Source organism: Hemitrygon akajei, chromosome 11, assembly GCF_048418815.1.
Source record: "Hemitrygon akajei chromosome 11, sHemAka1.3, whole genome shotgun sequence".
Lineage (NCBI taxonomy): Eukaryota > Metazoa > Chordata > Chondrichthyes > Myliobatiformes > Dasyatidae > Hemitrygon > Hemitrygon akajei.
In genome coordinates, this window is record NC_133134.1 from 78,799,683 (window position 1) to 78,932,846 (window position 133,164).

General features: G+C 50.5%; 1 protein-coding gene and 1 long non-coding RNA gene across 4 annotated transcripts; one reads left to right on the forward strand and one right to left on the reverse strand.

Moving 5' to 3' along the window:
* Nucleotides 1–25,578: 25,578 nt before the first annotated feature.
* On the forward strand, nucleotides 25,579–121,537 carry lmna (lamin A). 2 transcript variants are annotated; one of them, XM_073061186.1, is made up of 14 exons: nucleotides 25,579–25,701; nucleotides 27,677–28,034; nucleotides 68,056–68,212; nucleotides 70,381–70,506; nucleotides 70,947–71,117; nucleotides 73,756–73,881; nucleotides 76,220–76,440; nucleotides 76,649–76,883; nucleotides 78,262–78,369; nucleotides 81,178–81,297; nucleotides 83,694–83,786; nucleotides 94,778–95,044; nucleotides 115,883–116,229; nucleotides 121,137–121,537. In XM_073061186.1, exons 2-13 carry the CDS (start codon nucleotides 27,688–27,690, stop codon nucleotides 116,159–116,161), a joined length of 2,250 nt encoding a protein of 749 aa, XP_072917287.1. In that variant the 5' UTR covers nucleotides 25,579–25,701; nucleotides 27,677–27,687; the 3' UTR covers nucleotides 116,162–116,229; nucleotides 121,137–121,537. The 2 variants fall into 2 exon arrangements, with proteins under 2 accessions (XP_072917287.1, XP_072917288.1); XM_073061187.1 differs by lacking the exon at nucleotides 115,883–116,229.
* A 3,413-nt stretch (nucleotides 121,538–124,950) lies between these two features.
* On the reverse strand, nucleotides 124,951–125,865 carry LOC140735747 (uncharacterized). Of its 2 annotated transcripts, none has more exons than XR_012100801.1 (5): nucleotides 125,742–125,865; nucleotides 125,547–125,681; nucleotides 125,303–125,398; nucleotides 125,124–125,242; nucleotides 124,951–125,093 (listed from the first exon to the last, which is right to left on the reverse strand). It is a non-coding gene; the product is annotated as an uncharacterized lncRNA (long non-coding RNA). The 2 variants fall into 2 exon arrangements; XR_012100800.1 differs by having other exon boundaries at nucleotides 125,547–125,711; nucleotides 125,742–125,848.
* Nucleotides 125,866–133,164: the final 7,299 nt, after the last annotated feature.

Genomic DNA, 133,164 nt, shown 5'->3' on the forward strand with positions numbered 1-133,164 from the left:
GTTGTTCATGGACTGTCAGAAATCTGATGACAGAGGGATATTGAAGAGTTGTTCATCTGTTCATGGACTTCCTGAAATCTGATGACAGAGGGATTGTGAGCTGTTTTTCATGGGTTCATGGACTGTCAGAAATCTGATGACAGAGCGATAGTGAGGTGGTGTTCTTGGACTGTCGGAAATCTGATGACAGAGGGATAGTGAGGTGTTGTTCATGGACTGTCAGAAATCTGAAGACAGAGGGATAGTGAGGTGTTGTTCATGGACTGTCAGAAATCTGACGACAGAGCAATAGTGAGGTGTTGTTGATGGACTGTCAGAAATCTGATGACAGAGGGATAGTGAGTTGTTTTTCATGGACTGTCAGAAATCTGATGACAGAGAGATAGTGAGGTGTTGTTCATGGACTGTCAGAAATCTGATGACAGAGGGACAGTGAAGTTGTGTTCATGGGTTCATGGACTGTCAGAAATCTGATGACAGAGGGATAGTGAGGTGCTGTTCATGGACTGTCAGAAATCTCATGACAGATGGATAGTGAGGTGCTGTTCATGGGTTCATGGACTGTCAGAAATCTGATGACAGAGAGACACTGAGGTGTTGTTCATGGATTGTCAGATATCTGATGACAGAGGGATAGTGAGGTGTTGTTCATGGACTGTCAGAAATCTGATGACAGAGGGATAGTGAGGTGTTGTTCATGGACTGTAAGATATCTGATGACAGAGGGATAGTGAGGTGTTGTTCATGGACTGTCAGAAATCTGATGACGGAGGGATAGTGAGGTGTTGTTCATGGACTGTCAGAAATCTGATGACAGAGGGATAGTGAAGTGTTGTTCATGTACTGTCAGAAATCTCATGACAGAGGGATAGTGAAGTGTTGTTCATGGACTGTCAGAAATCTGATGACAGAGAGACAGTGAGGTGTTGTTTATGGATTGTCAGATATCTGATGACAGAGGGATAGTGAGGTGTTGTTCATGGACTGTCAGAAATCTGATGACAGAGGGACAGTGAGGTGTTGTTCATGGACTGTCAGAAATCTGATGACAGAGGGACAGTGAAGTTGTGTTCATGGGTTCATGGACTGTCAGAAATCTGATGACAGAGGGATAGTGAGGTAGTGTTCATGGGTTCATGGACTATCAGAAATCTGATGACAGAGGGACAGTGAAGTTGTGTTCATGGGTTCATGGACTGTCAGAAATCTGATGACAGAGGGATAGTGAGGTAGTGTTCATGGGTTCATGGACTATCAGAAATCTGATGACAGAGGGATAGTGAGGTGTTGTTCATGGACTGTCAGAAATCTGATGACAGAGGGATAGTGAGGTGTTGTTGATGGACTGTCAGAAATCTGATGACAGAGGGATAGTGAGGTAGTGTTCATGGGTTCTTGGACTATCAGAAATCTGATGACAGAGGGACAGTGAAGTTGAGTTCATGGGTTCATGGACTGTCAGAAATCTGATGACAGAGGGATAGTGAGGTAGAGTTCATGGGTTCATGGACTATCAGAAATCTGATGACAGAGGGATAGTGAGGTGTTGTTCATGGACTGTCAGAAATCTGATGACAGAGGGACAGTGAAGTTGTGTTCATGGGTTCATGGACTGTCAGAAATGTGATGACAGAGGGATAGTGAGGTTGTGTTCATGGGTTCATGGACTATCAGAAATCTGATGACAGAGGGACAGTGAAGTTGTGTTCATGGGTTCATGGACTGTCATAAATCTGATGACAGAGGAATAGTGAGGTGTTATTCATGGACTGTCAGAAATCTGATGACAGAGGGATAGTGAGGTGTTGTTCATGGACTGTAAGATATCTGATGACAGAGGGATAGTGAGGTGTTGTTCATGGACTGTCAGAAATCTGATGACAGAGGGATAGTGAGGTGTTGTTCATGGACTGTCAATAATCTGACGACAGAGGAATAGTGAGGTGTTGTTCATGGACTGTCAGAAATCTGATGACAGAGGGATAGTGAAGTGTTGTTCATGGACTGTCAGAAATCTGATGACAGAGAGACAGTGAGGTGTTGTTCATGGATTGTCAGATATCTGATGACAGAGGGATAGTGAGGTGTTGTTTATGGACTGTCAGAAATCTGATGACAGAGGGATAGTGAGGTGTTGTTCATGGACTGTCAGAAATCTTATGACAGAGGGACAGTGAAGTTGTGTTCATGGGTTCATGGACTGTCAGAAATCTGATGACAGAGGGATAGTGAGGTAGTGTTTATGGGTTCATGGACTATCAGAAATCTGATGACAGAGGGACAGTGAAGTTGTGTTCATGGGTTCATGGACTGTCAGAAATCTGATGACAGAGGGATAGTGAGGTAGTGTTCATGGGTTCATGGACTATCAGAATTCTGATGACAGAGGGATAGTGAGGTGTTGTTCATTTGACTGTCAGAAATCTGATGACAGAGGGATAGTGAGGTGTTGTTCATGGACTGTAAGATATCTGATGACAGAGGGATAGTGAGGTGTTGTTCATGGTCTGTCCGAAATCTGATGACGGAGGGATAGTGAGTTGTTGTTCATGGACTGTCAGAAATCTGATGACAGAGGGACAGTGAAGTTGTGTTCATGGGTTCATGAACTGTCAGAAATCTGATGACAGAGGGATAGTGAGGTAGTGTTCATGGGTTCATGGACTATCAGAAATCTGATGACAGAGGGACAGTGAAGTTGTGTTCATGGGTTCATGGACTGTCAGAAATCTGATGACAGAGGGATAGTGAGGTAGTGTTCATGGGTTCATGGACTATCAGAAATCTGATGACAGAGGGACAGTGAAGTTGTGTTCATGGGTTCATGGACTGTCAGAAATCTGATGACAGAGGGATAGTGAAGTTGTGTTCATGGGTTCATGGACTGTCAGAAAGCTGATGACAGAGGGATAGTGAGGTAGTGTTCATGGGTTCATGGACTATCAGAAATCTGATGACAGAGGGATAGTGAGGTGTTGTTCATGGACTGTCAGAAATCTGATGACAGAGCAATAGTGAGGTTTTGTTGATGGACTGTCAGAATTCTGATGACAGAGGGATAGTGAGGTGTTTTTCATGGACTGTCAGAAATCTGATGACAGAGGGACAGTGAAGTTGTGTTCATGGGATCATGGACTGTCAGAAATCTGATGACAGAGGGATAGTGAGGTGCTGTTCATGGACTGTCAGAAATCTCATGACAGATGGATAGTGAGGTGCTATTCATGGGTTCATGGACTGTCAGAAATCTGATGACAGAGGGATAGTGAGGTGTTGTTCATGGACTGTCAGAAATCTGATGACAGAGGGATAGTGAGGTGTTGTTCATGGACTGTAAGATATCTGATGACAGAGGGATAGTGAGGTGTTGTTCATGGACTGTCAGAAATCTGATGACAGAGGGATAGTGAGGTGTTGTTCATGGACTATCAATAATCTGACGACAGAGGAATAGTGAGGTGTTGTTCATGGACTGTCAGAAATCTGATGACAGAGGGATAGTGAAGTGTTGTTCATGGACTGTCAGAAATCTGATGACAGAGAGACAGTGAGGTGTTGTTCATGGATTGTCAGATATCTGATGACAGAGGGATAGTGAGGTGTTGTTCATGGACTGTCAGAAATCTGATGACAGAGGGATAGTGAGGTGTTGTTCATGGACTGTAAGATATCTGATGACAGAGGGATAGTGAGGTGTTGTTCATGGACTGTCAGAAATCTGATGACAGAGGGATAGTGAGGTGTTGTTCATGGACTGTCAGAAATCTGATGACAGAGGGATAGTGAAGTGTTGTTCATGGACTGTCAGAGATCTGATGACAGAGGGATAGTGAAGTGTTGTTCATGGACTGTCAGAAATCTGATGACAGAGAGACAGTGAGGTGTTGTTTATGGATTGTCAGATATCTGATGACAGAGGGATAGTGAGGTGTTGTTCATGGACTCTCAGAAATCTGATGACAGAGGGACAGTGAGGTGTTGTTCATGGACTGTCAGAAATCTGATGACAGAGGGACAGTGAAGTTGTGTTCATGGGTTCATGGACTGTCAGAAATCTGATGACAGAGGGATAGTGAGGTAGTGTTCATGGGTTCATGGACTATCAGAAATCTGATGACAGAGGGACAGTGAAGTTGTGTTCATGGGTTCATGGACTGTCAGAAATCTGATGACAGAGGGATAGTGAGGTAGTGTTCATGGGTTCATGGACTATCAGAAATCTGATGACAGAGGGATAGTGAGGTGTTGTTCATGGACTGTCAGAAATCTGATGACAGAGGGATAGTGAGGTGTTGTTGATGGACTGTCAGAAATCTGATGACAGAGGGATAGTGAGGTATTGTTCATGGGTTCATGCACTATCAGAAATCTGATGACAGAGGGACAGTGAAGTTGTGTTCATGGGTTCATGGACTGTCAGAAATCTGATGACAGAGGGACAGTGAAGTTGTGTTCATGGGTTCATGGACTGTCAGAAATCTGATGACAGAGGGATAGTGAAGTTGTGTTCATGGGTTCATGGACTGTCAGAAAGCTGATGACAGAGGGATAGTGAGGTAGTGTTCATGGGTTCATGGACTATCAGAAATCTGATGACAGAGGGACAGTGAAGTTGTGTTCATGGGTTCATGGACTGTCATAAATCTGATGACAGAGGGATAGTGAGGTGTTGTTCATGGACTGTCAGAAATCTGATGACAGAGGGATAGTGAGGTGTTGTTCATGGACTGTCAGAAATCTTATGACAGAGGGACAGTGAAGTTGTGTTCATGGGTTCATGGACTGTCAGAAATCTGATGACAGAGGGATAGTGAGGTGTTGTTCATGGACTGTCAGAAATCTTATGACAGAGGGACAGTGAAGTTGTGTTCATGGGTTCATGGACTGTCAGAAATGTGATGACAGAGGGATAGTGAGGTTGTGTTCATGGGTTCATGGACTATCAGAAATCTGATGACAGAGGGACAGTGAAGTTGTGTTCATGGGTTCATGGACTGTCATAAATCTGATGACAGAGGAATAGTGAGGTGTTATTCATGGACTGTCAGAAATCTGATGACAGAGGGATAGTGAGGTGTTGTTCATGGACTGTAGGATATCTGATGACAGAGGGATAGTGAGGTGTTGTTCATGGACTGTCAGAAATCTGATGACAGAGGGATAGTGAGGTGTTGTTCATGGACTGTCAATAATCTGACGACAGAGGAATAGTGAGGTGTTGTTCATGGACTGTCAGAAATCTGATGACAGAGGGATAGTGAAGTGTTGTTCATGGACTGTCAGAAATCTGATGACAGAGAGACAGTGAGGTGTTGTTCATGGATTGTCAGATATCTGATGACAGAGGGATAGTGAGGTGTTGTTTATGGACTGTCAGAAATCTGATGACAGAGGGATAGTGAGGTGTTGTTCATGGACTGTCAGAAATCTTATGACAGAGGGACAGTGAAGTTGTGTTCATGGGTTCATGGACTGTCAGAAATCTGATGACAGAGGGATAGTGAGGTAGTGTTTATGGGTTCATGGACTATCAGAAATCTGATGACAGAGGGACAGTGAAGTTGTGTTCATGGGTTCATGGACTGTCAGAAATCTGATGACAGAGGGATAGTGAGGTAGTGTTCATGGGTTCATGGACTATCAGAATTCTGATGACAGAGGGATAGTGAGGTGTTGTTCATTTGACTGTCAGAAATCTGATGACAGAGGGATAGTGAGGTGTTGTTCATGGACTGTAAGATATCTGACGACAGAGGAATAGTGAGGTGTTGTTCATGGACTGTCAGAAATCTGATGACAGAGGGATAGTGAAGTGTTGTTCATGGACTGTCAGAAATCTGATGACAGAGAGACAGTGAGGTGTTGTTCATGGATTGTCAGATATCTGATGACAGAGGGATAGTGAGGTGTTGTTCATGGACTGTCAGAAATCTGATGACAGAGGGATAGTGAGGTGTTGTTCATGGACTGTAAGATATCTGATGACAGAGGGATAGTGAGGTGTTGTTCATGGACTGTCAGAAATCTGATGACAGAGGGATAGTGAGGTGTTGTTCATGGACTGTCAGAAATCTGATGACAGAGGGATAGTGAAGTGTTGTTCATGGACTGTCAGAAATCTGATGACAGAGGGATAGTGAAGTGTTGTTCATGGACTGTCAGAAATCTGATGACAGAGAGACAGTGAGGTGTTGTTTATGGATTGTCAGATATCTGATGACAGAGGGATAGTGAGGTGTTGTTCATGGACTCTCAGAAATCTGATGACAGAGGGACAGTGAGGTGTTGTTCATGGACTGTCAGAAATCTGATGACAGAGGGACAGTGAAGTTGTGTTCATGGGTTCATGGACTGTCAGAAATCTGATGACAGAGGGATAGTGAGGTAGTGTTCATGGGTTCATGGACTATCAGAAATCTGATGACAGAGGGACAGTGAAGTTGTGTTCATGGGTTCATGGACTGTCAGAAATCTGATGACAGAGGGATAGTGAGGTAGTGTTCATGGGTTCATGGACTATCAGAAATCTGATGACAGAGGGATAGTGAGGTGTTGTTCATGGACTGTCAGAAATCTGATGACAGAGGGATAGTGAGGTGTTGTTGATGGACTGTCAGAAATCTGATGACAGAGGGATAGTGAGGTATTGTTCATGGGTTCATGCACTATCAGAAATCTGATGACAGAGGGACAGTGAAGTTGTGTTCATGGGTTCATGGACTGTCAGAAATCTGATGACAGAGGGACAGTGAAGTTGTGTTCATGGGTTCATGGACTGTCAGAAATCTGATGACAGAGGGATAGTGAAGTTGTGTTCATGGGTTCATGGACTGTCAGAAAGCTGATGACAGAGGGATAGTGAGGTAGTGTTCATGGGTTCATGGACTATCAGAAATCTGATGACAGAGGGACAGTGAAGTTGTGTTCATGGGTTCATGGACTGTCATAAATCTGATGACAGAGGGATAGTGAGGTGTTGTTCATGGACTGTCAGAAATCTGATGACAGAGGGATAGTGAGGTGTTGTTCATGGACTGTCAGAAATCTTATGACAGAGGGACAGTGAAGTTGTGTTCATGGGTTCATGGACTGTCAGAAATGTGATGACAGAGGGATAGTGAGGTTGTGTTCATGGGTTCATGGACTGTCAGAAAGCTGATGACAGAGGGATAGTGAGGTAGTGTTCATGGGTTCTTGGACTATCAGAAATCTGATGACAGAGGGACAGTGAAGTTGTGTTCATGGGTTCATGGACTGTCATAAATCTGATGACAGAGGGATAGTGAGGTGTTGTTCATGGACTGTCAGAAATCTGATGACAGAGGGATAGTGAGGTGTTGTTGATGGACTGTCAGAAATCTGATGACAGAGGGATAGTGAGGTATTGTTCATGGGTTCATGGACTGTCAGAAATCTGATGACAGAGGGATAGTGAGGTAGTGTTCATGGGTTCATGGACTATCAGAAATCTGATGACAGAGGGACAGTGAAGTTGTGATCATGGGTTCATGGACTGTCAGAAATCTGATGACAGAGGGATAGTGAGGTAGTGTTCATGGGTTCATGGACTATCAGAATTCTGATGACAGAGGGATAGTGAGGTGTTGTTCATTTGACTGTCAGAAATCTGATGACAGAGGGCTAGTGAGGTGTTGTTCATGGACTGTAAGATATCTGATGACAGAGGGATAGTGAGGTGTTGTTCATGGTCTGTCAGAAATCTGATGACAGAGGGATAGTGAGGTGTTGTTCATGGACTGTCAGAAATCTGATGACAGAGGGACAGTGAAGTTGTGTTCATGGGTTCATGAACTGTCAGAAATCTGATGAGAGAGGGACAGTGAGGTAGTGTTCATGGGTTCATGGACTATCAGAAATCTGATGACAGAGGGACAGTGAAGTTGTGTTCATGGGTTCATGGACTGTCAGAAATCTGATGACTGAGGGATAGTGAGGTAGTGTTCATGGGTTCATGGACTATCAGAAATCTGATGACAGAGGGACAGTGAAGTTGTGTTCATGGGTTCATGGACTGTCAGAAATCTGATGACAGAGGGATAGTGAAGTTGTGTTCATGGGTTCATGGACTGTCAGAAAGCTGATGACAGAGGGATAGTGAGGTAGTGTTCATGGGTTCATGGACTATCAGAAATCTGATGACCGAGGGATAGTGAGGTGTTGTTCATGGACTGTCAGAAATCTGATGACAGAGCAATAGTGAGGTGTTGTTGATGGACTGTCAGAAATCTGATGACAGAGGGATAGTGAGGTGTTTTTCATGGACTGTCAGAAATCTGATGACAGAGGGACAGCGAAGTTGTGTTCATGGGTTCATGGACTGTCAGAAATCTGATGACAGATGGATAGTGAGGTAGTGTTCATGGGTTCATGGACTATCAGAAATCTGATGACAGAGGGATAGTGAGGTGTTGTTCATGGACTGTCAGAAATCTGATGACAAAGGGATAGTGAGGTGTTGTTCATGGACTGTAAGATATCTGATGACAGAGGGATAGTGAGGTGTTGTTCATGGACTGTCAGAAATCTGATGACAGAGGGATAGTGAGGTGTTGTTGATGGACTGTCAGAAATCTGATGACAGAGGGACAGTGAAGTTGTGTTCATGGGTTCATGGACTGTCAGAAATCTGATGACAGAGGGATAGTGAGGTAGTGTTCATGGGTTCATGGACTATCAGAAATCTGATGACAGAGGGATAGTGAGGTGTTGTTCATGGACTGTCAGAAATCTGATGACAAAGGGATAGTGAGGTGTTGTTCATGGACTGTAAGATATCTGATGACAGAGGGATAGTGAGGTGTTGTTCATGGACTGTCAGAAATCTGATGACAGAGGGATAGTGAGGTGTTGTTGATGGACTGTCAGAAATCTGATGACAGAGGGACAGTGAAGTTGTGTTCATGGGTTCATGGACTGTCAGAAATCTGATGACAGAGGGATAGTGAGGTAGTGTTCATGGGTTCATGGACTATCAGAAATCTGATGACAGAGGGACAGTGAAGTTGTGATCATGGGTTCATGGACTGTCAGAAATCTGATGACAGAGGGATAGTGAGGTAGTGTTCATGGGTTCATGGACTATCAGAAATCTGATGACAGAGGGATAGTGTGGTGTTGTTCATGGACTGTCAGAAATCTGATGACAGAGGGATAGTGAGGTGTTGTTCATGGACTGTCAGAAATCTGATGACAGAGGGATAGTGAGGTGTTGTTCATGGACTGTCAGAAATCTGATGACAGAGGGATAGTGAGGTGTTGTTCATGGACTGTCAGAAATCTGACGACAGAGCAATAGTGAGGTGTTGTTGATGGACTGTCAGAAATCTGATGACAGAGGGATAGTGAGTTGTTTTTCATGGACTGTCAGAAATCTGATGACAGAGGGATATTGAGGTGTTGTTCATGGACTGTCAGAAATCTGATGACAGAGGGATAGTGAGGTGTTGTTGATGGACTGTCAGAAATCTGATGACAGAGGGACAGTGAAGTTGTGTTCATGGGTTCATGGACTGTCAGAAATCTGATGACAGAGGGATAGTGAGGTAGTGTTCATGGGTTCATGGACTATCAGAAATCTGATGACAGAGGGACAGTGAAGTTGTGATCATGGGTTCATGGACTGTCAGAAATCTGATGACAGAGGAATAGTGTGGTGTTGTTCATGGACTGTCAGAAATCTGATGACAGAGGGATAGTGAGGTGTTGTTCATGGACTGTAAGATATCTGATGACAGAGGGATAGTGAGGTGTTGTTCATGGACTGTCAGAAATCTGATGACAGAGGGATAGTGAGGTGTTGTTCATGGACTGTCAGAAATCTGATGACAGAGGGATAGTGAGGTGTTGTTCATGGACTGTCAGAAATCTGATGACAGAGGGATAGTGAGGTGTTGTTCATGGACTGTCAGAAATCTGACGACAGAGCAATAGTGAGGTGTTGTTGATGGACTGTCAGAAATCTGATGACAGAGGGATAGTGAGTTGTTTTTCATGGACTGTCAGAAATCTGATGACAGAGGGATAGTGAGGTGTTATTCATGGACTGTCAGAAATCTGATGACAGAGGGACAGTGAAGTTTGTGTTCATGGGTTCATGGACTGTCAGAAATCTGATGACAGAGGGATAGTGAGGTGCTGTTCATGGACTGTCAGAAATCTGATGACAGATGGATAGTGAGGTGCTGTTCATGGGTTCATGGACTGTCAGAAATCTGATGACAGAGGGATGGTGAGGTGTTGTTCATGGACTGTCAGAAATCTGATGACAGAGGGATAGTGAGGTGTTGTTCATGGGTTCATGGACTGTCAGAAATCTGATGACAGAAGGATAGTGAAGTGGTGTTCATGGGTTCATGGACTGTCAGAAATCTGATGACAGAGGGATAGTGAGGTGTTGTTCGTGGACTGTCAGAAATCTGATGACAGAGGGATAGTGAGGTGTTGTTCATGGTCTGTCAGAAATCTGATGACAGAGGGATAGTGAGGTGTTGTTCATGGACTGCCAGAAATCTGATGACAGAGGGATAGTGAGGTGGTGTTCATGGGTTCATGGACTGTCAGAAATCTGTTGGTTGGGGGAAAAAGCTTCTTCAGGCTGCGGTACCTCCTCCCTGATGGTTGTGATGAGAAAGGGATGTCCAAGATAGTGGGATTACTTCATGATAGATGCTGCCTTCTTGAGGCACTGTCTCTGGTAGATACCCTCGGCGAGCGAGGTTTGTGCCCATGATGGACTGGCTGAGTGTAAAACGCTCTGAGATCGCAGACTGTGCTGTAACCTGTCAGAATGTTCTCCATGGCACATCTGTAGAAATTTGCTAAAGGCTTTGGTGACAGACCCCTGTGAAGTATATGTGCTGGCATGCCGTCTTAATGATTTCATCAATATGTTGGTCCCAGGATAGATCACCTGAGATGCTGACACCCAGGAATTCGAAGCTGTTCACCGTTCCACTGCTGATCCCTCAGCGAGGACAGGTTTCCCCTTCCTGAGGTCCACAATCAGTTCCTCAGTCTTGTTAACGTTGAGTGTAAAGTTGTGGTTGCAACAACACTCAACCAGTCAATTTATCCTTGTTGCCACCTGAGATTCCTTTAATAACAATGGTGTTATCTCCGTATTTACTAATGGTGCTTGAGCAAGCACAGGATCCAGTTGCAGAGAGAGACATTTCATCTCAGCTATTTCTACATTTGGTCCATAGCCTTCTAAACCTTTCCTGTCCACGTACCTCTCCCAATGTTGTTAATGTAGCTGTCTCAATCTCTTCCTCTGGCAGCTCGTTCCACACCGACCACCCTCCGGGTGAAGAAGTTGCCCTTCAGATTCCTATTAAATCTCTCCCCTCTCACTTTAAACCTGTGCCCTGTAGTTCTTGATTCCCCAACCCTGGGGAAAAGACCGTGTACGTGGGTGGGTGATTGTTTGGAAGATTGTTTATATGTATGCGTGGATGGGTGTGTGTTTGGAAGTGTGTATATGTATGCGTGCATGGGTGGCTGTTTAGAAGAGTGAGTGAGTGTGTGTGTGTGTGTGTGTGTGTGTGTGTGTGTGTGTGTGTGTGTGTGTGTGTGTGTGTGTGTGTGTGTGTGTGTGTGTGTGTGTGTGTGTGTGTGTGTGTGTGTGTGTGTGTTGCTTGGAAGACTGTGCATATCTGTGCGTGGGTGGGTGTTGGGAAGACTGTATATGTGTGCATGGTTGGGTGGGCGTTTAGAAGGGTGTGTGTAGGTGTGTGAGTGCTTGGAAGACTGTATATGTCTGTGTGGGTGGGTGTTTAGAAGACTGGATATATGCGTGTGTTGGTGTTTGGAAGACTGTGTATATGCATGCTTCATTGGGTTGGTGTTTGGGGGCTTTGTATATGTTTGCTTGTGTGGGTCAGTGTTTGAGAGACTGTGTATATGCGTGCTTGGGTTGGTGGGTGTTTGGGTGACTGTGTATATGCGTGCTTGGGAGTCTGTGTATATGTGTGGGTGGGTTGGTGTTTGGGAGACTTTGTATAAACATTTGTACATGGGTGCATGTTTTGGAGACTCTGTATATGTGTGTGTGGGTGCATGTTTTGGAGACTCTGTATATGTGTGTGTGGGTTGGTGTTTGGGAGTCTTTGTATAAGCATTTGTACATGGGTGCATGTTTTGGAGACTCTGTATATGTGTGCTTGGGTGCATGTTTTGGAGACTCTGTATATGTGTGCTTGGGTGTGTGGCTACTTGGAAAGGAGGAACACGTCTTGCTATGCTGCGTTGTTGTGAACTGTGAGTTTCCGCCGCACATGTTGGACCTTCTGTGTTGATGCTGGAATGTGTGCTGACAAATGCCAGCTGCCCCCCACCACCACCACCATATCCTTAGGTGTGTTCATGCACAGAGGTTAGCACAACGTTTTACAGCACCAGTGACCCCGGTTCAAATCCCATTGCTGTTGGTAAAGAGTTTGCACGTTCTCCCCATGACACGTGTGTTTCCTCCCACAGTCCAATGACGTACCGGCTGGTAGGTTGATTGGAGATTGTAAATGACCTGTGATTCGGCAAGGGTTACATTTGGGCACCGCTGATTGGTGTGGCTTGACGCACAGGAAAGGCCCGTTCCGCACTGCATCGCAATCAGTAAATAAACAGTGACAAAAACGACACATTTATGAATGTTCCGATGTTCACGTGATAAGTAAATGAGAATCTCCCTCCCCACCCTCTCCCAATGACCCTGGACAGAATGTGAAACTGCTGCAGGGGATTAATAGAATTTTGTACAACTTGTCAGAGACAGGAGATCCTTTGTTGTGGTCGGAATATTTCTTTCCTGAGCTCTGCCCACGTTAGGGACGGTCCTTGCTTCCCCTGCATCAGAATGAAATCTTTATTGTGCCCCACTGGTCTCTTGCCCAAGTCCCCTCCATGGACAATGACTTCTCCAGCAGTCAGAGAGACGGCCCAGGGACCACCACACTTTAGCCAGTTACCATCCCTGCGTCACCTCACAACTGGTGACAGGATGAGCACAGAGGCACAGCAGGTAGTGCTGCTCACTCAGCGACTCGGATCCCATCCCGCCCGCTGACACTGTGTGTGCACGTGCATGGAGTCTGCGTGTACTCCCTGTAACAGAGTGTGACTCGTATAATTATGTGTGTAACTGTGTGTGTGTGTGTGAGTCTGTGTAACCGTATCTGTATGTATGTGTGTCTGTGTAGCTGTATGTGTGTGTGTGCCTGTGAAACTCTATTTGTAACTGTGTCTGTTTGTCTGTGTAACTGTATCCGAGAATCAGAACCAGGTTTATCATCTCCGGCATGTGACGTGAAATTTGTTAACTTAGCAGCGGCAGTCCAATTCAATACATAATCTAACAGAGAGGAAAAAAATAAATAGAATAAAACAATAATAAACAAACAAGTAAATCAATTACGTATATTGAATAGATTTTTTTAAATGTGCAAAAACAGAGATCTGTATAGTATATTAAAAAAAAATGAGGTAGTGTCCAAAGATTCAGTGTCCATTTAGGAATCGGTTGGCAGAGGGGAAGAAGCTGTTCCTGAATCACTGAGTGTGTACCTTCAGGCTTCTGTACCTCCTCCCTGATGGTAACAGTGAGAAAAGGACATGCCCTGGGTGCTAGGGAGCCTTCATAATGGACACTGCCTTTCTGAGACACCGCTCCCTGAAGATGTCCTGGGTACTTTGTAGGCTAGTGCCCAAGATGGAGCTGACTAGATTTACAACCCTCTGCAGCTTCTTTCGGTCCTGTGCAGTAGCCCCTCCACACCAGACAGTGATGCAGCCAGTCAGAATGCTCTCCACAGTACAACTATAGAAGTTTTTCAGTGTATTTGTTGACATGCTAAATCTCTTCAATCTCCTAATAAAGAATAGCCACTCTCCTGCCTTCTTTATAACTACATCGATACGTTGGGACCAGGTTAGATCCTCAGAGATCTTGACACTCAGGAACTTGAAGCTGCTCACTCTCTCCACTTCTGATCCCTCTGTGAGGATTGGTATGTGTTCCTTCGCCTTACGCTTCCTGAAGCCCACAATCAGCTCTTTCATCTTACTGACGTTGAATGCCAGGTTGTTGCTGTGGCACCACTCCACTAGTTGGCATATCTCAATCCTGTACGCCCTCTCGTCACCACCTGAGATTATACCAACAATGGTTGTATCATCAGCAAATTTATAGATGGTATTTGGGCTATGCCTAGCCACACAGTCATGGGTATAGAGAGAGTAGAGCAGTGGGCTAAGCACACACCCCTGAGGTGCACCAGTGTTGATCGTCAGCGAGGAGTTATCACCAACCTGCACAGATTGTGGTCTTCCGGTTAGGAAGTTGAGGATCCAATTGCAGAGGGAGGTACAGAGGCCCAGGTTCTGTAACTTCTCAATCAGGATTGTGGGAATGATGGTGTTAAATGCTGAGCTATAGACGATCAACAGTATCCTGACGTAGGTGTTCGTGTTGTCCAGGTGGTCTAAGGCCGTGTGGAGAGCCATTGAGATTGCGTCTGCTGTTGACCTATTGTGGCGATAGGCAAATTGCAATGGGTCCAGGTCCTTGCTGAGGCAGGAGTTCAGTCTAGTCATGACCAACCTCTCAAAGCATTTCATCACTGTAGATGTGAGTGCTACCGGGCGATAGTCATTAAGGCAGCCCACATTATTCTTCTTTGGCACTGGTATAATTGTTGCCTTTTTGAAGCAAGTGGGAACTTCCACCCGTAGCAGTGAGAGGTTGAAAATGTCCTTGAATATTTATGCTAGTTGGTTGGCACAGGTTTTCAAGCCTTTCCAGGTACTCCATCGGGACCTTCCGCCTTGCGAGGATTCACTCTCTTTACAGACAGCCTAACATCGGCCTCTGAGACACAGATCACAGAGTCATCAGATGCAGCAGGGATCTTCACAGCTGTAGTTTCAAAGCGTATGTAACTATATGTGTGTGTCTGGGTAACTGTGTCTGTAACTGTATGTGTGTGTGTCTGTTTGTGTATCTGTATCTGTTTGTAACTGTATGTGTGCATGTGTAACTGCATGTTTGTAATTGTGTACCTCTGTAACTTGGTGTGTGTGTGTATGTGTGTCTGTCTGTGTGTGCATGTGTGTGTCTGTGTGTGTGCGTTTGTGTGTGCATGTGCGTGTGTGTCTGTCTGTGTGTGTCTGTGTGTGTGCGTGTACGTGCGCGCGCGTGTGTGTCTGTGTGTGTGCATGTGTGCGTGTCTGTCTGTGTGTGTGTGAGTGTGTGTGCGCGCGCATGTGTGTGAGGGCATGTGTGTGCGTGTGCGTGCATGTGTATGCATGCATGTGCGTGTGTCTGTCTGTCTGTGCGTGTGCATGTGTGTGCGCGCGCGTGTCTGTGCGTCTGCGTGTGTGTGCATGTGTGTGTGAGTGTGTGTGCGTGCATGCGTGTGTGTGTGCATGTGCGTGTGTGCATGCGTGTGTCTGTGTATGTGCATGTGTGTGTGCGTATGTGTGCATGTGTGTGTGTCTGTCTGTGTGTGTGTACGTGTGTGTGTGCATGTGTGTGCGTGTGTGTGTGTCTGTGTGTGCATGTGTGTGTCTGTGTATGTGCGTGTGTGTGTGTGCGTATGTGTGCATTTGTGTGTGTGCGTGTCTGTCTGTGTGTGTGTACGTGTGTGTGCGTGTGTGTGCATGTGCGTGTGTGCGTGTCTGTGTACGTGTGTGTGTGTGCATGTGCGTGTGTGTGCGTGTGTGTGTGTGCGTGTCTGTCTGTGTGTGTGTACGTGTGTGTGCGTGTGCGTGTGCGTGTGCGTGCGTGTGTGTGCGCGCGTGTGTGTGTGTGCGCGTGTGTGTGTGTCTGTCCATGTGTGCTCATATGTGGAGACTACATTCTGCTTGGAGTTCCCCCAGATATTAATGGTCTTCCACTTGAATCGTTCTTTCTGTTTGGTTGCTTCTTAACCTGCTGAGTATTTGCAGCATTTTGTTCTTGTAACAGAATTAACATTTTAGATTGACGATTCGTCATCAGGACTGGGTTTGGTTGGTATCGGTTTAGCATTGTCACAGGTGCTGAGATAGAGTGAAAAGCTTTTGTCTGTGTGCCATTCAGGACAGATCAGTACATCAAGCTGGTACAAAGGGAAACAGAGTGCAGAATCAAATATGACAGTTACCGAGAGAGTGCAGTGCAGGCAGACAGACAAATAAAGTTCAAGGGCCACGATGGGATAGACAAGCGTTCACCTGTCAGCGTACGAGAGGTTTGGTCAAGAGTTTGAGAAGTGTGGATGAAGTTGCCCTTGAGCCTGGTATGAGCTTTCAGGCTTTTGTATCTCGTGCTGACTGGAGGGGAGAGAGAGAACGTCTGGAGCAGGAAGGGTTTTTGGTTGTGTTGGTTGTGTTACTGAAGTACAGATTGAGTCCATGGAGGGAGGCTGGCTTCCGTGACGTGCTGAGCTGGGTCTACAACCCTCTGCAGGTTCTGGTGATCGGGGTAGAGCAGTTGCCGTACCAATCTGTGATGCACCCGGATGGTAAAAATGTCCTCCCATTGCACGAGGACTAGAACAGAAAAGCAAGCATTTAATGCTGAGGCTTTATAGGGCATTGGTCAGACCACATGGAGTATTGTGAGCAGTTTCGGCCTCTTTTCTAAGATGTGCTTTCATTGAAGAGCGTCCCAAGGATCCGCAGAAGAATAATTCCAGAAATGAAAGGATTATTGTATGAGGAGCATTCGATGGCTCTTGGCCTCGAATCACTGGAACGGAGAAGAATGAGGAGAACTCTTAGATGGAGTGGATGTGGGAAGGATGATTCCAACAGGGCCCACAACCTCAGAACAGAGATGAGGCCAGAGGGTAGTGAATCAGCAGTGGGGGCCAAGCCACGGGGTATATTCAAACAAGAGGTTGAGAGACTTGTCAAAGATTCTAGGGAGAAGGCAGGAGAACAAACCCTGAGAGGGATAATGAATCAGCCATTATGAAACGCTGGACCAGATTCAAAGGGCCCAATGGCCTACTCCTGACACTGAGAGAAAAAATCTGGAGAATTACCCTAAGTGGCCATACTGTCCATATCTGAGCAATTATCCTCTCAGTGTCCATTCTGTCCATTTCATGGGATTTACCCTCAGTGTTTAGTCTATCCAGCTTTGGGAAATTACCCTTTCAGTGTCGATTCTGTCCAATTCTGGGGAATTACCCTTTCAGTGTCGATTCTGTCCAATTCTGGGGAATTACTCTCTCAGTGTCTACCTTCTGTACTCTCACAGCCTACCTTCTGTGTCTAATCTGTCCAGGTCTGGGGATTTACCCTCTCAGTGTCCATTCTGTCCAGTTCTGGGGATTTACCCTCTCAGTGTCCACTCTCAAGTCAAGTCATGTCAAGTCAAGTCAACATTTATTGTCATTTCGACCATAACTGCTGATACAGTGCATTGTCAACATGAGACAATGTTTTTCAGGACCATGGTTTACATGACACAGTACAAAAAACTAGACTGAACTACGTAATAAAAGAACACAGAGAAAGCTACACTAGACTACAGACCTACCCAGGACTGCATAAAGTGCACAAAAACAGTGTAGGCATTACAATAAATAATAAACAGGACAATAGGGCAAGGTGTCAGTCCAGGCTTCGGGTATTGAGGAGTCTGATAGCTTGGGGGAAGAAACTGTTACATAGTCTGGCTGTGAGAGCCCGAATGCTTCGGAGCCTTTTCCCAGACGGCAGGAGGGAGAAGAGATTGTATGAGGGGTGCGTGGAGTCCTTCATAATGTTGTTTCCTTTGCGGATGTAGCGTGTAGTGTAAATGTCCATGATGGCGGGAAGAGAGACCCCGATGATCTTCTCAGCTGACCTCACTATCCGCTGCAGGGTCTTGCGATCCGAGATGGTGCAATTTCCGAACCAGGCAGTGATGCAGTTGCTCAGGATGCTCTCAATACAACCCCTGTAGTATGTGATGAGGATGGAGGGGTGGGAGATGGACTTTCCTCAGCCTTCGCAGAAAGTAGAGACGCTGCTGGGCTTTCTTTGCCATGGAGCTGGTGTTGAGGGACCAGGTGAGATTCTCCGTCAGGTGAACACCAAGAAATCTGGTGCTCTTTACGATCACTACCGAGGAGCCGTCAATGTTCAACGGGGAGTGGTCACTCCGTGCCCTCCTGAAGTCAACAACCATCTCTTTTGTTTTGTTCACATTAAGAGACAGGTTGTTGGCTCTTCACCAGTCTGTTAGCTGCTGCACCTCCTCTCTGTAAGCTGACTCATCATTCTTGCTGATGAGACCCACCACGGTTGTGTCATCGGTGAACTTGATGATATGGTTTGAGCTGTGTGTTGCAGCACAGTCGTGGGTCAGCAGAATGAACAGCAGTGGACTGAGCACGCAGCTCTGGGGGGCCCCCGTGCTCAGTGTGATGGTGTTGGAGATGTTGCTCCCGATCCGGACTGACTGAGATCTCCCAGTCAGGAAGTCTAGGATCTCTGAACTCTGTCCAGTTCTGTAGAATTGCCCTCTCAGTGTCCACTCTGTCCAGTTCTGTAGAATTGCCCTCTCAGTGTCCACTCTGTCCAGTTCTGGAGCATTGCCCTCTCAGTGTCCATTCTGTCCACATTTGGAATATTACCCTCTGTGTCCATTCTGTCCAGTTCTGTAGAATTACCCTCTCTGTGTCCATTCTGTCCAGTTCTGTAGAATTACCCTCTCTGTGTCCATTCTGTCCAGTTCTGTAGAATTACCCTCTCTGTGTCCATTCTGGCCAGTTCTGTAGAATTACCCTCTCTGTGTCCATTCTGTCAAGTTCTGTAGAATTACCCTCTCTGTGTCCATTCTGTCCAGTTCTGTAGAATTACCCTCTCAGTGTCCACTCTGTCCAGTTCTGTAGAATTACCCTCTCTGTATCCATTCTGTCAAGTTCTGTAGAATTACCCTCTCTGTGTCCATTCTGTCAAGTTCTGTAGAATTACCCTCTCTGTGTCCATTCTGTCAAGTTCTGTAGAATTACCCTCTCTGTGTCCATTCTGTCCAGTTCTGTAGAATTACCCTCTCAGTGTCCACTCTGTCCAGTTCTGTAGAATTACCCTCTCTGTATCCATTCTGTCAAGTTCTGTAGAATTACCCTCTCTGTGTCCATTCTGTCAAGTTCTGTAGAATTACCCTCTCTGTGTCCATTCTGTCAAGTTCTGTAGAATTACCCTCTCTGTGTCCATTCTGTCAAGTTCTGTAGAATTACCCTCTCTGTGTCCATTCTGTCCAGTTCTGTAGAATTACCCTCTCAGTGTCCACTCTGTCCAGTTCTAGGAAATTACCCTTTCAGTGACGATTCTGTCCACTTCTAGGGAATTACTCTCTCAGTGTCTACCTTCTGTACTCTCACAGCCTACCTTCTGTGTCTAAACTGTCCAGTTCTGGGGATTTACCCTCTCAGTGTCCATTCTGTCCAGTTCTGGGGATTTACCCTCTCAGTGTCCACTCTCAAGTCAAGTCATGTCAAGTCAAGTCAAGTCAACATTTATTGTCATTTCGACCATAACTGCTGATACAGTGCATTGTCAACATGAGACAATGTTTTTCAGGACCATGGTTTACATGACACAGTACAAAAAACTAGACTGAACTACGTAATAAAAGAACACAGAGAAAGCTACACTAGACTACAGACCTACACTGGACTGCATAAAGTGCACAAAACAGTACCGGCATTACAATAAATAATAAACAGGACAATAGGGCAGTAAGGTGTCAGTCCAGGCTCTGGGTATTGAGGAGTCTGATAGCTTTGGGGAAGAAACTGTTACATAGTCTGGTCGTGAGAGCCCGAATGCTTCGGAGCCTTTTCCCAGACGGCAGGAGGGAGAAGAGTTTGTATGAGGGGTGCGTGGGGTCCTTCATAATGTTGTTTCCTTTGCGGATGCAGCGTGTAGTGTAAATGTCCGTGATGGCGGGAAGAGAGACCCCGATGATCTTCTCAGCTGACCTCACTATCCGCTGCAGGGTCTTGCGATCCGAGATGGTGCAATTTCTAAACCAGGCAGTGATGCAGCTGCTCAGGATGCTCTCAATACAACCCCTGTAGAATGTGATGAGGATGGGGGGTGGGAGATGGACTTTCCTCAGCCTTCGCAGAAAGTAGAGACGCTGCTGGGCTTTCTTTGCTATGGAGCTGGTGTTGAGGGACCAGGTGAGATTCTCCGTCAGGTGAACACCAAGAAATTTGGTGCTCTTTACGATCACTACCGAGGAGCCGTCGATGTTCAGCGGGGAGTAATCGCTCCGTGCCCTCCTGAAGTCAACAACCATCTCTTTTGTTTTGTTCACATTCAGAGACAGGTTGTTGGCTCTGCACCAGTCCGTTAGCCGCTGCACCTCCTCTCTGTAAGCTGACTCGTTGTTCTTGCTGATGAGACCCAGAACGGTGGTGTCATCGGCGAACTTGATGATATGGTTCGAGCTGTGTTGCAGCACAGTCGTGGGTCAGCAGAATGAACAGCAGTGGACTGAGCACACAGCTCTGGGGGGCCCCCGTGCTCAGTGTGATGGTGTTGGAGATGCTGCTCCTGATCCAGACTGACTAAGGTCTCCCAGTCAGGAAGTCTAGGATCTCTGAACTCTGTCCAGTTCTAGATAATTGCCCTCTCAGTGTCCACTCTGTCCAGTTCTGGATAATTGCCCTCTCAGTGCCCACTCTGTCCAGTTTTGCAGCATTGCCCTCTCAGTGTCCACTCTGTCCAGTTCTGTAGAATTGCCCTCTCAGTGTACACTCTGTCCAGTTCTGCAGCATTGCCCTCTCAGTGTCCACTCTGTCCAGTTCTGCAGCATTGCCCTCTCAGTGTCCACTCTGTCCAGTTCTGCAGCATTGCCCTCTCAGTGTCCACTCTGTCCAGTTCTGTAGAATTGCCCTCTCAGTGTCCACTCTGTCCTGTTCTGGAGCATTGCCCTCTCAGTGTCCACTCTGTCCAGTTCTGCAGCATTGCCCTCTCAGTGTCCACTCTGTTCAGTTCTGTAGAATTGCCCTCTCAGTGTCCACTCTGTCCAGTTTTGCAGCATTGCCCTCTCAGTGTCCACTCTGTCCAGTTCTGTAGAATTGCCCTCTCAGTGTCCACTCTGTCCAGTTCTGCAGCATTGCCCTCTCAGTGTCCACTCTGTCCAGTTCTGCAGCATTGCCCTCTCAGTGTCCACTCTGTCCAGTTCTGCAGCATTGCCCTCTCAGTGTCCACTCTGTCCAGTTCTGTAGAATTGCCCTCTCAGTGTCCACTCTGTCCAGTTCTGCAGCATTGCCCTCTCAGTGTCCACTCTGTCCAGTTCTGCAGCATTGCCCTCTCAGTGTCCTTTTTGTCCAGTTCTGGAGAATTGCCCTCTCATTATCCAATCTGTCTAGTTCTGGAGCATTGCCCTGTCAGTGTCCATTCTGTCCGGTGCTGGGGAATTAGCATCTTAGTATCCATTCTATCCATTTCTGGGGATTCACTCTCTTTGTCCATTCTGTCCACATTTGGTATATTACCCTCTGTGTCCATTCTGTCCAGTTCTAGGAAATTACCCTTTCAGTGTTGATTCTGTCCACTTCTAGGGAATTACTCTCTCAGTGTCCAATTTGTCAAGTCCACTCAGAACCCTCAAAAGAGATCTCTGCTTGTTCTTCCTGACCTCGGAAACTAACCTTCACAAGGGATTTCAGAATGGCATAGAGCATCTCCAGACACACCGTTGTAGATAACCCAACATCCCTGACGACACACGGGTCCTGTCGAGACACCGACCCTGGATCCGCCCGACTCCAGAGACAGGGGATCATAGACTTCCGACTCCAAGACAGACCTTTCCACAGACCATGAACACTTTGGCACAATTTATCTTGGTACTTTTATACTGACTTTTGTCATAGTATTCTTGCTGCAAAATAGAATTCACTATGTTTATATGACTCTGAAATGAATGTACGATCTATGTGACTCTGAAGTGGATCATACGGCCCGTGTTTCTCTGAAATGGGTAATTCTCTGAATCCTGTGTACTGTCCAATTCCGGGGAATTACCCTCTCAGTGTCCTTAGAAGGTTGGCGTCATTCAATGTCTGTGGTGAGATGCTGAAGATGTTCTATAGGTCAGTTGTGGAGAGCGTCCTCTGCTTTGTGGTGGCGTGTTGGGGAGGAAGCATTAAGAAGAGGGACGCCTCACGTCTTAATAAGCTGGTAAGGAAGGCGGGCTCTGTCGTGGGCAAAGTACTGGAGAGTTTAACATCGGTAGCTGAGCGAAGGGCGCTGAGTAGGCTACGGTCAATTATGGAAAACTCTGAACATCCTCTACATAGCACCATCCAGAGACAGAGAAGCAGTTTCAGCGACAGGTTACTATCGATGCAATGCTCCTCAGACAGGATGAAGAGGTCAATACTCCCCAATGCCATTAGGCTTTACAATTCAACCGCCAGGACTTAAGAACTTTTTAAAAGCTATTATTAATGCTTTTTGAGATAGTGATTTAGATGCATATCATATTTTTTACTGAGTTAAGTATTGTATGTAATTAGTTTTGCTACAAGAAGTGTATGGGACATTGGAAAAAAGTTGAATTTCCCCATGGGGATGAATAAAGTATCTATCTATCATTCTGTCCACTTCTAGGGAATTACTCTCTCAGTGTTTACCTTCTGTACTCTCACAGACTACCTTCTGTGTCTAATCAGTCCAGTGCTGGAGAATTGCCCTGTCAGTGTCCACTCTGCCCAGTTCTGCAAATTTACACTCTCAATAGCCATTCTGCACATTTCTGGGGATTACCCTCTTAGTGTCCACTCTCTCCAGTTCTGGAGATTTACTCTCTATGTCCATTCTGTCCACCTGTGGGCAATTACCCTCTGTGTCCACTCTGTCCAGTTCTGGGGAATTACCCCTTTAGTGGCCATTCTGTCCAGTTCTGGGACATACCCTCAGTATCCTTTCCGTCCAGTTCTGGGGAATTTACCTCTGTGTGTCCACTCTGTCCAATTCTGGGTAAATGCCCTCAGTGCCCATTCTGTCCAATTCTAGGGAATTACCCGCTCAGTGTCCATTCTGTCCAGATCTGGTGGAATTACCCTCTTAGTGTTCATTCTGTCCAGTTCTGGGGATTTACCCTCTTGGTGTCCATTCTGTCCAGTTTTGAGGAATTACCTTCACAGTGTCCATTCTGTCCATTTCTGGGGATTCTCTCTCTGTGTCTATTCTGTCCACATTTGGAATATTACCCTCAGTGTCCACTCAGTCCAGTTCTGTAGAATTACCCGCTCAGTGTCCATTCTGTTTATATCTGGGGAATTACCCTCTCAGTGTCCAATTTGTCAAGTCCACTCAGAACCCTCAAAAGAGATCTCTGCTTGTTCTTCCTGACCTCGGAAACCAACCTTCACAAGGGATTTCAGAATGGCATAGAGCATCTCCAGACACACCGTTGTAGATAACCCAACATCCCTGACGACACACAGGTCCTGTCGAGACACCAACCCTGGATCCACCCGACTCCAGAGACAGGGGATCATAGACTTCTGACTCCAAGACAGACTTCTCCACAGACCATGAACACTTTGGCACAATTTATCTTGGTACTTTATACTGACTTTTGTCATAGTATTCTTGCTGCAAAATAGAATTCACTATGTTTATATTTCTCTGAAATGAATGCACGGTCTATGTTTCTCTGAAATGGATCATAGAGTCCATGTTTCTCTGAAATGGATCGTACGGTCCATGTCACTCTGAATCTTGTTCACAGTCTACATGACTGTGAATCTCAGATGGTGTAGGGTCTCAGCCTCCAAAATGCAGTGTGATGTCATTCTGGCTTTTCGCTCCTTCACTCCTACCCTCCCTCTCTCTTCCTATCATCTCCATCCCCTTTGGCTCCCTCTCTCACTCACTCTCCCCCATCATCCTGCCCTTGTCCCTCATCCCTCCAGCCCATCTTCCTTCACTCCCTTTCATCCTTTGTTTCCCCAATCCCTCCTTCTCCCTCCATCATCCTCGATCTCCCCCTCCGTCTTCCCTCTCCCCTAAATACACCCTCCTCCTCCCTCTGTCCTATCTCCCCCTCCCTCATACTTCTACCCATCTCCCCCCTCTTCATCTCCCCTATCTCCTCCCTCCCTGTTCCCCAATCCTCTCCCCTATCTCCCACCTCCATCACCCCCTCCCCACTAGCTCCTCCTTCTTGCTCCACTATCTTCTCCTCCTTTCCCCCTCCCCTCCCTCCCTTTTCCTATTTCCCCATCCCCTAACCTTTCTGTCTTCCCTCTCCCCATAATCTCCATTTCCCCTCACCCCTTCCTCTTACCCCCTCATTCCCTGCCTCTCCTCTTTCCTCCCTATCTCTCTATCTCCCCATCTCACACCCATCCCCTCCCTCCTTCCTCCCTCTCCCCTCCCCCTCTACCTCTCCCAAACTTCATGTCACCCTCTCTCCCCTATCTCACACCCTCCCTCACCCCTTCCCTTCCTCCTTCTCCCTTCCCTCTCCTTTCCTATCCCCTCACCCACTCCTTGCCCTCTCTCCCTCCACCCCTCCCTTTCTCTCTCCTTCTCCCTCTCCATCTCCCCTCCCTCCCTCACCCCATCTTCCTTCCTCTCCCCTTACCTCCCCTTCCCACTCTCATTCACCCTCCCTCCCTCCTTACCTCCCTTCCTTCCTCTGCCCTTCCCTCACTTGTTTCCCCTCTCCCCTGCCCTCACCCTTTCCCTTCCTTCTTCTTCCCCTCTCCCCTCCCTAATTTCTCTCTCTACCCTCCTTCTCCCTTGCCTCCCTGCTACCTTCCCCCTCTCTCATTTTCCTTTCCCACTCTCCCTCCCTCTCACCCTCCTTCCCTTTCCCCTCCCTCCCTCCTTCTCTTGCCTCCCTCCTTCCCCTTTCCTTCCTCCCTTTCTCCCCTTCCTCCTTCTCTCCCCTCACCACCCCTCCTCCCTCCCTTTTACCCCTACCCTTCCCTCCTACCTTACCCCATCCCTTCCCCTCCCTGCTTCCTACCCCATCCTTACCTCTACTCCTTCCCCCTCCCTCCCACCTTACCTCCTATCCCCTTCCCTCCTTACCCCTACCCCCTTCCCCTCTTACCCCACCCCATACACCCTTCCTCTTTACCCCCACCCCTACCCGCTCCCACCTTACCCCCACCCCTACCCGCTCCCACCTTACCCCCACCCCTAACCCCTCCCACCTCCTAACCCCATCCCCTCCCTCCCTCCCTCCCTACCCTCCCTCCCTCCCTCCCTCCCTACCCTCCCTCCCTCCCTCCCTCCCTCCCTACCCTCCCTACCCCTTAACCCCCTGACTCCTTACCCCACTCCCTCCTTACCCCTACCCCTTCCCACGTCCCTACCTCTCTCCCCCTTTCCCCTAGCCCCTCACCCCTACTTCTCTCTCCCTCTCCCCAATCCCTTCCCCTCTCTTTCCCTCTTTCTCTTTCTCTCGTGACCTTGACCACTTGACGTATCTTGAGTTTCGTTTCGACTCCCGTCAATGTCTCCGCCCGTCGCTCCCTGTCGCCGATTGGCTGCGCATAACGTCGGTCAGCCGGGCACTGCCAATTCGACTGCCTCTGTCTGCGCCGTCCCGCCCCCATAGCCTACGCTATTAAATCAGCCGGAGCCGGGAGCAGGCGGTACCACCGCCGGGATCCGAGCCGGAGTCGTTGCTGTCACACGTCGACAGTCGCTGCTTGCAACACGTCCCAGGTGAGGCCTCCTGCCGCCGGCCTGTGCGTGGTTCCGAGCGCTCCTGGGTGCTGCAGTGAGCTGGGTTCCCGGGCAGAGGCATCAATCCCCAGGTCTGGGCGTGACCCAGGTGGGGTGCGTGGGTGCCCGAACTGGAGAGGGTGGGGGTGGCGCTGGTGTTGCGGTTTGCAGGTCGTGGCTGAAGTGTCGACATGCTGGGGTTCGGTGGGTGTGTGTAAAGGGGCATTGGGGTTCACTGGGGCTGGAGGGTTGAAGTGTCAGTGGGGTCAGTTGAGAGCAGCCGGTAGTCCGTGCGGTTTGGCAGTGCTGACATCGTCAGCCCAGGTTTGGGGTGGCTCAGGTCGATGAGACAGGGACTGTGGTATGTAGTGGGGTTACTGTGGCAAGAGATTGGTGAAGAGGTGGAGTAAGCGTAGGAGTCTGCAGTTACTAGAGGTTTGTAGATAGTGTGGAGTGATAACGGGGGCTGGATATCCCTGGGTTTACTGGGACACCGGGATTAGGGTGTGAATGGATACAGGAGTTGTGGGGATAGTGTACGGGGTGGGTGAGGTGTTGGGGGGGGTTGTCACTGATGTACTATAGGGGGAGTAGATCCTGAGGGAGTGAGTGGGGTTTATGAATGGAAGGCTGTTTGAAGTGGAGCACTGAATGGCCCTGCTAAACTCTAGCTGAGGGCTCCACCCTGTCCTGTGTTAGAATTATCTGACAAACTTAGTGCTTGTGTCTTTCTCTGGTCTATCACTATTGCCTGTAGGGTATGCCCCAGTTACCCCTGCAGCTTCCTGGCTGTGGATGAATGGTGTCTCCCACATTTGTACCCCGACCCCACCCATACCCACCCCTCCTGATGCTCTCTTGTTCCATATCGCTGTGCTTCCCAAGTTAACCCTTGCCTCACGTGAAGGGCTGGAGGAACTCGGGAGACTGACTGAGATGTTGCCTCTTCATTTCCCTCCACAGATGCTGCCTGACTTGCTGACTTCCTGCAGCATTTTGTGTGTGTCGCTCTGAGTTCTGCAGAGTCTCGTGCCTTGAGCACCCTTCGTTAGCCCGCTTTTCTTTAAAATGTAATGTGATCCCCTTTCTGTGTACGAGTGATTTCCCTCTGTCTATGCCAGCTACCTCGCTCAATGTGTGCTCCTTCTCCTGCTTTGAGTTTGCACTCATTGGGGAGGGAACGAACAGGGAATCTTATTAATTATTTGGATATTTACAGCATGATTATTGACCCTTACAGTACTACAAGCCCAATTACACTTGTGACCAATTAACCTACGAGCCCTTTGGACTGTGGGGGGTGGGGGGGGGGGGGAAGAGTGGCTGAAGGGAAAACCACACGGTCACAGGGAGAAAGTACAAACTCCTTACAGACAGTGGCAGGAGTTGAGCCTGGGTCCCTGACACTGTAAAGTGCTGTGCTAACCACTAAGCTGTTGTGCCTAGGAACCAGTGGGTCAGGCAGGAAGATAAACGGTTAATGTTTCTGGGACCCTTCACCCAAGCTCTATGTGCGGGGTGGGGCTGTATGTGGATTACATATTGAAGCTCTTGTCTTCCACTCTTAATTGTCAGCTCTCTGTAAAATATTTCTCACCCCCCCCCCCCACCTTTCATAGACACAAAATTCTACAGGTGCTGGAAATCCAGAGCAACACACAAAGTGATGGAGGAACTCAGCAGGTCAGGCATCTATGGAGAGGAACAGTTGACATTCTGGGCCAAGACCTCTATTGCTGGGGGTGGGGGGGGGGGGGGGAAAGAACCTCCCTGGTGATCTGGGTCCCAGCATTTTACCCCAACACCAGCTGTTTCTGGGGTCCTGCTGTTCACAGAAAGGCTGCCTCATGGCTAGAGTGATTGGGTGCAGGTCTGAGGGGATCATTTGGCCCACTGGCATTGACGGACTAGGGAGTTGGTCTTGGATTGCCTTGTTTTTGATGTGCATCTTTTCACTCCGCTCCTCCCCCGCCAGCTCGTGCCACGATGCAGACCCCAGGTCAGAAGCGGCTCAACCGCTCGAACGCCTCCACCCCAATGAGCCCCACCAAGATCAGCCGCCTCCAGGAGAAGGAAGAGCTGCAGAACCTCAACGACCGGCTGGCCGTCTACATTGACAAGGTGCGCTCGCTGGAGCTGGAGAATGCTGGCCTGCGGCTCCGCATCACTGAGTCCGAGACCACCACCAGCCGGGAGGTGAAAAACATCAAAGCCATGTTTGAGACTGAGCTTGCCGACGCCCGGAAGACGCTCGACAACGTGGCCAAGGAGAAGGCCCGGCTGCAACTAGAGCTCGGCAAAATCCGCGAGGAGCACAATGAGCTCAAGAGCCGGTAGGTGCTGTTCTGGTCATCTCGTCCCACCCTCTGACTTGCAGCCAGTCAAACGTGATGTTGGCATTCACATCAAAGTGTAGCGTATCAGAATTTAATGTTGAGGCTTTAAGGTGTCATTCAGACTGCACTTGTCAACAGGTTTGAGCCAGGAAGGATGTGCTGGTTTGGGAGAGGGTCCAGAGGAAGTTTGAGAATGAAAGGGTTAATGTATGAGGGGCATTTGATGGCTCTGGGACTGTCCTTGCTGGAGTTTAGGAAAATGAGGGGAGATCTCATTGAAACCTTTTGAATATGAAAAGGACTAGACAGTGGATGAGGAGAAGAGTGGGAGAGCCTAGGATCAGAGGGCACAGCCTCAGAATATAAAGGTGTCCCTTTAGAACAATGAGGAATTTCTACCCCCAGAGAGTGGCAGATCTGTGGATACATTGCCACAGGTGACACTGGAGGTCACCATTTGGTGTAGTTAAAACAGATTGATAGGTTCTTGATTAGTAAGGATGTCAAATTTACAGAGGGATGAGTGAAAACAAACCGACCATGATGGAGCAGACTCAACAGGTCAAGTGGCCCAATGTGGTCTCGTCCTGCGTTGCATTGACCTTCCAAGTCAATTCTTTCAATTCCCTCTGATCCGGTCCTCTGCTTTTGTACCTTCGTGTATTTTTTTGATTCTCTCCTCGTTTTCCCCACCTTACTCCAGAAAGGAGCAAAAATAAAATGGACCAGCTGAAGGGCTCAGTGAGCCGAGTGTCAGGTCTCAATGTCTCCTGTTGCTTGGGAGGGGTTTGGGGTACAATCGTTACCTTTTGTTATGCTGCAGACTAGCTTCCCTTTCAGCGAGGACGTGCCACCACTGAGGGCTTGTCTCCTTCTGTCAGTGATTCTGCCTCGGGGCGGTGGAGAAATCATTACAGGAAGTTGCAGACTACCCATACAGAACATGTTGCTTCTCCAACCTGAGCTTGGCATCGTCGTGGCAGTAGAGGAGGGCTTAGGCTTGTGTTGGAATGGGGGGGTCGAATTGGAGTGGGTGGCTACCGTGATTCCTGTTTCTGTGGCAGGCAGAGCAAAGGCACTTGATGTACGCGTTCTCACTGATGTGGAGAAGGGAGCACAGGATACACGGATCTCCCAACCAACTTGTTGATACCCCCGCATCAAATCCCTCCAACTTTTCAATTCTCATGCCAAGGCATCACTTGAATCCGTGTGATTCCGGTCTCCCTGATGTCTCGTGTTGTCGTCACTCTGCTTGGGCCTGAGCGTCAGAACTCCCTGTCAGCCCCCACTCCGGGCCCAGGAGCCCACGCTTGTGTAAGTGTGGGTTCCACCTGGGGCAATGTGGGAGTGACCTCTCTGCTTGTACCAGGCCTGGAATGTGGCTGCAGAGTGCTCATGGAGAATCTCAGTGTGAGGTGTGGACAAATAGGCCCAGCAAGTGGCTAGTACAGAGGGCTGAATGGACTCCGACTGTCTGGGATCTGCTGTTTCTGAGTTACTCGAGTCCTCTGAAGTTGGGACTTGTCATTGAAATTTTATTTAGAGATGCAGCACAGTAACTGGCCCTTCAACCCAATAAACCTATGCTACCCCCATTTCACCCATGTGACCAGTTAGCCTACGATCTTGTTGGTCTGAGAGATGTGGGAGGAAACCCTTGCCATAGGTTACAAACGCCTTAGACAGTGGCAGGATTCGAGCCCGAGCCACTGGCACTGTAATGGTGTCATGCTAACTGCCGTATTATCATGCTGTCCCACTTCAACTTTAAAACATCTTACCACATTCAGTGTGGTAACGAAAACAGCCCTGAGAATAACACACTATCTTGTACAACCTCTTGCAGGCTCTTGTGTATTATGTCTGCAGTGACCCTTCCATGGAGCCCCCCCAATCCCTCCACACGTCATCAGTTCAGTGTGGTTGTAGTTTCACACTGAGGCTGACACAATGTCCGCATTCACTTTGGGAGGACTGGGAATAAAAGGGATGTAATGTTGAAGCTTTATGGCACCGGTCAGACTGCACTTTGTATCAGGAGCCGTTTTGGGCCCCTGATCTAAGATAAGATGTGCTGGTTTTGTGGATGCTCCAGAGGAGGTACCTGAGATTGATACCAGGAATGAAAGGGTTAGGGTATGAGGAGCACTTGATGGCTCTGGGTGTATACTCAGGGGTTTAGAAGAATGGGGGGCGTGGATCTCATTTGAAACTTATTGAAAGTGGATGTGGAGAGGATAGTGGGAGAGTCTAGGGCCAGAGGACATGGCCTCAATACAAAGATATCCCTTTAGAACTGACGAGGAGGAATGTCTTTAGCCAGAGGGTGGTGACTCATGGAATTCATTGCCACTGGCAGCTGTGGAGGCTGTCACTGGGTATATTTAAAGTGGCTGGTGGGTTCTTGATTAGTAACTGCATAAAATCTTACAGGTGGCTGGGGTTGAGAGGGTTAATAAATCAGACAGAAGACTGGATGGGCCAAATGCTCTAGTTCTGCTCCTATGTCAGTAGTCCCAACCCTCTTATGCCACAGACACCGACCAATAACCAGCTTGGGACCTGTTGTCTTGTGGCACCCTGCTTGCTGTGGGGAATGCAAGGCTCGGCCTGGCTGTCAATGGGTGTGGCCCTCAAAAACTGAATGACTACCAGGCGAAACGTCACTAAATGGTGTGATAATCTGAGGAGCGAGGGCGGCGTCAACTGGTGCTTTGTTCTGTCGGTTTGACGGATTTAAACTGAGAAGGAAACACCCATGGCACTTTCCATGAATGTTGTCAAAATCTATTCCAGGACACGTCATTGGAGCATGAGATTCTGCAGATACTGGAAATACAGTAACACATGCTGGAGGAACTCAGCAGGTCGAGGATAATAAACAGTCAATATTCTCAGGCTACCATCTCTCATCCTGAAGTGCCTCGGCCTGAAATGTTGACTGTCTGTTCCTTTCCACAGATGCTGCCTGGCCTGAGTTCTTCCAGCCTTTTGTCTGTCATTTAGGAGATGATTGACTGATTACAAGTGTTTCTCTTTTAAAGCCAGTTTGTCTCAGGTGTGTGTATGGGAGAGGGTGTTTATTTTGAAGCTCATGTTCAGGGATTTGAGATGGGGTCGAAAGGAGAACAATCAGGGATGTCCCGCAGTCTCTGTAGGGTGGCTCCCAAGCACGCCTGTCTCTGAAACCAAGCCAGCATGAGGAAGGGAAGTGGCTGGCTTTCTCTACCATATTGTCATTGGCATAGAGGCTGTGTGCATTTCTCGTCGCCACACTGTAGGAAGGAGGTGACTGCAGAGGGGATTCCCTAGGATGGAGGGTGTCAGTTACAGGGAGAGGCTGGGTGTGTACCCTGTGGTACATGATGAAAGCTTTTGGAATAGTGTGAGTTTAGTTAGAAGGAAACTTTTTTTTCATGTCCCTGTGGCAAGGTGTTTAAATGTAGATGGAGGGAATCTGAGGAGGATTTTGTTTCCCATCGGTTGGGGGGGGGGGGGGAGAGTAAATGTAACTTGAATCATGAGCACACTGCCTGAAGGAGTATTGGAGGCAGATTCTCAGCACATTGTAGTGGTTATCTGAATGAGTACTTGAATGATTAAAGATTAGCTGCATTTGTCACATACAGCAAAGGATATCAAACATTTGCATCAACTCAGTGAGGATTGTGCTGGGTAAGTGTCACCGCACTTCCTCCACCTCTGACCACAACCTGTGGGAGAAGCTGGAGCTCCTGGGGGAAATCCCCCACAGATGTGGGGAGAAAGTATAAACTCCTCTGGGATTCTAGTTGAATCTTGCAACCTGCACCGCAAAGTGATTCATCCAAGTGCTGGGAATGTGATTGGTACAGATGGGGTCAGCGGGAACACGGTGGGATGAAGAGCTGTTTTCCTAAGGTGTGGTCTTAACACTGCAGCACAGGAATAGCCCGTTGTCTGTTCAGAACCATTAATCTGCCTAGTCCCATCAACCTGGACCATAGCCCTCCCATCCAATTTCTCTTAAATATTGGTCCACCACTTGCCCTGGCAGCTCATTTCACACTCTCACCACCCTCCAAGAGAAAATCCCCCTTGTGTTCCCCTTAAATATTTCACCTTTCACCCTTAACCCAGCCCTCTAGTAGTCTTGTGCGATCTGTGGGGGCAACTGCTTGCATTTACCCTGTCTACACACCATGTAATTTTGTGTCCCTCCTATCAATCTTCTGTGTTCTAGGGAATAGCCTTGTCAACCTTTCCTGACAAATCTCATTCTTTCTCCAGAGTACTGGGGTTTCCTGTTGCCTCCTCCACCCCCCTAGAGTGGAACCTGGGCTTCAGAGTTCACTCTCTGGCCCCTTTCTTGGAAATGCCTCTTGTCAATGAGCCTTTGGTTGCCCGTTCCATGCATGATTCCATTCTCCAAGGGTTTTCAGTAGAGAGCAGCTGCCCAGAACCCTCATTCTGAAGGTTTGGAAGAACATGACGGTTGAACAGTTCCCTAGTAAACTGAGGTGAGCTCTTTGCTCTCCCAGTCTACCTAACTGTGACCGTCGCACCTTGTTTGTCTGCACCGCACTTAACTATAGCTCATCGTTGGTTTTACTTTCCCTTTTGCATGACCTTGATGAACTGATCTAGTGTAACAATGACGGTAAGTTCAGTGTTTGATTCCCACTGCTGTTTGTATGTTCTCCCCGTGACCATGTGGGTTTCCTCCCACATTCCAAAGACCAGCTTTCAGGGTTGGTGGGTTGTGGGCAAGCTGTGCTGGCAGGTGTGTGGCAATGTTTGAGCTGGCCAGCACGCTCCTCACTCATTCGATGCAAACGATGCATTTCAGTGTGAATTTTGATGTACGTGTGACAAATAAAGTAATATTTAAAATGTTTGCCTGTATGGATGTAACTTGCTGGTACCTTGCCACAAGTGACAAGATAAACCAATCACAAACGAGAGAAAGCCTGCAGACGCTGGAAATCTGGGCAACACGAAATGCTGGAGGGACTCAGCAGACCGGCCGGGTAGGGAGTGAGGAGAGTACAGTTGGTGTTTTGGGTTGAAACCTTTTGGCAGGACTCCAGTGGGTCAGCCCTCTTGCCAATCCCACATTTCTTGCATACAGGAATTTTCCAATCCTCAAATCACTTCTGCGGCACAGAGGGTAGAGCCATGGGCTCTCGGCTCCAGAGACCCTGACCTCCAGACCCTGTGTGTGCTGATTCCCAGTCTTCCCCAGTTCCCTCCGCATCCAGTGAGGTATGGGGCTGCTGTAAATTGCCCTCCTACTGTGTTGGTTGGGGGGTGGGGGTGTGTGTGTGTGGGGGGGAACTAAACTATAAGGAAATGAGAATTGTTGGAATGAGACCGATTTAAGGACCCCACCACCCAGGATATGCCCTCTTCTCGATTTTACCTTCATAGAGAAGGTTCAGGGGCCTGAAGAGGTTCCAGACCAGCATCTTCCCCTTTGGATTTCTGGATGAATAATAAATCCATGGACTACCGGACTATTTATTTGGTTTATATATTTGTTTATTGCACTGTACTGCTGTCATAAAACAGATTCCCGACATTTGTCACTGATTATTAACCTGACTCCGATTAAATTAGCTTGTAATAAGGAAGCGTTGTTATTTGCGCTATAATAGCTGGGTGTGTCATTTTCACTGGGTGGGGACCTTGAATTTACCCTGAACACAGTTCGTCCCGTATTCAGCAGCTGATAACCTTTTCAAAAAATTTTAAAACAAAACAAGGCCTTTCATTTGTTGAGGATCTCGGCAGACTCAGTGAAGTCGGTTGTAGGAGGAGCTGTTCTATTCTCCCTCTCCGGGACAGTAACGCGCGTTGAAATCCCGTTGACTTGTAACACCCTCGCCTCGCCCTGTTCCTGAACAATTTCTTCATTCACGTCCCCAGCCCACTATGTAAATACGGCAGGATCCACTCATTTAAACTGCCCTGCATACAGCCTCGCTCAGATTCTGGGCAGTTCTTACTGGGGGGGGGGGGGGGCGTCTCTTGTGGAGGAAGGGAACAATAATTAATCTTGTTGAGTGTCAGCAAGGGGAGTTTGCTGTGCAACCTCCGTTCTCGACTGCAAACATCGAAACTCTTGCCAATATTTGGGGTAATAATTAATACAAGGGAAAGGGCCTTATTGATGTGACTGTTGGTCAACACCGATTGGCTTAATTGAATATTCAAACTCTCAACTTGGACATTGGCTCCCGACGGGATCCCCACCCCTTCCCGTTCGCTCCCACTGCGACCCCACCCTTCCTATTCACTCCCAATGGACCCTACCTCTTTTCGGTCACCACCCGTTCCCATTGGACCCCCCCCCTCCCGGAGGGGAGGGGAGGGTTAATAATTATCGGCCTTGCCAGCGGCTCTCTGAACTTCCTTCGTCATCCCAGCCAAAAGCATTTTGGTTGTGTGCGGAGCTACTGGACAACGGTGGTGTGTGCATATGCTACTTCACTGAGCTGGGTCAGGGCAGGGCCTAGATGGGAAAGGACCACCTCAGAAATGTTTTGTGCACTTGGAGGCATCATAAATGCAGTTGGTTCTGGCTACTGGGGTTTTTTGTGAGGGTCGACTCCCAAGGCAAGGGATACGCTTTTGCCTGAGTCCCAGCAGTAAATGTACCCCCTTCCCCATCCCAAGATATAGCTAGGGAACAGAGGGTCTCTTGTCCATAATGGGGCGGTTTCCAGGTTGGGTTCCCTTGCTAACAGCAGGAAGGGATGGGAGCCTCTGGGATCACTTGGCAGTGGTTACTAATTAGTTCAGCACAACACTGCAGGCTGAGCTGCTTGTCCCTATCCTTCCATGTACCGGTCAGTCATGTGACCGTTCTAGGAGAAAAGTCTGGGAGAGTGTGCTGCTTGGCGATGTTATTAATGGAACATGGTTCCAAAAATAGCTCCCTGCAGATTTGTTGAGCGAGCCTGAACTCTGGCTGTCTGTATTGAATGTGCCCCCCCCACCATTACCCCCCCCCCCCAAGTCTGGGGAAAGCCCTGTGACCGTTGACTGGGTGAATCGTATGGACCCAGTCGTTGTACAGAGATACAGGCCCCTTAGCTCACCAAGTGCACCCTGACCATCTATCCCTCATTTTCTCCCCAACGTCCGCTGCACACACTAGGGAGACTATTTACAGCAGCTGATTTAATGGGATGTGGGAGGGGAGCCAAAGCCCCTGGGGAAGCCCGCGTAGTCACAGGGCAGACGTGTAAGCTCCACCCCGACTGCGCTGGAGGTCGGGACAGGAGCTGTGAGACATCCCCTCCAGCACCTGTGCCATCTCCTCTGGACTGGCCTTGCTCCAGCTTTATTTTTAGTCGTTTCGGAGATCCAGCGCAGTAGCAAGTTCTTCTGCCCCAATTACACCCATGTGACCAATTAACCTACTAACCCAGACATCTGGGGAATGAGGGTGGAAACCGGAGTACCCGGAAGAAGCCCAGGTAGTCACAAGCAGATCATTTAAGCTGCTGGGAGAGCGGCAGGAACGTAATGTCTCCCGCTACGTCCCAGCCTGCCTTGCCAAGGGTGGACCAAGTTGGGGGGAGGTGTGCTTGAATGGGTTTTGACTGTGAAGGGTAATGTTTGTGGTCGTTCCACTCCCAGTTGTACAGAGGTAGAGGTGTGTGTGTGATGATTCTGCCTGCTTTCAACCTCTTTCCCCTCGCACCTCCCTCCTCTCTTCTTGCTCTGAGTGACTGACATTCTCTCTCCTTCCCCCCCCCCCCCCCCCACCTATGATTCCCACCAATTTGTTCTCCTGCAAATGGCGGAGAGATTCACCGGGATGTTGTTTGGGAGAGATGGCTATAGTTGTAAGGGGAGTCTGGACTGGCTGAGTCTGGTGGGTGACTTTGAGGGCTGCGGTGTTGGAGAGACTAAACATGAGAGGGCATAGGTTTAAGGTGAGACAGGAAAGAATTGAAGACCCTACCTCATTTACTGGCCCTTTGGGACCAGTGAGCCCCCCCCTCCCCCCCCCCCAGTTACACCCACATTTCCAATTACCTGCTAACCGGAAACCGGAGCAGCCGGAGGACAGAGGGCAGCAGGAATTGAACTGGGATCACTCCTGCCAGAGCACAAGGCTAACCTCCGCCCCAAACACAGAAATGCAGATGCTAAAGTTGTTTTAAAAAAATACTTGAATGTGAACTTGGAAAGAAAGTAAATAGAAGACCTTTCCAAATATTATGATTTAAGCAGCCAGGCCTTGTGTTTGAGTGCCAGGTCATAGATGTTTCCTACAGTGGGAGATCCTCAGTCCAGAGGATACAGCCTCAAAATAGAGGAGCATCCATTTACAACGGAGATGGGGAGGAATTTCTTTAGCCAGACGGTGGTGGATCTGTGGAATTCTTTACCATATACAGCTGTGGAGGCCGAGTCCTTGGGTATATTTAAAGCAGAGGTTGATAGGTTCTTGATTAGGAAGGGGGTCAAAGGAGGAGGCAGGAGGGGGGTAATCAGTCAGCCATGATGAAATGACAGAGCAAACTCGATGGGCTGAATGGCCTAATTCTGCTCTTATGCCTTGCAGTTATAGAGCAAGATGGGCCAAATGCAGGAAAATTGGTGTGGATGGGTACCTGGTTGGCATGAGCATGCTGGGCCGAATGGCTGTTCTCTGTACTGTATAACTGTAACCATGACAACAGAAATATACTGCAGGCATGAGAACAGGAAACAGTTGCGAGAGGAGAGCTGGGGTGGGTGCAAAGCAGCAAGGAAATTACTTTTGGATGAGTAAGGTACTAAATGAGTGTAGTGCGTCAGGCCTCGTAAGCAGAGGAGGATGTCTCTGAGGATCTAAAAATGGACAGGAGATGCTAATCCCCTGGTCCCGATGGAAGACGGGAGGTTACCAGGGGAAGTTGGAGTTCATACATCAGGGTGGTGCCTTGGCACTAAAACAGTAAATGCCAGGCTAACTTTCAAGTGAAGTCTGTGGTTTCTGTAGCGAGGGGTTTTCTCTTGGACAAGGGTGGATTAGTCAGTCAGCAAGGAAGAATTATATTCAAGATTTAAAATGAACTTGTACGTCGCCCGCAGAACTTCGCTGTGTTTCATCTTGTATCTGACTAATTTTCAAGGACTCTTCGCCTCGTGCTCTTGATTTATTGATTATTTGTTATTATGTTTTTGTATTGACAGCTTGTTATCTTTTGCACACTGGACACCCAAGCTAGTAAATCATTCCATTGATTCTGTTATGGTCATTTTACTATAGATTTATTGAGTATGCCACTAGTGTGAATCTCAGGGCTGTATTTGGTGATGTATATACTTTGATAATTTACTTTTAACTTTGAACTTTCGTTATCCAGGATTAGTTCATTATAATAAGATGTTTATAATAATATAATTATATTAAATTATAATAAGATGCTAATAATAAGTTCATTATAATATAATGGTTACTGTGGTACATGTTGACTTTCATCAAGGGATTTGATACTGTCACACTCAGACTTGTTAGTTACTGTTTCCAGCATCAACATGGCGTCCCCCCATTTTACTAACCCTAACCTGTAGGTCTTTGGAAAGCGGGAGGAAACTGGAGCACCTGGAAGAAACCTGTGCTGTCATTTGGGGAACATACAAATACCTTGCAGGTGGCAGCAGGAATTGAACCAGGATCTTACAGCTAACGCCATGCACCAAATGGCTTTGATCCATTCTTGGATGAGAAACCCTGCAGACGCTGGAAATCCAAGCAACACTCACAGAACGCTGGAGTAGCTGGGCAGACCAGGCAGCATCCATTTGGGGGGGGAGGTAGTACAGTCAACGCTTTGGGTTGAGACCCTTCATCAGGACTGGGGGAAAAGATGAGCAGTTAGACTATGAAGGTGGATGGAGGAGAGGAAGAAGATTCCTGATCTTCCACCTTCTTGATCTAACTCTTCACCTGTTTTTCCAGTCCTGATGGAGGTTCTTGGCCCAATATGTCAACTGTTTACTCTTTTCCATAGATGCTGCCTGGCCTGTTGAGTTCCTCCAGAATTTTGTTTGTTCCTTGATTTATTCTAAACTTGAGTCTTCACCCTAATAAGGAACTGACCCTCGTTCACCCTTTCTCAGCTTCTTGACACTTTGCACACCGCCTCTCTTACTCCAGATCAGTCGCTTTCCCTATTGCTGCAACTTTGAGAGTCAATGGTGCTCCTGCACTTTCCCAGACTGAATCATCCAGATCTATCCCTGCTGCTGTTGTCCTCAGTTCCATCAGGGTCCCTATCCCCTCCCAGCTTCTCAATTCATCCCCCATCTTCCCTCTCACCCATCACCTGCCAGCTTGTACTCCTTCCCTTTATTCTTGCTGTTTTCCCCGTCCGTTCCAATCCTGATAAAAGGTCTCAGCCTGAAACATTATTCCTCTCCACAGACGCTGCGTGACCTGTTGAGTTCCACCAGCATGTGTGTTATTCTGGATTTCCAGCATCTGTGGAATCTCTGGTTTAGGAAAAAGGATCTAGTGTTTCCCTGGCATGTATGACGAATAAACTCTTCTGGTGTTCTCAGCCTGATGAAAATGGCAGAGTTTGCTCGGTTATAATCAGTAGCCGTACCCAGGTGGAAGCCCGAGAGGAGTTTATTTCTCTGGTTTGGAGCTTGTATCCCCCTTCTGCCTATTGGTCACCTTGTCTCGCTGCTTTCAGGCACCTGTGGAGCCTCGCACGTTCCTGACCCTTTCGAAGAGTCTGTTAAACACCTCTATCATATCTGCCTCCCACCACCACCATCCTCCGTAGTGGATTCCAGGCACCTCCACTCTCTGTATTTATATTTTAAAAAACGTGCCCTATACATCTCTTAAACTTTACCCCCTCTTACTTTAATGCTTAACCCTTTAGCGTTATATGTTCTGACCCTGGGGTTAAATCATACCAGCTGCCCACTCTGTGCCTCTCATAATCTCTCCAAGATACCCCACTGCCTCTCCCCTTCAGAGAATGTAACCCAAGTTTGTCCCACCCCTCCTTCCAGCAGAACCTTTAGTGCAGGCAGCATCAACTCTCTACTTACACACTGACAGCACCTTTAAACCCCTCACCCCACAAGCCAAGAAGGGGTAAAGGTCCAGGAGGCAAGCCAACCTGCTTGGCGACCGTGAAAAGCAAAGATTCAGCAATTGGACTTTGATTCCCAGACATGCTGTTGTCCTTCGCCCCAGTATTAGAGATAAAAGTTATGGTTTCAGGTAACTCTAGCTTATCTTAACTGCAGAGATGCAGCCTATAAGGCTGTGGGTCAAGAGTCCAATTGGAGTGGTATTATTGCTGTAATGTGCCCTTTGCCACTATACTGGGACGTTCAAGGGGGTTTCTCACCCAACCAGAGATGGCAGACAGACAGCATTTAGGGAGGGAAATGGACGGTCAGTGTTTTGGGCAGAGACCCTTCATCAGGGTGCTCATTCCTCTCTGTTCTGCCTGACCAGAACTCCTCCAGCATTTCGTGTGTGTTTCTCCAAATTCCAGTGTCTACCGAATCTCCTGTGCCTCAGGACAGTAAAAGTATGTCCTTGTCACCATATACAGCACCACCCTGAGGTACTGGGAAAAGGAAATAGAATTTGTGAAAGCTACGTATAAAAACTGAAATAATCAATGTGGAGGAAAAAAAACTCCAGAATCAAAAGTAAAAATCTGTAGCTGATAAGATGCAATTTGTCTTGAGTGGCAGGGGGCAAAGTTTAAGGGTTGTTGATCAATTCTATTTCTGGGAAGTGTTCTGTAAAACTGGTTTTGTTATCACTTTCGCGGAGCTACAGCAATAGGGTACTGTAGTGCACTACACTTGCTGTGCCAGCATCCTGGCTTCATCCCGCAAGCAGAATCTACAATCTCCACGTTGGTTTTCCTACTACATTCCAAAGGTGTACGGTTGGCCACGTGGGTGTAATTGGACTTGCTGGGCCAGCAGGGGCCTGTCGCCACCACACCAGCAGGCTCTGAACAAAAAGGGTTATCTTCACGCTCCATCACTGAAGTGTTCCCAAAACCCAAGGACTCTCTTTCAAGGACTTTGTCTTGTTTTCTCTGCTTGTTGCTTATTATTATTACTTTTCATTTTGTATTTGCACAGTTTGTCTTTTGCACGCTGGTTAAGCAGCCAAGTTGGTACACTCCTGCTTCTATGATAAGTGTTAGTTACGGAGAAAGTGTAGATAGACAATACGCTGCAAGGGTCACAACCAGGTTGATGGTGAGGTCCATGCTTGGAGGGTCATTCAAGGGTACAATAATAGTGGGATAGAAACTGCCCCTCTACCTGGGGAAATGAGCTTTCAGGCTCTTTGTACCTCTGCCTGATGGGAGGAGGGACCAGGAGAACGGGGGCTTGTGTCATGTAATGTCCAGGTCTTTGAATATGCTGGCTGCTTTCCTGAGGCAGCAGGAGGAGTAGGTAGTTGATTTCTGTGCTGGACTGTGATCTCTTCATATCTTAGAGTAGGTTAACAATCTAGGCTTGTGTAGACTGTGGTGGAAGTTTGAAACTGGTGTATGAGGTGCTGAGGGGAGCTTTGGAAAGCAGGAAGATGTCAGCTGGCTAGAGAAGTGGCAAATGAGGTTTAGTGCAGTACAGGCCCTTTGGCCCACAATGTTGTGTTGACCCTTTAAACCACTTCAAGATCAACCTAACCCTTCCCTCCATTTTCCTATTGAGTTTCTTCACTGCCCTTGTATACTGCATCTACAACCATGCTGGTGAGATGTTCTACACTCCCATTACTCTGTGCGAAGAACCTACCACTGACCTTTCCTCCACTCACCTTAAAATTGTGCCCCGTGGTATTAGTGATTTGTACCCTGTTTGGAGGATTCACTGGGTGTCAAGCGATCTATACATCTTGTACTCTATCAAGTCAAGTCATTGCTTGTCCTCCTTCACTCCAGAGAGAAACCCTAGCTCACTCAACCCATCCACGTGAAGCCTGCTGTCTAACGCGAGCAGCATCCTGGTAAATCTCCGCTGTCCCTCTTCAGCTTCTATCTTTGTCCTGAAATGAGGAGCCCAGTATTCCAGTGAGTCTAACCAGGCTCGTGAACTCAATTCCACTGGATAATGAAGGCGAACACGCCATGCGCTTCCTTAACCACCCAATCGACTTGCACGGGAATGACGAGGGATCTACGGATGTGAATCGATCCCTCTGATCCTCCACACTAAGAATCATGCCAACAAGGTGACTCTCAAAAGCCATAGGACTGGTCACCAAGGGGCTGGAAAGGCAGAATCAGCTCCGCACTGAGACCTCTCCCCAGTGGTTTAACTGGCCCAAGTGTGGGTAAGGGTTGGAACCTGTGGGGTGCTGATGGGGATGCCGGTGAATAAAAACAGAATGAATCAATGGGTTGGTATGGACTCTCTCCATGGGCCAATGGTTCTGTGACCGCACTGGGGTAGAAGTTTGAGAGGATTTGACTGGACATCTGTAACTGTGGTGGGAGGCTTGGAATGGCCTGGTGGTTGTCCTGGAATGCGGGACAGGGAAGACCTGACTGCGAGGGAAGGTTTGATCACTGTGTGCAAGCAGTTTGAGCTCTGCTCCAGCTCATTTCCTGTGGTTTGGTGTAGTTGGCTACGAAGGGTGTCCGTGTTATTCGTTTGACTTCTGTGTTGCTAGGATACCCTGCTGCAACGTGTGGGTTCCTCTCCCAGATGGGGCAAGGTGATCCTGTGAGTAAAAATCCAGTACTCCCCAACAACACTTCCGCCCGAACGAGCCTCCGACCTCCAACAGGTCCTCCAGCCCTTCTAGCCCATCCTGTCAGAATGAGTTTAATTGTCTCTGCCATCAAGGCCCCAAGTCGAAGGAGAATAATTAGACATTTGGCCCATCAAATCTGCTGTTGAGTGTTTTTTGTGCATAGCAACAGTAATGTTCAATGCATAAAATTTGCTATAAAGTACAATAATATTAAAAATAGTGAGCACAGCAAGAGAGCAAAATGGTGAGGTGTTGGCAGACCATTCTAAATCTGGTGGTGGAGGGGAAGCTGTTCCTCAAACACCGAGTGCCCTCGGTGGTGGTAGTGAGGGGAGGACGTGTCCTGGGTAATGGGGGTTGCTCATGCTGCCACCTTGAGGCATTGCCTTTTGATGTCCGTGCTGCTGGGGAGGCGAGAGCCCGTGATGGAGCTGGCCGAGTTTACAACTTCCTGCAGCTTTTTCCGACCCTGTGCTGTGGCCCCTCCATTCCAGACGGTGATGCAGCCAGTTAGAATGCTCCCCACGGTACATCCGGAGAAATCTGTAGTCTTTGACAAACTTTTATGAAGTCAAGCTGCTGTTGTGTCACCTTTGCAACTGCATCAATACGTTGGCCCCAGGCGAGATCTCCAGAGATGTTGACACCAGGAACTTGAACTTGAAACTGCCATCTCCATGCAGTAAACTTACTATTAGACTCGTATTCCCTCAGAACAGTCTACCATACCCTGTTCCCACTCTCCACCCCTCCATCCTGAGGGGTTGTGGCTCCACATGTGAGCCTCCTGGTCACAGAGGTGAGGGCAGGCAGTGCTGACAACTGTGTACAGCCTGCTTTCTGTCTCAATGTTCCTGTGCAGTACTCTATCCTCCACCCCAATGGACCACTCTTCCACCCCTTCCCCCCCCCCACACACACTGCTGCAGATCTGTGGATCTACGTGGAGCCTGAATGAAAAGACTGTCCTTCTGGGGCGCGCAGAGGCAGGATCTGTTTCTAGTTTAGTTGTGGCTTCTGTTGCTGGCAAACCTCTGGTTCCATTGGTGCAGGCCCCTGTCCGCTGCCTCGATTGTCGTCCCTGTTTCTGATCTTTTTCAGTCCGCTCAATCCAAAACGAGTTTGACAAGTTCAAAACAAAATCAAGCTGCCAACATTCCATCTGTCTTGGACGGCCTAGCAGATTTGTTCTCCCGACAAACAACAGAAGAGACCGTCTGTAGCTTGGCTGGGTTGTTGGCCTCCTTGCAATACAGGAGTCCATTCCCCCCCTCCAGCCTGTGCTAGCTCGCTGAAGGAGCTCCACTCGCTGCTGCTTCCCCATTAGTGGGAGAGTCTAGGATCTGAGGGCACAGCCTCAGAATAAAGGAAAAAGATTAACAATAGGAAAATTAGCTTTCTCTGTCATGTGCCCACTGAAATAAGCAGTGGAAAGTGTTGTTTGGTGCCAGTGGCTGACCCCCGTCTGAGGGTTGTGCTGGGCACACTCACTCGCGTTGCCACTCTTCTGACACCAACATAGCGTGTCCTCGACTCTCAACCCGAACGTGAATAAACCAGAGCACTGGTAGGAATGCTGCGCGGTCATGGGGAGAGCGTGCGGACTCCATGTAGACAGCAGCGGGATCTGAACCCGGGTCACTTGCCCCCAGCTACCATGGCGCGTACAGGATGGCGTGAGGGCGAATTCCTCTAAACGGAGGGTGGTGGATCGGCAGTCTCCGAACCCATGTTCATTCTTGTGCTAAGTAGTCCTGTCTGCTACTGTGTAGGCCATTCAGCCCCCGGAGTTGATGCTGGCAATCTCAGCCACAACCCCTGCTCACCCTCTCCATATTCCTACCCCTCACTCACATCCGGGGCAATTCAGAACGGCTGACTAACCAACCCACCTCGTTTGTCAATGTGCTTGTGCAGCACCATGCAGTTACAGGGGGACCCTCTCACTCGCGTGTGTGGTTCACACGTTCTCTCTGCCACCACCTGGATGCTCATGTTTGGCCCATTGTGGTTCGGTATACGGCAACTGCTCTGCCTGTGACTATAGGAAACTGTGGAGAGTTGTGGGCCAGCTCAGCACATCGTGGGAGTCAGCCTAGCCTCTGCCTACACTTCCCTCTGGCTCTGGAAACCACCCTGGACATGGGGTGGCACGTTTGCAAAGCGGGTAGAGTATCGCGATTGCGGTGGCAGTGACCCGAGTTCGTTTCCTATTGCTGCCTGTAAGGCATTTGGACATCCTCCGGTGACCACATGGGTCTCCTCCAGGTGCTCAGGTTTCCTCCCACGTCCCAAAGACCTACGGGTTAGTAGGTTAATTGGCTGAAGACGTGCAATCGGAAGGCACAGGCTCGTTGGGCCTGTATCGTTAAAATCAAAGTTTAAAATGATGTTCTCTCCTCCACCTCCCACTGGACAGAAGATTAAAAGCCTGAAAGCACATACCACTAGGCTCAAGGATAACTTCTATCCCGCTACTAACAGACTATTGAGCAATCCTCTAGTACATTGACTTTGACCTCACAATCTTGCCTTGTCATGATCTTGCACTTTACAGTATACCTGCACAACCCTCTCTCCATGGCCATTTCCACAGCACAACACTTCATTCTACCTCAGTGCACTGTGCAATGGTCTGCTGGGTAAGCAGGATGAGATTTTCACGGTCTTGGTACACATGGATAATAAACCTGGCTGGCAAAGACATCGGGATTCTAATTGCCCCCTTCTACAGGACCCCCCCGGACAGGATTTCATTGCTACGCTCCTCCCCAGGCCTCTTCTGGCCCCGGCCATGCTTGTTGTCCGTAGCAACAGTGGCCCTCGGAGCCTCCAATAAGGAATATTACAAGGCAGCTGCACATTTTATGGGCTTGTTTTGGCTAGATTTCCAGATATAATCTTGACAAGAGTAGGATCCTGGGGCCTGTGCTGGGTGAATGTTATTTTTAAAGCGGATTGCTTTCTGTGGGCCCCACGGTGAACAAAGTGTTTGGTAGACTGGCCGCCTTAAGCCAGGGCACTGAGTATTGAAGCTGGGGCATTTAAAGCAGTTGTACAAGACTGGAGAATCGTGCTCAGCTTTTGTCTTTTTATTAAAGGATCGATGTTATTCAGCTGGGAAAGTGCAGAAAAGATTTACCAGGATCATAAAATGCTGGGGGACACAATGGGTCGGGCAGCATCTGTGGAGGAAAACAAACGGGCAGTATTTTGACCAAGACCCTCTAGGATGAGAAAGGAAGGGGGCAGACGGCCGAATATGGGGGGGTGGGGGGGAGTACAAGCTGGCAGGTAAGGGGCTAGGTGGGTGGATGAGAGAATGATGTGAGAAGCTGAGGGGTGACGGGTGGAAGAGATGATACTGAACAAGAAGGAATCGGATAGGAGAGAACGGTGGAACATGGAATGAAGGAAAGGAGCTGAGGAACGGAGTGGATAAAGGGCAGGATGTGAGGGGCCATAGCAACGAGGGGGAAACAGACAGGAGTGGTTACCAGAAGCTGGAGTAATTGATGTTAATACATCTGTCTGGACAGACCCAGACGTTGTGCCTCCAGCCGATATCAGGCCTCATCATAACAGCAGAGGAGGCCGTGGAGCCATGTCGGTGTCTAACCGTGTCCCTCACTACCGTTCAGGGCTGCTAACGGTCCTTCCAGCTGAGGTGACCCTTCACCTACAAGTCTGTTGGGTCATCTATATCCGGTGCTGCCAGTATGGAACCCACCCCACACTGGAGGACAGCTCCATAGTGACCTTTGTATCAGCCAGACTCCAATTCCCATAATGCCCCCTCCACTGCCACTGTGCTGGAGGAACAATGCCTTGGATTGTCCGGGTAGTTTGATGGTATCAGCATCGATTTCTCTAACTCCCACTTACCACTCCCTCTTTTTCTCCCATTCCTGTGGCCCCTCTCCCTTCTCTTGCCTGACTTGGCTCCCAGGAATCCCACTATCCCATGGCATTGTCTGGATCCATCTTCTCCACACCCAGTGAGTGTTTTGTGTACCATGTAATTTGAGGATGGAACAGCCCTCTGGAGAGAGTGGCAGTGGGGGAGTTGGAAGGAATGGAGGGGGTGACCAAGGGTAGGGAGTGACAATTGGATCTCCCATGTTTGAAGCACAATGTAGAGCAAACATTAGCAATAATGATGAATAGTCGGGGGGGGGGGGGGGAGGTCAGAATTCTAAGCATGTTGGTGAGGGATGGGGTATGTTGAAGGTGTGGGGGGAGGGGGAGGGCTGGGCAGAGTGCCAGCCATGTTGGTGAGGGATAGGGTATGATATGGTTGTGGGCAGGGTGTCAGCCATGTTGGTGAGGGATGAGGTATGTTGAAGATGTGGGGGGAGGGGGAGGGCTGGGCAGAGTGTCAGCCATGTTGGTGAGGGATAGGGTATGATATGGTTGTGGGCAGGGTGTCAGTCATGTTGGTGAGGGATGGGGTATGTTGAAGGTGTGGGGGGAAGGGCTGGGCAGGGTGGCAGCCATGTTGGTGAGGGATGGGGTATGTTGAAAGTGTGGGGGGAGAGAGGGCTGGGCAGAGTGTCAGCCATGTTGGTGAGGGATAGGGTATGATATGGTTGTGGGCAGGGTGTCAGCCATGTTGGTGTGGGATGGGGTATGTTGAAGGTGTGGAGGGAAGGGCTGGGCAGGGTGTCAGCCATGTTGGTGAGGGATGGGGTATGTTGAAAGTGTGGGGGGGAGAGAGGGCGGGGCAGAGTGTCAGCCATGTTGGTGAGGGATGGGGTATGTTGAAAGTGTGGTGGGGAGAGGGCTGGGCAGAGTGTCAGCCATGTTGGTGAGGGATGGGGTATGTTGAAAGTGTGGTGGGGAGAGGGCTGGGCAGAGTGTCAGCCATGTTGGTGAGGGATGGAGTATGTTGAAGGTGTGGGGGGGGGGCTGGGCAGAGTGTCAGCCATGTTGGTGTGGAGCAGGAGATAGACAATAGAGTGGATTGTCCCATTTGGGGAATAGAGTGAGCATGTCCATGTTCCAGAGCAGTGGGTCCAGAGGCTTCATGTCCTGTAGATTGCAGGATTGTTTTCTGTATCCGCAGCCATTCCATGTTTGTGATTCCACCACACTGAGCTGTGGTTTGCAGACTTGGACAAAATGTAGTCTCTCCGGGCCCTCAGCCAGCTGGGAACTTCTGTCAATCCCTGCTTTAGATCAGTGCCGAGAGAGGAACTGTACTTTCCAGGCTCCATTGGCAGATCAGGTAGCTGATTTTTGAACCAAATTCCTCTCAGTGATGTGCTGTGGGTGCTGGCCATCCACAGTGAAACCCGAGGTCTCCGGTAAGGTTCAGTAGGGCCTGTGCTGTAATGGGCAAACCAAGCAACCGTTATTGACCGATCAATACAATGGACCATACACTGTATTTCAGAATCAAATTCACTATCACAGACTTAAATGCGAAATTTAATTTGTAGCAGTACAATGCAAAGACATGAAACTACTATAAAATCCAAAAATAGCAAGATAATGCTCATTGGCAGAGGGGAAGAAGCCATTCCTGAATAATTGAGTGTCTTCAGGCTCCTTTACCACCTCCCTGGTGGTAGTAATGAAAAGGGGGCATGTTCCATGTAGTAAAGTCCTTGGTGATGGATACGGTCTTCTTGAGGTTGTACTTGTGATGGAGTTGCTTGCATCTTGTGTTGGCACATTGAGCCTGTGCTAGCTCACAGCAATTCCAGTTCCCCTACGTCCCATTCTCCACACATCCCCATCAACTATCCCCCATGACGCATGGGGAGTAAAATGTGTGGTCGATGGCTGGCACAGACTTGTGGGCTGAATGGCCTGTTTCTGGGCTGGTGGACTCCCACTACTAAGTGTAGCACTGATACTGTCACTCCCCAACCAAGAGGAGGCCCCTGTATCTCAAGGCAGGACCTTGGCTCCATTTGGAACCTTCCAACCTTATCCCGACCCTGCCCCAAGCCTGGGATACTGCTGTAGAGCTTCCTCCTGCTCCAGAGCAGCTGAACCCTTCTCCGCTCTGAAGGATTTGTCTGGACAGAGTCTGACAGCTGTTCAGCATGTGTGCTGCTGCCCTAGGCTTTGCAAGTGAAAGGAAGGCAACAGTTCCATCAGAACTGCTAATCCTCACTGGGAGGTATCCATCGCCAAGGGTGCCCACCAACTGGGGCGTGCTCTCTTTCCATTTCTGCCATCAGACAGAAGCCTGAAGACACACCCTCATCGTCTTAGGAACAGCTTCTTCCCCCTCCGCTATCAGATTTATGAATGGACAATGAACCTGTGTATTCAGCCGAACATCCCAGTGACATATGGTCGATTAATCAGCTGATGTAAATGTAAATTGACCCATTGTGTGTTGATTAGGAGAATAAACTACAGGGAAATGAGAATTGTTGGGATCCCCACCACCCAGGACATGGGCTTCTCTAGTTACCACCATCTAAGGGGAGATACGGAGCCTGAGGACACACACTAAACATTTTGGAAACTGCTTCATCCCCCCTGCCATCAGATTTTTGACCGGTCCATGAACAACACCTCACTATTATTGCTGTCTTTTATATATCTTTATGTGTATATTCTATATGTGTGTAATTTGAGAAATGTGGTATATTTTCTGTATTGCACTATACTGCTGCTCCAAAACCACGAGTTTTGTGACGCCTTGGTGATGATGGAGCTGATTCTGAACCCACAGAGAAAGTTTCAGTGGCCGAACCGTGTACACCAGCTTCCTCTCCGTGGACCCGCTCTTCACTTCTTGCTGCCCCAGTAAGGAAGGCAGTACGATCGAGGACCCCATTCTCGCTTCTCCTCTCTCCCTTTGGGCAGAATCTAGAAAAACCTGAAAGCATGTAGCCCCAGACTCAAGGACAGCTTCCACTCTGCTGTTAACGAGTGCTTCCCTGGTATGATAAGATGGACACTTGACCTCTCAGTCTACCTCAGTATTATCTTGCACCGTATTGTTTAACCTTCTCTGTCACTGATGCACTTTATTCTGCCGTCCTCTTGTTCTGCCTCGTGTGCTGTGGAACGATCTGATACGGTATGAAGACAAGCTTCTCAATGTGTCTCAGCACATGTGATGATTCCAACAGCCCCTCTAAACACCTGCTCCTCGTGTGAGTGGTAAAAGAGGCACTTTATGTCCCTCCCGCAGCTGTTTTGGCCCGGTGGTCACAGCTCTATACCAACAGCCCAGGCGAGGGTGGCTTCCCCGGGAGCTGTAATATGACTGAGTCTCGACGACGGCTACAAGCTGCCACTGAACTGTTTGCTCTGCCACTCCATTTTGGGCAAATTTATCAGCCACCCAGTCCCTCTTGTTTCTGCTTTCCCTTTGAATCAGCTCTGTCAAAGAGAAACAGGCCCTTCATCCCAGCTGCCCGAGCTGATCTCTGTGGGTCTCCCTAGTTCCCTGCTGCGTTGGCCTGGCCTGTTGCTGTATGCCACTTTCTCAGTTCCTGCATTGTGACTGCCTTAGCCACAGCTCTGGGCAGCTTGTGGGAAAGCTCCACACAAACCCACGGCTGCTTACTCCACAAGTTGTGAAATCAAGGACTCTCCCACACCCGAAAAGATGAGCTTTTGATCTCCCGGTCTCCCTTGCACCTTATTTATGTGCCTGCACTGCACTTTCTTTGGGGTTGAGTGTCCATTTCACGTGCACATCCCCACCAATCAGATTGACTGGGGGCCGGGAAATAGGATATGAAATGAACTGCCAGAGGAAGTGGTTGAGGCAAGTACAATAACATTTAAAAGGCACTTGGACAGGTACACGGATAGGAAAGGTTTAGAGGGATACGGACAGGTACACGGATAGGAAAGGTTTAGAGGGATATTGACAGGTACACGGATAGGAAAGGTTTAGAGGGATACGGACAGGTACACGGATAGGAAAGGTTTAGAGGGATACGGACAGGTACACGGATAGGAAAGGTTTAGAGGGATACGGACGGGTACACGGATAGGAAAGGTTTAGAGGGATACGGACGGGTACACGGATAGGAAAGGTTCAGAGGGATACGGACGGGTACACAGATAGGAAAGGTTCAGAGGGATACGGACGGGTACACGGATAGGAAAGGTTCAGAGGGATACGGACGGGTACACGGATAGGAAAGGTTCAGAGGGATACGGACGGGTACACGGATAGGAAAGGTTCAGAGGGATACGGACGGGTACACGGATAGGAAAGGTTCAGAGGGATACGGACGGGTACACGGATAGGAAAGGTTCAGAGGGATACGGACGGGTACACGGATAGGAAAGGTTTAGAGGGATACGGACGGGTACACGGGGAAATAAGCCTGGCTTAGATGGGAATCTTGGTCAGTATGGACCAGTTGGGCTGAATGGCCTATTTTGTGTTATGTGTCTCTATGACATTTAGACAAGTGCCAAATGCAGGCAAGTGGGACGAGCTTTAATGGGTATCTCAGATGATGGGGTCAGGTGACTCAGTGGTCTTTCCCAAGAAGAAAGCCAGAGGCAGCTCTGGGTGGTTGTAGCCAGCCTGTGGAATGGGTGTCAGACTCTGCAGCCCTTCCTCTTACCATGCCAGCTTGGTGGGCCTGGAGTATTGGCTGACTTGCAAGCAGCCGGCTGTGGTGTGTCACTGCATTCGAGTCGCTGTGGCGGTTTCTGCGCTCTGGCCCAGCGGTAAGCTGGAAGGGCAGAATCTCTTTCTGTCGCAGCCTCTTCCCCTTACCGTCACAATGCAGAGTGGCAGCTGGTCTGTGACGCCACCACAGGAAGGAAGTGGTAGAGATGGAGAGGGTGCAGAAGGGACTCATCAATTTGTTGCCTGGAATTGAGGGGCTGTAGTCATGAGGAGAGATTAGAGTGGGGTATGTCTAGGACCAGAGGGTACAGCCTCTGAATGGAAAGGCAACCCTTTAGAACAGCAGTGAGGAGGAATTTCTTTACTGTGAGAGGATAGCGAATCTGTGAAATTCATGGCCACAAACAGCTGTGGAGGCCAAGTCATTGACTATACAGTGGATTCCTGTTAATTGGGACATAGCGTGAGAAGTGCATTTTGGCCCAATTAAGTGGCTGGACCAATTCACTGGTTAAAAAGTTAAAATATTTAAAGTCAGGCTACTGTTTAATTGAGTAACAATTTCTCCATTATTTAAGTGAAATCAGGAATTCATCTGCCATGTTCTTATGATTAACTGAAAGAACACCATAAGTGCAGACACGGAGTGTGGGTAATGGGCTGCCTTCATAAAGTACATCCTCCACTTTCAATGGAGTGTGGGACCTTGTGGAAGTTCAGGTTTAAGTTTGTTGTCTTGGCTCACATACCCAGGTTAGAAATGCTACAAGATTTAGCTTCCAGCAACAGCAGCACAGAACATCGCAAACACAAGTTAACATAAACTTAGATCATACTTAACACCCCACAGAATAGCCATAACGATATTGGTGCAGGATTAGAGAGAGGGGGGGAAGGTGTGGAAGAAACAACGCTGACTAGTGTGAGGGGACTTACAGCGTGGTAATAGGTGCTTCCAGCCCAATTACACCATCTGATCAATGAACCTACGAACGCGTCCCTTTAGAACGGGGGAGGAAACCGGAGTACCTGGAGAGACCCGTGCGGTCGCAGGGTGGGGAACGGAACCCAATTCGCTCGTACGGTGATAGTGTAACACTAACCACTCTGCTACCGTGTTGTTGAACCACGAGGTGTGGGTCTTGAGGCTCCTATCCCTCCTGCCTGTTAGTATTGAGAGGGGAGGGCAGCCTGGATGCTGGGGGTCCCTGATGAAGATGTTCCTTGACAGTGGTGAGAGCTGTACTTACACTGAAACTGGCTGAGTCCTACTGCTCCCTGTCGCCTCTCCCATTTCTGTGCATCGAGTTGTATTTATTATAGTTACAAGGAGTGTGGCTGTCCATTTTGCCAGGGCAGGACTCTTGAACCAGGGGGCACAGGGAGTCACTGGGAACCGTCACTCAGTGAGAGAGAGAATGAACATTCTCCCTGTGACCACACGCTTTTGCCCCTGGAAGCTACAGTTCCCTCCCAGTTCTGAATGACATGGGTTAATCAGCTGATCTCCTCACTGGCTCAACAATCGCCGTAACCTTCACTCTGACTATACGCTGGTGGTGGCAGTCCACTTCTCCAGCATTTCCTCCATCTTCCCTCTGTTGCTCCTGTGCGCCGCACTCCAGTTTGATGACCTCCATCCTTGAAAGGGCCCTAGACAGGACAACAGCTCCCTCGTCTACAGCTTTATCTTGACAAGGATTGCCATCACAGAAGCTGCCTCCACTGGCTGAGAATGTCCCATCACTGTTTGGGACGGAGAATCTGGCTGATAGCGTCCTGTCACAATATTTCTGATTCAACAGCCTTACCAGTTAGTCATCCCCTCTCGCCTCTGTGTGTGCAGGGCCCTACCCCTCCTCAGAAGCTGGCTCGAGGGAGAAGCTGTTTAGAAGCAGTGGGTGGAATGCAGAACTGGGTTGAATGTGAGAGGCTGTGGAGACAGATTCATTCGCAGTTGGAGAATTGGCAGGAGTGGGTCTCACTCCGGAGTGCCGAGCGATCCCTTCCACTTCACCACCACTCTGCAGCTCCTGATTTAGCTGGCAGTGACTGCAGGACACGTAATTAACTCCTGGCGCCTGCCTTCATTCCTCTGCCTCTGCCGTTGAGAGCAAGGGAGGGAGAGAGCGCCTCAGACAAATAATTGCACTATGCAGACTACCAATCCAGGGCCTGTGGCAGCTTCACATTTTTGAGTACGCAGTTGTTTTCTAAACAAAAAATCTGTTTATTATTAATCTGTAAAACCAGAAGATGCTGCCAAAAGAAACTTGTCTGATCAAGCAGCGTCTGTGGAGACAGAGGTTAATGCTTCCAGGATGAGAGAGCATGTCTGGTGAGGATAGGCTGAGCAAAGCAGGGCTTTTTTCCTTTGGGATAAAGGAGGGTGAGAGGTGATTTCGTAGAGGAGTATAAGAGGCGTAGGTTGAGTAGATAGCCAGAGAGTTTCCCCAGAATGAATCTGAAGGTGATTGGAGGGAAGTATCGGGGGATGTCCGAGTGCTGGGTGCCTGGACCGTGCTACCAGGAACAGTAGTAGAGGCAGACTGATTAGGAACATTTAAGAAACTTTAGGGAGGCACATGGATCTTTTTTTTAAAAAAAGGATTACGTAGGAAGGGTTGAATTGATTGTAGAGTAGATTACAGTGTCAACACAACATTGTAGGCCAAGGGCCCTGACTGCTGTACTCTGTAGTAATTCCCAGCTCTGCCGCTACTTTGTGTGATCATCAACCAAGACCGGGGGAATCATGGGAGTCCTACAATCACAAAACTCAGCGGTGGGAAGAATATCGATCTTTCCTTGCCCCCTGTGTGTCCGTGGACTAATTTGGGACGTTATTACCACACGTCCAATGAAAAGCTTTGTGCTGGTGTATAAGATGATCTGTATGGACGGCTTGATAGAGGGAAAACAATAACAGAATGCTGAGTTTAGTGTTAAAGTTACACAAAGAAAAACTGCAGTGCAGGCAGGTCTGAGGTCACAACGAGATCGATGATCAGCTGAAGAATCCGTCATATTGTCCAAGGATTTTCAGCAGGGGAGGTGGAGGCTGCCCTGGGTCCCGGCGATACGAGCCTTCAGGCTTTTGCATCTCCTGCCGGTTGGGAGAGAGTTGGAGTCGGGTGTTTATTTCACAGCAGTGCAGTGCAATACTTCATCGCTAAGTTACAAAAATGGGATAGCATGGTAGTGTTTGTGGACCGTCGGAATTCTGATGGCGGAGGGGAAGGAGCTTTCCCTGAGTCGCTGAGTGTGTGCCTTCGGGCTCCTGTACCTCCTCCCTGATGGTAGTGATGAGAAGAAGGCATGTCCTGGGTGGTGAGAGTCCTTAGTGATGGAATGACACTTTCTTGAGGCACCGCCTCTCAAAGCTGTCCTCGATGATGGGGAGGGTTGTGGCCCTGATGGAGCTGACTGAGTCTACACCCTCTGCAGCCCTCTGTGATCCTGACCATCGGAGCCTCCCCACCGGGCAGTGACGCACCCGGTCAGAATGCTTCCCACCGGGCAGTGACGCACCCGGTCAGAATGCGCCCCACCGGGCAGTGACGCACCCGGTCAGAATGCGCCCCACCGGGCAGTGACGCACCCGGTCAGAATGCTCCCCACCGGGCAGTGACGCACCCGGTCAGAATGCTCCCCACCGGGCAGTGACGCACCCGGTCAGAATGCTCCCCACCGGGCAGTGACGCACCCGGTCAGAATGCGCCCCACCGGCAATGCTCCCCACCGGGCAGTGACGCACCCGGTCAGAATGCTCCCCACCGGGCAGTGACGCACCCGGTCAGAATGCGCCCCACCGGGCAGTGACGCACCCGGTCAGAATGCGCCCCACCGGGCAGTGACGCACCCGGTCAGAATGCTCCCCACCGGGCAGTGACGCACCCGGTCAGAATGCGCCCCACCGTACATCCGTAGGAATTTGTAAGCGTATTCGGTGACATACCAAACCTCAAACGTCTGAGCTGGCCACTTTACCGAGGCAGCAAGAAGAATCTAGAGGGTTTGAGAGAACGAAGTTGAAGACGTAAAGCCTAACCCCAACCTGAAAGTAAGCACTCAACAGCAAGAACTGCGGCTTCCACTTCGAGCCTGCAGGCCTGAATTCCCAGGTACTCCAGGGTGGTGGGGCTTTATCGTTTATGGTCATTGTGATAGGGTCGAGTGAATCTGTTTTTATTTTCTGTCCCTCTGACCCAAGAGCAGAGTTACACTTAGTGTAGGAGGAAACGTCCAGTCACAGCAGACAGCCCATCCAGGGATTAACTGGCCACTGCAAGGCTACAGAGCAAGATCCAAGATCTGGCTGTGTGCAGGGGATGGGTGGGGTTAGCTAAGGTGGAGAGATCCCGGGGCATCTGTGACCGGACCCTGCCTGCCAAGGAACTACTCGACTGCAGGAGGCAGTGCAGAGCAGACCCCCAGGGACCAGTTTTCAGGGTGGGTCTGGGCTGTCACTGGGGAGGGGGTTCAGGCCCATGTACAGCAATGACACGGATGGGTAAGAGGGGCAGGGGAAGTGCTGAGGAGGTCCAGTGAAGGGTAGAAACAGGGTGACCTCTTCCCCTCTCCTCGGTGTTATTGCGTCAAGGGAGGGAACTGACTCAGGGGAGTCACCGTCTCCGAATGAGGGGCTGCAGTTCTGGACGGAGACAGCGAGAGACAATTCCTCACTCAGAGGCACCGTCGCTGCAGAGGTTCAAGGCCGTTTGATTTGGGGTGTCAGAGGAGTGAAGAGAGGGTAGAGCCACTGCCTCACGGCCCCAGTTCAGTCCTGTGTGTGTGTCATTCAAACCTCGGACCCAGAGAGACTATCAGGGAAAAGGGCAGGGCCAGGCGCTCACTGGGGAGTTCCCTCACTGAGCTAGCACAGGCTGGAAGGAGCGAATGGGCTCCTGAACAGTCCATGCGGGTGTAGACAGTCTGCTCCACGTACTCTGGGGCAGACTTGCTGGGAATGTTGGCAGCTCGATGTTTTATCTGAACTTGCTGGCCTCCCCCCCCCCCCCACCCCACCACAGTCTCTCTGCTGTTCTGTTTGTGTCCCAGCCTCTTGTTCCAAATCCCAATCTCTGGAACGTCACTCTCGGCGTCAGCAGCTCTTGACTCACTTCTCCCAGTTTACTTTGGGATTATATCCAGCCTAGAGCCTCTATGTCAGAGGAAGTGACACGTCACTCCTGGCCCTGAGCACCACTCCGTTTCCGTGGCAACTCCGCAAACACCAGTCACCCTTTCCATCCTAATCTGAAAGTCAGCAAAGTAACCCAGGATATCCCGGAATGAGTTCCCTCCTCCAGGTTCCCAGCCTGCAACGAGGGTGACGGGTGGGGAAGTAAGACAGCTGTCCCAGGACCTAACACAAAATACTTTGCAGATGCTGGGGTCAAAGCAACACACTGGAGGAACTCAGTAGGTCGGGCAGCATCCGTGGAAACGAACAGTCAGCGTCTCGGGCCGAGACCGTTCGTCAGGACGCTGGCACATTCACTCCCAACCTCACTCTGCTCAGCCGATGGCTCCTTTTTTCCCTGGAGAAGCTTTTGACATCCGTGCCCGAAACTGGGTGTCCTGTTGCCTCTGGGCAGGAGCGTTATGGCCACTGGGTCACACAGCAGGGAAACAGGACCTACAGTCCAACTGGTCGATGCTGCCCAAGATTACCAAGCCCACATGTCCCACATTTGGCCCATATCCCTCTAAACCTTTCCTATCCGTGTACCTGTCCGTATCCCTCTAAACCTTTCCAATCCGTGTACCTGTCCGTATCCCTCTAAACCTTTCCAATCCGTGTACCTGTCCGTATCCCTCTAAACCTTTCCTATCCGTGTACCTGTCCGTATCCCTCTGAACCTTTCCTATCCATGTACCTGTCCATATCCCTCTAAACCTTTCCTATCCCTATCCCTCTGAACCTTTCCTATCCGTGTACCTGTCCGTATCCCTCTAAACCTTTCCTATCCATGTACCCGTCCATATCCCTCTAAACCTTTCCTATCCCTATCCCTCTGAACCTTTCCTATCCATGTACCCGTCCATATCCCTCTAAACCTTTCCTATCCCTATCCCTCTGAACCTCTCCTATCCGTGTACCGGTCCGTATCCCTCTGAACCTTTCCTATCCGTGTACCTGTCCGTATCCCTCTAAACCTTTCCTATCCGTGTACCTGTCCGTATCCCTCTAAACCTTTCCTATCCATGTACCCGTCCATATCCCTCTAAACCTTTCCTATCCCTATCCCTCTGAACCTTTCCTATCTGTGTACCTGTCCGTATCCCTCTAAACCTTTCCCATCCGTGTACCTGTCCGTATCCCTCTGAACCTTTCCTATCCGTGTACCTGTCCATATCCCTCTGAACCTTTCCTATCCCTATCCCTCTGAACCTTTCCTATCCGTGTACCTGTCCATATCCCTCTGAACCTTTCCTATCCGTGTACCTGTCCGTATCCCTCTGAACCTTTCCTATCCGTGTACCTGTCCGTATCCCTCTAAACCTTTCCTATCCGTGTACCTGTCCGTATCCCTCTAAACCTTTCCTATCCGTGTACCTGTCCATATCCATTTTAAATGTTGTTAATGTTCCCGCCTCAACCACTTCCTGTGGCAGATCATTCCATAGACTGACCACCCTCTGGGTGAAATATTAATTTTTTTTTGTTCTTATTAAATCTTTCCCCTCTCAGCCTCTGCCATCTCGTTTTTGATTCCTCAATTCTGAGGGGTGGGGGTAGTCTGTCTGCATTCACGCCATCTCCCCCTTTCATGATTTTGTACAGCTCTGTAAATTCACTCCTCAGTCTCGTACTCTCCAAGCAACATCCTCGTAAATTCCTGCATTCATTGCAGCTTTCCTATATGTTTATGTAGCGATACACATGATTAGGCCCTCCCGGCCCCTCGAGCAATGCTCCACAGCAATCCCTGAACCCTAATCACGGGACAATTTACAATGACCAATTAACCTCTAGGTTCAATTTCATTCCAGAGAAATGTACACAATATGCATCCTGAAATGATTTTTCTTCACAACCTGTAGCAGAGTGACCAAAACTGAACCCAGTATTCCGGGTATCCTTTATATTTTATGTCCTGCACCGTACAGCTGCCGCAAAACAACCAATTTTACAACACATGTCAGTAATAATAAACCCGATTCTGAAATGGGGCCTCACTGGCTTGTTGCTTCAGTCCACAACCAGTCCCCTGCTGGAAAGCCTCGAGTCCCATCCCCCTCCCCTGGCAGGCATCTTGTTGGTTTGGGTCCATGGCATGTGAAAGGACCTCAAACCCTTTAGACGTGTGCTCCCATGTCTCATGGTCCTGTGTGTTAGGGGCGTCCCACAAGTGTTGCCACGAGTCTCGGACCAACAGCTTGCTAACGTTCTCCGTACTTTGAAATGTGGGAAGATGGCATTACAGGCGTTGGCAGGGACTAAACCCTGAACCACACTACCGGTCCCTCCAGCTCGACCGAGCCCCGACCGGTGTACCACACTACCAGTCCCTCCAGCTCGACCGGTGTACCACACTACCGGTCCCCCCAGCTCGTCCGAGCCCCGACCGGTGTACCACACTACCGGTCCCCCCAGCTCGTCCGAGCCCCGACTGGTGTACCACACTACCGGTCCCCCCAGCTCGTCCGAGCCCCGACCGGTGTACCACACTACCGGTCCCCCCAGCTCCGCCGAGCCCCGACCGCCGTACCACACTACCGGTCCCCCCAGCTCCACCAAATTGCAGTAGCTACCCCTAATGCTGCCCCTAATCACTCCATCTTTGTTTACATCCAAGTTATTAATACACAGTGCCTATTAAAAAAAATTCACCCTCCCCCCCCCCCCCTTGGAAGTTTTCATGTTTTATTGTTTTACAACATTGAATCACAATGGGTTTAATTTGGCTTTTTTGACACTGATCAACAGAAAAAACCTTGTGAAAATGAAAACGTTTCTAAATTGGTCTAAATTTATTAGTTATTAAACAATAATTGATTGCATAATTGCTCACCCCCTTCAAATCAGTATTTAGTAGATATACTTTGGCAGCAATTATAACCTTGAGTCTGTGTGGGCAGGTCTCTATCAGCTTTGCACATCTGGACATTGCAATTTCTCCCCATTCTTCTTTACAAAACTGCTCAAGCTCTGTCAGATTGCATGGGGATTGTGAGTGAACAGCCCTTTTCAAGTCCAGCCACAAACTCTCAATTGAATTGAGGTCTGGACTCTGACTTGGCCAGTCCAGGACATTAACTTTATTGTTTTTAAGCCATTCCTGTGTAGCTTTGGCTTTATGCTTGTGGTCATTGTCTTGCTGGAAAACAAATCTTCTCGGTTGCAGTTCTCTTGCAGATATCAGGATTTCCCTGTGTTTTACTGCATTCACTTTACCCTCTTACCTTCACAAGCCTTCCAGGGCCTGCTGCAGTGAAGCATCCCCACAGCGTGATGCAGCCACCACCCTGCTTCACGGTAGGGATGGTGTGCTTATGCCAAACATAGTGTTTAGTCTGATGGCCAAAAAGCTCAATTTTGGATTCATCAAACCATAGAACCTTCTTCCAGCTGACTTCAGACTCTCCCATATGCCTTCTGACAAACTCCAGCTGAGATTTGCTTCCTCTTTGCCACTCTCCCATAAAGCTGCAACGGGTGAAGCACCCAGGCAACACACAAAACATGCTGGAGGAACTCAGAAGGCCAGGCAGCATCTGTGGTGGGGGAGAAAAAAGTACAGCTGACGTTTCGGGCATCTGCAAGTTCTCTCTTGTCTGTGAGTTGTTGTGTGTGCAGTCTCTCCCATCTCAGCCACTGAAGCTTGTAACTCCTCCAGAGTTGTCATAGGTCTCTTGGTGACCTCCCCCACTTGTCCCCTTCTCATCAGAGGCATCACTGACGTCATTGTTATTCCCAACAGACTTCCAGGAAGAAGCACGGTCACTCAGTTTTTGAGGACAGCCTGTTCCAGGCAGATTTACAGCTGTGTTATATTCTTCCCATTTTTTAAATGTTTGACTTAACTGTACTCTAAGGGTAATTTTCTTGTATCTATCTCCTGACATGAGCTTTCCAATAACCTTTTCATGGAGTTGCTTGGAGTGTTCTTTTGACTCTATGGTGTAGTTTTTGCCGGGATATTAACTCACCAGCAGTTGGAACTTCCAGATACTGGAGTATTTTTACTACAATGAATAAAAACACCTTGACTGCACACGGGTCTCCAAAACAGATCTTCATTTAACTAATGATGTGACTTCTCAAACCAGTTGGCTGCACCTATGATGATTTGGTTTGTCATATTAAAGGGGGTAAATATTTATGCGATCAATTATTTTATGTTTTATATTTGTAATTAATTTAGATCACTTTGTAGAGATCTGCTTTCACTTTGACACGAAAGAGTCTTTTTCTGTTGATCAGTGACAAAAAAGCCAAATTAAATCCACTGTGATTCAGTGTTGTAAAACAATAAAACATGAAAACTTCCCAGGGGGGGGTGAAGACTTTTTACAGGCACTGTATCTCCCAACCAGCTGGTCCCTGTGGGGCACTTTGGCCACCGACTCCACTACCCCCCTCTGCCTCCAATCCTTGAGTAAGTTGTGGATTCAGTAATCGGTTTAAGTCGATGAGAATGGTGGGAGGATGAAATGGGTTAGGGTGGGGTCAGACAGAAAGATGGTTAGCTCAGAGTAAAGGGCTTGTTTCAGTGGTGTAAGGCTCAGTAGCCGTGGTCGTAGACAGGCACAGAGCCATCCGGACGTGCACAGACGACCCTCCAGCTAGCCGGGAATGCTGCCTCCCCGGGGCTTTGTCATGTCCTTCTGACGCAGAGACTCTACCACACCCACACCTTGGGTTGGAGAGGAACACAGGGCTGGCTCACATTACTCCAATTTAGCCAGACAAAGGCTCCTTGTTCGCTATCAAACTTCCAGTTTATTAATACAAGCCACAGAAATGGGCACTGAGCCTCTCAGACTGCCACCATGACAGGGAACCTCTCCCGTTCAGCATTGTTTGTCAAAGCACACAGAGTGAGATGTGCTGTTTGTGTTAACGAACACACAACCGAGGGTGTGACCACGAGGGTCACCACACATCCTGACCCCGGTACCACTTCCACTGACTGTGTTAGCTCAGAGCAATGGCACTCCAGAACCACGTTCCCCTCAGCTCCTGTACTCCGCACCCTGACTGTTGACAGCCAGTGAGCCCGTACCCCTGTCCTATAACGCTCCCCACAGCCCCGACATCTACAGTCTTAAGTCCTGGCCTGCCTTGCATCTCCTGTGAGTCACCACATCTTTCTAAAAGCTTCAGTCCTACCCAGAGCCTCCCCTGTTGAAGGCTCTGGCACTGAACAAGCAAAGGGAGAGCAGTTAGAAGCAGGCAGTGGAAGAAATGAGTGGATTGCGGGTTAACAAAGGGGGAACCTGTGGTCAGTGTTTAGTTATTTGTGCTGATTAAAGAGTTAGATGAATTCCAGCGAGGTAGTTAGGACAATTATAGTCACAAGAGTCTGCAGATGTTGGAAATCCTGAGCAACACACACAGAGTACTAGAGGAGCTCAGCAGTTCAGGACAAGACTGGAACGGAGGGGAAAAGAGCCAGAGTAGGAAGCTGGGGTGTGAGGGGGAAGGTGGGTGGGTGGGTGGGGGAAGAAGGTGATAGGTGAGGGGGAAGATGGGTGGGTGGGGGAAGAAGGTGATAGGTGAGGGGGAAGATGGGTGGGTGGGTGAAGAAGGTGATAGGTGAGGGGGAAGATGGGTGGGTGGGTGGGGGAAGAAGGTGATAGGTGAGGGGGAAGATGGGTGGGTGGGTGGGGGAAGGAGAAGGTGATAGGTGAGGGGGAAGATGGGTGGGTGGGGGAAGGAGAAGGTGATAGGTGAGGGGGAAGATGGGTGGGTGGGGGAAGGAGAAGGTGATAGGTGAGGGGGAAGATGGGTGGGTGGGTGGGGGAAGGAGAAGGTGATAGGTGAGGGGGAAGGTGGGGGAAGGAGAAGGTGATAGGTGAGGGGGAAGATGGGTGGGTGGGGGAAGGGGAAGGTGATAGGTGAGGGGGAAGGTGGGTGGGGGAAGGAGAAGGTGATAGGTGAGGGGGAAGGTGGGTGGGGGAAGGAGAAGGTGATAGGTGAGGGGGAAGATGGGTGGGTGGGGGAAGGAGAAGGTGATAGGTGAGGGGGAAGGTGGGTGGGTGGGGGAAGGAGAAGGTGATAGGTGAGGGGGAAGGTGGGTGGGTGGGGGAAGGAGAAGGTGATAGGTGAGGGGGAAGGTGGGTGGGGGAAGAGCTGGGAAGTGCTAGTGGAGGAAACTGATGGGAAAGGAGAGTGGACCATGGAAGGAGAGAAGGATGGAGGAGGGGAACCAGAGGGAGGTGATGGGAAGGTGAGGAGAAGAGGAGGGCTGAGAGGGGAGCCAGAATGGGTCCACCCAGTCTGTGCTGCCATCACCCATCCATTTACACCCGTCTCATTTCAACACTCCCCAGATTCAACCCCTCACCCACAACCCAGTGGCAGGATAACCCATCGACCCCACACGTACCCACATCAACCGCAGGCTGGCTGTGGATTCAATGCTTGATGGCAGGGGAGGGCGAGGGGGGTCAGCTCGTCAACAAAGGCCAAAGGGTAGAGGGGGCAACCCCTCAGTAGCTGCCCCTCCCACCTCCAGCTGCAGGATGCCTGCCCCCACCCAGACAGTGCCCTCTACCCCCAGGGTGCCGCTGTGCAGCAAACCCGCAGCTAATGGAGGAACGTGACTAATGTCTGTGGTATGTTGGCTCCCTCTGTTGCCAAGGCAGATACACGGTGAGTCACCAGGAAGGCTCTGTCAGGCTGTTGCTAGGAAACGACTGTCTGTACCGCCCCCTTGAACATACTGACATGGGACAAACTTAATTTTACTGTCTGCCTCAGCATGGGATACCGAGTTCACAGACACACCTACCCAAGGTGTAAATTAGCTTTCTGCAGCAGCGGTACACACGACTGCAACGGTACAGAGCCTTGGGCCTACAATGTTGTGCCTACTCCGAGATCAATCTAATCCTTGCCTTCTGTTTTTAAAATCATTTTAATATGCAATACCTTAATATATAGTACACTATAATAAATACGTATTAAAATGACTTAAAAATAGGAGAGAAGGGCTATAGTGATCTTGGAACACTTTCCCCTGAGATCACCCCCAAATACTCTCCCCTGACATCACCCCCGATACGTTCCCCTGAGATCACCCCCCGATACGTTCCCCTGAGATCACCCCCCGATACGTTCCCCTGAGATCACCCCCGATACGTTCCCCTGACGTCACCCCCCGATACGTTCCCCTGAGATCACCCCCGATACGTTCCCCTGAGATCACCCCCGATATGTTCCCCTGAGATCACCCCCGATACGTTCCCCTGACGTCACCCCCCGATACGTTCCCCTGAGATCACCGCCCGATACGTTCCCCTGATGTCACCCCCGATACGTTCCCCTGAGATCACCCCCCCGATACGTTCCCCTGAGATCACCCCCGATACGTTCCCCTGAGATCACCCCCGATACGTTCCCCTGACGTCACCCCCCAATACGTTCCCCTGAGATCACCCCTGATACGTTCCCCTGAGACCACCCCCGATACGTTCCCCTGAGATCACCCCCGATACGTTCCCCTGAGATCACCCCCCGATACGTTCCCCTGACGTCACCCCCCGATACGTTCCCCTGAGATCACCCCCCCGGATACGTTCCCCTGACGTCACCCCCCCGGATACGTTCCCCTGACGTCACCCCCCCCGGATACGTTCCCCTGACGTCACCCCCCCCGGATACGTTCCCCTGAGATCACCGCCCGATACGTTCCCCTGAGATCACCCCCGATACGTTCCCCTGAGATCACCCCCGATACGTTCCCCTGACGTCACCCCCGATACGTTCCCCTGAGATCACCCCCCGATAGGTTCCCCTGAGATCACCCCCCCGATACGTTCCCCTGAGATCACCCCCCCGATACGTTCCCCTGAGATCACCCCCGATACGTTCCCCTGACGTCACCCCCCGATACGTTCCCCTGAGATCACCCCCCGATACGTTCCCCTGAGATCACCCCCCGATACGTTCCCCTGAGATCACCCCCGGATACGTTCCCCTGACGTCATCCCCCCGATACGTTCCCCTGAGATCACACCCCGATACGTTCCCCTGACGTCACCCCCCCGATACGTTCCCCTGAGATCACCCCCGATACGTTCCCCTGACGTCACCCCCCCCGATACGTTCCCCTGAGATCACCCCCGATACGTTCCCCTGACGTCACCCCCCCGATACGTTCCCCTGATGTCACCCCCGATACGTTCCCCTGACGTCACCCCCCCGATACGTTCCCCTGAGGTCACCCCCGATACGTTCCCCTGACGTCACCCCCCCGATACGTTCCCCTGATGTCACCCCCGATACGTTCCCCTGAGATCACCCCCCGATAGGTTCCCCTGAGATCACCCCCCGATACGTTCCCCTGACGTCACCCTCCGATACGTTCCCCTGACGTCACCCCCCCGATACGTTCCCCTGACGTCACCCCCGATACGTTCCCCTGACATCACCCCCCGATAGGTTCCCCTGAGATCACCCCCCGATAAGTTCCCCTGAGGTCACCCCCCCGGATACGTTCCCCTGAGATCACACCCCGATACGTTCCCCTGATGTCACCCCCGATACGTTCCCCTGAGATCACCCCGATACGTTCCCCTGAGATCACCCCCCGATACGTTCCCCTGAGATCACCCCCCCGATACGTTCCCCTGAGATCACCCCCCCGATACGTTCCCCTGAGATCACCCCCGATACGTTCCCCTGAGATCACCCCCGATACGTTCCCCTGAGATCACCCCCCGATACGTTCCCCTGAGATCACCCCCGGATACGTTCCCCTGACGTCACCCCCCGATACGTTCCCCTGAGATCACCCCCCGATACGTTCCCCTGAGATCACCCCCGATACGTTCCCCTGAGATCACCCCCCCGATACGTTCCCCTGAGATCACCCCCGATACGTTCCCCTGACGTCACCCCCCGATACGTTCCCCTGAGATCACCCCTCGATACGTTCCCCTGAGATCACCCCCGATACGTTCCCCTGAGATCACCCCCCCGATACGTTCCCCTGAGATCACCCCCGATACGTTCCCCTGTGATCACCCCCCGATACGTTCCCCTGAGATCACCCCCGATACGTTCCCCTGACGTCACCCCCCGATACGTTCCCCTGAGATCACCCCCCGATACGTTCCCCTGACGTCACCCCCCGATACGTTCCCCTGACGTCACCCCCCGGATACGTTCCCCTGAGATCACCCCCCGATACGTTCCCCTGAGATCACCCCCGATACGTTCCCCTGAGATCACCCCCCCGGATACGTTCCCCTGAGATCACCCCCGATATGTTCCCCTGAGATCACCCCCCCGGATACGTTCCCCTGAGATCACCCCCGATACGTTCCCCTGACGTCACCCCCCGATACGTTCCCGAGGTCACCCCCGATACGTTCCCCTGAGGTCACCCCCCGATACGTTCCCCTGAGGTCACCCCCCCGGATACGTTCCCCTGAGATCACCCCCCCGGATACGTTCCCCTGACGTCACCCCCCCCGATATGTTCCCCTGAGGTCACCCCCCCGGATACGTTCCCCTGAGATCACCCCCCCGGATACGTTCCCCTGACGTCACCCCCCCGGATACGTTCCCCTGACGTCACCCCCCCGGATACGTTCTCCTGACGTCACCCCCGATACGTTCCCCTGAGGTCACCCCCCGATACGTTCCCTTGACGTCACCCCCGATACGTTCCCTTGACGTCACCCCCGATACGTTCCCCTGAGATCACCCCCCGATACGTTCCCCTGAGATCACCCCCCGGATACGTTCCCCTGAGACCACCCCCCCGGATACGTTCCCCTGACGTCACCCCCCAATACGTTCCCGAGGTCACCCCCGATACGTTCCCCTGAGGTCACCCCCCGATACGTTCCCCTGAGGTCACCCCCCCGGATACGTTCCCCTGAGATCACCCCCCCGGATACGTTCCCCTGACGTCACCCCCCCGGATACGTTCTCCTGACGTCACCCCCGATACGTTCCCCTGAGGTCACCCCCCGATACGTTCCCTTGACGTCACCCCCGATACGTTCCCCTGAGATCACCCCCCGATACGTTCCCCTGAGACCACCCCCCCGGATACGTTCCCCTGACGTCACCCCCCTGGATACGTTCCCCTGAGGTCACCCCCCCCCCGATACGTTCCCCTGACGTCACCCCCCCGGATACGTTCCCCTGACGTCACCCCCCGATACGTTCCCCTGAGATCACCCCCCCGGATACGTTCCCCTGACATTCCCCCTCATAATTTCCTCCAATCTCCTTAAAATGGTGCCCCCTGGTGTAAGCCCTGGGAGAAAGAAAGACTCGGGCTCTCTACACAGTCAGTGCCTACTTATCTTGTCCTGTATCTTGTGCTCCAGACAGATAGCGCATTACAAGCATCAATTGACATAAAGTTAAATGTGTATAACCTTACAGCGTAAAACAATCATCAGTGTGAGAGAGAGCACGAGTGTGACTGAGATGGGGAACAGGATTTTCCAGGTTTTTCCAAGAGCCTGAGGAAGAAGCTGTTGCTGAAGCTTTAAATGTGGGTTTTCAGGCTCCTGATGGGGTCATCAAGAAGTGGGCACGTCCTGGATGATGGACGTCCTCCTCCCTCTTCTGTATGCTCCTCAGTGGTGGGGCGAGATGTAGCCATTATGGAAATGGCCGAGTCCCACCACTCTGCATTGCAGTTCCTGTACTGGGCCATGATACAACCGGTCAGAATGCTCTCCGTTTGTCGACATCCAATCATGTGCTGAACTTCCTTAAACTTGTAGGAAAGTAGAGTTGCTGGCGTGGCTGCATCACTGTGCTGGCAGATTCTCTGAGATGCTGACACCCAGGAACTTGAAGCTGCTCTCCCTTTCCACTGCTCACCCCTCAGTGGGGGTGGGGGGGGGGAAGGGCACCAGGCAAGGTCCCTGTGAGGGAAGCTCTGTGTCTTGGGCTGTGGGTAACTGTCCCACAGTGAGCTGCCGGACACAGAGTCCCACAGCCTGGAAACTGGTTTCAGGCTGAAATCCTTTATCCAGTCCTGTTGAAGGGTCTCGGCCCGAAACGTCAACTGTACTCTTTTCCATAGACGCTGCCTGGCCTGCTGAGATCCTCCAGCATTTTGTGTGTGTTGCTTGAATTTCCAGCATCTGCTGATTTTCCCTTGTTTGAAGGTGCTCATCTAAGCTACTACCAGTTGCCCATATCCCTCTAAACCTTTCCTATCTATTTATCTGTCAATTGTCTTTAAAATGTTCTTAATCTATGTATCTGCCTCAATCACTTCCTTTGGCAGCTCACTCCACAGACTGACCACCCTCTGGGTGAAGAAGTTGCCCCTCAGGTTCCTATTAAATACCTTCCCTCTAGTTCTTGATTCCCCAAGCCGGGGGAAAAGATCATGAGCATTTGCCCTTCATCATTTTCTACAACTCTATAGGGTCACCTCTCAACCTCCTACACTCCAGGAAATAAAGTCCTAAGCTGCCTTACCTCTCTCATCAAGTCCTGGCAGCATCCTCGTAAATCTCCTCTGCACTCTTTCTGGTTTAGTGACATCGTTCCTGCAGCAGGCTGACCAAACCGGAACACAATACTCCAATGTGGCCTCACCAACGTCCTCCACAACGACCACCCGACTTTTAAGCTCTGCCCTGACTGAAGAAGGCCAGAGGCCCAAGAACCTTCTCCACCATGTCCACGTGTGATTTCATTTTCAGGGAACCATGTATCTGTTCCCCAAGGTCCCTCTGTTTTACAACATTTCCTGGTCTTGCTGTTCACAGTGATATTTCTACATTGATTTGAATTAAACTCCATTTGCTATTGCACAGCAATCTGATCCCAGCTTCCTATGGGTCTCAGAGGGCTTGTGGATAGGAGAGGAATGTTGGGGCTACTTTGAATGGAGTTTACATTCAAGGGTGCGCTCCTGGGAGAGGAAGGGTGGGCGTGAATTGGAAGTCTGTTCGGGATGAACTGACAGTGGGTCAAGGGAGATCAGCCAGGGTGAGAGGGACGTGGAGGGCTTCTGTCACAATCAACAGCTGGAATCAAGACAACAGGAATTTTCAGACACACTCTGGTGGGTATTATTAAAGTCAAGGTCAGGTGAGTCGTCAGCAGCACAAGTACATTTACGTGCAGAACTTGCAACAGCATCATAGCATTCACAACATGCTCGCAAAGGAAACATTATACACAGTTTTTACAACAAAAATACAATTAGAACAAAATAAAGGCTATTGGAAAGAGGTCACAGAGTTTCTGTACTGAGATGGTGATTAGGGCTATAGTCATTGGTTCAGGAACCGAATAGTTGAAGGGAGGTCGCTGTTCCTGAACCTGGTGGTGTGGGACTTCAGGCTTCTGTACCTCCTGCCCGATGGGAGCTGTGAGAAGATGGCCTGGCCCGGATGGTGGGCATCTTCTATCATGGGTGTTGCCTTCTTGAGGCAGCGTCTCCTGTAGATGGTGGGGAGGGATGTGTCTGATTGAGACTGCAGTTGAGAGCACCGCTGAGCAGTGGTCCTAATCTTCTCTCCCCCTCCCCTGCTCCCGCCCCCAGGAATGCAAAGAAGGAGTCCGATCTGGCAGCCGCCCAGGCACGTCTCAGAGACCTGGAGGCCATCCTCAATTCCAAGGATGCTGCGCTCTCCACTGCACTGAGTGAGAAGAGGAACCTGGAGAATGAGCTGCGGGAGATGCAAGCCAAGAATACTAAGGTGGGGACCGGTGGGGACTGTGTCATGGGTGGGTTCTCCTGCACCGACCGGGTGGCCTTTGAATGGCAAAGTTTATCATCACAAGCACAAGTGTAATGAGAAAGATACCGCAGTGAGAGATACAACATTCATATGAAAAGCAGTAGTTATAAGTTGTGGTTATGAGTGACCCTGGGGACAAGTCCACTGTTCCCTGAAACTGACCGCGTAGTTTGGTAAGATGGGAGAGAACGCATGTGGTGTGCTTGCTTTTATTAGCTCTTCCAAACTACATTGCAGAGTTATAAAACTCCTCTTAGACCACATCTGGAGTATCTAGGTCCAGGTCTAGATCGGTGTGCTGTGAACCATCTCCTCAACTTCCAGTTCTAGATCAGTGTGTTGCTGACCATGTCCTCCATTCCTGGTTCTAAATCGGTGTGTTGCTGACCATGCCCTCCATTCCTGGTTCTAAATCAGTGTGTTGTTGACCATGCCCTCCATTCCTGGTTCTAGATCAGTGTGTTGTTGACCATGCCCTCCATTCCTGGTTCTAAACCAGTGTGTTGTTGACTATGTCCTTCATTCCTGGTTCTAGATCAGTGTGTTGTTGGCCATGCCCTCCACTCCTGGTTCTAGATCAGTGTGTTGTGACCATGCCCTCCATTCCTGGTTCTAGATCAGTGTGTGGTTGACCATGCCCTCCATTCCTGGTTCTAGTTTGGTCTGTTATAAGGGGTTCCTCCCATTCCCTGTTCCAGATTGGTGTGTTGTGAATAGCTCCCTGGATCTCGATCAATATGTTATAGACTGCCCCAACCATTCCCAATACTAGATCAGTATGCTGTGAACCATACCCCACCTTCTCCATTCTAGAGCAGTGTGTTGATAACACCCTTCTCCATTTCCGGTTCTAGATCAGTGTGTCATGAGTTATCACCAACACTGGAGGTTTTTACTTAAGCCAATGAGGGCGTACTGTGTTGCTGGTTCCCAACCAATGAGGGCACATCACATTCTCAGTGCCCAGCCAATGAGGGTGCACCATGCAGAGGTGTATAATTCAGGAGGAGCATAGATAGGGTGAATGCGATCGGTCCTCCTCCTCCTCAGGTTGGGGAATCAAGAACCAAAGGGCATAAGTTTAAAATGAGAGGGGAGAGATTTACTAGGAAACTGAGGGGCAACTTCTTCACCCGGAGGGTGGTCATTCTGTGGAACGAGCTGCCAGAGGAAGTGGTTGAGGCAGGTACATTAACGACATTTAAAAGGCATGGGAAAGGCTTAACAGGATGTGGGCCAAATAGGACTAGCGTACTTAACACTGAAACTGAATACCAGTGCTGTAAGGCCTGGATAGAGTAGGTGTGGTGAGGGTGTTTCTATCAGTACGAGAGGCACAGCCTCGGGATAGAGGGATGAGAAGGAACTCGTTCAGCAATCAGATAATTGTGTAGATTTAATGCAGGGATTGACAGGTTCTTGATTGGTGAGTGTTACGGGGAGGATGAAGCTGAGGGAACAAAGAGCCAATGTGGTGGGCCAAATGGTCCAGTTCTGCTCTCAGAGCTGATGGGCACGGGTGAGTGCGGCCAGAGAAATTGGAATTAGTTTATAATTATTACGTGCTCTGGGATGCGTGGAATAACTTGTCTCGGATTCCTGTTTATGGAAATCGAATTGTTACGTCAGTGCAGTGCATTAGTTCAAGTAAAGAAGGAAGTAGGGATCAGGTTCAAGACTCGAACGAGGCATTTTCTATCCCATTGTTATAAGGCAAACAGTGGGGTGGAAGCTGTCCTTCAGCCTGGTGGGTGTGATTCCAGATTTCCGCCTGATGGGAGGGGGCGGATGAGAGAAGGTCTGGGGTGTGAGGGGTCTTGGATTCTGCTGGCTGCTTTACTGAGGCAGTGGGAAGTGTAGACAGAGTCCATGGAGGGGAGGCTGGTTTTGGTGACGTGCTGATCTGTGTCCGCAGCTCTCCGCAGTTCCTTGTGGTCTTGGACAGAGCAGTTACCGTAACAAGCCGTGATAGGATGGTGTCTATGGTGCATCAGTACACATCAGTGAGGGTTGATGGGGAGTTGCTCAATTTCGTTAGCCCGCAGAAGGGCTTATATCAATGCTGTGTGACTCTCAGTGGGGCAAATGGGAACTGTTTGACTTGGGATCTTGCTGTGCCTCCCCAGCTGGAGCTGTCCCTGAACGACATCAAGAAGCAACTTCAGGACGAGATGCTGCGGCGCGTGGAAATAGAGAACCGGGCGCAGACCCTCCAGGAGGAGCTCGACTTCCAGAGGAACCTCTACGACGAGGTGGGCCCTCGGGGTGACCTCACCCACCCTGCCCTCCTCCTTCCCCATTCAAACCCCCCACCCCTCAACACAACCACACACCCCTCCGTAACCTCGCTCTCCACTACCCTAACCTGGTAATCTTTCTTCTTTCCTCCACCTTACAATGAGAATCCATCTCCACCCTCTCTGCCCCCCCACCCTGCTCCTTCCCCTCTCCCTCCACCCCTTCCCCTCTCCTTTGTCCCTACCCACACCAAACCCCACCCCACCCCACTCCTCCTACACCAAGTACCTCCTCTCCCTAACCCTCCCCATTCCTCACCCCTCGTTACCCCCATCGACTGGTCTCAGGACTCCCATGACTGTCTCCCCCACTCCCCTCGCCCTCTCCTCTCTATTCACCCCTGGCAGCTTCCCAAAGTCTCTGACCCTCCACTCCCCTTTGTGCCCCCTCGCAGGAAATCCGGGAGACCAAACGGCGGCACGAGTCCCGGCTGGTGGAGATTGACTCGGGCAGGCAGCGGGAGTACGAGAGCAAGCTGGCCGACGCCCTCAGTGACCTACGCAGCCAGCACGAAGAGCAGGTCCGCCTCTACAAGGAGGAGCTGGGGAAGACCTATGACTCCAAGGTAAACGGGCCTCCCCAGTTCCCCCGTCCACATACCAGAGCCGCCACAGGGCAAGGGGCGGGTGTTACACGAGAGAGATTGAGAGGGAGGAGGTTCGGGGGGGGGGGGGGGTGTAAATTTAAACATTAGGACCAGAGGTGCAAGTTCAAAGGGACAAGGTAAGAGGGCAAATTCTATAGGGATGAAGGTGAAAGGAAACAAATTTGATGGAGATTTAGGTGAGAGGGATAAACTCTGAGGAGATTAAAGTGAGAGGGATAAACTCTGAGGAGATTAAAGTGAGAGGGATAAACTCTGAGGAGATTAAAGTGAGAGGGGGCAAATTTAAAGATTAAGGTCAGGGGAAAATTCAGAGTTTAAAGTGGGGTGCGGGTGTTTGAAGGGCAACGTGGGAAGGCAAGCACCAAAGACATTAAGATAGGGGGTGGGGTTAAGATGGAAGGCAAATCCAAAGGACAAAATTGGAGGGGGCAAGTTTGAAGTAGAAAGTGAGGGGGATAAATTTGATGGAGATTACATTGAGAGGGGGTAAATTTGAAGGGGATTTAAGGTGGGTAAATTTGAAGGGATTAATGGGAGGGGGTAAATTTGAAGATTAAAGTGAGGGGCTAAATTTGAGGGAGATTATGGTGAGGGGGTAAATTTGAAGAGAATTAAGGTGAGGGGTAAATTTAAAGGGAATTACAGTGAGGGGGTAAATTTGATGGAGATTACAGTGAGAGGGGGTAAACTTGAAGGGGCTTACAGTGAGAGGGTAAATTTGAAGGGGATTAAGGTGAGAGAGGGTAAGTTTGAAGGAGTTCCAGTGAGAGGGGGTAAATTTGAAGGGGATTACGGTGAGATGGGTTAGATTTGAGGGAGCTTATGGTGAGAGGGGGTAAATTTGAAGGAGATTAAGGTGGTGTGGGACTTCAGGTTTCAGCGCCTCCTGCCCGATGGGAGCTGTGAGAAGATGGCCTGGCCCGGATGGTGGGGGTCTCTGATAATGGGTGTTGCCGCCTTGTAGCAGCGTCTCCTGTAGATACAACCGATGGTGGGGAGGGATGTTCCCGTGTTGTATTGGACCGAGTCCACAGCTCTCTGCAGCTTCGTACCTTCCTGTGTATTTGAGTTGTGGTGGCACACCGTGATACAGCTGGGCAGGAGAGGATGTGAGGGACTGAGGTACGGGAGAGGAGTGGGTCAGCCATGTGCTTGAGGAAAAGGAGTATGATTGAAATTGGTTTATCCGTACAGTGAACAGCTTTGTTTCGCGTGCCATCCGTACAGGTCATTTCATCGCATCAGTACATCGAGGTAGGGCACGGGAAAAGCCATTACAGAACAGTTACAGAGAGAGTGCAGCGCAGGCAAGGGCCACGATGAGGTAGCTTGAGAGTCCATCTAGAGGAACGTTCAATCGTCTGATAACAGCGGCACGGAAGCTGTCCCTGAGCCTGGTGGTACGAGCTTTCAGGCTTCGCTATCCTCGGCCTGATGGGGGGAGGGAGATGAGAGAATGTCCAGGGTGGGGCTTTTGATTTGCTGGCTGCTTTACCGAGGCAGTGAGGGGTGTAGACAGAGTCCATGGAGGGGAGGCTGGTTTCGTTGATGTGCTGAGCTGTGTCCACAACCCTCTGCAGCCTCGGGCAGAGCAGTTTCAGTACCGAGCCGTGATGCACCCAGATAGGATGGTTTACGAGGTGCGTCTGTAAAACTTAGTGAGGGCCGTTGGGGACTGGCTGAATTTTCTGAGCCTCGTGAGGAAGAAGAGGTGTTGGTGAGTTTGATTGGCTGTGGTATCTGTGGTTGGAGCAGGACACTCCCAGCAACTCGAAGCTCTCAACCCTCCTGACCCCAGCACCGTTGATAGAGACAGGAGCTTGCCCCTCCACCCCACAACCCTTTCCGAAGGCAATCGCCAGCTCTTTTGTTTTGTTGACATTGAGGGAGAGGTTGTTGGCATGACAACACGTCACTAAGCTCTCTGTCTCCTTCCTATACTCCCAACTCATCATCATTTCAAATACAGCTCACTAAGTTGTATCATTTACAAACTCGTAGACGGAATGAGAACGGAATCTAGCCATGCGGTCATGAGTGTACAGGGAGTAGATGAGGGGCTGAGGACGCAGCCTTGTGGAACACCAGTGCTTAGAACCAAACGGGGTAACTTCACTTGCCCCATCATTGAAATGCTCCCGCAGACTATCGATTCACGTTCAAGGACTTTTCATCTCACGTTCTCAATACTTATTGCTTATTTATTTATTTATTATTTCTTGCTGTTTGTATTTGCACAGTTTGTTGTCTTGTTTTCACACTGGTTGAACGCCCAAGTAGGTGAGGTCTTCCATTGATTCCATTTTGCTATCATTCTGTTATGGATTATTGAGTATGCCTGCAAGAAAATGAACCTTCGGGTTGTATATGGTGACATATATGTACTTTAATAATAAATTTACTTTGAACTTAGAATGCTCGATCCCAGGAACCCGACCCTCTCGACCTCAGGAATCTGTTCTCTGTCCCCTTGTCTAAAGTCGATGACCAGCCCGTTAGTTCTGCAGACACTGAGGGAAGGCTGGGTGTGGTAACTCTCTATCTCCCTCGTGTACTCCAAGCCCAGCTCGCCTGACGTTATCGTCCTCTGTTGCAGCTGGAGAATGCCAAGTTCTCGGCCGAGCGGAACAGCAACTTGATTGGAGCGGCTCACGAGGAGCTCACCTCCACCCGGCTCAGGCTGGACAGCCTGACCACCCAGATGAAACAGCTGCAGAGCCAGGTAAGGGGGCCCTGCCGAGGGAGGGAGTGAGTGATAGACGCCTTTGGAGTGTGCGTGGGGGTGGACGGGCATTATCATGAACCAATCGAGAGCCGTAGATCGGGGCAATCGGGAGTCCAAGCCAGTAGAGAGACTGCAGACATCACCGGCCTGAGATAAAACATGCGTGTGAGGCAGCCTCTCGGCAGGTCAGAGAGTGGATGCCAAGGGAGGACTGGAGTCAGTTTTCCGGTTCTGAGATTGGGAATGGGGGAGTGGGATGAAAGAAAGGAACGTCACAGGGAAAATTGAGCAGTGGAAGGGGTGGGTGGAATGAAAGGAAATATTTGTGGTAGGGCGAGACAAGGTTGTAGGTCGGTAAGACAGATTTGGCCTATTGGTCTGTGGGTCACCCAGATGTGTTGGAAGTCCTGTAAACTTGTCTGTATTTAAATTAGAGTCAAGTTATTGTTACTGGACTGGGGTAGATGCACAAACTCACACAACACTCAAAGTGGCCCTTTGGCTAACTGGTCACACTGATCTACATTCCCATCTAAGCCAGTCCCATTGGTCTGTGCATGGCCACTATCCCTCTAAACCTTTTCTATCCATGTACCAGTCCATATCCCTCTAAACCTTCCCTATCCGTGTACCTGTCCGTATCCCACTAAACCTTTCCTATCCGTGTACCTGTCCGTATCCCTCTAAACCTTTCCTATCCGTGTACCTGTCCGTATCCCTCTAAACCTTTCCTATCCGCGTACCTGTCCGTATCCCTCTAAACCTTTCCTATCCGCGTACCTGTCCGTATCCCTCTAAACCTTTCCTATCCGCGTACCTGTCCGTATCCCTCTAAACCTTTCCTATCCGCGTACCTGTCCATATCCCTCTAAACCTTTCCTATCCGCGTACCTGTCCGTATCCGTCTAAACCTTTTCTATCCGTGTTCCTGTCCGTATCCCTCTAAACCTTTCCTATCCGTGTACCTGTCCGTATCCCTCGAAACCTTTCCTATCCGAGTACCTGTCCGTATCCCTCTAAACCTTTCCTATCTGTGTACCTGTCTAAGTATCTTTTCAATGTTGTTAATGTGCTGTCTCATATAACTTTCTCTGGCAGTTCATTCTATATACTGACCAGCAAAAATTTTGTCCTTAGATTCCTATTAAATCTCTCCCCTCTCAGTTAAAGCCATGCCCTCTAGTTCTTGATCCCCCAACACTGGGAAAAGACTGTGTGCGTTCTGTGCTCCTCATGAGTCTATATATCTCTATAATGTCACCTGTCATTCTCCCACATTCCACTAAAGAGTCCCAATTTCTGTCCATAATTCAGTCCCACAAATCCCAGCAATATCCTCGTAAATCTCCACTCTCCAGATTGAAGAGTCTTTCCTCTACAGGACGTAATTTTGTGTGAAGAACTGAACCACGATATTCCAAGTGAGGCCTCACTGATGCTTTGTACAATTGCAACATCACATCCCAGCTTTAGCACTTTGTGCCCTGACTGATGAAGGCCAGTGCTCTGTCTACCAGTGACTCCACTTTCAGGGAACCATGTACCTGTGCCCTTGCATCCCTCTGTTCCACACACTCTCCTTGCCGAGCCACTCCTGAAGCTAGGTTGTGGAGGCAGATTTAGTGATGAACTGAGAGGTGTAATTCCTCCCCCCCCATCCCTGGAAAACCTCTGGCCGTGGATGCGAGGATGGGTTCTGTGGATTACGTGTGGACCCAGACACACATGGTGACACTGACAGTTGAAGGGGATTGGGGGAGCAGGTGGGCGTGGACAGTCACGAGGAAGGGGATGTTGGCTGGTGCATCATGGTTTTGTGGAGGGTGGTGTAAGTCCTGTACCCATACTCACACACCTTTGAGTGGATTTTGGCGGCTGGAGCATCTGACTGCGGGGCACTGCGTACGGCTGAAGTCCACCTGGAGCTCCCTGGGGTAACGTGGCCCTGCATCACTGCAACCCCTCCCTTTGCAAGAGTGCGCCTAGGGACGGGAAGTGGGTGTAGAGGGAGGAGACCTGGTGAAGCTCAAGGTTAACAGAACTGGCGCAGGAGTGGGTTCAACAGGAACTCTGAAAACAGACCTGTGTGGGGAGAGGCCTGGCAAGAAGAGGTGAAGGGCCTTCTGGGTGCCTATGGCAGAGGTGGTGCTCTGCTGTCTCTGTGGCTGACCTCTGACCTATGCCCACCTCGTTAGAACCTGTGACCTGTGGCTTGTCATTGTGGCTGACTTGTGAACTGCTGCCATTATTGACCTGATGTGACCTGTGACCTATCAATTGACCTTTGACCTGCCATGGCTAACCTGTGACCTATCAATGGACTGACCTTTGACAGCTGGCAGCCAAGGATGTGAAGATTCAGGAGCTGGAAGCGGCCCTCCAACGTGAGCGTGACACCAGCCGTCGGATGTTGAACGAGAAGGATCGGGAGATGGCCGAAATGCAGCGTCGCATGCAGATCCAGCTTGACGAGTACCAGGAGCTGCTCGACGTGAAACTGGCACTGGACATGGAGATCAATGCCTACCGCAAGATGCTGGAGGGGGAGGAGGAGAGGTAGGATGACCCCGTGACCCTTCCCCTGACCCCTACTCACCGGAATGCCCTACTCAGTGTGACTATATCCTCCGCCGACCAATCCCATTACCTCACTGGCAAAGCCTCCCCTCACCTGCGACTCCTCATAAACCCCACATCACCTCTGACCCTTGACCTTCAGGAACCCAGGATCCAGTAACCCTATCGTCTTCCCCCTTTGTCCCAGGCTGAGGCTATCGCCTAGCCCTCCGCCGCAGGGGTCGGTGTCACGGACCACCACCAGCCGCACGAGCCACACCTCGCAGGCCGCCCAGACCAAAAAGCGGCGTCTGGAGGAGATGGAGGACGAAGGGGCAAGCAGCAGCACCATCACCCAGCACGCCACGTCCCGTGGCCGCGTGCTGGTGGACTCCATTGACCCTGATGGCCGCTTTGTCCGTCTGAAGAACAAGACTGACGAGGTAAGACGAAAGGGCTTCTCCCCCTCCACCCAACCGATCCTCGATAACCCTCCTCCTCACTCACCCTCGCCTACTCCCCCTCCACCCAACCGATCCTCGATAACCCTCCTCCTCACTCACCCTCGCCTACTCCCCCTCCACCCAACCGATCCTCGATAACCCTCCTCCTCACTCACCCTCGCCTACTCCCCCTCCACCCAACCGATCCTCGATAACCCTCCTCCTCACTCACCCTCGCCTACTCCCCCTCCACCCAACCGATCCTCGATAACCCTCCTCCTCACTCACCCTCGCCTACTCCCTGCCCTGCCCCTCCCACAACCCCCACACTCTCTACTTCTCTGTCTCCACTCGACCCACTCGTAACCCACACTCCCCTTCCCTCTAGTCTCACCTTCTCTGAGTCCCATCTCCCCCTCCTCTTGTCCCACTCCCCTCTCACCCACTACCCTTCTTTTTCTCCCTTTGTCCTGCCCCCCTCTTCCTGCCCCGAGCCTCTTTCTTCTCACACCCACCTACTTGTGTGTCTCTCCCCCCCCCATTCTCCCCATTCCCTTCTCTCTCTCCCCCCTCCTATCCCTCTGACTCGGAATCCCCCGTGCCTGTGTGAGCCTCACTATCCTCTTGTCGTGCCTGTAGCCCCTCACACTCACCTCCTCATGTATCTTCCCACCCTCTCCCCAACTCCCGTCCACCTTCCCACTCTCTCCCATTCCCTCCCGACTCGGAATCCCCCGTGCCTATGTGAGCCTCACTATCGCTGTCATGCCTGTAGCCCCTCACTCTCACCTCCTCCTGTATCTCCCCCCCCCCCCACTCTTCCCACCCTCTCCCCAACTCCTGTCCACCTTCCCACTCTCTCCCATTCCCTCCCGACTCGGAATCCCCCGTGCCTATGTGAGCCTCACTATCGCTGTCATGCCTGTAGCCCCTCACTCTCACCTCCTCCTGTATCTCCCCCCCCCCCCCCACTCTTCCCACCCTCTCCCCAACTCCCGTCCACCTTCCCACTCTCTCCCATTCCCTCCCGACTCGGAATCCCCCGTGCCTATGTGAGCCTCACTATCGCTGTCATGCCTGTAGCCCCTCACTCTCACCTCCTCCTGTATCTCCCCCCCCCCCCCACTCTTCCCACCCTCTCCCCAACTCCCGTCCACCTTCCCACTCTCTCCCATTCCCTCCCGACTCGGAATCCCCCGTCCCTGTGTGAGCCTCACTATCCTCTTGTCGTGCCTGTAGCCCCTCACACTCACCTCCTCATGTATCTTCCCACCCTCTCCCCAACTCCCGTCCACCTTCCCACTCTCTCCCATTCCCTCCCGACTCGGAATCCCCCGTGCCTGTGTGAGCCTCACTATTGCTGTCGTGCCTCCCCCAGGACCAGCCAATGGCCAACTGGCAGCTGAAGAGGCTGATTAATGGCCGGGCCACCATCACGTACAAGTTCCCTCCCAAGTTCATTCTTCGTGCTGAACAGTCAGTCACGGTAAGTGTCCCATCAGCTCTGTACCGTCCCCTCTTGCAGCCCCCGGGTCTCCCCCACTCTCATTCCTCCCTTGGGCTATCTGTGTGGTACCTCGGGACCCAGCACCCCGAATCAGTTTGCCGTACGAGATGTGAGCGGTGAACAGGGGCTTGCATTGCTGTTTTTGTGTTGTTCTGCTGAGCATTGTGGACACGCTATGCTGGCGCCAGGCCGCTCGGCAATACTTGCGGGCTGCCCCCGGTGCTCTCTCGCAGTGTTGGTTCACGCAGACAGCACACTTCACCGACGTGAGATTCCGCAGATGCTGGAAACGCGTCACAGCACGCACAAAACGCTGGGCACCTCAGCAGGCCAGGCAGCCTCCATGGGAATGAACAAACAGTCAATGTTTCGGGCCCAGACCTTCATCAGGACTGGAAAGGAGACCTTCTCTCCTATTCCTTGCCAGTGCTGATGACGGGTCTCGGGCTGAAATGGTGACTGTTGACTCATTTCCGTAGACGTTGCCTGGCCTGCTGAGGTGCCCAGCGTTTTGTGTGTGTTGTGACGCATTTGACTATACGTTTTGATGCACAGTTGATAAACTTGCATCTTAAACCTTGGGCATCATTCTTAACCAATGCACCCAAGCTGCGCAGTAGAATCCATGGTAAGTCAAGTTTGTTGTCAAGAATGGTGAGGTAGAGGTGTCATGAAAAACAGGAAAACGCCCAGAGTGTAGGAGAGCCCAAGATCGAAGGGCACAGCCTCAGAGAAAAGTCCCTTTAGAACTGAGAGGAGGAGGGATTTCCCCAGGCAGAGGGTGATGAATCTGTGGAATTCATTCCCACAGGACTGTGGAGACCAAATCACTGGCTGTACTTAAGGCAGAAATTGGTAGGTCCTTCATTGGTTGTGGGGGTGGGGGGGGGGTTAAAGATTCCTAGGAGAATGGGGCTGAAAACAAAATCAGCTGTGATTGAATGACAGAGCAGAGTTGATGGGCTGAATGGCCACAATAACTAAAGTCCTTACAGTCTTCACATTAGACAGAAGTTATACCGTACAGTTTTATGAAACACAGTGCAAAAGCAACGGGAAAACGTGTCGTGACGTGGCCTGACGGGTTTCATTGCTGAGGAGGTGATCGGGGTTGTGCCGGTCGGTTCAGGAACCGAATGGTTGAAGGGAAGTGGCTGTTCCTGACCCTGGTGGTGTGGGACTTCAGGCTTCTAAAGATTCAAAGATTCATTTTATTATTAAAATATGTATGCAGAATACAACTCTGAGATTTGTCTTCTCTAGATAGCCATGGGATTCAGAAAATCGTATAAGCAGTTGAAAGAAAGACATTGATACCCCCCCCCGCACAAAAAGAAAAAGAAACAAAAACTAGAAAACCCCAAAAACCTCCAACCCCTCCCTTGCACAAAAAACTATCAGTTCACCCAAGGCCCCAGGCCACCAATTGACAACGAGAAAGAATAGGCGAGAACGCGTTAAAAGCATTCAATGAAAGAGGCCGATATGAACTGCAGTCCAATACATAGATCTCAGAATTCGCGTAACCTCTCTGAGAGCATCAGGCCCAGTCGCCCCTCCGAGGGCATTAACGCAGCCCAGCGGCCCCTCCGAGAACTACCCTCTCTCTTCCGCATTTCCTCCATGTTCCTGTTCCTCCTGCCTAATGGTAGCACGAGAAGACAGCATGGCCCGGATGATGGGAATCTCTGATGAAAGAATCCTGCTCTCCTGCACCCTCCCTCCCTTCCACGCTGGCATAGTCCACCCTGGTGCCCAGGGACGGCTGCCCTGTGGGAGGAGTTGCTAGCTGTGGTGTCGGGCAAATGCAGCACTCAATCACCGAATGTGTCGAGGTCTCCATCCGTGGGATCTCAGACTGTGTCAGAAGGATTCTAAAGCTTCAGGGTGTGGGCTAATGGTGTCAGTTTATTAGTCAAAGACACAAGAGATTCTGCAGGTGCTGGAAATACGCAGATACAGGTACCTGGTGGGGGAACCTAGGACCAGAGGGCACAGCCTTGGAATACAAAGATGTCCCTCTAGAAGGGAGGAATTTCTTTAGCTCGAGGGTGGTGAATCCGTGGACAACTGCCACAGACATTTGTGGAAAAGCCAGGCCAGTCACTGAGTAGGCTTAAAGCGGAGGTTGATGTCTTCCTGATTAGACATGGTGTCAAAGGTTACGGGGAGAATGGGGTGGACAGGGGTAGGAATGGCAGAGCAGACTCAAAGGGCAGAATGGTTGAATTGTGTTCCTGTGTCTTATGATCTTGGATGCTGTCTGCATTAGAGGGTATGAACTCCGAGTTTAAGTTACATCACAGCTCTGTAAAACTCTGGTCAGACCACGCTCGGAGCATCGTGTGCAGGTCTGACTGCTCCCCTGAAGGAGGGGAGTCAAGGCTGAGGGGAGGCTCACCAGGATGCTGCCCCGGTTAGAGGGTGAGAGCCATGAGGAGAGGTTGGACAAAGCCAGGCTGTTTTCTCTGGAGCGGCAGAGGCTGAGGGGAGGCCTGATCGAGGTTTAGGTAAGAGCCATCGATCGAGAAGATGGAATGTTCCTCCCGGGGTAGAAGTGTCAAGTACCAGAAGGGTAGAGCTTTAGTGTGAGAAGAGAAGTCGAAAGGAGATGTGCAAGTTAACTTTTGTTCCGGTGGAATGGGGTGGTGATACGATAGAGACTCATGAACGTGTAGGCAGAAGGAATTGGTGTAATTTGTCATTGTTTGAGATGATGGTGAACTGTACTGTTGCACGTTTATGGTTATCTGATCCTGTCCTCTCATTTCACTCACCTACCCTCAGATCTGGGCATCGGAGGCCGGGGCTTCCCACAACCCCCCAACTGACATGGTGTGGAAGAATCAGCGCACTTGGGGCACTGGGGAAAATATCAAGACCATCCTGCTCAATGGCAGCAATGAGGTGAGACCCCCTCCCCCCTCACCCTAACCCAACCCTACCTTCCCTCCTCACCCTAACCCAACCCTACCTCCCCCTCACCCTAACCCAACCCTACCTCTCCACCCCACCCTAACCCAACCCTACCTCTCCCCCCTCACCCTAACCCAACCCTACCTCTCCACCCCACCCTAACCCAACCCGACCACCCCACCTCCCCCTCACCCAGCCCTACCTTCCCCTCACCCTAACCCAACCCTACCTTCCCACCTCACCCTAACCCAGCCCTACCTCCCCACCTCACCCTAACCCCCCACCTCACCCTAACCCAGCCCTACCTCCCCCTCACCCTAACCCAACCCTACCTCTCCACCCCACCCTAACCCAACCCAACCACCCCACCTCACCCTAACCCAGCCCTACCTCCCCCTCACCCTAACCCAACCCTACCTCTCCACCCCACCCTAACCCAACCCGACCACCCCACCTCACCCTAACCCAGCCCTACCTCCCCCTCACCCAGCCCTACCTTCCCCTCACCCTAACCCAACCCTACCTTCCCACCTCACCCTAACCCAGCCCTACCTCCCCACCTCACCCTAACCCAGCCCTACCTCCCCCTCACCCTAACCCAACCCTACCTCTCCACCCCACCCTAACCCAACCCAACCACCCCACCTCACCCTAACCCAGCCCTACCTTCCCCTCACCCTAACCCAACCCTACCTTCCCACCTCACCCTAACCCAGCCCTACCTCCCCCTCACCCTAACCCAACCCTACCTCTCCACCCCACCCTAACCCAACCCGACCCACCCCACCCCACCCTAACCTAGCCCTACCTCCCCCTCACCCAGCCCTAACTTCCCCTCACCCTAACCCAACCCTACTGCCCCACCTCACCCTAACCCAACCCGACCCACCTCACCCTCACCCAGCCCTACCTTCCCCTCACCCTAACCCAACCCTACCGCCCCACCTCACCCTAACCCAACCCGACCTCCCCACCCTAACCTAGCCCTACCTCCCCCTCACCCAGCCCTACCTTCCCCTCACCCTAACCCAACCCTACTGCCCCACCTCACCCTAACCCAGCCCTACCTCCCCTTCACCCTATCCCAACCTGACTTCCCCACCCCACCCTAACCCAACCCTACCGCCCCACCTCACCCTAACCCAACCCGACCTCCCCAACCGGTGACCCCAGACCCAGGGGAGGCCATCCCTCTCCCAGCATGATCATTTGGGCACTCTACTGGAGGGGAAAGTGTGGAAACAAGATCCATCCGGCGCCCATCTAAAGCAACACACAAGATGCTGGAGGAACTCAGCAGGCCAGGCAGCACCCATAGAAAAGAGTAAACAGTCAACGTTTTGGGTCGAGACCCTTCAGATGAAGACTCTCGACCCAAATCGTCGACCAAGACCCAAAATGCAGACTGTTCACTCTTTTCCTGCTGAGTTCCTCCAGCATTTTGTGTGTGGCTTTAGATTGCCAGCATTTGCAGATTTTCTTGTGTTTCTGATTCGCCGTCCACCTCAGCAACTTCCTCCAATGATTGTAGGATTACTCCTTCCCTCCCAAATCCTCTCCTCCCACCGACCATCTCCATCCCTCCACTCCAACTCTCCCCACAGGGAGACGGCAACCCTGTCCAAGTATTCCTTGGCAACAGGCACTTCAACACAGCCAGTCCATGTTAACACATCGACTGACCCTTTACACTTATCCCCAGGCCATCAGCTCCTCCCAGATTCTACCCCTAACCCACACACCAGCGGGGACAATTTACAGAGGGAGATTAATCGTCTGACCCTGCACGTCACTGGGATGTGGAACAGAACCGGAGTATTAGGGGGAATCTTATGTGGTCACAGGGAGAGCGTGCAAATCTCTCTCACTCACACACACACACACACACACACACCACACACACACGCGCACACACACTCACACACTCACAACTCACCTCACACACGCGCGCACACACTCTCTCACACACACACACACACACACACACACACACACACACACACTCACGCGCGCGCACACTCACACACACACTCTCTTCCCCCTCCCCTCCCAGGCTCAACCTCTCTCCCCCTCCCAGTCCCTCACATTCCAACAATATCATTGTAAATCTCATTCCACTCCCTCCAATTACAAACCCTTTCCTCCCCCTCCACTTGCTGCTTGACTCTGTACCTGAACCCGCCCCAAGTCCGTTCTCTCTCCCTCTTTCTGCCTGAGCTCTGAAAACCGGGTCTGTACGGAGCTGACCCTTTCCTGCTGGCTCCCGTCACTGCCCTGTTTGCAGGTTCCAGACGGTGGGGAGGGGTGTGTCGGAGGGAGTTGAGGGGTGAGTGTGGTTCTGGCCACTGACCGACAGGTTGTTGATTGCTTTTATCCTCTCCCGCCAGGAGATGGCGATGCGCACGGTGACCCGCTCAGCGTTGATCAACGACGATGACGAGGACTTCGATGGGGGACTGCGCCGGCGCGAAGTGCACCAGGTATAGGCAGTGAAGCCACCGAGGAGCTGGCAGCGAGTGGCTCGGTTTTCTTCGTCCCTCACCTCCCTCCGCCCTGCCTCCCCCCCACCCTGGTGATAGGACGAGGAGGTTTCTGTGCCACACCTCCGTTGCTGAGCTCCAAGTGATACTGCCACACTAGTCCCCTCTCCCACAGGCTCTGTGTGGGTGGGCCAGCCTGAAGCCGACTGGCCGAGCGGCCTGAGGACTTGATTGGATGCCAGTGATTTAACCCCGCGTGGTGTGGGGTGTTGACATCGTGTGACTGAGTGCCTCTGCATTTCTTTGCCTTCTCATTGCTCTCTGCCTGTGTGGGAAAGGGGTGGCTCATTCCTGTGGGGGTCAGTGGGTGGAAAATGGGCTTATGGTGGGGGGGGGGGTTGAGTTGGGGGAAACTCCTCACTTTCTAACCCCTGTTTCTCTCCCCACCTCCTTGAGCTTTCAGTATCTGAGTGACAGTGTGATGGATTTGAGCCCTTCCCTGGATCCGCTCAGCGAGACTTCTGTTCTGGGGAAGGGACCCTCACTCCCACTTCCTCGCCCCGACACAAAACCCCTCATCGCTGCGTGGTGAGAGGCTTCCTTCCCAGATTTGGAGCACACACCCCTCTCCTGCTTGTTTCAGCACCCTCCCCTCGCCTCAACCCATCCCCTGCCCAGTGTGGCCTCTGATCAGCCCTATGTCCACACTCGCTCAGTTCCCTGCCCCCTGGTAACCATCTCCTCCCCCCGGCCTGAGGCAATTGGGTTTCTATTGCCCCTCCCACCCAACCTTCAGAACAGGAGCACCCCAGGCTTGAGCATTCATCAAGCCTCCATTGTCCTGAACCAGCCCGCGTCCCTTGATTTTCTCCCCCACCACTCCCCCCCCCCTCCCTCCTCTTGAACATTCCTGAGACTCCTGGGGGGGGAGGAATTCCAAAGATTCCACACCCTCAGGATGAAGATGTTCCTCCTCCTCTGCACCCTGAGTGGTCTATTCTTCATTCCAGGGAACCCCCCCCCCCACCATTTTGTACACCCCCTCCCCACCAGCTAAAGATGTCACCTTCCCCCCCCCCCCCCCACGCTCCATCAGAATTAACTACTTTGCTGAAAGGATCCTCCAGACAGACCCACAGGTCTGAGATCTCCAGACAGTAAACAGTCACTCACTCGGAATTTGAAGCACAGGACTCTGGGAACGAATTCACACAGTTTGACCGGTTCAGTGATCCTCCCAGCCACAATTGATCTTTGATTTCCCAGTCCACTGATTGATCGAACCCCTCCAAACCTGGCCCCACTTTGGGACCCCGTCTGGCCCCCTTACTGGATAGGATGATGGCCTGAGGATTAGGAAGAGGGTCTACCCGGTCAAAGTGGCCAGTCCCTCCCTGGACTATAAGGGATGCAAATAGACCGTCCGCTGTTCTGTAAACCCCAGCCAGTGCAGGTCAGGGTCCCTCCTCCCTGTACACTTCGTTCCCCATGGCATAGGGAGCTGGAGATGTTGAATCATTCCCAGCTGGAGGTCTAACCACCAGTCTCGGAAACTCACCTGGGTCTCCTCCCGAAAATCTGGCCAGCCTGCTGGGAACTGCCCAACTGCCCATGCTCGGGGGGAGAGGAAGAAATCCCAAATCCTAAACAACCAGCCAGGGATCTGCCCTGATACAGGATACCGGCTGATCTGTGCCACACTGGTTATTCCGCTATTCTCCTTGAGAATACTTTTTTTTCTCTCGGTCCAAAACATTTCAGGTAACCCTTTCCCTCCCCAACACTTCAGCCTGGCCCGAGGGTTGGTGATCCCAGTCTGAAAGATCCTGTTCCTTGAAAAATGCCTCCCCTATGGCTGTCGGCAGTGACGCTGAGATTCGTAGAATGGTTTCGGATTTGACTATAAACAATCCCCTCCACTGTTACAGACCCGTCCTCATTGGTATCCTTGTCATTACAGACTCCTCCTAATCAGTATTCATAAGTTACACACTATCCATTACAGAGCCTTCCTAACCTGTACCTTCATATTAAACACCCCCCAGCTATTACAAACCATTCCTAATTAGTATCCCTGTAATGCACACCTCTCCATCCATTATAGACCCTTCCTAACTAGTATCTATGTTATTACTGACTCTTCCACCATTACAAGCCTTTCCTAACCATTATAAGTTAATACAGACCTCCCTAGCAATTAATCTTTGTTATTACAACCCTTCCTCTATCACAAGACCTTTGCTAGCCGTCAGTATCCATTATTACACGCTCTCTCTAAGCATCAGTCCCCTTGTTACCACACGCTCCAGGCTTGTCACCAATGCTCATTTTGCAGCCTCCTTGCCTTCAGTGTTTCTGTTATTAGAGGACCCTCCCTTGCCACCAATATGCCTTATTATTACACGCTTCCTTCACGGGGAATATCTAAACTTCAACCTGCCAGCTTGAACGGACCCCCTCCCCCACAACTCTACAGACCTCCCGCCCAATGCATTTTTGCAACGTCCCCACCAAGGGTCAACTCCCTGGAAAGGTTTGTATGGACCACAAGCTCCACTCAACCCTGGTCTCTCTCTGTCACACCATCATTCAGCTATCTGCCATCTCAGTCCTCTGCATTTCAAGATCATTCTCAGGAACGAGGTGTCAGGATTTCATGGTGCGTTAGGGGATGTCATTATAGCTGAAAATGTGACCCTTGGTTTATAGATTGTCGATGATCCGATTGGATCCAAATTAGATTAGATCCACTGCAAAGTTCTGTATCCCAAACTTGTTTTGTTTAAATAAAAAATAATTTTTGAAAGATTACAGCTGTCTCCTTCGATTTCTTTAATGACTTCCTGATTTATATTTAAATCAAAGAGACTGATACAGTTTTGTGCTGGGTTTTAAAATAAATTCTGATTTAATTAGTTAAATTGGTCAGTCTGGTATTGAAGTACTCTAACCAGATGTTTCTTGAGGGGTTAAAAATGAGCAGCTGTTTCCAGATGTGAAGGGAGGGAGGGGTCTTGTTTAGGCCTGATCTGGGATGCATGGCCCAGTAATCAGGCTAGAGCAGGGGGCAGAGAGAGCGATGAAGTTAGAGCAGGAGGCAGCCAAGGCAATACCTCCTGAGTAGTTACTCAGTGACGATGTCTCTGTTTAAGTTTTGATATCAGGGTTTGGCCCTAGCCTTTTTCCCGAGCGCCATGAAATTCTAGCCATCTCCACCCTTTTCCCTACTGTCCTCTCCCCTCTCCCCGAACCTTCTTTTGGCTCTGTCTGGGCTCTCAACTTCGGACCATGAAGGTGGATTGGCTGGATCTCCTCTGGGCGTCTGATCCCTCCCACATAACCATTAGCCCCCAGCTCCTGGCGGTGGCTCCGTGGCGTTGCCTGTTTCCTCCAGGCCACACAGAGGGGTTGGTGGTGGTCAGGAGTGGTTTCACTTCCACTCCCACCCCTGACCTTCATGTCAACTCCCCTCCTCCACCTCTGTTAACCCAAATCTCAGTTCACTCCTTTCTTCAGGAAGATCTTCAACTCATACACCGAGGTCCCTCTGTCCCTCAGTACTCCCTACCATTCACAGTGTGTCCTACCCTTGTACACCGAGGTCCCTCTGTCCCTCAGTACTCCCTACTGTTCACAGTGTGTCCTACCCTTGTACACCGAGGTCCCTCTGTCCCTCAGTACTCCCTACTGTTCACAGTGTGTGTCCTACCCTCGTACACTGAGGTCCCTCTGTCCCTCAGTACTCCCTACCGTTCACAGTGTGTGTCCTACCCTTGTACACCGAGGTCCCTCTGTTCCTCAGTACTCCCTACCATTCACAGTGTGTCCTACCCTTGTACACCGAGGTCCCTCTGTCCCTCCGTACTCCCTACCGTTCACAGTGTGTGTCCTACCCTGGTGCACCGAGTTCCCTCTGTCCCTCAGTACTCCCTACCGTTCACAGTGTGTGTCCCACCCTTGTACACCGAGGTCCCTCTGTCCCTCAGTACTCCCTACCGTTCACAGTGTGTGTCCCACCCTTGTACACTGAGGTCCCTCTGTCCCTCAGTACTCCCTACCGTTCACAGTGTGTGTCCCACCCTTGTACACCGAGGTCCCTCTGTCCCTCAGTACTCCCTACCCGTTCACAGTGTGTGTCCTACCCTTGTACACCGAGGTCCCTCTGTCCCTCCGTACTCCCTACCGTTCACAGTGTGTGTCCTGCCCTTGTACACCCTCTGTCCCTCCGTACTCCCTACCGTTCACCAGTGTGTGTCCTACCCTTGTACACCCTCTGTCCCTCCGTACTCCCTACCGTTCACAGTGTGTGTCCTACCCTTGTACACCTTCTGTCCCTCCGTACTCCCTACCGTTCACAGTGTGTGTCCTACCCTTGTACACCCTCTGTCCCTCCGTACTCCCTACCGATCACAGTGTGTGTCCTACCCTTGTACACCCTCTGTCCCTCCGTACTCCCTACCGTTCACAGTGTGTGTCCTACCCTTGTACACCCTCTGTCCCTCCGTACTCCCTACCGTTCACAGTGTGTGTCCTACCCTTGTACACCCTCTGTCCCTCCGTACTCCCTACCGTTCACAGTGTGTGTCCTACCCTTGTACACCCCTCTGTCCCTCCGTACTCCCTACCGTTCACAGTGTGTGTCCTACCCTTGTACACCCTCTGTCCCTCCGTACTCCCTACCGTTCACAGTGTGTGTCCTACCCTTGTACACCCTCTGTCCCTCCGTACTCCCTACCGTTCACAGTGTGTGTCCTACCCTTGTACACCCTCTGTCCCTCCGTACTCCCTACCGTTCACAGTGTGTGTCCTACCCTTGTACACCGAGGTCCCTCTGTCCCTCCGTACTCCCTACCGTTCACAGTGTGTGTCCTACCCTTGTACACCGAGGTCCCTCTGTCCCTCCGTACTCCCTACCGTTCACAGTGTGTGTCCTACCCTTGTACACCGAGGTTCCTCTGTCCCTCAGTACTCCCTACCGTTCACAGTGTGTCTCCTACCCTCGTACACCGAGGTCCCTCTGTCCCTCAGTACTCCCTACCATTCACAGAGTGTCTCCTACCCTCGTACACCGAGGTCCCTCTGTCCCTCAGTGCTCCCTACCATTCACAGTGTGTGTGCTACCCTCGTACACCGAGGTCCCTCTGTCCCTCAGTACTCCGTACCGTTCACAGTGTGTCCTACCCTCGTACACCGAGGTCCATCTGTCCCTCAGTACTCCGTGCAGTTCACAGTGTGACCTACCCTTGTACACTGAGGTCCCTCTGTCCCTCAGTACTCCCTACCGTTCACAGTGTGTGTCCTACCCTCGTACACCGAGGTCCCACTGTCCCTCAGTACTCCCTACCGTTCACAGTGTGTGTCCTACCCTTGTACACCGAGGTCCCTCTGTCCCTCAGTACTCCCTACCGTTCACAGTGTGTGTCCTACCCTTGTACACCCTCTGTCCCTCAGTACTCTCTACCGTTCACAGTGTGTGTCCTACACTCATTAGACTCGTACAGTGCATCACGACGCACTTACAGGTTAAAACTGCATCTGCCACAGCTCTGCCCAACTTACCACTTGCCCGTGAAAAGAAAGCTATTTCTGTATTCTCCAAATCTTGTGTCATCTGCAAACTTACCCATAAGACCTAGGACCAGAATCGGGCCATTCAGCCCATCGAGTTTGCTCCCCCATTCCATCATGGCTGATTCATTGTCCCTTTCAACCCCTTTTTTCATGCCTTTTCCTCATAATCTTTGATGCCTTTACTAATCAAGAGCCTGTCCGCCTCTGCTTTAAATGTACCCAATGACTTGGTTCCCGCAGACATCTGTGGCAATACAGCCTCGGCAATATTTTTAATATCAGACAAAATTATCGACTGTCCATTTCCCTCCATGGATGCTGCCTGACCCTTTGAGCGTCTTCAAACTTCCAGATTCCACCATCTGCCGTCTTTGGCGTCTCCCTCTGTACCGCGCGTGTGTGTGTGTGTGTGTGTGTCTCTAAGAGCCTGTAAATTGCAGACAGTGGGGCTCAGGGAAGGTCTCGAGGGATATGTCAGGAGGAGGGGATTCCAGGTCATCTGGGGGTGTTCCCTGGAGTTTGGAAAGTTCAGTCTGAGGTTGGAACTCGGATGGGGAGAGGACGAGGATGAAATACTAGTCTGGGTATCAGGAGCAAAGTTTGAAAGACTAGTACAGCACAGAAAAATGTCCTTCAGCCCACAATTTCTGTGCCAAAGAATAGAAAAGGGAATGTAGTCTATGCTCTGATGTACAGTCCTTCACATCTGCGATGGATTGTCTCGAGAGAGTTGTCACTAATTTGCCTTCAAAGCTCTGGACTTTTAAACACCTCATGTCAGTTCAAATGTTCCATTTCAATCTCACTGGCTCTAGGTTATTCTTATTCAATCTTAATGGCTCTAGCCCAAGCCAGCATCCATTTATTGCCCTCCTCCACCAGTGACAACTGGTAATTTATGGTTCTCTGTTCTAAATCAGTTACCAAACCAGTAACAAACTGGAATCACTTGGGATAGACACAGACCCCACCATTCACAAACCTACATGTTATATCCAACCGAAGAACACCTCACAAATATCTTCTTATTGGGAAATGACCTCTAGTCCAACTGATTTCGTTCTTTCAACCAAGCAAAACCAGTTCACAAAATGGAGGATACAGAGCAGCTTCAAAAAAATGGCTTTGACCATTCCTTTGACAAGAACGAAGACAATTGGTCTGTCTGCTTCCACTGTCCCTGAACTATTTGAGTTCACTGATTTGTAGACTGTATTTCTTTCTGGCCAGCAGCACTCTCTAATAGTTCCCTTTTTGGGAAAGGGCATGAATGGTAGGGCGAGAGAGAGTGTCCGCCACGACATTGTCCTTTCCCGAGACATGCCGGACATCCGTCGTGTATTCAGAGATGTAGGACAGGTGTCACTGCTGGCGGGATGACCAGGGATCGGACACCTTCGTGAACGCAAAGGTAAGCGGCTTGTGGTCCGTGAACGCGGTGAAGGGCCTACCTTCTAAGAAGTACCTGAAATGCCAGATTGCCAGGTATAGCGCCAACAGTTCCTGGTCGAAAGCACTGTATTTGAGCTCGGGTGGTCGCAGGTGTTTGCTGAAAAGCGCCAGGGGTTGCCAGCGAACCTTGATGAGTTGTTCCAGCACCCCACCGACTGCCGTGTTAGACGCGTCCACTGTGAGGGCGGTAGGGACATCCATTCTGGGGTGCACTAGCATCACGGCGTTTGCCAAGGCTTCTTTCGTTTTAATGAAAACGGCGGCGGACTCCTCGTCCCAGGTAATGTCCTTGACCTTACCGGACATCAGGGCGAACAGGGGGCGCATGATTCTGGCAGCTGAAGGGAGGAAGCGGTGGTAGAAATTTACCATACCCACGAATTCCTGAAGGCCTTTGATTGTGTTGGGTCGGGGGAAATGGCAGACTGCGTCTATCTTAGCGGGCAGAGGGGTTGCCCCGTCTTTAGTAATCCTGTGGCCCAGGAAGTCGATGGTGTCGAGCCCGAACTGGCATTTGGCCAGGTTGATTGTCAGGCCGTATTCATTCAGTCGGGCGTAGAGTTGACGGAGGTGGGACAGATGCTCCTGACGACTGCTGGTGGCTATGAGGATGTCGTCCAAATAGATGAAAGCGAAGTCCAGGTCGCGTCCCACCGCGTCCATTAACCGCTGAAACGTCTGTGCGGCATTCTTCAGGCCGAACGGCATGCGGAGGAACTCGAAAAGGCCGAAAGGGGTGATGAGTGCCATTTTGGGGACGTCGTCCGGATGCAACGGGATTTGATGGTATCCCCGGACGAGGTCCACCTTGGAGAAGATCCGTGCAAAATCCTGAATGTGCGGCACAGGGTAGCGGTCCAGTGTTGTAGCCTCGTTCAGCCTGCAGTAGTTGCCACATGGTCTCCAGCCCCCGGATGCTTTGGGCACCATGTGCTGTCAGACCGCCGTATGATCCCCAATTCCTCCATCCTCTTGAACTCCTCCTTCGCCAGTCGGAGCTTGTCCGAGGGAAGCCTCCGAGCACGGGCATGGAGGGGTGGTCCCTGGGCCGGGATGTGGTGCTGTACGCCGTGTCTGGGCATGGCTGCCGTGAACTGCGGTGCCAGAACCAATGGGAAATCCGCCAGGACTCTGGTGAAGTCGTTGTCGGACAGTGTGATGGAGTCTAGGTGTGGGGCTGGCAACTGGGCTTCACCCAGGGAGAACGTTTGAAAGGTCTCGGCGTGGACCAGTCTCTTCCTTGGCAGGTCGACCAGTAGGCTGTGAGCGGTTGGGCTATGGCAGCCAGTGTGAAGTCCCACGTGAACTGGCTGGAGCCGAACTGTAGCCAAACCGTATGGGTGCCGTAGTTCAATAGACAATAGGTGCAGAAGTAGACTATCAATACCGGTTCCTGCCTTGTCCCCATATCCCTTGATTCCCCTATCCATAAGATACCTATCTAGCTCCTTGAAAGCATCCAGAGAATTGGCCTCCACTACCTTCCAAGGCAGTCCTTACTGTGCTGCCGTTCGCGGCCCTCAGGGTGGGACCCGGTGCCCTGTTGCGGGTGTCGTAACTCGTCGGAGGTAAGACGCTGATCTCGGCTCAGGTGTCGACCAAAAAGCGGCGTCCTGACCGCTTGTCCCACACATACAGGAGGCTATCCCGATGGCCAGCCGCCGGAGCCATCAGCAGCAGCTGTCCCTGGCGTTTCCTGGGAACTTGCAGGGCGGGCGACAGCGGCGGGCTTCTGTCTCCTCACCCCTCCCTCTGGGGCTAGTGGGCTCTGCTGCCGGGCCTGGTCTGGTCTGCTGCTGGGAGTGTGGCCTGGTGATCTGTCCGACAGACGCCCCACTCTCCTTCTTGGCTTTCCACAGCAAGTCCGCCTGGGCCGCCACCTTCCAGGGGTCGCCAAAATCCGTGTCGGACAGCAGCAGGCATATGTCCTCGGGCAGCTGCTCCAGGAATGCCTGCTCAAACATGAGGCAGGGCTTGTGACCTCCGGCCAGGGAGAGCATCTCGTTCATCAAAGCTGATGGCGGCCTGTCCCCCAAACCATCCAGGTGCAGTAAGCGGGCAGCTCGCTCGCGCCGTGAGAGTCCGAAAGTCCTTATGAGCAGGGCTTTGAATTCTGTGTATTTGCCGTCCGCTGGGGGCGACTGTATGAACTCCTCAAGCTAGGCGACTGTCTCCTGGTCGAGGGAGCTCACCACGTAGTAGTAACGTGTGGCATCCGAGGTTATCTGCCGAATGTGGAATTGGGCTTCTGCTTGTTGGAACCATAGGTGAGGTCGCAGCGTCCAGAAGCTTGGCAGTTTTAACAAAACTGCATGAACAGATGCGGCGTCGTTCATCTTCGGCTCAAATATCGTTTGGGCCGTCGGGGTCACCAATTGTAGCAGTGTGCTACACGCAGCACTGAAATAACGACACGTAGTCGATGAGCTGCAGTTGCAAAAAGAGGCTTATTCAAACTTCGTGGCCTCGCTTTAAAGCCTTCCTGATCCCGCCCTCCCCGGGTGGGAATGCTGTAGGGGGCGCGTATTCACAGTCCCGTCCCGCGCGCGGGCTTTTCCCCTTGCTGGTGAAGCAGGCTTGGCGCCCTCTTTGGGACCGGCCTCAATGCCAGCGCGCGCTGCTTTGTGAGCCGGTTCGAGTGCGCTGGGAAGTGGGTCGCCACAGGCACATATAATTCCCTGTTTTCTCTCTCCCTCCTTTCTTAAAAAGTGGGATAACATTAGCCACCCTCCAATCCTCAGGAACTGATCTTGAATCTATAGAACGTTGGAAAATGATTACCAATGCATCCATGATTTCTAGAGCCACCTCCTTAAGTACCCTGGGATGCAGACCATCAGACCCTGGGGATTTATCAGCCTTCAGTCCCATCAGTCTACCCAACACCATTTTCTGCCTAATGTGAATTTCCTTCAGTTCCTCCGTTACCCTAGGTCCTCTGGCCACTATTACATCTGGGAGATTGTCTGTGTCTTCCCTAGTGAAGACAGATCCAAAGTACCTGTTCAACTCGTCTGCTATTTCCTTGTTCCCCATAATAAATTCACCCATTTCTGCCTTCAAGGGCCCAACTTTGGTCTTAACTAATTTTAAACATAACATAAAGATATAGGGGCAGAGTCAGGCTGTTTGTCCCACCGAGTCTGCTCCATGACTGATATTTCTATCAACCCCCATTCTCCATATCACCCTTAGCATCTCATCAATCAAGAACCATTCAATCACTATACCCAACATCCTGGCCTCTACGGCAACAATTTCTTCAGAAACGTCCTGAGCAATGTTGCGTCCCCGAGGGAGAACGAGTTATGTTGGTGTTGGGAGATATTGGCAGGCTGAGGAGTGCTGGAGGCGGTGGAGGGGGGCAAATCTTTGGAAGTGGCGTCGGAGGACGGTAAAACCAAACTGGCTGTGACTCCTCTGACACTGCAAGGGTAGAACTCATCCGTTATTTCCTTTAAAAACTTAAAGAACCTGACGACGGTGTGTGGTGCTGACTCTCTCTGCCCATCCGTTGGAAGATATTTGGGTGGGTTCTGGCTCACTGAAGCTGCCAAGCTGATCACCCGGGGAAGGGCTAGCATGGATTCAGTGGTCACTGACCGTCAGCTGCAACTGTGGGGTGGTGGTGTGTATGGTGGAGGAGCATTCGGTGGCTGTGGCCAGGGATGTGTGAGGGGGTAGGGAGCATGTTGAGGGGGTTGGAGGCAGGGTGCATGTTTGGAGGGTGGAGGGAAGTTGAGGGGAGGGTTGGTGTTGATAGGCGTTGGTGGGTTTTGGGAGAGGGGAGGAATTCGGAGTTTGGAAGCATGTTGAGAGTCATTGGGTGGAATTAAGGGGAGGGTTTGTGTTTTGGGGGGAGGAATTGGGGTGGGGGGTCCCATTGGTTGGTGTCAGAGAGAATCACGAAGGGGAGAAAGGGACGAATACTGATGCCTCTCCCCCCCTCCCCCCCCCCCCACCGACAGGCGAGCCACAGCACCGATGCTGAGTACAACCTGCGTTCTCGTGCCGCGGTGTGCGGATCCTGCGGGCAGCCCGCCACCCCGCCCCATGAGTCTGGCCAGAGCGTGCAGAAGAGCACGGTGATCACCGGTCCCACCTCCCGGCAGACCATCACCAAGTCCTACCGTACCGTCACCAGCAGCGGTGGCGGTGGAGGAGTGGCAGGGGCGGCGGAGAGCCTCGTCCCCCGAGCGTACCTGATGGGGGAGCAGCACTCAATCGGAGGGCAGGTCAGTGAGGGTTGGGCATACCCGAAGTCCTCCCACCACACACAAACCGGTCAGAGAGTTGGTTCCCCATTTCCCTGCTTTTCACCTCATCCCAAAGAATACCCCCACTCACCCCTCGTCACTTTTAGTCCAACTGGTCTATGTGACCAATATTCCCATCTAAACCAGTCTCATTTGCCCATGTTTGTCCATATCCCTCCAAACCTTTCCTATCCGTGTACCTGTCCATATCCCTCTGAACCTTTCCTATCCGTGTACCTGTCCATATCCCTCTAAACCTTTCCTATCCGTGTACCTGTCCATATCCCTCTAAACCTTTCCTATCCGTGTACCTGTCCATATCCCTCTGAACCTTTCCTATCCGTGTACCTGTCCATATCCCTCTGAACCTTTCCTATCCGTGTACCTGTCCATATCCTTCTAAACCTTTCCTATCCGTGTACCTGTCCATATCCCTCTAAACCTTTCCTATCCGTGTACCTGTCCATATCCCTCTAAACCTTTCCTATCCGTGTCCCTGTCCGTATCCCTCTAAACCTTTCCTATCCGTGTCCCTGTCCGTATCCCTCTAAACCTTTCCTATCCGTGTACCTGTCCGTATCCCTCTAAACCTTTCCTATCCGTGTACCTGTCCGTATCCCTCTAAACCTTTCCTATCCGTGTACCTGTCCGTATCCCTCTAAACCTTTCCTATCGGTATCCCTCTAAACCTTTCCTATCCGTGTACCCGTCCATATCCCTCTAAACCATTCCTATCCGTGTACCTGTCCGTATCCCTCTAAACCTTTCCTATCGGTATCCCTCTAAACCTTTCCTATCCGTGTACCCGTCCTTATCTCTCTAAACCTTTCCTATCCGTGTACCTGTCCGTATCCCTCTAAACCTTTCCTATCCGTGTACCTGTCCGTATCCCTCTAAACCTTTCCTATCGGTATCCCTCAACCTTTCCTATCTGTGTACCCGTCCATATCCCTCTAAACCATTCCTATCCGTGTACCTGTCCGTATCCCTCTAAACCTTTCCTATCCGTGTACCCGTCCTTATCTCTCTAAGCCTTTCCTATCCGTGTACCTGTCCTTATCTCTCTAAACCTTTCCAATCCGTGTACCTGTCTGTATCCCTCTAAACCTTTCCTATCCGTGTACCTGTCTGTATCCCTCTAAACCTTTCCTATCCGTGTACCTGTCCGTATCCCTCTAAACCTTTCCTATCGGTGTCCCTCAACCTTTCCTATCCGTGTACCCGTCCATATCCCTCTAAACCATTCCTATCCGTGTACCTGTCCGTATCCCTCTAAACCTTTCCTATCGGTATCCCTCTAAACCTTTCCTATCCGTGTACCCGTCCTTATCTCTCTAAACCTTTCCTATCCGTGTACCTGTCCTTATCTCTCTAAACCTTTCCTATCCGTGTACCTGTCTGTATCCCTCTAAACCTTTCCTATCCGTGTACCTGTCTATATCTCTCTAAACCTTTCCTATCTGTGTACCCATCCATATCCCTCTAAACCTTTCCTATCCATGTACCTGTCTATATCCCTCTAAACCTTTCCTATCCGTGTACCTGTCTATATCCCTCTAAACCTTTCCTATCCGTGTACCTGTCTATATCCCTCTAAACCTTTCCTATCCGTGTACCTGTCCATATCCCTCTAAACCTTTCCTATCCGTGTACCTGTCCGTATCCCTCTAAACCTTTCCTATCTGTGTACCTGACCAAGTGTCTTTTAAATGTTAATGTACCTACCTCAACCACTTCCTCTGGCAGCTCTTTCTATAGGCTGACCACACTCTGGGTGAAGAAATTGCCCCTCAGGTTCCTGTTAAACCTCTCTCCTGCCACCTTAAGGCTGTGCCGTCTGGTTTTTGATTCCCCTACCTGGGGGGAAAGGACTGTGCACATTTATGCCCTTCATGATTTTGTACTCTTTCCTCTTGTTTGCCAAGGGGTAACGTCCCATCCTGTGTAACCCCTCCCTTTATCTCAGTCCCTCGACTGCCAGCAGTGAGCTCCTGAATCTCCTCTGCAGCTTAGTGGCAACTATCCTACAGCTGGGTGAGCAAACCTGGACACAGACAGGCTCACCAGTGACTTGTACAACTGCAGCGTGCCCTGACTTATGAAGGCTGGCTTGCAATACCGCCCCACCTGTGACGCCATGTTCAGTGACCTCTATGTCCCTGCGTCCTACAAGACACCCCAGGGCCCTGCCAGTCACTGGGAAAGTCCTGCCCTGGTCGGACTTCCCAAAATGTAACAGCTCACACACCTGGATCGAACTCCATACGCACAGGAGATTCTGCAGGTGCTGAGCAACACATACAAAATGCTGGAGGAACCCAGCATCTCTGCAGAGGAATACAGAGCCGATGTTTCGGGGTGAAATCTGCTGAGGGGGCTCGGCCCAAAACCGCAACTCTTTATCTATTTATATTTACCTGGCGGAGTCAGTCCTTCTGATACTTTGAGCCATTGCCACCCCAGCAACCCCACAACCCTGATTGACCCAAACCTAATCACAGCACGATGTTACGATTAATCTACCCCACCCAGCTTTGGGCTGTGGAAGGAAACAGGCCGATGTACAGTGACTCCTTACAGAAGAGCGCTGGAATTGAACTCTGAACTCCAGGACCCCGATGTGTAATAGCGTCCTGCTGACCGCTACGCTCCCGTGGCGGGTGTCCCTCTCCATATCGCTGCCTGACCTGCTGAACTCCCCCAGCATTTCGTGCGGGTTAATCTGAACTCCATCCGCCATTCCTTGGCCCACTTACCTAAAAGACGAGGATCGCCCTGTAATTTTTGATCGTCTTCATTAGATTCCTCACCACTCTCTGCAAAGCGATCATAAGACATTGGAGCAGTAGTAGGCCATTTGGCCCATCATGTCTGCTGCATCGTGACCTCTCAACCCCATTCTCCTATCTTCTCCCCATAACCTTTGACGCCCTTACTAATTAACAACCCCTGCTTTAAATATACCCAATGACTTGCCCTTTACAGGTGTCTGTGGCGATGAATCCCACCACCATTGTCTGGCTAAAGAAGTTCCTCCTCATCTCTGTCCTAATGAGACGCCATTCTGTTTCAAACTGAGGTGGTGATTAGGCTTGGTCAGGAACCGAGTGGTTAAAAGGACCTTGCTGATCCACACAATGCTGGAGGTGCTTCGCAGGTCAGGCAGCATCTGTGGAGGGAAAGAGCGGTTGGCGTTTTCAGCCGAGACCCTTCATCAGGACTGTTCTTGAGCCTGTTGGTGTGGGTCTTCAGGCTCACTTACCTCATTCCGTGTGCCCCCATTCACCTGATCTTCCCCAATGCCCATGCTCGGCTCTGAACAGCCTTCTGGTGTCATCCTTGGCCCAAAGAGAACAGAATTCATATCCACCCTGGGGAGTCTACAACCCAGTGGTACAAATACTAAAGTCTCCAATTTCAGGGCACCTGCTCCCCCCGTGTCCCTTTTCTCTCTCCTTTTGGTCCTCCTACCTCAGCCAAACATCACTCTGTTTCCATCCCCCTTTCCCAACCACTCCTCATCCCTCCGCCCCACCAACAGGAGAGAGGATACCCCTGCCCCACCATTCTGATCTACCCTCCCCTCCTCCCAAGCCCCATGTTCCTCTTCCATCCCAGCCTCCATCACTATTCCCTGCTCTCCCCTCCTCCACCTGCCTACTGCCTCCCCTCACCTGGATCCACCTATCACCTCCCAGCCGTCATCGCTGTCCACACTCACCCCTCCTCTGTCTGCCTATCATCCCCTCCTCACCTGGATCCACCCATCACTCCCAGCCGTCATCGCTGTCCACACTCACCCCTCCTCTGTCTGCCTATCATCCCCTCCTCACCTGGATCCACCCATCACTCCCAGCCTCTGTCACTGTCCACACTCACCCCTCCTCTGTCTGCCTATCATCCCCTCCTCACCTGGATCCAGGATCACTGAAGAAGAGCTTCAGTCCGACTGTTATCAGGCTATTGAATGGTCCCAGTGTACCTCACAATCTACCCTGTCATGGCCCTTGTACTGTATTTTCAGCCTGTACCACACTCTCTCTCTAACACTTTTTTCAGTTATTGTTTTACCTCAATGTACTTATTTGCTGAGATTATCTGGCATTCAGAACAAATGTTTTCACTCGTATACGTGACAATTGCCTGTCAGCTGGATCCTGCCCTTCCTCCCCCTCCCCTCTTTACACCAGCCATCCACCCTCGTCACAACCCAAATCATTGACTCCCCTCTCCCCCCTCTGACGTTCCCCAGTCTACTGGTCTATCAGTGGTTTGCCTGTTGCTCTGTGTAACATGGATCTCTGCAACTAAACAAGCTGCTGATTGGTTTACCTGTTGCTCTGTGTGGTATGGATCTCTGCAACTAAACAAGCTGCTGATTGGTTTACCTGTTGCTCTGTGTAACATGGATCTCTGCAACTAAACAAGCTGCTGATTGGTTTACCTGTTGCTCTGTGTGGTATGGATCTCTGCAACTAAAAAAGCTGCTGATTGGTTTACCTGTTGCTCTGTGTAACATGGATCTCTGCAACTAAACAAGCTGTTGATTGGTTTACCTGTTGCTCTGTGTGGTATGGATCTCTGCAACTAAACAAGCTGCTGATTGGTTTACCTGTTGCTCTGTGTAACATGGATCTCTGCAACTAAACAAGCTGCTGATTGGTTTACCTGTTGTTATGTGTGGTATGGATCTCTGCAACTAAAAAAGCTGCTGATTGGTTTACCTGTTGCTCTGTGTAACATGGATCTCTGCAACTAAACAAGCTGCTGATTGGTTTACCTGTTGCTCTGTGTAACATGGATCTCTGCAACTAAACAAGCTGCTGATTGGTTTACCTGTTGCTCTGTGTGACATGGATCTCTGCAACTAAACAAGCTGCTGATTGGTTTACCTGTTGCTCTGTGTAACATGGATCTCTGCAACTAAACAAGCTGCTGATTGGTTTACCTGTTGTTATGTGTGGTATGGATCTCTGCAACTAATCAAGCTGCTGATTGGTTTACCTGTTGCTCTGTGTAACATGGATCTCTGCAACTAAACAAGCTGCTGATTGGTTTACCTGTTGTTATGTGTGGTATGGATCTCTGCAACTAAACAAGCTGCTGATTGGTTTACCTGTTGCTCTGTGTAACATGGATCTCTGCAACTAAACAAGCTGTTGATTGGTTTACCTGTTGCTCTGTGTGGTATGGATCTCTGCAACTAAACAAGCTGCTGATTGGTTTACCTGTTGCTCTGTGTAACATGGATCTCTGCAACTAAACAAGCTGTTGATTGGTTTACCTGTTGCTCTGTGTGGTATGGATCTCTGCAACTAAACAAGCTGCTGATTGGTTTACCTGTTGCTCTGTGTGGTATGGATCTCTGCAACTAAACAAGCTGTTGATTGGTTTACCTGTTGCTCTGTGTAACATGGATCTCTGCAACTAAACAAGCTGCTGATTGGCTTACCTGTTGCTCTGTGTGGTATGGATCTCTGCAACTAAAAAAGCTGCTGATTGGTTTACCTGTTGCTCTGTGTAACATGGATCTCTGCAACTAAACAAGCTGCTGATTGGTTTACCTGTTGCTCTGTGTAACATGGATCTCTGCAACTAAAAAAGCTGCTGATTGGTTTACCTGTTGCTCTGTGTAACATGGATCTCTGCAACTAAACAAGCTGCTGATTGGTTTACCTGTTGCTCTGTGTAACATGGATCTCTGCAACTAAAAAAGCTGCTGATTGGTAAATTAATCTCCGTCACCGTGAAATGAAATTAACCACGAGGGGAGCTCAGTCCACCTGTTAAGCCAAACACACCTCTTTCCTCACCTTGTCTCAGGCTGATCTCGGCCCAGAGTTGGAGCAAGTATGTGGGAACCAGGAGCAGGGTGAAGGGAGTAAAGGCAAACTAACCCTCAGCTTCACCCCTCCCCAGACCATTGAAATCACCCCTTCGCTCACTTCACAGCTGTAAATCGGAGACGCTGTGCAATGACCCCCCTCCCCCCCACTCAGAGGGGCTGGAGTACAAAGGGGTACCTGGACCCGGGTCTTGGACACCGTGGTGCCCACGTGTGCATGTGTGGACCTGCTGGAGTGATGGGCTTCACCCTAGGGACAGCCTCGGAAACCCCTTCCCAGCTGACGCTTGTGATTGGAGGGCAGGCAACTGCAATATACCCCTTCCCTTGATCCACCCTGTTGGACTCCCTTCTCCTCTCTACATTTCTGTAATCCTACACTCTCTCCACCTCCTTGACCCACTCTAGCTCTTACACCGTTCCTGTCTTTTCTGACCCCCAATCACTTCCCGTCCCTGTGACCTCCTCTGGCCCCTGCACCCATCTCTGTCTCTGTAACCTCCTCTGGCCACTACTCCCCTCCCTGTCTCTGTAATCTCCTCTGCCCCCATACCGTCCCAGTTTTGTACCTCTGAGAGCCCTTCGTGTTCCCCCCCCGGGTCCCAGATTCCATCACAGCAACCATTTCCTTCAGGTGTCTGGGCCCCTGAGCTCTCGGATTCCCTCCTTACAGGAACTCCTTGATCCTGGCTTCTCGTCCAAAGTGGCCCTTTGTTTGGGGCCGGGAATGTGCAGTTACATCTGAGGTACTATGTACATAGACTGCAAGGGTCTTTGTTGTGGGGTACAGGGGACGTGACCAGGACAACGAGGTCATGAGCCAAATCAGGCTTGGATGGTGTTGTCTGCTGAATCAATAAGGTCTGTGAGTGATCTTGCCCCTCTGACAATTCCTCCCCATCCACATTCCTGCCCCAAACTGTTGGATCACTTACCAAAGCCCTTTCAACTTCAAAGGCCAATTGATTATTGGTAATCTTTTCAGTCCACTGGCGATCACTCTGATAAGAATCAGGTTTACGTTAGTTGTGAAATTTGTTGTTTTGTGGCATCATTTCAGTGCAGGCACGACAAGTAATTAACAATTAATTAAATATATATACAGTGTTGTTGATGGGTTCATGGACCATCAGAAATCTGATGACAGAGGGATAGTGAGGTGTTCATGGACTGTCAGAAATCTGATGACAGAGGGATAGTGAGGTGTTCATGGACTGTCAGAAATCTGATGACAGAGGGATAGTGAGGTGTTGTTCATGGACTGTTAGAAATCTGATGACAGAGGGATATTGAGGTAGTGTTCATGGGTTCATGGACTGTCAGAAATCTGATGACAGAGGGATAGTGAGGTGTTGTTCATGGACTGTCAGAAACCTGATGACAGAGGGATAGTGAGGTGTTGTTCATGGACTGTTAGAAATATGATGACAGAGGGATATTGAGGTAGTGTTCATGGGTTCATGGACTGTCAGAAATCTGATGACAGAGGGATAGTGAGGTGTTGTTCATGGACTGTCAGAAACCTGATGACAGAGGGATAGTGAGGTGTTGTTCATGGACTGTCAGAAATCTGATGACAGAGGGATAGTGAGGTGTTGTTCATGGGATCATGGACTGTCAGAAATCTGATGACAGAGGGATAGTGAGGTGGTGTTCATGGACTGTCAGAAATCTGATGACAGAGGGATAGTGAGGTGGTGTTCATGGACTGTCAGAAATCTGATGACAGAGGGATAGTGAGGTGTTGTTCATGGTCTGTCAGAAATCTGATGACAGAGGGATAGTGAGGTGGTGTTCATGGACTGTCAGAAATCTGATGACAGAGGGATAGTGAGGTGTTGTTCATGGACGGTCAGAAACCTGATGACAGAGGGATAGTGAGGTGTTGTTCATGGACTGTCAGAAATCTGATGACAGAGGGATAGTGAGGTGTTGTTCATGGGATCATGGACTGTCAGAAATCTGATGACAGAGGGATAGTGAGGTGTTGTTCATGGACTGTCAGAAATCTGATGACAGAGGGATAGTGAGGTGGTGTTCATGGACTGTCAGAAATCTGATGACAGAGGGATAGTGAGGTGTTCATGGACTGTCAGAAATCTGATGACAGAGGGATAGTGAGGTGTTGTTCATAGACTGTCAGAAATCTGATGACAGAGGGATAGTGAGGTGGTGTTCATGGACTGTCAGAAATCTGATGACAGAGGGATAGTGAGGTGTTGTTCATGGACTGTCAGAAATCTGATGACAGAGGGATAGTGAGGTGTTGTTCATGGACTGTCAGAAATCTGATGACAGAGGGATAGTGAGGTGTTGTTCATGGACTGTCAGAAATCTGATGACAGTGGGATAGTGAGGTGTTGTTCATGGGTTCATGGACTGTCAGAAATCTGATGACAGAGGGATAGTGAGGTGTTGTTCATGGACTGTCAGAAATCTGACGACAGGGATAGTGAGGTGTTGTTCATGGACTGTCAGAAATCTGATGACAGAGGGATAGTGAGGTGGTGTTCATGGACTGTCAGAAATCTGATGACAGAGGGATAGTGAGGTGTTGTTCATGGGATCATGGACTGTCAGAAATCTGATGACAGAGGGATAGTGAGGTGTTGTTCATGGACTGTCAGAAATCTGATGACAGAGGGATAGTGAGGTGGTGTTCATGGACTGTCAGAAATCTGATGACAGAGGGATAGTGAGGTGTTCATGGACTGTCAGAAATCTGATGACAGAGGGATAGTGAGGTGTTGTTCATGGACTGTCAGAAATCTGATGACAGAGGGATAGTGAGGTGGTGTTCATGGACTGTCAGAAATCTGATGACAGAGGGATAGTGAGGTGTTGTTCATGGACTGTCAGAAATCTGATGACAGAGGGATAGTGAGGTGTTGTTCATGGACTGTCAGAAATCTGATGACAGTGGGATAGTGAGGTGTTGTTCATGGGTTCATGGACTGTCAGAAATCTGATGACAGAGGGATAGTGAGGTGTTGTTCATGGACTGTCAGAAATCTGACGACAGGGATAGTGAGGTGTTGTTCATGGACTGTCAGAAATCTGATGACAGAGGGATAGTGAGGTGGTGTTCATGGACTGTCAGAAATCTGATGACAGAGGGATAGTGAGGTGTTGTTCATGGACTGTCAGAAATCTGATGACAGAGGGATAGTGAGGTGTTCATGGACTGTCAGAAATCTGATGACAGAGGGATAGTGAGGTGTTGTTCATGGACTGTCAGAAATCTGATGACAGAGGGATAGTGAGGTGGTGTTCATGGACTGTCAGAAATCTGATGACAGAGGGATAGTGAGGTGTTGTTCATGGACTGTCAGAAATCTGATGACAGAGGGATGGTGAGGTGTTGTTCATGGACTGTCAGAAATCTGATGACAGAGGGATAGTGAGGTGGTGTTCATGGACTGTCAGAAATCTGATGACAGAGGGATAGTGAGGTGTTGTTCATGGACTGTCAGAAATCTGATGACAGAGGGATAGTGAGGTGTTGTTCATGGACTGTCAGAAATCTGATGACAGAGGGATAGTGAGGTGTTGTTCATGGACTGTCAGAAATCTGATGACAGTGGGATAGTGAGGTGTTGTTCATGGGTTCATGGACTGTCAGAAATCTGATGACAGAGGGATAGTGAGGTGTTGTTCATGGGATCATGGACTGTCAGAAATCTGATGACAGAGGGATAGTGAGGTGTTGTTCATGGACTGTCAGAAATCTGATGACAGAGGGATAGTGAGGTGGTGTTCATGGACTGTCAGAAATCTGATGACAGAGGGATAGTGAGGTGTTCATGGACTGTCAGAAATCTGATGACAGAGGGATAGTGAGGTGTTGTTCATGGACTGTCAGAAATCTGATGACAGAGGGATAGTGAGGTGGTGTTCATGGACTGTCAGAAATCTGATGACAGAGGGATAGTGAGGTGTTGTTCATGGACTGTCAGAAATCTGATGACAGAGGGATAGTGAGGTGTTGTTCATGGACTGTCAGAAATCTGATGACAGAGGGATTGTGAGGTGTTGTTCATCGACTGTCAGAAATCTGATGACAGTGGGATAGTGAGGTGTTGTTCATGGGTTCATGGACTGTCAGAAATCTGATGACAGAGGGATAGTGAGGTGTTGTTCATGGACTGTCAGAAATCTGACGACAGGGATAGTGAGGTGTTGTTCATGGACTGTCAGAAATCTGATGACAGAGGGATAGTGAGGTGGTGTTCATGGACTGTCAGAAATCTGATGACAGAGGGATAGTGAGGTGTTGTTCATGGACTGTCAGAAATCTGATGACAGAGGGATAGTGAGGTGTTCATGGACTGTCAGAAATCTGATGACAGAGGGATAGTGAGGTGTTCATGGACTGTCAGAAATCTGATGACATAGGGATAGTGAGGTGTTGTTCATGGACTGTCAGAAATCTGATGACAGAGGGATAGTGAGGTGGTGTTCATGGACTGTCAGAAATCTGATGACAGAGGGATAGTGAGGTGTTGTTCATGGACTGTCAGAAATCTGATGACAGAGGGATGGTGAGGTGTTGTTCATGGACTGTCAGAAATCTGATGACAGAGGGATAGTGAGGTGGTGTTCATGGACTGTCAGAAATCTGATGACAGAGGGATGGTGAGGTGTTGTTCATGGACTGTCAGAAATCTGATAACAGAGGGATGGTGAGGTGTTGTTCATGGACTGTCAGAAATCTGATGACAGAGGGATGGTGAGGTGTTGTTCATGGACTGTCAGAAATCTGATGACAGAGGGATAGTGAGGTGGTGTTCATGGACTGTCAGAAATCTGATGACAGACGGATAGTGAGGTGTTGTTCATGGACTGTCAGAAATCTGATGACAGAGGGATAGTGAGGTGTTGTTCATGGACTGTCAGAAATCTGATGACAGAGGGATAGTGAGGTGTTGTTCATGGACTGTCAGAAATCTGATAACAGTGGGATAGTGAGGTGTTGTTCATGGGTTCATGGACTGTCAGAAATCTGATGACAGAGGGATAGTGAGGTGTTGTTCATGGACTGTCAGAAATCTGATGACAGAGGGATAGTGAGGTGGTGTTCAGGGACTGTCAGAAATCTGATGACAGAGGGATAGTGAGGTGGTGTTCAGGGACTGTCAGAAATCTGATGACAGAGAGATAGTGAGGTGTTGTTCATGGACTGTCAGAAATCTGATGACAGAGGGATAGTGAGGTGGTGTTCATGGACTGTCAGAAATCTGATGACAGAGGGATAGTGAGGTGTTGTTCATGGACTGTCAGAAATCTGATGACAGAGGGATAGTGAGGTGTTGTTCATGGACTGTCAGAAATCTGATGACAGAGGGATAGTGAGGTGTTGTTCATGGACTGTCAGAAACCTGATGACAGAGGGATAGTGAGGTGTTGTTCATGGACTGTCAGAAATCTGATGACAGAGGGATAGTGAGGTGTTGTTCATGGGATCATGGACTGTCAGAAATCTGATGACAGAGGGATAGTGAGGTGGTGTTCATGGACTGTCAGAAATCTGATGACAGAGGGATAGTGAGGTGGTGTTCATGGACTGTCAGAAATCTGATGACAGAGGGATAGTGAGGTGTTGTTCATGGTCTGTCAGAAATCTGATGACAGAGGGATAGTGAGGTGGTGTTCATGGACTGTCAGAAATCTGATGACAGAGGGATAGTGAGGTGTTGTTCATGGACTGTCAGAAATCTGATGACAGAGGGATAGTGAGGTGGTGTTCATGGACTGTCAGAAATCTGATGACAGAGGGATAGTGAGGTGTTCATGGACTGTCAGAAATCTGATGACAGAGGGATAGTGAGGTGTTGTTCATGGACTGTCAGAAATCTGATGACAGAGGGATAGTGAGGTGGTGTTCATGGACTGTCAGAAATCTGATGACAGAGGGATAGTGAGGTGTTGTTCATGGACTGTCAGAAATCTGATGACAGAGGGATAGTGAGGTGTTGTTCATGGACTGTCAGAAATCTGATGACAGAGGGATAGTGAGGTGTTGTTCATGGACTGTCAGAAATCTGATGACAGTGGGATAGTGAGGTGTTGTTCATGGGTTCATGGACTGTCAGAAATCTGATGACAGAGGGATAGTGAGGTGTTGTTCATGGACTGTCAGAAATCTGACGACAGGGATAGTGAGGTGTTGTTCATGGACTGTCAGAAATCTGATGACAGAGGGATAGTGAGGTGGTGTTCATGGACTGTCAGAAATCTGATGACAGAGGGATAGTGAGGTGTTGTTCATGGACTGTCAGAAATCTGATGACAGAGGGATAGTGAGGTGTTCATGGACTGTCAGAAATCTGATGACAGAGGGATAGTGAGGTGTTCATGGACTGTCAGAAATCTGATGACATAGGGATAGTGAGGTGGTGTTCATGGACTGTCAGAAATCTGATGACAGAGGGATGGTGAGGTGTTGTTCATGGACTGTCAGAAATCTGATGACAGAGGGATGGTGAGGTGTTGTTCATGGACTGTCAGAAATCTGATGACAGAGGGATAGTGAGGTGGTGTTCATGGACTGTCAGAAATCTGATGACAGAGGGATAGTGAGGTGTTGTTCATGGACTGTCAGAAATCTGATGACAGAGGGATAGTGAGGTGTTGTTCATGGACTGTCAGAAATCTGATGACAGAGGGATAGTGAGGTGTTGTTCATGGACTGTCAGAAATCTGATAACAGTGGGATAGTGAGGTGTTGTTCATGGGTTCATGGACTGTCAGAAATCTGATGACAGAGGGATAGTGAGGTGGTGTTCAGGGACTGTCAGAAATCTGATGACAGAGGGATAGTGAGGTGGTGTTCAGGGACTGTCAGAAATCTGATGACAGAGAGATAGTGAGGTGTTGTTCATGGACTGTCAGAAATCTGATGACAGAGGGATAGTGAGGTGGTGTTCATGGACTGTCAGAAATCTGATGACAGAGGGATAGTGAGGTGTTGTTCATGGACTGTCAGAAATCTGATGACAGAGGGATAGTGAGGTGTTGTTCATGGACTGTCAGAAATCTGATGACAGAGGGATAGTGAGGTGTTGTTCATGGACTGTCAGAAACCTGATGACAGAGGGATAGTGAGGTGTTGTTCATGGACTGTCAGAAATCTGATGACAGAGGGATAGTGAGGTGTTGTTCATGGGATCATGGACTGTCAGAAATCTGATGACAGAGGGATAGTGAGGTGGTGTTCATGGACTGTCAGAAATCTGATGACAGAGGGATAGTGAGGTGGTGTTCATGGACTGTCAGAAATCTGATGACAGAGGGATAGTGAGGTGTTGTTCATGGTCTGTCAGAAATCTGATGACAGAGGGATAGTGAGGTGGTGTTCATGGACTGTCAGAAATCTGATGACAGAGGGATAGTGAGGTGTTGTTCATGGACTGTCAGAAATCTGATGACAGAGGGATAGTGAGGTGGTGTTCATGGACTGTCAGAAATCTGATGACAGAGGGATAGTGAGGTGTTCATGGACTGTCAGAAATCTTATGACAGAGGGATAGTGAGGTGTTGTTCATGGACTGTCAGAAATCTGATGACAGAGGGATAGTGAGGTGGTGTTCATGGACTGTCAGAAATCTGATGACAGAGGGATAGTGAGGTGTTGTTCATGGACTGTCAGAAATCTGATGACAGAGGGATAGTGAGGTGTTGTTCATGGACTGTCAGAAATCTGATGACAGAGGGATAGTGAGGTGTTGTTCATGGACTGTCAGAAATCTGATGACAGTGGGATAGTGAGGTGTTGTTCATGGGTTCATGGACTGTCAGAAATCTGATGACAGAGGGATAGTGAGGTGTTGTTCATGGACTGTCAGAAATCTGATGACAGAGGGATAGTGAGGTGTTGTTCATGGACTGTCAGAAATCTGATGACAGAGGGATAGTGAGGTGTTGTTCATGGACTGTCAGAAATCTGATGACAGTGGGATAGTGAGGTGTTGTTCATGGGTTCATGGACTGTCAGAAATCTGATGACAGAGGGATAGTGAGGTGTTGTTCATGGACTGTCAGAAATCTGACGACAGGGATAGTGAGGTGTTGTTCATGGACTGTCAGAAATCTGATGACAGAGGGATAGTGAGGTGGTGTTCATGGACTGTCAGAAATCTGATGACAGAGGGATAGTGAGGTGTTGTTCATGGACTGTCAGAAATCTGATGACAGAGGGATAGTGAGGTGTTCATGGACTGTCAGAAATCTGATGACAGAGGGATAGTGAGGTGTTGTTCATGGACTGTCAGAAATCTGATGACAGAGGGATAGTGAGGTGGTGTTCATGGACTGTCAGAAATCTGATGACAGAGGGATGGTGAGGTGTTGTTCATGGACTGTCAGAAATCTGATAACAGAGGGATGGTGAGGTGTTGTTCATGGACTGTCAGAAATCTGATGACAGAGGGATGGTGAGGTGTTGTTCATGGACTGTCAGAAATCTGATGACAGAGGGATAGTGAGGTGGTGTTCATGGACTGTCAGAAATCTGATGACAGAGGGATAGTGAGGTGTTGTTCATGGACTGTCAGAAATCTGATGACAGAGGGATAGTGAGGTGTTGTTCATGGACTGTCAGAAATCTGATGACAGAGGGATAGTGAGGTGTTGTTCATGGACTGTCAGAAATCTGATGACAGTGGGATAGTGAGGTGTTGTTCATGGGTTCATGGACTGTCAGACATCTGATGACAGAGGGATAGTGAGGTGTTGTTCATGGACTGTCAGAAATCTGATGACAGTGGGATAGTGAGGTGTTGTTCATGGGTTCATGGACTGTCAGAAATCTGATGACAGAGGGATAGTGAGGTGTTGTTCATGGACTGTCAGAAATCTGATGACAGAGGGATAGTGAGGTGTTGTTCATGGACTGTCAGAAACCTGATGACAGAGGGATAGTGAGGTGTTGTTCATGGACTGTCAGAAATCTGATGACAGAGGGATAGTGAGGTGTTGTTCATGGACTGTCAGAAACCTGATGACAGAGGGATAGTGAGGTGTTGTTCATGGACTGTCAGAAATCTGATGACAGAGGGATAGTGAGGTGTTGTTCATGGGATCATGGACTGTCAGAAATCTGATGACAGAGGGATAGTGAGGTGTTGTTCATGGACTGTCAGAAATCTGATGACAGAGGGATAGTGAGGTGGTGTTCATGGACTGTCAGAAATCTGATGACAGAGGGATAGTGAGGTGTTGTTCATGGGTTCCTGGATCGTTCAGAAATCTGATGACAGAGGGATAGTGAGGTGTTCATGGACTGTCAGAAATCTGATGACAGAGGGATAGTGAGGTGTTGTTCATGGACTGTCAGAAATCTGATGACAGAGGGATGGTGAGGTGTTGTTCATGGACTGTCAGAAATCTGATGACAGAGGGATAGTGAGGTGGTGTTCATGGACTGTCAGAAATCTGATGACAGAGGGATGGTGAGGTGTTGTTCATGGACTGTCAGAAATCTGATAGCAGAGGGATGGTGAGGTGTTGTTCATGGACTGTCAGAAATCTGATGACAGAGGGATGGTGAGGTGTTGTTCATGGACTGTCAGAAATCTGATGACAGAGGGATAGTGAGGTGGTGTTCATGGACTGTCAGAAATCTGATGACAGAGGGATAGTGAGGTGTTGTTCATGGACTGTCAGAAATCTGATGACAGAGGGATAGTGAGGTGTTGTTCATGGACTGTCAGAAATCTGATGACAGAGGGATAGTGAGGTGTTGTTCATGGACTGTCAGAAATCTGATGACAGTGGGATAGTGAGGTGTTGTTCATGGGTTCATGGACTGTCAGAAATCTGATGACAGAGGGATAGTGAGGTGTTGTTCATGGACTGTCAGAAATCTGATGACAGTGGGATAGTGAGGTGTTGTTCATGGGTTCATGGACTGTCAGAAATCTGATGACAGAGGGATAGTGAGGTGTTGTTCATGGACTGTCAGAAATCTGATGACAGAGGGATAGTGAGGTGTTGTTCATGGACTGTCAGAAATCTGATGACAGAGGGATAGTGAGGTGTTGTTCATGGACTGTCAGAAATCTGATGACAGAGGGATAGTGAGGTGGTGTTTATGGACTGTCAGAAATCTGATGACAGAGGGATAGTGAGGTGGTGTTCAGGGACTGTCAGAAATCTGATGACAGAGGGATAGTGAGGTGTTGTTCATGGACTGTCAGAAATCTGATGACAGAGGGATAGTGAGGTGTTGTTCATGGACTGTCAGAAATCTGATGACAGTGGGATAGTGAGGTGTTGTTCATGGGTTCATGGACTGTCAGAAATCTGATGACAGAGGGATAGTGAGGTGTTGTTCATGGACTGTCAGAAATCTGATGACAGTGGGATAGTGAGGTGTTGTTCATGGGTTCATGGACTGTCAGAAATCTGATGACAGAGGGATAGTGAGGTGTTGTTCATGGACTGTCAGAAATCTGATGACAGAGGGATAGTGAGGTGTTGTTCATGGACTGTCAGAAATCTGATGACAGAGGGATAGTGAGGTGTTGTTCATGGACTGTCAGAAATCTGATGACAGAGGGATAGTGAGGTGGTGTTTATGGACTGTCAGAAATCTGATGACAGAGGGATAGTGAGGTGGTGTTCAGGGACTGTCAGAAATCTGATGACAGAGGGATAGTGAGGTGGTGTTCAGGGACTGTCAGAAATCTGATGACAGAGAGATAGTGAGGTGTTGTTCATGGACTGTCAGAAATCTGATGACAGAGGGATAGTGAGGTGGTGTTCATGGGTTCATGTACTGTCAGAAATCTGATGACAGAGGGATAGTGAGGTGTTGTTCATGGACTGTCAGAAATCTGATGACAGGGATAGTGAGGTGTTGTTCATGGACTGTCAGAAATCTGATGACAGAGGGATGGTGAGGTGTTGTTCATGGACTGTCAGAAATCTGATGACAGAGGGATAGTGAGGTGTTGTTCATGGACTGTCAGAAATCTGATGACAGTGGGATAGTGAGGTGTTGTTCATGGGTTCATGGACTGTCAGACATCTGATGACAGAGGGATAGTGAGGTGTTGTTCATGGACTGTCAGAAATCTGATGACAGTGGGATAGTGAGGTGTTGTTCATGGGTTCATGGACTGTCAGAAATCTGATGACAGAGGGATAGTGAGGTGTTGTTCATGGACTGTCAGAAATCTGATGACAGAGGGATAGTGAGGTGTTGTTCATGGACTGTCAGAAACCTGATGACAGAGGGATAGTGAGGTGTTGTTCATGGACTGTCAGAAATCTGATGACAGAGGGATAGTGAGGTGTTGTTCATGGACTGTCAGAAACCTGATGACAGAGGGATAGTGAGGTGTTGTTCATGGACTGTCAGAAATCTGATGACAGAGGGATAGTGAGGTGTTGTTCATGGGATCATGGACTGTCAGAAATCTGATGACAGAGGGATAGTGAGGTGTTGTTCATGGACTGTCAGAAATCTGATGACAGAGGGATAGTGAGGTGGTGTTCATGGACTGTCAGAAATCTGATGACAGAGGGATAGTGAGGTGTTGTTCATGGGTTCCTGGATCGTTCAGAAATCTGATGACAGAGGGATAGTGAGGTGTTCATGGACTGTCAGAAATCTGATGACAGAGGGATAGTGAGGTGTTGTTCATGGACTGTCAGAAATCTGATGACAGAGGGATGGTGAGGTGTTGTTCATGGACTGTCAGAAATCTGATGACAGAGGGATAGTGAGGTGGTGTTCATGGACTGTCAGAAATCTGATGACAGAGGGATGGTGAGGTGTTGTTCATGGACTGTCAGAAATCTGATAGCAGAGGGATGGTGAGGTGTTGTTCATGGACTGTCAGAAATCTGATGACAGAGGGATGGTGAGGTGTTGTTCATGGACTGTCAGAAATCTGATGACAGAGGGATAGTGAGGTGGTGTTCATGGACTGTCAGAAATCTGATGACAGAGGGATAGTGAGGTGTTGTTCATGGACTGTCAGAAATCTGATGACAGAGGGATAGTGAGGTGTTGTTCATGGACTGTCAGAAATCTGATGACAGAGGGATAGTGAGGTGTTGTTCATGGACTGTCAGAAATCTGATGACAGTGGGATAGTGAGGTGTTGTTCATGGGTTCATGGACTGTCAGAAATCTGATGACAGAGGGATAGTGAGGTGTTGTTCATGGACTGTCAGAAATCTGATGACAGTGGGATAGTGAGGTGTTGTTCATGGGTTCATGGACTGTCAGAAATCTGATGACAGAGGGATAGTGAGGTGTTGTTCATGGACTGTCAGAAATCTGATGACAGAGGGATAGTGAGGTGTTGTTCATGGACTGTCAGAAATCTGATGACAGAGGGATAGTGAGGTGTTGTTCATGGACTGTCAGAAATCTGATGACAGAGGGATAGTGAGGTGGTGTTTATGGACTGTCAGAAATCTGATGACAGAGGGATAGTGAGGTGGTGTTCAGGGACTGTCAGAAATCTGATGACAGAGGGATAGTGAGGTGTTGTTCATGGACTGTCAGAAATCTGATGACAGAGGGATAGTGAGGTGTTGTTCATGGACTGTCAGAAATCTGATGACAGTGGGATAGTGAGGTGTTGTTCATGGGTTCATGGACTGTCAGAAATCTGATGACAGAGGGATAGTGAGGTGTTGTTCATGGACTGTCAGAAATCTGATGACAGTGGGATAGTGAGGTGTTGTTCATGGGTTCATGGACTGTCAGAAATCTGATGACAGAGGGATAGTGAGGTGTTGTTCATGGACTGTCAGAAATCTGATGACAGAGGGATAGTGAGGTGTTGTTCATGGACTGTCAGAAATCTGATGACAGAGGGATAGTGAGGTGTTGTTCATGGACTGTCAGAAATCTGATGACAGAGGGATAGTGAGGTGGTGTTTATGGACTGTCAGAAATCTGATGACAGAGGGATAGTGAGGTGGTGTTCAGGGACTGTCAGAAATCTGATGACAGAGGGATAGTGAGGTGGTGTTCAGGGACTGTCAGAAATCTGATGACAGAGAGATAGTGAGGTGTTGTTCATGGACTGTCAGAAATCTGATGACAGAGGGATAGTGAGGTGGTGTTCATGGGTTCATGTACTGTCAGAAATCTGATGACAGAGGGATAGTGAGGTGTTGTTCATGGACTGTCAGAAATCTGATGACAGGGATAGTGAGGTGTTGTTCATGGACTGTCAGAAATCTGATGACAGAGGGATGGTGAGGTGTTGTTCATGGACTGTCAGAAATCTGATGACAGAGGGATGGTGAGGTGTTGTTCATGGACTGTCAGAAATCTGATGACAGAGGGATAGTGAGGTGGTGTTAATGGGCTGTCAGAAATCTGATGACAGAGGGATAGTGAGGTGTTGTTCATGGGTTCCTGGATCGTTCAGAAATCTGATGACAGAGGGATAGTGAGGTGTTCATGGACTGTCAGAAATCTGATGACAGAGGGAATGTGAGGTGTTCATGGACTGTCAGAAATCTGATGACAGAGGGATAGTGAGGTGTTGTTCATGGGATCATGGACTGTCAGAACTCCGATGACAGAGGCGAAGAAACTGTTCGTGGAATGCTGAGTGGGTATCTTCAGGGTCATCTATCACTTCCTCGATGGTAGTAAGAAGAGGGCATGCCCATGAGGGTCTCGAATGATAGAGACGTACTTTTGAAGATGTCGTTGATGATGGGGAAGGCTGTGCCTGTGATGGAGCTGGCCCAATCTACAACTCTCTGCAGCCTCTTTCAATACTGAGCATTGGAGCCTCCACACCAGGCAGTGCTGCACCCAGTCAGAATGCTCATCTTCGGTGGGATACAAAATCTGCTTAAAGTCTTCACAAAGCGCTAATCAATCGTAGGACCTACTACCCTCTCAGGAGTGAGAGTATTGTTGTCTGGACCGTTAAACCAGGGCAGGCCTTCACTGTGAATGCCTGGGCCCTGGGGAGTGTGGCAGTACAGAGGGACCCGCGGGTTCAGGTACATTGTCCCTGAAAGGTAGACGGGACAGTGAAGAAGGTGTTTGGCTGGCTGGCCTTGATGTTACTATGGTATAGGATTTTGGTCAGACTGTTCTTGGAGTACTGTGTGCAGTTCTGGTCGCCCAACTCAGATAGGGAGCCATTCAGCCCATTGAGCCTGCACCACTTTCCCTCTCAACCCCATTCTGCTGCCTTCTCCCTTTGATGCCCTGACTAATCAAGAACCCACCAACCTCGGCTTTCTGGTAGAGTAGCCATTTGTGTAATAATCTTACAGCCGAGGTCGTCTGCGTTTCATTCCAATGTATTCGGCAATGACCTGTCGAATGAGTCCGGGTGCTCCGGTTTCCTTCCGCGTGTCCAAGGTGGCACTGGTTAGTAGGTCAATTGTCCTGTGATTGGGCTGGGGGTAAATTGGGGGTTACTGGTGGTGTGCCTCGTTGGGCTGGGCGGGCCTGTTCCGCTCTCCATCTCTAAATAAATAAATGCACCCAGTGACCTGCCGTCTGTGGCAATGAACCCCCTCTGTTCTAAAGGGATAGCCATATTTTACTTTGAAACAGTAATTGCTGTGTGTTGTGAGGTCCTGTCTATGGTATAATAGTGTACTGCTGTGAGATTCTCATCATTTGAATACTTTCTTCCACATATGAAACAAAGGTGTGATTAAGCTGGAGAGAGGGGCAGTAAATGTTCGTGGGTCATGGTCAGTACAGACCTGGTGCGCTGAAAGCCCTTTTACCGTACTGTTGAAGTCCCCAGGACCGGCTGCACAGCATCATCCCACAGAAGTCCAAGCGAAGTAACCCCAGTGTGGGGTAGTTGGGGAGGGAGGGTGAATGGTTAGAGGGAAGGGCTTGGGGAAGTGTTGGGGGGAGGCAGTGACGAGTGAGGGTCACCCTGCTGCCCCACTCCCCGACTCCCCGGCTCTTCCGATTGGAGGGTTGCCATAGAAACCTCCTGTTTTTCCCTCCCCACGAACAGGTCCTTCAGGATTCCTGGGCCAAAGACTCCAGGCTCCTCACCGGTGGCCCCGGAGACGAGACCGACTTCCCGGAGGCTCTCCCCACCCCCGAGGCCCCCTCCGACCCGACCCCCGGCGGTGGCAGCGATTCGGGGCGGGGGAGGTCCCAGCTCGTCCCCAGGCGCAGGCCAGTGAGAGTACGCTCGTCCCCACGGCACAACAAGGGCATGCCGCCCCGGCGTTTCGGGCAGAGTACGGCGTCCCGCACCAGAGGCGGAGGGACCAGGACTCGCCGATAGACGCCCCCTCCCCGTACCCGCCCCTTGTCTCCCCCCCTCGAACCCGGAGGAGGGGTGGTGACCTCGGAGTATGTATGGCGGTGTTCTGTGTCGCAGGCGATGAGGTGTGGGGTGGGAGAGGGGCAATGTGTCTGGGGTGACTGGGGTGGTGGGACAGTGATGGACTGCAGAGATTCTCCGGAGCGTGGAGAGGCCTTTCGGCCCCTCACCCACTCCCTCTCCCACCACATTGGCCAAAGTCACGGACGATCAACTCCCCTCTCCCAACCTCACCCACCAGCATTCCCAGAAATCCTGTCCTCAGCCCCGTCTATCCAGAATTTCTGGGCAGACAGATCTCCAGCCATGACATCCACTGTTCCATCTGCACCCACCAGTTCTGTCTACCCTCCCCCATCTCGTTCTCTTCCATTCTGTCTTCCCTCACTCTCTTTCCCATCTACCTTTCTGTCCTGCCTCCCACCCTCCATCCCGTCTCCCCAACCTCCGTCCTGTCTCCCACCCCTCCTTCTCATCTCCAACCCCTCCATCCCATCTCCCACCCCTCCGACCCGTCTCCCACCCTTCCGTCCCGTCTCCCACCTCTCCATCCCGTCTCCACACCCTCCGTCCTGTCTCCCACCCCTCCTTCTCATTTCCAACCCCTCCATCCCATCTCCCACCCCTCTGTCCCATCTCCCATCCCACCATCCCGTCTCCCACCTCTCCATCCCGTCTCCCCACCCTCCGTCCCGTCTCCCACCCTCCGTCCCGTCTCCCATCCCTCCGTCCCGTCTCCCCACCCTCCGTCCCGTCTCCCATCCCTCCATCCCGTCTCCCCACCCTCCGTCCCATCTCCCACCCTCCGTCCCGTCTCCCACCCTCCGTCTCATCTCCCACTCCTGCATCCTGTCTCCCACCTCTCCATCCCGTCTCCCCACCCTCCGTCCCGTCTCCCTACCCTCCGTCCCATCTCCCACCCTCTATCCCGTCTCCCACCCTCCGTCCTGTCTCCCGCCCCTCCATCCCATCTCCCGCCCCTCCGTCCCGTCTCCCACCCTCCGTCCCGTCTCCCACCTCTCCATCCCGTCTCCCACCTCTCCGTCCTGTCTCCCACCCTCCGTCTCATCTCCCACTCCTGCGTCCTGTCTCCCACCTCTCCATCCCGTCTCCCCACCCTCCGTCCCGTCTCCCACCCTCCGTCTCATCTCCCACCCCTGCGTCCTGTCTCCCACCCCTCCTTCTCATCTCCAACCCCTCCATCCCATCTCCAACCCCTCCATCCCGTCTCCCAGCCCTCCGTCCCGTCTCCCATCCCACCGTCCCGTCTCCCACCTCTCCATCCCGTCTCCCACCTCTCCGTCCTGTCTCCCTACCCTCCGTCCCATCTCCCACCCTCTATCCCGTCTCCCACCCTCCGTCCTGTCTCCCGCCCCTCCATCCCATCTCCCGCCCCTCCGTCCCGTCTCCCACCCTCCATCCCGTCTCCCACCTCTCCATCCCGTCTCCCACCTCTCCATCCTGTCTCCCGCCCCTCCGTCCCGTCTCCCACCCTCCGTCCCGTCTCCCACCTCTCCATCCCGTCTCCCACCTCTCCGTCCTGTCTCCCTACCCTCCATCCCATCTCCCACCCTCTATCCCGTCTCCCACCCTCCGTCCCGTCTCCCGCCCCTCCATCCCATCTCCCGCCCCTCCGTCCCGTCTCCCACCCTCCGTCCCATCTCCCACTCTCTGTCTCATCTCCCCACCCTCCGTCCCACCTCCCACCTCTCCGTCCCGTCTCCAACCCCTCCGTCCCATCTCCCACCCCTCCATCACGTCTCCCACCCCTCCATCTCATCTCCCACCCCTCCATCTCATCTCCCACCCTCCATCTCGTCTCCCACCCCTCCATCTCGTCTCCCACCCTCCATCCCGTCTCCCACCCCTCCATCTCATCTCCCATCCTCCATCCCGTCGTCCCTCCCCACCGTTCCATCTCTCCACCCCTCTGTCCCATCGCCCACCCTCCATCACCTGTCCCCACCCCTTCGTCCAGTCTCCCACCCCTCCCATCCCAGGGGAGCTCTGACCTGGAGGGGTGGCTTCCGATCCCCATAAGAGTTAGACAGGTACTCGCAGTCTCATCTGGCCAACCCCGCAAGTCTTCTCATACATCACACAAGATTATGGCTGGACTTCCTGTGGCCCCGACCCCTGGATTCCTTCGATTTCCAGAAATCCATCAACTCTGAACTCAGAGATGGAGCCTCTGGAAGGAGAGTATTCCATGGATTCTCTGCCCTCAGTCTGATCCTAAACCACCACCCCCAGCAGCCCGGGGGGTGGGGGGGAGAGATACTCTCCCCATCTAGCCCCATCATAAGTCTTAAAGGGATTTCCCCTCATTTTTCCCAGTTGCAGACAGCACAGTTCCAGTCACCTCATCTCCTCAAAACCCTTCGCTCCTAGACCCTTCCCCAAGTGGATCTACACCAAACACCCTCTGTGGCAAGAACCGGGGACCAGAATGGTGCACAGTCCTCTTGGCACACTCTCACCTGAACAGTGAGATACCCTCACTCGTACTCAAGCCCACTCGTGCGAAAGGCTGACACACCACTTACTCGTCCCACTGGTTGCTGGGACAGTGGTATTAACTTGGGACGTCCTTTCTAATCCTTGTAGTAGGATCAGACTATGTCCTCTCCCTCTGCATGGAACAATGGATGTGACCAACCATTACTGAAAGTTGTTGAACATCATTTGAACTCGTTCCTATTCTGCAACCCAACACCCCCTCCCAGTCCATCGGAGAAACCTTATCATCATTGCTTTGGGTTTGAAGATTTAAGGTACTATGTTTGGTTCGGTTCAAGGGTGGATTGTTAGGTGTGATGATAGCATTTGCAAAAGTTTGTTTCATTTTTAATTAGTGTCATGAAGTTCATCAACTTGTGTTTTATTGAGAATGGGCGTAGAGTTGAAAAGGGCAACAGTCACAACTGCAAGCTTTTTATCCCACTGCCTGAGATCCATGCGACAATACGGATGCTAAAGCCAGCATTTATTGTCTGTCCCTATCTTCCAGCATTTATTGCCTTTCCCTATCTGCCAGCATTCATCACACATCTCTAACTGCCAGTACAAGATATCTGTTCAGGTAATCGATGATACAAGCCTACCAGCAAGTACACCTTACCCTCCCACATTTTCTTATTCCAGCTTCTTCCCGACTCCTTTCCAGTCCTCAGCCCAAAACATCGTCCGTTTATTCCCCTCCATACATGCTGCTGAGTTCCTGCAGCGTTTTGTGTGTGTGATTGTGAATTTCCAGCATCTGCAGTGTCTCTGGTGCTTATCAAGTGCAAACTCTCGACCATACTGTGTATGGTCGGCACAGACATCAGTGAATGAGGGAATTGAAAAACAAGCAGGCTTTAGTGTTGAAACTAGGGGGGAAAAGGCCTAAATTTCATCAGGGAGTAAAATCCCTGGGTCCAAAAATCCCAAATATTTGCAATGTACCTGACAGAAACAGATTCTTCCTCAAATGAGGACACTGGTCTCCCATTATTCTGAATCCATGCCTTTTGGTGAATGCTTGAATGCAGAGTTAGAACTTCCCACCTTCTGTGCGTAAGCACTGCCTTGTAATGAGCTAACTAGGCTCCAGGCTGTAGGGTCCATGAACCCATCAGGCAGTGCGTTCCGGATTCCAAACCACCTCCTCTCAGATCCCCTCGACCCCCCTGCCCTTACACTAAACCTATCACCTCGAACCCCCTGCCCTTACACTAAACCTATCCCCTCTGGTTTTAGATTCCTCTGCCATACGAGAAAAGCTCTGTGCCAGCTCTAACTCTGCCCAGCCTCCTCTGTTCCAACCTGTCCCATCACTCCTTGTAACAAACTCTCAGTCCTGGGCAGTCTCCTCTGCACCCTCTCCAGCGCAGTCACGTCCGTCCGAGGGTCTGTGACCGGAACTGCACCCGGTGCTCCAGCTGTGGCCTGACCGATGGTTTATAAAGTTGGACCATAACCTCCCTGCTAAAGGAGACAAGTTTCCCGAACACTTTCCTCACCCCCCGATCCGTGCTGCCACCTTCAGGGATCCTTCGACCTGTACACCGAGGCAACTCTGTCCCTCAGTACTCCCTACCGTTCACAGTGTGTGTCCTACCCTTGTACAATGAGGTCCCTCTGTCCCTCAGTACTCCCTACCGTTCACAGTGTGTGTCCTACCCTTGTACACTGATGTCCCTCTGTCCCTCAGTACCTACCGTTCACAGTGTGTGTCCTACCCTCATACACCGAGGTCCCTCTGTCCCTCAGTACTCCCTACCGTTCACAGTGTGTCCTACACTTGTACACTGAGGTCCCTCAGTACTCCCTACCATTCACAGTGTGTGTCCTACCCTTGTACACCGAGGTCCCTCTGTTCCTCAGTACTCCCTACCGTTCACAATGTGTGTCCTACCCTTGTACACCGAGGTCCCTCTGTTCCTCAGTACTCCCTACCGTTCACAGTGCGTGTCCTACCCTTGTACACCGAGGTCCCTCTGTCCCTCAGTACTCCCTACCGTTCACAGTGTGTGTCCTACCCTTGTACACCGAGGTCCCTCTGTTCCTCAGTACTCCCTACCGTTCACAGTGCGTGTCCTACCCTTGTACACCGAGGTCCCTCTGTCCCTCAGTACTCCCTACCATTCACAGTGCGTGTCCTACCCTCGTACACTGAGGTCCCTCTGTCCCTCAGTACTTCCTACCATTCACAGTGTGTGTCCTACCCTTGTACACCGAGGTCCCTCTGTCCCTCATTACCTACCGTTGACAGGGTGTCCTACTCTTACTGAAACCCCCGAACATTCATCCCCTCACACTTATCAGGGTTTGTCACACCCAACAAAGACGGATACTGATGATCAGTTTCCTGCCGGGAGTGCCGTGGCATTGTAAACGATTCCTGGGTCGTGGGTGTCCCTTTGGGCTAACCGATTGCTTCTTGTTTCCACAGGGTGGTAACCGTGGTGACCCTCGGAACTGTGCAGTCATGTAACCGGCACACGCTGTGGAGAACCTGCGTTTTTTCAGACCAGAAATTTTTTGAGCATATTTTGTATAACAGGAATATTTCTTTAAAGAGATTGTAAGCTTGGCGAAAATATTTTGTTGACTTGATGCTCTCCATGGGCCCTAGTTTCTAAATGATTCTGTAAGGTGCTCCGAATCGGGATGGGTTGGGAATGGGTTGTAATTCCTTTTGATTTTTACACGCGCACACACACACACACACACACACACACGAACACGCACACACGAACACTCACACACTCACACACACACACGAACACGCACACGAACACTCACACACTCACACACACACACGAACACGCACACACACGAACACGCACACACGAACACATGCACATGAACACACACACCCCACACACACACACACACACACACACACACACACACACACACACACACACACACACACACACACACACACGCGAACACACATACACACACACAGACAGCCTGTTGTCTGATACTCCCTCAAAAAAGGGCAATCAATTAAAAATCTTGCTCTAATCAAACCAATTCCATTTTTCTGGGCTACACTGAGGCTTACAGCACCAAAAGAGGCCTTTCATCCCACCCTGTCTCTTCTATCCCACAAGTGCCTACCTTTCATACTTCTGCTTTCCAGCAGCTCAACTTGGTGATTCAAGTTCTTCTCTGAATGTTGCAGCGTCTCACAGAATAGAAACAGGCCGTCAGCTCAACTGGTCCATGCTGACAAGATTCCCGTCTTAACCACTTCTATTTGTCTGCATTTGTCCCACATCCCTCTAAATCTTTCCCATCTGTGTACCTGTCCGTATCCCTCTGAACCTTTCCTATCCGTGTCCCTGTCCGTATCCCTCTGAACCTTTCCTATCCGTGTCCCTGTCCGTATCCCTCTAAACCTTTCCTATCCGTGTACCCGTCCGTATCCCTCTAAACCTTTCCTATCCGTGTACCCGTCCGTATCCCTCTAAACCTTTCCTATCCGTGTACCTGTCCGTATCCCTCTAAACCTTTCCTATCCGTGTACCTGTCCGTATCCCTCTAAACCTTTCCTATCCGTGTACCTGTCCGTATCCCTCTAAACCTTTCCTATCCGTGTACCTGTCCGTATCCCTCTAAACCTATCCTATCCGTGTACCTGTCCGTATCCCTCTAAACCTTTCCTATCCGTGTACCTGTCCGTATCCCTCTAAACCTTTCCTATCCGTGTACCTGTCCGTATCCCTCTAAACCTTTCCTATCCGTGTACCTGTCCGTATCCCTCTAAACCTTTCCTATCCGTGTACCTGTCCGTATCCCTCTAAACCTTTCCTATCCGTGTACCTGTCCGTATCCCTCTAAACCTTTCCTATCCGTGTACCTGTCCGTATCCCTCTAAACCTTTCCTATCCGTGTACCTGTCCGTATCCCTCTAAACCTTTCCTATCCGTGTACCTGTCCGTATCCCTCTAAACCTTTCCTATCCGTGTACCTGTCCGTATCCCTCTAACCTTTCCTATCCGTGTACCTGTCCGTATCCCTCTAAACCTATCCTATCCGTGTACCTGTCCGTATCCCTCTAAACCTATCCTATCTGTGTACCTGTCCGTATCCCTCTAAACCTTTCCTATCCGTGTACCTGTCCGTATCCCTCTAAACCTTTCCTATCCGTGTACCTGTCCGTATCCCTCTAAACCTTTCCTATCCGTGTACCTGTCCGTATCCCTCTAAACCTTTCCTATCCGTGTACCTGTCCGTATCCCTCTAAACCTTTCCTATCCGTGTACCTGTCCGTATCCCTCTAAACCTTTCCTATCCGTGTACCTGTCCGTATCCCTCTAAACCTTTCCTATCCGTGTACCTGTCCGTATCCCTCTAAACCTTTCCTATCCGTGTCCCTGTCCGCATCCCTCTAAACCTTTCCTATCCGTGTACCTGTCCGCATCCCTCTAAACCTTTCCAATCCGTGTACCTGTCCGTATCCCTCTAAACCTTTCCTATCCGTGTACCTGTCCGTATCCCTCTAAACCTTTCCTATCCGTGTACCTGTCCGCATCCCTCTAAACCTTTCCTATCCGTGTACCTGTCCGCATCCCTCTAAACCTTTCCTATCCGTGTACCTGTCCGTATCCCTCTAAACCTTTCCTATCCGTGTACCTGTCCGTATCCCTCTAAACCTTTCCTATCCGTGTACCTGTCCGTATCCCTCTAAACCTTTCCTATCCGTGTACCTGTCCGTATCCCTCTAAACCTTTCCTATCCGTGTACCTGTCCATATCCCTCTAAACCTTTCCTATCCATGTACCTGTCCGTATCCCTCCAAACCTTTCCTATCCGTGTCCCTATCCCTCTAAACCTTTCCTATCCGTGTACCTGTCCGTATCCCTCTAACCTTTCCTATCCGTGTACCTGTCCGTATCCCTCTAAACCTATCCTATCCGTGTACCTGTCCGTATCCCTCTAAACCTATCCTATCCGTGTACCTGTCCGTATCCCTCTAAACCTTTCCTATCCGTGTACCTGTCCGTATCCCTCTAAACCTTTCCTATCCGTGTACCTGTCCGTATCCCTCTAAACCTTTCCTATCCGTGTACCTGTCCGTATCCCTCTAAACCTTTCCTATCCGTGTACCTGTCCGTATCCCTCTAAACCTTTCCTATCCGTGTACCTGTCCGTATCCCTCTAAACCTTTCCTATCCGTGTACCTGTCCATATCCCTCTAAACCTTTCCTATCCATGTACCTGTCCGTATCCCTCCAAACCTTTCCTATCCGTGTCCCTATCCCTCTAAACCTTTCCTATCCGTGTCCCTGTCCGTATCCCTCTGAACCTTTCCTATCCGTGTACCTGTCCATATCCCTCTGAACCTTTCCTATCCCTGTACCTGTCCGCATCCCTCTAAACCTTTCCTATCCGTGTACCTGTCCATATCCCTCTAATCCTTTCCTATCCATGTACCTGTCCAAGTGTCTTTTACATGCTGTTAATATACCTGTCTCAGTCACTTCCTGTGGCAGCTCACTCCATAGATTCACTCCTCAGGGTGAAGAAGTTGCTTCTCAGGTTCCTATCAAATTTCTCCCCTCTTACATTAAACCTGTGCCTCTCGTTCTTGATTCTCCAACCCTGGGAAAAGACTATGTACATTAACCCTATCTGTCCCTCTCATAATTTTATACACCTCTGTAAGGCCACCCTCATTTCCCTACGCTGCAGTGAAAAAGAGCCCTACCTTGCTGAACCTTTCTTCGTAACTCAGTCCTTTCGAGGCTTGACATCCTCGTGACTCTCCTCCTCACACTTTCCAGCTTCAGGGCATCTCTGCTTTAGCAGAGTGACCAAAACCGAACACAGTACCAAAGACAAAGCTCTCTTGGGTGCCTGTATCTGTCTCTGCTGTTCGCCCTGGGTGCCTGTATCAGCCAATACTGGTCCCCTATGTGTCTGTATCTATCATCTCTCGGGTGCCTTAACTAGACACTATAGGATCTCTGGGCAATTGTACTAGTCAGTGCCTGTCCCTTTCCGCCTATACTAGTGTCTGCCTGTCCCTGTCCACCTATACTAGTGTCTGCCTGTCCCTGTCCACCTATACTAGTGTCTGCCTGTCCCCATCCACCTGTACTAGTCTCTGCCTGTCCCCTTATACCTATTATTAGTCTTTGCCTGTCTCCATCCACCTGTTATGTCTTTTCCTGTCCCCATCCACCTGTTACTAGTCTCTGCATCCCCATCCACCTGTACTAGTCTCTGCCTGTCCCCGTCCACCTGTTCTAGTCTCTGCCTGTCCCCATCCACCTATACTAGTGACTGCCTGTCCCTGTCCACCTGTACTAATCTCTGCCTGTCCCCGTCCACCTGTTCTAGTCTCTGCTTGTCACCATCTGCCCTGTATTAGTCTCTGCCTGTCCCCATCCACCTATACTAGTGTCTGCCTGTCCCCATCCACCTGTACTAGTCTCTGCCTGTCCTCTTATACCTATTATTAGTCTTTACCTGTCTCCATCAACCTGTTATGTCTTTTCCTGTCCCCATCCACCTGTTACTAGTCTCTGCATCCCCATCCGCCTGTACTAGTCTCTGCCTGTCCCCGTCCACCTGTTCTAGTCTCTGCCTGACCCCATCCACCTGTACTAGTCTCTGCCTGTCCCCGTCCACCTGTTCTAGTCTCTGCCTGACCCCATCCGCCTGTACTTCTCTCTGCCCGCTTGTACTAGTTTCTGCCTGTCCCCATCTGCCTGTACTAGTCTCTGCCTGTCCCCTTATACCTATTATGTCTTTTCCTGTCCCCATCCACCTGTTTCTAGTCTCTGCATCCCCATCCACCTGTACTAGTGTCTGCCTGTCCCCGTCCACCTGTACTAGTTTCTGCCTGTCCCCATCTGCCTGTACTAGTCTCTGCCTGTCCCCATCTGCCTGTACTAGACCCTGCTTGTCCCTATCTGTCAGCACTAGGGATAGCCTGTTACCCCATCTGCCTGTACTATTTCTGCCTGTCCCCATCCACCTGTACTAGTGTCTGCCTGTCCCCATCCTACTGTACTAGTCTCTGCCTGTCCCCATCCACCTGTACTAGTCTCTGCCTGTCCCCATTCTCCTGTACTAGTCTTTGCCTGTCCCCATCCACTTGTATTAGTCTCTGCCTGTCCCCATCCACCTATACTAGTGTCTGCCTGTCCCCATCCACCTGTACTAGTGTCTGCCTGTCCTCTTATACCTATTATTAGTCTTTGCCTGTCTCCATCCACCTGTTATGTCTTTTCCTGTCCCCATCCACCTGTTACTAGTCTCTGCATCCCCATCCGCCTGTACTAGTCTCTGCCTGTCCCTGTCCACCTGTTCTAGTCTATGCCTATCCCCATCCACCTATACTAGTGTCTGCCTGTCCCCATCCACCTGTACTAGTCTCTGCCTGTCCCCTTATACCTATTATGTCTTTGCCTGTCTCCATCCACCTGTTCTAGTCTCTGCCTGTCCCCATCCACCTATACTAGTGTCTGCCTGTCCCTGTCCACCTGTACTAGTCTCTGCCTGTCCTCTTATACCTATTATTAGTCTTTACCTCTCCATCAACCTGTTATGTCTTTTCCTGTCCCCATCCACCTGTTACGTCTCTGCATCCCCATCCGCCTGTACTAGTCTCTGCCTGTCCCCGTCCACCTGTTCTAGTCTCTGCCTGACCCCATCCGCCTGTACTTCTCTCTGTCTGCTTGTACTAGTTACTGCCTGTCCCCATTTGTCTGTACTAGTCTCTGCCTGTCCCCATCTGCCTGTACTAGACCCTGCTTGTCCCTATCTGCCAGCACTAGGGATAGCTTGTTACCCCATCTGCCTGTACTATTTCTGCCTGTCCCCATCCACCTGTACTAGTGTCTGCCTGTCCCCATCCTACTGTACTAGTCTCTGCCTGTCCCCATCCACCTGTACTTCTCTCTGTCTGCTTGTACTAGTTACTGCCTGTCCCCATTTGTCTGTACTAGTCTCTGCCTGTCCCCATCTGCCTGTACTAGACCCTGCTTGTCCCTATCTGCCAGCACTAGGGATAGCTTGTTACCCCATCTGCCTGTACTATTTCTGCCTGTCCCCATCCACCTGTACTAGTGTCTGCCTGTCCCCATCCTACTGTACTAGTCTCTGCCTGTCCCCATCCACCTGTACTAGTCTCTGCCTGTCCCCGTTCTCCTGTACTAGTCTTTGCCTGCCCCATCCACTTGTATTAGTCTCTGCTTGTCCCCATTTGCCTGTACTATTCTCTGCCTGTCCCCCATCTGCCTGTACTAGATTCTGCCAGCACTAGGGATAGCCTGTTACCCCATTTGCCTGTATTAGTCGTTGCCTGGTTCCCCATCTGTCAGCACTGAGCACTGCCTGTCCCCCCATTTGCCTGTACTAACCTTTGCCCGTCCCCATATGCCTGTACTAATCTTTGCATGTCCCCATCTGCTTGTACTAGTCTTTGCCTGTCCCCATCTCCCTGTACATTTTTGCCTGTCCCCAAGACCCAGTCACACCCCAGAGGAAATGCTTACCTGTATCCTTACACATCTTCACAAATCTCTTATTCCCTGTACATCTCCACAGCTCCCCTGTCTGCATCCCCTTAGCATCTGAGATGTTTCAGCGAGGTTGCCCCCCCCCCCCCCCCATCCTTCTAAACCCATTTGCGTGGCTGGGAATATTGCCTCACTCCAAGTGTGTGGAATCTGGGATCTGGGTGGGAACATAGGGAGAATAAAATAGGATATGTAAAGGATCAGTGTAAATGGTGTGGGCTAGCATGGACTAAGCGGGCTGAACAGCCTGTTTCCATGCTGTGTGACCGGAGGATGACCCTGCAGGTGAGGGTGAGTAATTCGGGGGACAAATGCCATCGGCTTCTCAGAGAAAGACACCAGGCCTGGACTTTCTAACCAGGGCACCCGGACAAATTGGCAGCCGTGTAGTGCGGTCGGTAGAGCCCCAGTGACTCAGGTTCGATCCCAACAGCCGACATTGTCTATATCTGAGATCACATGGGTTCCCCCTGGGTGCCCCACATCCTAACCACGTGCAGGAGATCAGTGGGTTAATCAGCCACTATAAAGTGTGTGGGTGAGTGGGGGCGGGCAGATGGTGGGAATGTGGGTAGAATCGAAAGGGGGATTTGAGAGCAGAGGATGGGGGAGTAAGTTGAGGAATGAAGGTTGCTTGGTAAGAGCTGGCAGGAACTCCAGGGGGCTGAATGGCTTCTTTCTGCCAGTGAGGGAAAGTTGCAGGGTTTACAGTCCTCTGTGTACTCCCACACCTGCCCTGGAGAGAGAGCATACTCCCAGCCTCTGCGGAGAGAGCGGTGAGTCTTTTCGTCCTTCCCCCACAGCTGGGGAGGAGAGGGATATCAAGGATGCAGAGAAAGGGATGAGTGTCTAGGAAGGAGGCAGCACAGATCAAATGGTGAATGGCCTGAGGAATTGGGAAATTTACAATTAAACAGCTGGTTGTTGAACAGTGATGACTCTGGAAGGCTATGATATGTGCAGTCAGAAAGGTCAGGAAGGGAGGGAGGCAGAGAGTTGAGGTGGAAGGAGGCGTTTGGTTTAATCAACCCGATTTTTTGCATTCGCTTTTTCTAAAATTGTAAAGCTAAAGCTTTGGCAGATTATTTTTACACAGGAATTGAGTTTTGTGCAAAAGGTGCTTTTTAATAAACTTTCAAATATATAACTGACTGACGTGTGTTTGAGGGTTATTGTGAGAGAGATGAGGCCTGTGCCAGGATACACAAGACAGGGCAGAACAAAACCGAGAGCGAGCTGTTGCCCATGCAGGAACCCAAAGGGACAGCAGAGTCTGGCACCAGTGGCGTTGCCACACAGCATTGAACTCAACGTAGGACTGCTTCGGGGATACAACCCCGGATTTTACTCCTGAAGCCTTCCCCACGGTTCCAAGGCAGCAGAGCTTTCAGATCAGAGATCTCCTTCTCCTGGATGAGCTGCCAACCACGGCAGACGAGCCCCGTCTGCCTGAAGAGACGGGTTTTAAGGCACCATTAGCCTGCCTTTGCCCCTTCTCCTGTCAGCAGGGCAGGAGCTGGACGGTTGTCGGGGGCTATTTGAGGTGCACAACACTGGGAGCATTTAATAGGTAGTGGGAGCTTGTCCCCATTACCACCCCCCTGGCTACAACAATCTTCAGGAAGAGGGGTTATTCGACTCCTTGGGAAAAAGATACTGAAGCCAGGAAGGGATTAAAGGCACAGAGGAGACCTTTCAGCCCTTTGAGTCTGTGCTTGTCCTCAGAGGCTGTGGCCAGCCCAATGGTTTAAAAGTTGGACCATAACCTCCCTGCTCTTGTATCCTGTGGCCCGGCTAATGGAGACAAGTTTCCCGAACACCTTTCTCACCACCTGATCTGTGCTGCCACCTTCAGGGATCCTTCGACCAGTACACCGAGGTCCCTCTATCCCTCAGTACTCCCTACCGTTCACAGTGTGTCCTCCCCTTGTACACCGAGGTCCCTCTGTCCCTCAGTACCTACCGTTCACAGTGTGTGTCCTACCCTTGTACACCGAGGCAACTCTGTCCCTCAGTACTCCCTACCGTTCACAGTGTGTGTCCTACCCTCGTACACCGAGGTCCCTCTGTCCTTCAGTACTCCCTACCGTTCACAGTGTGTGTCCTACCCTTGTACACCGAGGTCCCTCTGTCCCTCAGTACTCCCTAACGTTCACAGTGTGTGTCCTACCCTCGTACACCGAGGTCCCTCTGTCCCTCAGTACTCCCTGCCGTTCACAGTGTGTGTCCTACCCCTGTACACCGAGGACCCTCTGTCCCTCAGTACTCCCTACCGTTCACAGTGTGTCCTCCCCTTGTACACTGAGGTCCCTCTGTCCCTCAGAACTCCCTACTGTTCACAGTGTATGTCCTACCCATGTACACAGAGGTCCCTCTGTCCCTCAGTACTCCCTACGGTTCACAGTGTGTCCTCCCCTTGTACACCGAGGTCCCTCTGTCCCTCAGTACTCCCTACCATCACAATGTGTGTGTCCTACCCTTGTACACCGAGGCAACTCTGTCCCTCAGTACTTCCTACCGTTCACAGTGTGTCTCCTACCCTTGTACACCGAGGTCCCTCTGTCCCTCAGTACTCCCTACCGTTCACAGTGTGTCTCCTACCCTTGTACACCGAGGTCCCTCTGTTCCTCAGTACTCCCTACCGTTCACAGTGTGTGTCCTACCCTTGTACACCGAGGTCCCTCTGTCCCTCAGTACTCCCTGCCATTCACAGTGTGTCCTCCCCTTGTACACTGAGGTCCCTCTGTCCCTCAGTACTCCCTACCGTTCACACTGTGTGTCCTACCCTTGTACACTGAGGTCCCTCTGTCCCTCAGTACTCCCTACCGTTCACAGTGTGTGTCCTACCCTCGTACACCGAGGTCCCCCTGTCCCTCAGTACTCCCTACCGTTCACAGTGTGTCCTACATCCGTACACCGAGGTCCCTCTGTCCCTCAGTACTCCCTACCGTTCACACTGTGTGTCCTACCCTCGTATACTGAGGTCTCTCTGTCCCTCAGCACTCCCTACCGTTCACAGTGTGTCTCCTACCCTCGTATACCGAGGTCCCTCTGTCCCTCAGTACTCCCTACCGTTCACAGTGTGTGTCCTACCCTCGTACACCGAGGTCTCTCTGTCCCTCAGCACTCCCTACCGTTCACAGTGTGTGTCCTACCCTTGTACACCGAGGTCCCTCTGTCCCTCAGTACTCCCTACCGTTCACAGTGTGTGTCCTACCCTCGTACACCGAGGTCTCTCTGTCCCTCAGCACTCCCTACCGTTCACAGTGTGTGTCCTACCCTTGTACACCGAGGTCCCTCTGTCCCTCAGTACTCCCTACCGTTCACACTGTGTCCTACCCTCGTATACTGAGGTCTCTCTGTCCCTCAGCACTCCCTACCGTTCACAGTGTGTCTCCTACCCTCGTATACCGAGGTCCCTCTGTCCCTCAGTACTCCCTACCGTTCACAGTGTGTGTCCTACCCTCGTACACCGAGGTCTCTCTGTCCCTCAGCACTCCCTACCGTTCACAGTGTGTGTCCTACCCTTGTACACCGAGGTCCCTCTGTCCCTCAGTACTCCCTACTGTTCACACTGTGTGTCCTACCCTTGTACACCGAGGTCCCTCTGTTCCTCAGTACTCCCTACCGTTCACAGTGTGTGTCCTAGAACACCGAGGTCCCACTGTCCCTCAGTACTCCCTACTGTTCACAGTGTGTGTCCTACCCTTGTACACCGAGTTCTCTCTGTCCCTCAGTATTCTCTACCGTTCACAATGTGTGTCCTACCCTTGTACACCGAGGTCCCTCTGTCCCTCAGTACTCTCTACCGTTCACAGTGTGTGTCCTACCCTTGTACACCGAGGTCTCTCTGTCCCTCAGCACTCCCTACCATCACAGTGTGTGTCCTACCCTTGTACACCGAGGTCCCTCATAGGTCTGCTCCTATGACTTGTGGTCTTCTGGAGATGGATACCAGAAGGACAACAGCCCAATGTCAGGCAAAGAGCAGAGGGGGAAGTACACCACCTCTCTATACCAACATTGTTGGGCTGCAGATAGTTGAGAGATTCAGGTTCCTAACCACGATCAATGCTCTCAGAAGGCTAAGGAAATCCAGCATCCCCTTTGGACCTCACCCATTTTTTTACATACACACACACACACACACACACACACACACACACACACACACACACACACACACTCACTCACTCACTCACACACAGACACACACACACCCTGACTCACACACACTCACACACACTCACACAGACACACACGCACTCACACACACCCTGACTCACACACACTCACACAGACACACACGCACTCACACACACACAGGCGCTCACACGTACACACACACACACACACACACGCTCAAACACACGCTCACACACACACACAGGTGCTCACGGGCACACACACACACACTCACACACTCACTCACACACACACTCACACACACACACACACACACAGGCACTCACGGGCACACACACACACTCACTCACACACACACACACACCCTGACTCACACACACTCACACACTCACTCACACACACTCACTCACACACACACACACTCACACACACTCACTCACTCACACGCACACACTCACACACACACATACTCACACACACAGACACGCACACACAGGCGCTCACGGGCACACACACACACAGACACACACTCACACACACACTCACACACTCTCACACACACACTCACTCACTCACACACACACACTCACACACTCACTCACTCACACACACACAGTCACTCACACACACACTCACACACACACACACACTCACACACTCACTCACACACACACTCACTCACTCAGACACACACACAGACACACTCACACACACACACAGGTGATCACGGGCACACACACACACACTCACACACTCACTCACTCACACACACACACACACAGTCACTCACACACACACTCACACACACAGACACGCTCATTCACACACTCACACACACACACACACACACACAGGCGCTCAGGGGCACACACACACACACTCACTCACTCACTCACTCACAGACTCACACACACTCACTCTCACACACACACACACACTCACTCACACACACACACACTCACTCTCACACACACACACACACACTCACACACTCACTCACACACACACACACACAGGCGCTCACGGGCACACTCTCACACACACACACACTCACACACACACGCTCACACACATACGCTCACACACACAGACACACACACACACTCACACACACACGCTCACTCACACACTCACACACACACGCTCACACACACACACACAGGCGCTCACGGGCACACACACACATGCACACACTCACTCACACACACACACTCACACTCACTCACACACACACAGACACACACACACAGGCGCTCACGGGCACACACACACTCACACACACACGCACACACACACTCACACACACACACACAGGTGCTCACGGGCACACACACACACTCACACACACACACACTCACACACACACGCTCACACACACACGCTCACACACACAGACACACACACAGACACACACACAGACACACACACACACAATCACTCACTAACTCACTCACTCACTCACACACTCACACACACACACTCACACACACACACACACACACACACACAGGTGCTCACGGGCACACACACACTCACTCACACACACACACACACACAGGTGCTCACGGGCACACACACAGGCACTCACGGGCACACACTCACAAACACACACACTCACACACACACTCACACACACACACTCACTCACACACTCACACACACACTCACTCACTCACTAACTCACTGACTCACTCACTCACTCACACACACACACACAGGCACTCACGGGCACACACTCACAAACACACACACTCACACACACACTCACACACACACACTCACTCACACACT

Coding starts and splice junctions, on each gene's coding strand:
- lmna (XM_073061186.1), top strand. CDS start 27,688: ATGCAGACCCCAGGTCAGAAGCGGCTCAACCGCTCGAACGCCTCCACC. Junction 73,882..76,219: donor TGAAACAGCTGCAGAGCCAG/GTAAGGGGGCCC, acceptor GACCTTTGACAG/CTGGCAGCCAAGGATGTGAA. Junction 83,787..94,777: donor GCCGGCGCGAAGTGCACCAG/GTATAGGCAGTG, acceptor CCCCACCGACAG/GCGAGCCACAGCACCGATGC.